The sequence below is a fragment of the Aquarana catesbeiana genome, linkage group LG08 (genome assembly GCF_042186555.1).
Source record: "Aquarana catesbeiana isolate 2022-GZ linkage group LG08, ASM4218655v1, whole genome shotgun sequence".
In the NCBI taxonomy this organism is placed as follows: domain Eukaryota; kingdom Metazoa; phylum Chordata; class Amphibia; order Anura; family Ranidae; genus Aquarana; species Aquarana catesbeiana.
This window is the reverse complement of record NC_133331.1, coordinates 57,156,039-57,300,217: the sequence shown is the minus strand read 5'-3', so window position 1 is coordinate 57,300,217 and position 144,179 is coordinate 57,156,039. Positions and strand designations below refer to the sequence as shown.

Below are 144,179 nucleotides of genomic sequence, written 5' to 3'. Positions count from 1 at the left end.
CCAACTTTTGAACTTCAGAATGAGGGACACTTGAGGGAGGAAGGGACTTGCGGCATGCACCAGTGCGCTGTGGCAAAATGTGGGTGTGGCCAAAGTCTTAACAGTGGGAGGGGCTTAGGTGGCGTGGTTAAACGAGCCTGCTTGGGTGCCCCCATTGCAAGCTGCTTACCGTGGAGCCACTCGGCAGGAGGGAGGGGCCAAGAGCGCCGGCGAGGGGCACCAGAAGAGGAGGATGTGGGCTACTCTGTGCAAAACCACTGCGCAGAAAAGGTTAGAATAACGTTTGTTATTTAAAAAAAAGAAAAAGAAAACGTGAAGCCTTTAATATTACTTTTCCTATTCTTTGCAGTGGTTTTGCACAGAGCAGCCCTGATCCTCCTCTTCTTCGCCCCCCCCCCCCCAATGGCGCTTCTAGCCCAATCCTCCTGCTAAGTGCGGGGGGCACCCAAACAGGCTTCGATCCCGAGCCGCTGTTCTGTGTGTCCATTCACACATGGAGTGCGGTTGGCCCCTCCATGCTGTCTGCACCAATGGATCCCGCTGCTGTCTCAGCCAATGAGGAAGGAGCTTCTCCAGAGAGCTGCTGTTCTCATGCACTTTGCTGGATCGAGATGGAGTTCAGGTAAGTATTAGGGAGGCTGGGAGGGGAGCTGTACACTGAAGGTTTTTTACCTTCATGTATAAAATGCATCGAGGTAAAAAACTTTGAGCCTTTACAACCATAAGGTCATTCACAGAGAGATTTTTGAGAATCACCTCCCTATAAATATTTTATTCTTCGCCCTGGGGTGGTATCGGGTATCAATTCTGCAGCCGCATATAAATCCATGGCATGTTAGTGCTTTTCAGCATTGCCTATCTATCATACTGCAGAGATATGTGTGTGGTCCAGGCACACAGTACCAAGCTGCTCTCTGCATATAACAGCATCAAGCCCAATTTGGCACAATGAAAATATTTCCCAAACCTAGAAGGAGAGATAATCGGGCTGACCTGATTTATTATGTAACTGCAACGCCAGCTCTGTGCCACCTGGAGCTCCACCCAAATTCCTAAAACTCATTATTCACTGTTATTCCTGTTATTCCTGTGTAATAGGATTCTGCTGAGCTCCGTAAAACTCAACCTGACTGTGAAGCTGGGAAAATAATATTTTGATATTACATAAGATAATTACAGCTTCCTGATTATGATATTAATGGCATTTGTTGTGGTAATTATGAGTGTCACACCCTTAAACCATAGTGTTCTTTAAAAAAAATTGTAAAGTATTTTTTTAAAAATAACAAACATGATATACTTACCTGTTCTGTGCAATGGAGTTACACAGAGTGGCCCCGAACCTCCTCTTCTCATGTCTCCCATGCTCCTGGCTCCGCCTCTTCTGCGAGTGCCTCCATAGCAAGCCGCTTGATATGTGGGGCACTCATGTGGGCTCTATCTTGCCTGAGTCCATAGACACATACAGCGCAGCTTGCCCCCCCCCCCCATCCCCCCTCCTCACTGAATTTGGCCGACCAAATGGCTCCCACTGCTGCCTATCAGACCCTGTGTGAAGAGGGAGAGAAGACTGCAGCCGGGCACAACGCTGGGTGAGTGAGGAGTGGGGGGTGATTCTGCTACCTAAATATTTTTTACCTTAATGCAAGGAATGCATTAATGTAAAAAAAAGTTTAGGTTTTAGAACCACTTTAAAGTGGACCTGTCATCAGATATATTTTTCATGTCAAGTGAGGCTTGCTAAATGTAATGTGGATTGTATTTACTAATGATTGGATATAATATTTGCTTGAATTTTGCCAATTTTTTGCCCAGAAATGAAACAAAAAAAAAGAATGGTATTATACCTATTTTTCCTATGCTGGTTGAATGTTTTTCATTGATTTAGAAAGAAAAAGCATTTGACCACTAGATAGTGCTAAATATCATATAAATTGCCTATGATACTTAGCACCATCTAGTGGACAATTGCAGTATTTTTTCTTTTAAGTCAATGCTATAGTGATTAACCGCTTCCCGACCAAACGCCGCAGTTACATTGCGGCAGGTTGGCTACCCTGCGTGAGCTGTCGGGGTCGGGATAGCAGGCACGAGAGCCCGCTGCACAGCGGGGGTAAAAGTGCTTGTGGCCGATGGTCGCGACGACCGCCGGCCATGAGCGATCGTGAGCAGGAGAGACAGAACAGGGACGAGTGTGTGTAAACACACACTTCCCTTTTCTGACAGCAGTGACAGATCGTGTGTTCCTATTAGCTAGGAACCACGATCCGTCACTTCCTCCAGTCAGTCCCCTCCCCCTTCAGTTAGAATCACCTCCCAGGGAACACAGTTAACCCCTCGATCGCCCCCTAGTGTTAACCCCTTCACTGCCAGTGACATTTTTACAGTAATCAATGCAATTTTATAGCATTGATTGCTGTATTAATGCCAATGGTCCCAAAAATGTGTCAAAATTGTCCGATGTGTCCGCCATAATGTTGCAGTCATGATAAAAATCGCAGATCGCCGCCATTACTAGTAAAAAAAAATAATAATAAAAATGCTATAAATCTATCCCCTATTTTGTAGACACTATAACTTTTGCGCAAACCAATCAATATACGCTTATTGCGATTTTTTTTTACCAAAAATATGTAGAATACATATCGGCCTAAACTGAGGAAAAAAATAGGTTTTTTATATATTTTTGGGGGATATTTAGCAAAAAGTAAAAAATAATGCTTTTTTTTCAAAATTGTCGCTATTCTTTTGTTTATAGCACAAAAAATAAAAACCGCAAAGGTGATCAAATACCACCAAAAGAAAGCTCTATTTGAGGGAGAAAAAGGCCGTCAATTTTACAACGCCGCACAACCGCGCAATTTTCAGTTAAGGCAACGCAGTGCCGAATCGCAAAATGTGCTCTGGTCAGGAAGGGGGTAAATTCTTCCGGGGCTGAAGTGGTTAATTTAAAGAGGGAGTCCCACGAAAAAAAAAATTTCAATGTTAGCAGCTACAAATACTGCAGCTGCTGACTTTTAAAATAAGGACACTTACCTGTCTCAGGTTCCAGCGATGTCGGCTCCCGAGGCCGAACCGTCGCTCGGCTCTGGGGTGCTGCCGCCGCCATCTTCTGTGAGGGAATCAGGAAATGAAGCCTTGCGGCTTCACTTCTCGGTCCCCTACTGCGCATGCGCGAGTCGCGCTGCGCAATCAGAACCCGTGTGTGCCCCAGCAGAAAGCGCGGGGGGGGGGGGGGCGGGAAGTGGCGTAGACTGCCATGGGAGTCTACGCCCGGAAGTGGGTGCAAATACCTGTATTAGACAGATATCTGCACCCCCCTGAAAGGTGCCAAATGTGACACCGGAGTGGGGGAGGGTTCCAAAAAGTGGAGGTTCAATTTTTGTGTGAACCTCCACTTTAAGCATCACACCTCTCGTACCATAAACCCCCCAACTTAAAGAGGAGTTCCGGCCGTTTCTGTGTTTATTAAAAGTCAGCAGCTACAAAAAGTGTACCTGCTGACTTTTAATAAACACACACTCAACCTGTCCTACGGTCCAGCGATGCAGCCACACAAAGCCTCGGATCTCTCCCTCTCCTCTCCACGACGCTGGCATCACTAGTGTGGGCACCTGGCTGTGACAGCTTGCAGCTTCTCAGTCCAATTGCACACTGCGCATGCATGTCGCGCTGCGCGTCCTGAGTGGCCAGGCAATCTTCTGGGACCTGTGACGTGTCCCAGAAGATTGCCGGAAGGGAGGGGGAGAGGAGACCTTCCGCTCAGAGGCCGCGGTGCACCGAATGAAAGTGGGAGCTGGGTACCTGTCAAAATTAAGTACCCACTGCCCCCCCAAAAAAATGACATGCCAAATGTGGTATGTAAGGGGGTGAGGAGTACTTAAAGCGGAAGTTCCACTTTTGGGTGGAACTCCGCTTTAAGGAAGGATGCTAATGTCACATACACACGAGCGGACTTTACAGCAGACATTTTAACCTGCGGACTTTGACGGTCTTTACGACTGGCTTTCTGAATGAACGGACTTGCCTACACACGATCAACCAAAGTCCGACGGATTCATACATGATGACGTACGACCGGACTAAAACAAGGAAGTTCATAGCCAGTAGCCAATAGCTGCCCTAACGTTGTTTTTTGTCCGTCGGACTAGCATACAGACGAGCGGACTTTTCGACCGGACTCGAGTCCGTCGAAAAGATTTGAAACATGTTTCTAAGTCCGTCAAACTTTTGGGGAAAAAAAGTCTGCTGGAGCCCACACACGATCGAATTGTCCGACGGACTCCGGTCCGCCGAACCAAGTATGCCGTAAAGTCCGGTCGTGTGTACGCGGCATAAGTTTTCTTTAAAGTGGACCTGTCCTCATATAAAGTTTTAAGTGAGGCATGCTAAAAGTAATATGTCAGTGGACTGTATCTATTAATGATTTGTCGTATAATTCACCCAAACTGTGCCCATTTTTTTTTTATTAACAAATAAAAAAAAACAAAACTGTTTCTGGGATTCGTCCAGGACAGCACTAGCGAGATAGGTGCCATCTCTGGAGACGGGAAACACAAAAGTTAAATCCATAAACGGTGGCTTCCGTCCCTCTTCCCCAATCTTTATCCAAGAACATCCCCGGAACGGCTTCTGAAACAACAAAAACACTCGTCCAAAGTTATAACAGCATATAGGGAGGGAATCGCTGCTGTCCTGGACGACTCCCAGAAACAGAGTTACTGGTAAGTCTAACTTGGTTTTCTCTAGTCGTCTGTCCAGGAAAGCACTAGAGAGGATCAATGAGAACTTACCAGATTAAGGGGGGACTACCGCTTGGAGGACTTTACTCCCAAATGCTTGGTCTTGTGCTGAGATAAAGTCCAATCTATAATGCTTCATGAAAGTCGAGTAGCTTGACCCTGTTGCTGCTCGACAAGTTTGCTCTGGTGTCACTCCAGCTCACTCCGCCCAAGAAGCCGAAAGTGCCTGTGTGAAATGAGCCATGGGGGAAAAAGGACATTCCTTTTTTAAAATCTTGTAAGCTTCCACAATAGCTTGCTTAATCCACCATGCGATTGTGCCTTTCGAAGCTTGAAACCCCATTTTTTTTCCCGAATGCAAAATAAATAGAGTATTGGATTTTCTAATGCTTTACGACAATTCCAGATACCGTAAAACATAGGCTCTCACGTCCAGTTGGTGGAATTCTGTTTCTTTTGGATTGGTTGGGGACTAGGGTGACCGCATTTCCAAACTGCCTTTCAGGCACATGGTAATATGACCATAATCACATCCTTCCATATTAGACCACATGACACCAGCTCAGTATCTTTTGTTTTCTTGTCAAAGGTTTTTATTAATTGTGTGTTCGATGAAATGTATAGTAACAATATACAGAAGAGATATTGACAACATAAAAAATGCTTATTAATATATAAACTGTGAGTATAGAGGTATATATGTAATATTTTACAAACATTTGATAGTTTAAATAAACTTGAGAATTTAGTATGGGCCTAAAAACAGAAAAATGCATACAGTAACATTGAATAAAACATTTTATAAATGTTATAATACAGTGGGGTATATTTTTCATATTTGATAGAATAATTGATTTTAGAAGAAAGGTAAAGTAATAAAAGTGAAGGAAGAAAGAGGAGAATAGAGGTGAAGAAGTCCACAGGGTCGACCCAAGAACATGCTACAGTCTGGCTGTATGGATATTCAAATATCCATAAATTCAAATATATAATCTCCTAATCTACTAGACACTCAAATAACTAAGTACCTGAGTACCCAATAAGTATATCAGCTACCATGGCATAAGAACAGATTCATCAAATGTTGGTGGGAAGTAATATTTTATCCAGGGGTATCATATTTTGTCAAATATGGGAAGTTGATCTCTTTCAATCGCTACCATTTTAGCGTGAGACATGGAAGTATTCAATCTATTTTTTTGTCTCAGCCATCACCAGGACAGGGGACCTCCATGCCCTTGCAATCATTTGTTTTGCAGCTGTGAGAAGTTGAACAAATAGTTTGAATTGAATGTGTGTTATAAAATTTGGTTTCAGATTGAGCATTGCCGTAGTTGGATCTGGTTGTATTTTTTGAAAGACAAAAACAGAACATTCCATAGCTCAACTCACCAACCAGTCTGCCAACTGACCAAATTAACCTGTCCAACAGTCTGCGTTAAAAACAGGGGTTTAGTTATCACGCATTTGCAAACGCATGCATAAGCTGCAAGGCCTCTTAACTGCACCCTGTGTATGCTTGCAGTCCTAACGCTACTGAATTTATAAGCGTCTTTACAATGGAAGCACATACATTAAATGGATAGATGAGGGGCAGATGTGTGCTAACTAAACCCCTGTTTTTAACGCAGACTGTTGGACAGGTTAATTTGGTCAGTTGGCAGACTGGTTGGTGAGTTGAGCTATGGAATGTTCTGTTTTTGTCTTTCATGTGATAGCCCTTCCATGTGCTCCTTGCTGTGAAGGCCAGTTATAGGTGGGGGCAGAGGCCATTTGTTTGTTACTGGTGTAAATATGGTCCAGGGACACACTGTACACCTTTGCTGTCATTGTGCTCTTGCTGGGTGTCCAGTGTGCTCCTGTTCCTTTAAGGGGGATTGGGCTGCGTCCAGGCCCAGTTGCCTCTCATCTATCCATTTAATGCATGTGCTTCCATTGTGGAGACGCTTATAAATTCAGTAGCGTTAGGACTGCAAGCATACACAGGGTGCCGTGAAGAGGCCTTGCAGCTTATGCATGCATTTGCAAATGCATGCTAACTAAACCCCTGTTTTTAACGCAGACTGTTGGACAGGTTAATTTGGTCAGTTGGCAGACTGATTGGTGAGTTGAGCTATGGAATGTTCTGTTTTTGTCTTTCATGTGATAGCCCTTCCATGTGCTCCTTGCTGTGAAGGCCAGTTATAGGTGGCGGCAGGGGCCATTTGTTTGTTACTGGTTGTATTTTTTGTTTAAACACTCTGGAAGCAATTTCAAAAATTTCTATCCAATAATTTTGGCCTATTGGACAGGATTGTGCAGCGGTAAATATGATACAATAAATAGTCCAAAAAACCAAGCAATCATAAGTGATGTGACATCATGTTGGAAACTCAGTGGATAAGTGTGATCCCTCCACCAGTACAAAAGATGGCCTCTCACCTCAGCACCGGGACCCTTTCGTTATAGAGGGTCAAATGCGCTTTCCCTTGCGGGTCATATAGAAATGGTAAGCAGCGGATCCGGATCAATCAAGCAGCGGTAACAGACGAGCCATATGCAGCATGAATCAATCCCCAAGCGTATGTTTCATGTGAACAAAGAAGGGTAAAAGATAGTGCTCTCCGTAATAAAACTTTAATAAGGTAAAACAAGTAGTAGACTTACAAACAAGGCACTCATCCAGTGCCAGATGTATGAGCGTGAACAAGATGAAGATGCGAGATGGTCACGGGTGACGTCAGGATGCTCCCTTCCTTCTGAACGCGTTGCGTCCCAGTGGGTGGGGACTTCATCAGTGGATCTGGAAGGAGCGTGTTCACCCGCGCTATATACACAATAGGTTACCCTAGCAACCAAACGCTGCGGGAAGCAGCGTAACAAGAAAGAGGCAGAGATCACTATGCAGGGACGTGATCCCGGAAGTGTCCCCACTGGCTGAAAATCAACAAACGGAGATAAATCACCGCATGTAAATGTAAGCTCATAGCCTGCACATCATGAGCGATCCTCAATAGTGCGGTGAGACATGCTAACTAGCAAAATATTTAAAACCCAAATCATCATATATACGATAAAATATATATATAAAATCATATATGTATAAAAACATCATCCGTGACCATCTGCTGCATCAACTGCAAACTATATCATTTAACGATCAGTAATAAAACAATTAATGTCAAAGTCGACATTTAATCCATCAGGGCAAAGAACATGAGTTTCGTGTATCCAGTAAGATTCCCTTTTGCTTAACAGTCGTATAAAATTGCCCCCTCTCCAGTGTTTGACCCTCTCGATACCCCAAAACTTTAAGCTCTTAGGATCCTGTTGGTGAAATAATTTTAAATGTTTAGATACGTTGTGGGTCTTGAGACCCTTTTTAATGTTGTTGACATGTTCTGCAAGTCGAACATGTAAGGGTCTTGAGGTTCGACCAATATATTGGAGCCCACAATCGCACTCCAACATATAAAACAGCTCCCACCGTGTCGCAGGTAATTAGTTGCTTAATGTCGTATTCTCTATTAGTGGCAGATGCCAGGAACTTTTTACGTTTTTTAATGTTGACTTTAGAGTGCCTGCAGGGGACACATCGTCCGCAGGCATAGAACCCTCCCAAAAACGAGAATAATCTATCAGTGGAAGGCATAGGGGGATTGAGAACACCAGGAGCAAGACGATCTTCTAGGGTGGGTGCCTTTTTATAAATAAACTGGGGACGTTCAGGTAAAACAGGGCCTAAAACCTTGTCTTGTTTTAAAATACACCAATTTTTCTGGATGATTGTCTCCAATTTACGATATTGCACATTATAATCTAAAATCATTTTGAAATGATGGTTATCAACATTGGAATCCTTGTTTTGATCAGAGACCAGTAAATGTCTATCCATGGTTTTGACCTTCATGATTTCTTCTTCTAAATTCCGTCGATCATAACCCTTTTGTTCAAACCGAGATAGTAAAACATGGGATTTGGTGGCAAAATCGTCCTTACTAGTGCATTTGCGACGTAATCTGATAAACTGCCCCCTGGGGATGTTACACAACCAGGAACGGGGGGAGTTGTCATCACCGTTCCTGGTTGTGTAATTTTAAAAAAAAAATTTTTATTGTTAATTTGACTTTTATTTTTTTAGTTTGACATTTAAAAAAAAAAAAATTTTGATTACTTTTATTCCTATTACAAGGAATGTAAACATCCCTTGTAATAGGAATATGGCACGATCGGTCCTTTTTACAGTGAGATATGGGGTCAATAAGACCCCACATCTCACCTCTAGGCTGGGAAGCCTAAAATTAAAAAAAAAAAACACGATCACCGCTTCCCAGCCGAAGCGGCGCCGTTTTTATGAATGCAGAGGCAGGCGTGACGTCATAACATCGCGCCCGGCCTCCGAACAATCATAGAGACTCCGGCGACCATCTGGTCCGCCGGAAATCTCTATGATCACCATTCAGGGCGGGCGGATCCTGTGTCTGACTCACCGATGAACAGCCGCTATGATTGTTCTTATGGTGTAAGGAATCGCCGGCGGAAAAAGCCGATATCTGAATGATGTCTGTAGCTACAGGCATCATTCAGATATAGCCCTGCAAAGTCGAGGACGTCCCAGGATGCCCTACGCGAAGTGGTTAAAATCTTTTCAAATTGTTTCAATAAATCTGGAGCTATTGGGGAGTTTTGTATAATATTTTGTGAGCAAGTTTGTTCTTCCTCAGAGTCAGCTGGGGATTCTAGCTGTGTGAACTTGTGTCTGTGGGAACAGACTGAGGCAGTGTATGAGGGGGGAGCCGGCACCATTTTAGCTGAGGCTCTTGCCTGTGATTCTTTTGTGAGGTAGTTTTTTGTTTTGGAACGGTCGCCTCCCAGAACCATGTCTTCATCCCAAAGTAAAGCCCCAGGTGCCTGGGGGTCTGCTGGAGGCTGTGCGTGTCTTTGTTACCTGCGGTGTGTGGTATAACGGCAATTCTTCTCCCCTACGGTGCAGAGCTCTAGCCGTGCATGTCTGCACCACTAGGCACCGCGCATGCACCTCCGTATCTTTTGTTTTCAACACAGTGTATTTCATGTCACTTCTTGCACATTGCAAGAGTTTTTTATTTTGTTTTACGAAGCTATAAAAAGATTGACAGCCCATGTCAAAATTGATTTTAACCTGAAGTTCAGATTTTATTAGATCAATACTGCATCTATTCCTTGTGTCAGACCAGCACATTCCCATCATGCTGAAGACCCTTTCAACTGCTGCATTTGAGCATGAGATGTTAATGAAAAATTAAACCACTTTCAAGAGGTTTGGTAGTTTTTCAGGTCCAGCCTTCATGAATATTGTGGACCATTTAACATCTGTGTTGAGATCATTATCCACTTCAGTATTGGTAGAAACCTTTTGAAAGTGTGGACAAACACAAGCATATTCTTCATAAAGGTCATCTATTGAACCAGAGTCTAAATTCAGAGCTTCAACTGATGCCACCAGGTTATCAAACATAAGGTTCTCCTTCAAATTTATACATCAAATTTTAGACAAATAGTCTTTGTCATCCACAATAAATTGCCATATTACTTTAGGTGTTTCGTCCTCACCAATACTTTGGAAGTAAGCTTTTACAGCTGGCCAATTTTTTAAAACTCTCTCGATTGCTGGATAAAGAGACAACCATCTTGTTGGTACATGGCGAAGAAGTTCTGACCACTCAAGGTCAACAAAGTCAAACATTTCTTTTAGTGTGGCAACTCTCTTGGCTGATATTGAAAAATAATTTTATAATTTCAAAATTAGACTTTCCACGTCACAATTTAAGATATCTGAAGCCTTTTTAGCTGTATTACGAAGTATGTGAGCTGGGCAGCTATCTAGCAATATCCGATGATTTACAGCATGAAGCTACGCACCGTTATGCTTACCAAAGTTCACTCTTGCATTGTCAGCAGAATGAATATGCAGACATCATATTCATAGATAGGCCATTTGTTTTAATCACATTTAAAATTTGCTCTGAAATTGCAGCAGCACTTTCCTCAACTTCATATAAATCCAACAAGCTTGTTACCACTCCTTTGGAGGACTTAACACAGAACTAAGGGAAAAAGTTTGGTGTTTCCATGGTTGGCTGCATCTGATCCAATGCTAAAATAAGAATAGCTGTTTTTCAAATCTTTAACTACCATTCCCACACTGTAAGGAGCCAGCACGTTTGTTACAATGGATTCCGCTTTGGTAAGACCACATGACATCCTAGTGGCTTTAGCAGAATCCTGAAATATAACAGGAAGTAGTTTCATGGTGCAGTCCAAAGGTCTATATGAATGACTGTGGCACAAGGGAATGGTAAACCATTGATATTTTAGCTGCCATTATTTCATCTTGCATTGCCATATCCTTATGCCCTGTACACACAGTTGGATTTTCCAACGGAAAATGTGTGATAGGACCTTGTTGTCGGAAATTCCGACCGTGTGTGGGCTCCATCACACATTTTCCATCGGATTTTCCGACACACTATTGAGAGCATGCTATAAAATTTTCCAACAACAAATTGGCGGAATTTCCGATTGTGTGTACACAAATCCGACGCACAAAGTGCCATGCATGTTCAGAATAAATAAAGAGATGAAAGCTATTGGCTACTGCCCCGTTTATAGTCCAGACGTACGTGTTTTACGTCACCGCGTTCAGAATGATCGGATTTTATAACTTTGTGTGACCGTGTGTATGCAAGACAAGTTCGAGCCAACATCTGTCGGAAAAAATCCTAGGATTTTGTTGTTGGAATGTCCAATCAATGTCCGACCATGTGTACAGGGGATTAGAGGGAATCATGAATTTGGAAAGCATCCCACTTTGTTTTGCAGCCCGATCAGCATTTTTGTGACTTTCGCTAGATATGTGGATTTCGATATCACCTTCACCACCATGACCAATTCCAAACTCCCGCCTACACAGAGTACAATATGCTCTATGATAGTTACCAGTCACTGCTGTAATGCATATATAAGTTGTTTTCCATAAGTCTCGAAAACGGCACATTTTTTTTTTAACACAGGTAATGTTTATTGAAATACAAAGTACAGTACACTTGTGAAATCAGATTAATTATCTTGTACAAGAATATCCGTAGAACCAGACTCACAGTGATACATATTTGAGGCCAAGTAATCATGCGACATAGGAACTTAACTCATCTATGCAACTTTCTCCCATCCTTATTATCTACCTATCATTCTTCTTTTGAAAATGGTTGTAACAATCATCTCAGTACACTGTAGACTTTTTTGTTTATACTTCCCTTTTGCATTTAAATCCATCCTTTCCCATCAGTGTCTCCCCATAGCAAGGGAAGCAGGAAATGGAGAAAAGGTGTCACGTAGGATGGGTATCCTAGGGTGTGAAAGGGAAGGTTGCTCCAGCACATCTGCAGATTTGGTAACTCATAACCCCCCTAGATCCCCAACCTTTGTCAGAAACATCCTATCCGCCCCCACTTCCCATGACCCCCAGGAGGGGGGGGCTCCTGAACCCCCTATATGGTGAGGTGTCTCGCTTCAATCCATGCTGCCCAAATCTTGTCGAACTTTAGAGGACAGTTCCTTCCCATATAGGTAAGTTTATATAGTGGCAGTACCGCATTGACCTGGGCTCTCCATGCCCCCACCGTAGGAGGATCTCCTAACTTCCAGCGCAGTAGTATCTCTCTCCTGGCATAGTATGCTGTGTAAAACACAAATAATTTGTTATATTTTGTTGTGGTCAGATTATCGGTAATGCCCAGGAGAAAGATAAGTGGGTCTACCTCCAGGTGTAATCCCGCCACTGCGTTAACCTCCGCCACCACTGCAGTCCAGTAATTCTGCACTATAGGGCATGACCAAACCACATGGAAAAAGGTCCCCACCGACTGTCTGCATTTAGGGCAAGTATCATCCAGTCCCGGATATATAGAGGAAAGTCTTTGGGGAGTATAATATACCCTGTGCAAAAACTTTAGTTGAACAAGTCTATCCCTGGCCGAGATCATAAACGGGAGGCACTGCTGCAGTCCCTCCGACCAATCCTCTTCAGTCAGAGTCGGGATATCTGAATGCCATTTATTAAATAGCGTAAGTGTTCCAGAAGCAGTTTTACAGGTAAGCCTAAGATATATAGAGGACAGTGTTCGATCTATGTCTTTAGCTATCAGTAGGGACTCAACTGAGTGAATCACTAGCTCGACCCCCTCCGGAAACTGCGCCCGGGCCGCATGTCTAAGCTGCAGGAACCGGAAGAACATCCACGGGGGGAGGCCGAACCTCTCCCTCAGCTCAGTAAACGAAAGTAACTGTCCTTCCTTGAAAATATCCCGTAATGTCCGGATACCGAATCTGGCCCAGACCAGAGGATCCGGGACAGATTGGAGATGCGGCATTGTTGGGTTGCCCCACAGTGGAGTATATGGAGAAACAGCCCGCCCGTCATTAAAGTAATAAGAGACCTGCTGCCATACCTTAATCGTCGTTTTCATATTTGATGTGACTTGAGGACTGTACCGCGGACCTCTATAAACCAGATTACTGAGCTCAGAGTATGAGCCAAGAATCGCTGCCTCTAGATTTACCGCCGGGTTGGTATTATCCTGTGTGAACCACCACCTCACCGAGACCAATACCGCCGCCCAGTAATACTTTTTAAAGTTTGGGAGGGAGAGGCCACCCTCTGAAAGTGATAGCTGTAGTGTCTGTTTGGCAACTCTAGGTGTTGTCCCCGCCCAGAGGAAAGAAGTGATAGCTTGGTCTAACTTTACAAAAAACGAGTTAGGGATGGGAATTGGAGTATGGCGAAAAGCATATAAGAATTTGGGGAGGAAGGACATTTTGATAAGGTTCACTCTCCCGACCAGGGTCAGTGGCAACGTTTTCCAGACCAAACAACGCTGGAGAAACTGTTGAAGAATAGGGTATACATTGTCTATGAGGTATTGTTTCGGATCTGTCTGTATGATAATGCCTAAATATTTGAATTTCGTCACTCTTCTTAGGGGGAGGGGTGAGCCAGTCGGCGGGGGAGCATCCGTCAGGGGGAACAGGAGGGATTTCTCCCAGTTCACCCTGACTCCAGAGAACCTTCCAAATCTGTCTATGATGTTCAGAGCGGCTTTTAATGATTGTTGGGCGTCATGCAGGTACAGCAGCATGTCATCTGCGTAGAGTGACACTTTTTCTATCAGGGGAGGGAATGAAATACCCCCCATCTCCGTGGATGCCCGGAGTAATATCGCCAGCGGCTCGATCGCCAGGGCAAAGAGTGCCGGCGAGAGCGGACAGCCCTGCCTGGTGCCTCGGTGGAGGGGAATAGAAGAGGAGAGGATGCCATTTGTGCGAATTCTGGCTGTTGGGCCTGAATAAAGTAGTCGTAGCCATTTCACAAAGTTGGGTCCCATCCCAAACCTCTGTAGTACTAGCCACAGGTATTCCCACTCCACCGAGTCAAAGGCTTTTTCTGCGTCCAGGGAGGCCACAATGTCTGTCCCCCCCTCCGCAGTTGGTCTCGCCAATACAGTAAACAGTCTCCGTAAATTAATGTCTGTACCCTTGCCTGGCATGAAGCCTGTTTGGTCTCCATGTACCAGTGACAGAATGACTGTGTTGAGTCTGGTAGCCAGCACCTTTGCGAGGATCTTTGCGTCCACATTAAGGAGTGAGATGGGTCTGTACGAAGAGCATAATTCTGGGTCTTTGCCAGGCTTGGGTATGACCACGATTACAGCTCTTGACATGGAAGGGGGCAGAGAATCAGAATCAAAGGAGGCGGAGAGGACCTCCAGTAACCTAGCAGCAAGGGTCTCGGCATGGGCTTTATAGAATTCAACTGGGAATCCATCATCCCCTGGAGTTTTTCCCCCTTGAAGGGAACCTATAGCACTTTGGAGCTCTTTAAGTGTTATTGGAGCATCGAGGCGCCGGCGAGCTGCCTCTGACAGGGAGGGTAGCTCAATGGCTCCAACATATGTTTGAAGATCAGCGACCGAATATCCCACCCTGGACGTATACAGGTCCCTATAGTACGTCGCGAAACAGGTGTTAATATCTCTTGGGTCCGAAAGTAACCTCCCCGAGGCATCTTTAATGTTAGCCACATTAGCCGAGACCACTTGCTCCTTAGATAGCCACGCCAATAGACGCCCAGTCCGCTCCCCCTGCTCAAATATGCGTTGCTCCTGGTGTAGTAGTAGTTTTTTTGTGGCCGATGTTCGGAGCAACACAGCCTCGCTCATGGCACACTGTAGGTCTTTTCTATGGGCCTCATCCCCACTAGCCGTATATTGAGCCTCTAAATCTGTAGCCCTCTGTTCAGCCTGCAGCAGAGCTGCCCCAGTTTGACGCCTGGTAAGGTCTATGGCCTTCTGATAGTGTTCTTTGGCATGGTATTTAAATATCTCCCAGCTAATTGCGGGTGTGGTGGCAGGCGGATTGTTCGTCCAGAACTCCCGTACAGCCACCTCCGCATCCTCAGCCACCCGGTCATCCGAGATCCAGAACCGGGACAAGCGCCACAGACAGTCGGTGGGGGCAGGGGTCATCCTTAAACGGAGCAGGACCGGAGAGTGGTCCGATATGCCCCTGGGCAAGTGAGAGACCTCCTGTACCATTGCCAAAACGGCACTCGTGGCAAATACCAGGTCAATGCGGGACATAGCCCTATAGGAGGCAGACTGGCAGGTATATGATCTTAGTATGGGGTTTTTCCACCGCCAGACATCTGTGAGGCCAAAGGTAGTGGCCCATCTGGACAGCGAGGACTCTGTTGTCATATCCGGCACTAGCTTGTCTACATGTGGACACGGAGGCATATTGAAATCCCCCGCCAACAGTACCTTGTCTGTGGGATAGCCTGCTATACTTTTCATAATTTTGTGAAGCACCGGTAACGAAGCCGGAGGAGGTATGTACAGTCCCACTATCACCATGGGCACATTTGCGACAACTGCGTGTAAGATTACATATCTGCCCTCGGGGTCCAGGTGCAAGTCCAACAATGTAAATAATAAAGTCTTGCGTATCAAGACGCTCACTCCTCTAGCGTATGTGGAGAAGGTGGCGTTGTAGTAATGTCCTACCCACGGTTTTTTAAGGCCGAGGACCCGACCCCCAGTGAGGTGGGTCTCCTGCAAAATACAGATATCTGGGCGGTGCTGTTTAAGAAAGTTAAAGACCAGGGATCTCTTAATGCGAGAGTTCATCCCTCGGACATTCCAAGAGATCAATGTGATAGGGGCCATGGGATTTTGAGATAATGTGAAACAGACTGAAGGGGGAGTGCACCCGGACCCCGAGGGGAACAGAACCACCTCCCATCCCACGTCACATCTGAGATCAGCAATCTAGATAATATCACTGTTCCTAAACCTCTATATCTGTACAATATACATTCCTGTGTATAACTGTCATAACATTTCTTTCCTAAACTTAATCCCTTCCCCCCACCCCGCACACCCCCCCAACCAAAGTGTGCTTGTTCCCAGTAACTGGTTATGGTCATTGACCAATCGGGGTCATGAACTTAGGAGACACGTGGTAGAAATCCACCACTCAAGAGGTGTATCAGTCTCCATCTGAAGGAGATGCTGCCATCAAGCAGGAGTCACAGAGATTTCACCTGGCCGAAGCCAGGGGCACAAACTTAGAAATTACGTTCCCATCTTCCCCTCCCCCTCTCCCCCCCAAAAAGAGAAAAATAAAACCTGTTATAGAGAAAATGTAAATACATGGAAGCTTCACCTTGTCCCATGTCAAAAGCAGGCCTCAGGTCGAGAAAAAGAAAAACAGTAAGAAACAAAATACCCCAAAACAGGACTCTCCAAACTCTGTAAAAAGAAAAATAGGGTTAATCGAGCAAAGCAGGCTCGCTGCAAGCTTTTGCCCGGGCGTCAGGTACGATCGACATCAAACCGGAGTGTTACCAGGATCGGGGCTATTTGGTCAGCAGAGTTCATCCTTTGCATGCGGTGGAGAAAGCATTCCTCACTGTCAGAGTGTCTGTGACCGAAAGGAGAGAAGTAGGGTCCAGCAAGTGACTCTGGATTCCCAAAAGTTTTCTGAGTAGCTGGCGATTAACAGGGTAGGTAATTGTAGGTGTTCTCCCCGCTCTTCCTCAGATAATAAATCTGACACGCTTTGGCTGATGTCAAGGCTGGTGATGTTGCTAACGGTGGGCCAGGGTGTTCAGCCATTGCATGGCCTCGTTGGGGGAAGTGAAGAACCTGACGCTCTCCCCATCCTGTACACGAAGTCGGGCAGGAAATAGCATGCTATAGCGCAAGCCCTTGGTTCTGAGGGCCTGCTTCACCGCATCAAACGACTTGCGCTGCCTTTGAGTATCCACCGAGAAGTCCGGGAAGAACATAAGGCGGGCCGCCTCGTGTCGAACCTCCGCCATCTTGCGGGCCTCCCGCAGTATCAGATCTCGATCTCGAAAGTTCAGCAACCTAAATATAAAGGTGCGCGGTGGGGATCCAGGGGGGCCCCGGGTCGGCGGCATCCTGTGAGCCCTCTCAATTGCAAAGAACGGAGAGAAAGCAGCCTGTGGGAACAGCAATCGAAGCAACCTCTCAGTATATGCAGATGCATCAAAGCCCTCCGACCCCTCAGGGAGTCCTATGATCCGCAAATTGTTTCGGCGGTTCCGATTCTCGGAATCTTCGGCCCGTGCTTCCAGATGTTTCACCCTCACCTGTAGGGTATGCAAGGTGGCCGAATGGTCTCTGACCACATCCTCTGTATCGCCCACTCTGCGTTCCACCTCAGTCACCCGGTGCCTCACCTTCTCAAAGTCTTGCCTAATGAGGCCAATTTCAAGTTGCACAGTGTCAATTTTAGTAGTTAGTGTGGACAAGGAAGATTGGCAGCCCGTGATGGCCTGCATTAGAGCCGCGAAGTTACTCTGATCCGTGAGAGCAGGCTCCTGTCCGTCCGTCTGTGTCGCCATGCTGCTCGCTCTCCCCACGTGGACAGCCTCACCGCCTGAGTTACTGTGGGTTTTACTCGGCTTGTGGTGATCAAAACGTCGCCGGCTCCGTGTCCGCATCCGCAGGGGGAGGTTGGGAGAGGGTTCAGACGGTTAGAAGGCTTGGCAGGATGGGTTAACAGGATAAATTCCCCGCGATGGCTGCAGAGCTCCCTGATCAAGCGTCCTACACCGTCGCCATCTTGGACACGCCCCGAAAACGGCACATTTGCTTTATCTTCTTTGATGTAGAGGTCGATGGCCCCCGTTCATCCCCGCTGCTATCCATCTTAGCACCAGTTGCACGGTGTGTGAATGATCCTATAGTGATGATCCAAACACATTGACTGATGTATGAAATGGTCAAGCCAACTTGTAATACAAAGTATTTACTAACACGCCACAGAGTTCTACAGCAATAAAACTCAGAGAGTCTACAAGCTAGTGTTTCATTGAAAATTGATCACACCTGATGTACTGATGGCCTCTCAAATTCTTGAGACACTAATGGCCCATAAAGAAAATCAGGCATGCATTTTTGTCCAAGGAACGATCGTACAATTTTATAAAAGTGTGTACACAACTTTTGACAACCGATTCCGAAATTCAGAACAAAAATTTCCAAAGGGAAAAACAACATTTTTCCCATATGGGAACAGAATGGACCATTTTTGTCCAATTTTCATACGAGAAATAGCAGATACGAAAGACTGCGCATGATCAGAAAGAACAAATAACAAAAAAAAAAAAAAAAGCCTTTGTCGTACGAGAATTTTCATGCATTATTTCTATCTTCGGTTCCAACTTGCTGTGAAACATTGAGGAAAACCAGCCGATCGTTTGTCCGATTTTCTCATAGTGTGTACGGGGCTTAACAAGCCAGGACTGTACAAATACCCCCCAAATGACCACTTTTTGGAAAGTAGACATTCCAAGGCATTTAGTAAGAGGCATGGTAAGTTTTTTCAAGTTGTCATATTTTCCCACAATTCTTTGCAAAATGAAGATTTTTTGTTTTCACAAAATTGTCATATTCACAGGTTATTTCTCTAACACAGCATATGCATACTTGCAACTAAACCCCCAAATACATTCTGCTACTCGTCCTGAGTATGGCAATGTGTGAGACTTATACACAGCCTGGCCACATACAGAGGTCCAACATGCAGGGAGTGCCTAGTTTCCTAACTACCTATTACACTTTGGAAGGCCCTAGAGCACCAGGGCAATGGAAATGCCCACAAAATTACCCCATTTTAAAAAGCAAACACCCCAACATATATTCTGTGAGGTATGATGAGTCTTTTGAACTTGTCATTTTTTTCACAAGTTTTTGGAAAAATGTGGAAAGAAAATGAAAATGCATTTTTTACGGCACTGATAAGGTGGGCACTGATGAGCACTCACTGATGGGCACAATTGGGCACTGTAGTGGCACTTTAGTAGCACTGATCAGCACTCACTGGTGGCACTGTAGAGCACTGATGAGCACTCACTGATGTACACTGTAGAGCACTGATGAGCACTCACTGATGTACACTGTAGAGCACTGATGAGCACTCACTGATGTACACTGTAAAGCACTGATGAGCACTGATGAGCACTCATTGATGGCACTGATGTGCACTGTAGGGCACTGATAAGCACTCACTGATGGGCACTGTAGGTCACCGTAGGGCACTCTTGGTCTTTGGAGATAGGCAGTGACTCCTGCACCCCGTCCCAGCTGCTCAGCTGCTATTGGCCTGGAGTCCCCTGAAATGGGCCCTTGCCCAGGGTACTGCTGGGATTGTCGCTGACAGAAGGCCTAGACCCGACATGGCCGAACAGATGGACACTACCAGATTGTTTTGAAAAAAGTCTGCTTTTGCCTTTACTTTTTTCATTTTTTCCTCTGTAAGATGGATCTTCTGCTTTACTGAGTTCACCAAGAACCCTAGGTATTGCAAGGCCTGGGTGATAGGTTTGATTTCTCCCTGTTTATCAACCACCTCAGATCTTCCAAAAAGGAAATGGTCACTCGCAAATCCCCTTGTAATTGAAGCGCGGACGGTGCAAAAAATAAAAGGCTTTCCACAAGGTTTAGGAGTGTGTCTATGGGAATGTTTGACCATTCTTCCAAGGTCAGGTTTTGATGTTGGACGAGAAGGCCTGGCTCGCATTCTCCGCTCTAATTCATCCCAAAGGTGTTCTATCGGGTTGGTGTTCCTCCGCCCCAAACTCGCTCATCCATGTCTTTATGGACCTTGCTTTGTGCACTGGTCCAAATCATATGGTGGAGGGGGGATTATGGTGTGGGATTGTTTTTCAGGGGGTGGTAAGCCTGGAAGCGATCCGTTGTGGCCGTTTGCTGGGCGGGAAGTCGAGTGAGATCAAGAGGCCCTCCACTTGGCTCTATGCCCTTGGAGGACCGGAGCAACCTCCACCGTCACTTCTGGTTCTTGGGCATAAAGAAATTATTATTATTTTTTTAAAGTAAAGTAAAAAATTTTTTTGCTTTTAAAGGAAAAGGAGAAATTTGGAGTCCTTTTGACCCCGGATCTCTCAATAAAGAGGACCCATCATGCTTATTTCTATTATAAGGGACGTTTAAATTCCTTGTAATAGAAATAATAGTGATAAAACAAATTTATAAATACAGGGAAAGTGTACAAATAAAAAATAACAAGTAAAATAAATTAAAAAAAAATAAAATTGAAAGTGCCCCCATCCCTCCAAGCTCGTGTGCAGAAGTGAATGCATACGTAAGTCACGCCCAAATATGTGAACGGTGTTCAAATCACACATGTATCGTGTTATGACTAATGTCTGATTGGGACTCTAAAACAAAGTTAATACTGCAGCTGCAAGAACAGATTCACAGGATGCAATGACTGTGTTTAAAATGTCCGTTCAGTGTCAAAATGTATTATTTATTATCTACTGGCAGACACATGTCTGGTATTTACTTGATTCATGATTTCCTGTAAGGCAGTCCCCGAGTTACGAATGGGTTAGGGACTGTCGGTTTGTTCTTAAGTCAGAAATGTTCGTAAGTCGCAAGCGCATGCACAGAACAGCGAATATGTAATTTTCCGATGTTCTGTCAAGTAGCCACGCATGCGCAGACTTCGTTTTCCAATGTTTTCCGAGGTGCCCACCGTCTAAAAGTGGCCATGCATGCGCAGAACGTCACGCCGCCTCCCGTTCGTAAGTAAGAGTCGTTCGCAAGTCGGAGGTTCGTAACTCGGGGACTGCCTGTACTGCATGTGGCACATACAGGATCAGAGCAGAATCTAGTACACGCTCAGTTACTTTGTCTCAGCAGCTGAAGTCCTCCATTCGGATCTCACAGAGAATGTTGCTGATCTTTTAAGGTTTTTGACAAACTAATTTATGTGTTTTCTCCACAATTCCAGATCCTAAAAGTTTGGAAGGATCTAAAACTAAAGCCAGGTGACTTGTGGATTGTTAAAGCGGGGTTCCACCCAAATTTTGAACATTATCTCTATGCATTCTCTTCCTTGCCTAGATGCTGACATGCTGTGTAAAAAAATTTAAATCGCCGTAATTACCTTTTTTTTTCTAATCTTCTTAGCACTTCCTGGTTTTCCTCCCATGGGAGTAGGTGTGTTTCTAGCCTCTCCCAGACCTCCCACAGTCCCCTGGGAGCTAGTCTCAGGCTTCCCAGCATGCATTGTGCAACAGCGTCATCACAACATCTCAGTGAATGCTGGGAGCACAGCATTCACCGCATCCAGGAAATACATGCTTGTGGGCTTCAAATGCCCACAATGAAGATGGAAACCGCCTTCAGTGAATTTTATAAGTTATTCTTTACAATGAAATCGGACACAGGCAGACTTATTACACAGAACATGGGAGTAGATAATCATGAGAAGAAAAGTTTGTGAATGAACTCCAAAAAAAAAAAAGATAGATAGGTGGACCCCCGCTTTAAGAGACATTTATATATAAGGAAATGTTTGGAGACTCAATACAGCATCTATTTCATGTACAAGTTGTGCAAAACTTGAAGGAAAAGTCACCTGGATCCACACCAGACACTGCAAAAATGACTAAATTAAAGAAATCTCTGTTTGATTTGTTTCCCTCTTGTGATCACAGTCTAGGGTACTTTTTGATTCAATTACTTTAATTGTAAGGGATATATATATTTGAAAAGTAGTTTAGCCATGTTGAAGTCATATTTGTCTTTTGTACCTCTTCCATTTTATGTAGAATTGTCTGTGTTTACATATGCTGATAAGTCAGCATGCCAACAATTAATCTAGAAGGCCATTCTGACCACAGGAGTGTACAGACAGTACTCTGTAAATATGTCTTATCAATCATTTGTTTTTCACAATGAAAAGTCATTTTGTAATGAAAAAGCTGCTCAGCTATTATATTCTCCACAATGGAGTTTTTGCCTCTTTGGCCAGGACTACCTTCACCTAAGCGTGTGGAGGTTCCAGGTTAAAGGTGATAGCAGGTATGGTTAGTGATCAAAATATTGATCAAAAGAGAGAAGACTGTAATGGAAATTTGTAAGTTCTGTATATAATTGTATTCTATTTTGTATGTATTGCACACTGCCCTCACTGTGCACACAGCACTAATAATGTTTTCAGTACATGTTTACATTCTTTCGAGTCCCAATTAGAATTAGCCTGCCTATGTTACGCCCCTTGTTACCATAAGGGTACATTTGTAATATTAATGTGATACCTATGTAATCATGTGTATAAAAACCTTCAATTGCGTCATAATAAAGAACAGTTATTTGGAAAGATGCAGAGTGCATCTTTTGTGTCTGTTCCCTAATGCAGTAGTTAGTATTAATTTGGAACCACTAATCAATATGAGGATAGGAGTTGCCTATCTTCAATCGCCGCGATCGTTAGAGCGAGAGCAAATATTCTATCATAAGAACTCCTCTGTAACTCTTAACAGGTAACCTGTAAAAAATGTAAAGTGTCGTCTATGGAGATTTTTAAGCACTGAAGTCTGTCGCCATTGTACGAGCGTGCGCAATTTTAAAGCGTGACATCTATTTACTTGGCGTAACATCATCTTTTACATTATACAAAAAAATTGGGGTAACTGTTGTGTTTTGTTTTTTTTAATTCATAAAGTGCATTTTTTCCCCCAAAAAAATTTGCGTTTGAAAGACCGCTGCACAAATACTGTGTGACTCTCTAAGGTCTCTGCTAAAAATATATATATGATGTTTGGGGGTTCTAAGTAATTTCCTAGCAACAAAGTTCCAGAATAGGCCTGGTCAGCAAGTGATAAGATCTCTCCTTTTGTCTAAATACAGGTGCGGGAAACCACATGCGATTTGGACATGAATCGCACTGCATTCCTTCTCAAATCACATGCGGATCTTTGCAGTGCGATTTGAGCCCATTCATTTTGTATAGGCGCAAATCGCACCACAAAGTATCGGTACTCGTCATCAGTGTGTACTTGACCGAAAGTATCGGTTCTCGTACTCACCAATAGTAAAAGGGTATCGGTGCAACCCTAGTTTTTGAAGATGTATAAATATGTGAATGAATGCAGAGCTGCACCTGTGTTTGTTTTTTGGTCTTTAATGTTTGCTGTGATATTGTATAAATAAATACTGTATGTTTGTTTTAAGATTGTATAAAAAAAGATGTTTGTTTTAATATCAGAACCTGAATATTTGAATACACCTAAGGGCTCTAGACGTGCAAAGAAATTTAAGTGCCCGTTAAGGCAGCTAATGCTTTAACAACGCTAATTTGATAGGGTTGCAGCGATACAGTTTTTTGTCAGCAAGTACGAGTACCAATACTTTCGGTCATGTACTCGCCGATACCGAGTAACGATACATTGCGTCGCAATTTGCTTCAATACAAAATAAATAGGCGCAATTTGCACTGCACAGAATCACATGCGATTTGAACAGGAATGTGATGCGATTCCTGTCTGAATTGTTGAAGTCGATTTCCCCCACCGCAACTGTGTGCGTGTATAGAAAGTGAAAATCGCCATCTAGTGGGCAGTTTATTAAAAATGTTAGAACTCACATTAAAGCAGAGTTCCGCCGAAATCGTTTTTTTTTTTTAAGTCAGCACTGCAGCTACAAATACTGCAGCTGCTGACTTTTAAAATAAGGACACTTACCTGCCCAGGGCGCCCGGGATGTCCTCACCCGAAGCCGATCCATCCCTCAGACGGCATCTTCAGTAAGACCCCTTTCACACTGAGCCGCCCATAGCGTAGGCGGAAAAATGCCGCTATTCTTAGTGGAGTTTTACCGTCGGATTTGCGGCGCATTTCGGCTGCTAGCGGGGGCGCTTTTTCCACCCGCTAGTGGCCAAGAAAGGGTTAAAAACGCCCGCAATGCGCCGCAATAGTGGCATTTTGCCAGCGGTATCACAGCGCTGCCCCATTGATTTCAATGGGGAGCAGCAGTGGAGGAGTGGTAAACACACCGCTCCTTCGCCGCTCCAAAGAAGCTGCTGGCAGGACTTTTTTTCCCATCCTGCCAGCGCACAGCTCCAGTGTGAAAGCCCTCGGGCTTTCACACTGGAACCAATGGAGCAGCTGTTTGAGGGCGGATTGCAGGCGCTATTTTTAACACTATAGCGCCTGCAAAACACCCTCGGTGTGAAAGGGGTCTAAGGGAATCAGGATATGAAGTCTTGAGGCTTCACAGCCTGGTTCCCTACTGCGCATACGCAAGTCGCGCTGCGCATCCTGACTGGTCCCTGCTGTCTTCTGGGATCTGTGTGTCTCCCAGAAGACAGCGTGTGGGGGGGCGGAGGAGGGGCTGGACATGGCATAGATCGCCGCGATCTATCGTCGGAAGTGGTAGCAAATAGAAGCAAATTAGATGGGTATCTGCTCCCCCCTTCCCCTGAAAGGTGCCAAATATGACACCGGAGGGGGGAAGAACCGGAAAAGCGGAAGTTCCATTTTTAAGATCCCTTTCACACTTGAGGCGTTTTTCAGGCGCTTTAGCGCTAAAAATAGCGCCTGTAAAGCGCCTGAAAAATGCCTCATCTGCAATCCCAGTGCGAAAGCCCGAGTACTTTCACACTGGGGCGCTGCGCTGGCAGGATGTCAAGAAAAGTCCTGCAAGCAGCTTCTTTGGGGCGCTTTAGGAGTGGTGTATACATCGCTCCTAAAGCGCCCCTGCCCATTGAAATCAATGGGCAGCGCCGCTGAAGCGCCTACAAAGTGCCTTGGCAGCGGCGATTTGCAGGGTGCTTTTAACCATTTATTCATCTGCTAGCGGGGGTTAAAAGTTAACGTCCGAAAAGCGCCTCTAAAACAAAGGTAAAGCGTCACTAAAACTAGCGGCGATTTACTACCGATGCCCCCGCACTGTGCCCTAATACATATCGGGTCAAATGTAAAATCTGCATAGGTGTCCTGGCCCCGCCGATGATAGAAAATCACAGCTGCTGGAGGTGCTTAAAGGGCTGGAGGAGAAGTCCCAGGACCCCTGTGGGTATAGGACGGAAGTGATGTCAGTTTGGGGGCGGACCGCCTTTACATCTCCTCCAGTCCTGTGAGCACCTCCAGCGGCTGTGATTTTCTATCATCGGCGGGGCCGGGACACCTATGCAGATTTTGCATTTGAACTCTTACGTGAGAGCTTACATTTTTAATAAACTGCCCACTAGATGCTGCTTTTTCCCATCTATACACACACACAGGAACAATGGGGGAAATCGCATGCAATTTGGACAGGATTTGCACCGCATTCCTGTTCAAATAGTATGCGATTCTTTGCAGTGCGATTTGCACCATTTAATTTTGTATTGACGCAAATCGCACTGCAAAGTATCGGTTTCGGTATTGGGAGCATTTTCACGAGTACTCGTGATTGAGGCAAAATGTGCACCAAATGTTTGAGTGCCATCATTCTTAATGGCACCTCAAACGTGGTGCAATTCTGCCATGATTAGAATTAGGCGGCAATCACAGCAAAAGGCATGCTTCAAAGCTTGTCGCCCATAAAGGAACAAAAGCTTCTTTTAGGTGACAAACGCGCATGATGCACCAAATTGAAGTAAATGGCGTCATATGACGTCCTCCCAGAATCGGCCCGCGCTCCATCGCGATCTGTCACCCACCGTGTTCACCCGGCACGGCTGATGACAGATCACTGTGCTGGTACCATGTGATTGCTGTGGCCAATCACAGCAGATCACATGACCGTTGTACACAATGAAAGGCTTTGTTACATGGCTTTCATTGTGATGAGCTCTGTGATCACAGTCACAGAGGGGCCAATCACAGCTCTTTACAATACAAAAAACTGAATGAGTAGTTTTCATTAAAAAAAAAAAAATGGTTGCTTATAACTGTAAAATGCACAGTTATAAGCAATCACAGTGTGTAAAAAAATAAAATCCTGCTCACCTCCCCCAGAATAGTACAGTGTTACTATGGTAACACTGTATTGCTCTAGTCACTGTACAAAAAATATAAAAAAAATAATAAAATTTTTTAAAATTCTATTTTTTACATACTGTCACCAGTGTCCCTGATCACCTCCACACCGGTCGTATGATGATGCTGTACTGCACTGGTGGCAGTATGTAAAAAAAATTGCAAAAAAAAAACAAAACAAAACAAAAAAAAAACAAAAAAAAACATTTTTTTAAATTCTTCATTTTCCAAAAAATTGTGACAAAAAATTACAACGTCAAAAAACTTGCCATGCCTCTTACTAAATATCTTGGACTCTCTACTTTCCAAAAAGGGGTCATTTGGGGGATATTTGTACTGTCCTGACATTTTCAGGCCTCAAGAAATGAGATTGGCCGTCAGTACATCAGGATTGATCAATCTTCAGATATATATCATAGTTTGTGGACTCTATAACTTTCCTACAGATTACATAATATACACCGATTTGGGTTATTTTCACCAAAGAAATGAAGAAATGTAGCAGAATAAATTTTGTGCTAAATTTATGAAAAAAGATGAACAGAAATGAAGAAAAACTTATTTTTTATTTTTTCTATTTTTTTGCAAAAAAAAAAAACACAGCAGTGCTTAAACATTGCCAAAAATGTCATTTGGGTACAGTGTTGCATGACCGCGCAATTGTCATTCAAAGTGTGACAGCGCTGAAAGCTGAAAATTGGCCTGGGCAGGAAGGGGGTAAAAGTACCCAGTATTGAAGTGATTTTTCAGTCTATGGGTAATGCTGGACCTGTGCTTTTAATAAAGGATCGGTACTTTCATCGTTCATTTTTTGTTTTCATAAAAAATTTTCATAAGTAATGATGCATTATTAAAGGGGTTGTAAAGGTAAAAGTTTTTTCACTGATAAATGAATAGTTAAACAAATATAAGTGCAATAGTAATAAAGTGCAAGTGCTAACATAAGGTGAAACATAAACAATGCCAGTGAATAAAGTGACAGTAAATACCATAAGTAATAAATAAATTCATAAACGTGTCTCCATAAAGGTGGAGTACCATAAGAAATGATAGAAAATAAAATGAAAATGCACTACACAGTCCAAACATTGAAATAAAAACTAATAAATAATATAAAGTCTATGAAAGATACAACGATGTGTATATAAATCTTCCAAGTGGGAGTGATGGATCTGCAGGAAATTCCTAATCAATGACTTGGTATAAATATTATATAAGGTAAATGGTATCAACCACATAAAGTTCCATATAATCTCTCTTAGTCTGTGGTCTCCCAGACCTCTCACCTTAATGATGTATGGTATATCGCATAAACATATAGCAAGTATCATCCACGTTTTTCTATCTGGATCCTATTGTGTGCATATATACTTCAGGTAGAGCCTTTGATGTCTCTCCCCTTCAAAACGTCCACAGATATATCCTAGATCACTCCGGTGTCACCACAGCATATATGGGGGAAGGAAGAGATAAAAGGAGCCTCCACTAGTGTAATATGTTTTAAAAGGCTTTGGTATATTTATTTAATGCCATAAGAGCCCTTTCACACTGGGGCGGTTTGCAGGCGCTATTGCGCTAATAATAGCGCCTGCAAACCAACCCGAAAGTGCCGCTGCATGTATTCCTGTGTGAAAGCCCCGAGGGCTTTCACACTGGAGCGATGCGCTGGCAGGACGGTAAAAAAAGTCCTGCCAGCAGCATCTTCGGAGCGTTGAAGGAGCGGTGTGTATACCGCTCCTTTACCGCTCCTGCCCATTGAAATCAATGGGACAGCGCGGCTATACCGCCGGCAAAGCGCCTCTGCAGAGGCACTTTGCGGTGGTATTTAACCCTTTCTCGGCCGCTAGCAGGGGGGTAAAACCGTCCCGCTAGCGGCCGCATACCGACAGTAAAACGCCGCTAATAATATCGGCGTTTTACCGCCGACGCCGCCCCCCGCCCCAGTGTGAAAGGGTTCTAAAGGTGAACTCTTATGCCCTGTACACACGGTCCGATTTTCCGACGGAAAATGTGTGATAGGACCTTGTTGTCGGAAATTCCGACCGTGTGTAGGCTCCATCACACATTTTCCATCGGATTTTCCGACACACAAAGTTTGAGAGCAGGCTATAAAATTTTCCGACAACAATATCCGTTGTCGGAATTTCCGATCGTGTGTACACAAATCCGACGCACAAAGTGCCACGCATGCTCAGAATAAATAAAGAGATGAAAGCTATTGGCTACTGCCCCGTTTATAGTCCCGACGTACATGTTTTATGTCACCGCGTTCAGAATGATCGGATTTTCCGACAACTTTGTGTGACCGTGTGTATGCAAGACAAGTTTGAGCCAACATCCGTCGGAAAAAAACCTAGGATTTTGTTGTTGGAATGTCTGATCAATGTCCGACCGTGTGTACGGGGCATTACAGTTAAAAAGTTAAAAACAGGCAAAATAGCAAACACTATAATTGTGGCGTTCTCTGCGCCCTCTAACGTCTCCTCCTAGTGTGCGTCTGACTCCGGCCACTTCCTACGCCTTACGACACATCACTAGGGATGCCACATCATCCCTTTAATCCAGGACACATATGTATTGCACAGGTTCTGAGGCTGATTTAATGCAGATAAGGCACCAAGTGAGTTTAATTACCACCTTAATCAGTCACAGAACCTGTGTAATTAATGTGTGTCCTGGATTAAAGGGATGATGTGGCAACCCTACACGTCACGTGTCTTCATATGGGGAACCGGATTGGTTGTACAGGCCTAGTTTATATGACGTGAGATGTGGCCATCTTTTTGGTGGTTTGTTCTTTGTTTACATCGTGGCCATTTTGTTGGTGGTCAATGTGAAATGTACGGCGGCCATTTTCCTGTAGTTAAAGCTAAGTGTCTATTTAATACATGGGGATAGACATAGGTAAATGTAAATGGCGGCCATTTTTATATGGTTCAAATAAAGAAATCTTACGATATTGGGAAATAAAACTAAGTGTGTGTGGCTCACAAATTGCATGGGTATTCAATGCATGATTAAATAAGACAGATTATTCAAAAGGATAGTTAGTTAGCTAAAGGTGCATATTAATTAGTTTAAAATGTGTATTGGTCCCGCAACTGAGTAAGAAAAATACAAAACATAAAAGATGGAATAGCAAGTATATCCCAGTTTTTTCAAGTGGAGGCTAAGTCAGTCGTACATCAATGATGAGTCGAAAGAGTGCCTAGAGAGTTAACATCTATAAAATACAATCACTTATATTGTGAGGATAAATATCCACAAAAATAGTTATCCACAAAAATAAATTAAAAATACATCTGAGATTGATATTGTGTATAAATGTATTAAACAAATACGTAAAAAGTACACCGTACCACCAGCTAATTAATATGCACCTTTAGCTAACTAACTATCCTTTTGAATAATCTGCCTTATTTAATCATGCATTGAATACCCATGCAATTTGTGAGCCACACACACACAGTTTTATTTCCCAATACCGTAACATTTCTTTATTTGAACCATAGAAAAATGACCGCCATATACATTTACCTATGACTATCCCCATGTATTAAATAGACACTTAGCTTTAACTACAGGAAAATGGCCGCCGTACATTTCACATTGACCATCAACAAAATGGCCGCGATGTAAACAAAGAACGGAACCACAAAAAGATGGCCGCACTCGCATTTCCAGTTCTCACCTCATATAAACTAGGCCTGTACAACCAATCCGGTTCCCCAGATGAAGACACGTGACATGTCGTAACGCGTAGGGAGTGGCCGGAGTCAGACGCACACTAGGAGGAGACGTGAGAGGGCGCTGAGAACGCCACAGTTTTAGTATTTGCTATTTTGCCTGTTTTTAACTTTTTAACTGTAAGAGTCCACCTTTATGGCATTAAATAAATATACCAAAGCCTTTTTAAACATGTTACACTAGTGGAGGCTCCTTTTCTCTCTTCCTTCCCCCATATATGCTGTGGTGACACCGGAGTGATCCAGGATATATCTGTGGAAGTTTTGAAGGGGAGAAACATCAAAGGCTCTACCTGAAGTATATATGCACACAATAGGATCCAGATAGAAGAACGTGGATGATACTTGCTATATGTTTATACGATATACCATACATCATTAAGGTGAGAGTTCTGGGAGACCACAGACCAGGGGCGTTGTTAGGTCTACAAAAGATCTGGGGCTAGAGCCCATAGCAGCGTAGTAAAGAAAGTCGTGCACTTGGGCGGGCATACACATTTATATACAGAAATATATGTTTGTTTGTGTATATATCCCCAGAGAGCCCCCCCCTTACATCAGGGTCCCCAGAGAGCCTCCCCCTTGCATCAGGATCCCCAGAGAGCCACCCCTTACATTAGGATCCCCAGAGAGCCTCCCCCTTTGATCAGGGTCCCCAGAGAGCCTCCCTATTACATCAGGGTCCCCAGAGAGCCTCCCCCTTGCATCAGGGTCCCCATTGAGCCCCCCTTTCATCAGGGTCCCCAGAGAGCCCCCCCTTACATTAGGGTCCCCAGAGAACCTCCCCCTTAAATCAGGGTCACCAGAGAGCCTCCCCTCCCCTTTGGTACCCCTGCAGAGACTCGGGGCTATGGGCCCCAGATTCGGGGCTATAGCCCCAAAAGCCACCCCCTAGCGACACCACTGCCACAGACTAAGGGAGATTATATGGAACTTTATGTGGTTGATACCATTTACCTTATATAATATTTATACCAAGTCATTGATTAGGAATTTCCTGCAAATCCATCACTCCCACTTGGAAGATTTATATACACATTGTTGTATCTTTCATAGACTTTATATTAATTATTCGTTTTTATTTCAACGTTTGGACTGTGTAGTGCATTTTCATTTTATTTTTATCATTTTTTATGGTACTCCACCTTTATGGAGACACATTTATGAATTTATTTATTATTTATGGTATTTACTGTCACTTTATTCACTGGCATTGTTTATGTTTCACCTTATGTTAGCACTTGCACTTTATTACTATTACACTTATATTTGTTTCACTATTCATTTATCAGTGGATTTTATTCCATTGTTTTTTTTGTGATTTTCTAATTTTGCACGAGATCACTTTATTTCTTCATTCACTGCTGTGTGTTATTGTGAACACCATCAGGTTTTGCAGCAATTATTTAGATTATCACCATTTTAGTGTTGCACTCAGGCACCTTCCACAGTTATTCACAGTAGCGCAAGGGACATTTCCTTTACTTTATTCAAAAGTTTTTTCACCTTAATGCATTCTATGCGTTAAGGTGAAAAAACATCTGACAATACCGCCCCCCCCCAGCCCCCCCGTTTTACTTACCTGACCCCTCGAAAGTCCTGTGCTCGCCTACGACATCCTCTTCGCCGCTCAGCCTGGCCGTTGATTGGTTACAGTGGATGGATTGAAAGCAGCTCAGCCATTGGCTCACACTGCTGTCAATCACATCCAATGATGCGGGGGCGGGGCCGAGTGATACAGTGAGCGGCTATGGCTGCCGGCTGTATCATGGGAGCGCACCCGCAAGTACTCAACACCATGGGAGGAAGGGAGCATGAAGGTGTTGAGTCCTTGCGGGGGTGAGCCGAGACAGCCGCCGAGGGACCCCAGAAGACGAGGTTCAGGGCCACTCTGTGCAAAACGAGCTGCACAGTGGAGGTAAGTATAACATGTTTGTTATTTAAAAAATATTAAAAATTATTAGTGATCCTTAAAAGTATTGTGTCCTCATACCTCACACAGTGCTCTTTGCTTTATTAAATAAAGTGCAACAGTCTTATCTGGGAGGTCTAGTTTACAGGAGGACCACACCCAGGACTGATGAAATCATATTGTGTACAGTAGATACCTATAGATTAGGTCTGCACACACAGCACATTAGGAGTGTTCACGTATTGCAGAATCCTATAATGATTAACGGCAGCAACAAATTACATACAACTTAATTAAAGATAAAGTTTAATCTGCTTATAATTGCCTTCCCCAGTTCCTCCTCCCCAGCCTCATCAACGTGCTAATTAAAACTTTAATCACTTCACCTGTGGAAGATTTACCCCCCTTTCTACCAGGCCATTTTTTTGTGATACGGCAATTGTGTGGTCATACAACGATGTACCCAAATATAGCCAAATATAAACAAAAAAAAACATCAATTTAAAAAAAAAATCTATTTTTTATTTTCTGTTATAAAACATGTCCAATAAAAAAAATTTAAAAATCTAATTTCTTCATAAATTTAGGCCAATATGTATTCTGCTACATGTTTTTGGTTAAAAAAATCCAAATAAGTGTATATTGATTGGTTTACGCAAACATGCGATATTGCAGGTGACATTCTGACACTAACTGACACTTTGTAGATACTAGTGACACAAATACAGTGATCAGTGCTAAAAAAATGCTCTGTCACTGTACTAATGATACTGGCTGGGAAGGGGTTAAACATTAGGAGCGATCAATGGGTTAAATGTGTGCCTAGCCAGTGTTTATGTGTACTGTATGTGCTGATTTTACTAGGGGAAGAGATGGATTCTAGTCCCTGCTTTGCAGGTATACCTAATCCATCCCTTCCCCCTGTCATAATGGAACTCTGCCTTGTTTACATAAGCAGTAGACGTGTGCAATTCGTTTCAAATTCGTTTTTTGACAAAATTCGACAAAGACGAAAATTCGTAAATTGAAAAATTTGTGAATTCGAAATTTTGAAAATCCGTAAATTTGAAATTTGAAAATTCGGAAATTCGAAATTTGAAAATACAAAAATTTAAAAAACGTAAATTCGAAACCCAAAAATCCAAAATATTAACTAACTAATAATAATAACTATTACTAACTAATAAATTATAGGTATTGGAATTTCCTTTCAAATTTGGCTTCCTTTCAAATTAATAATAAATAATAATAATAATAAAAACTTTTTTATTATTATTATTTATTATTAATAATTTGTTACGTTCCATTCGTTTAGATGCAGCATTCATTATTTTGGATAATTCATAACTTTGAATGAATTCGTATTCGTTATGTTCACTAACAGACAAATTTGAAAGGAAATTCCAATACCTAGAATTTAATAGTCAGTTTTTATTAGTTAGTTAGTTATTATTTCGGATTTTCAGATTTTCCGATTTTTGAAATTTCGGATATTTGTTCTTTCGGATTTTCTGATTTCCAAATTTCGATCATAACGCATGTCCCGAAAAAAGAAAAAAAAGAAAAAAAAAAACAGGATGAAATGAAAACTAACACATTTTTCTGCAGTGCATGTCTAATAAGCAGATCCCCGTTCTGTGTTATTTACCAACGATTGGCGGGTGCCAAAGGACATCGAGTGCCTGGCAACCTGCAGTTCAGGTTCTGCTGTGAAGAATCACAGCAGAAGCGGCCCACCGTGCGCCCCCTGCAGGCGGAAGTGCGTGATTACATTTATATACGTGATCCTGTGCAGAGCTACTGCCCTGTAGTGGTAAAACTGCTATAGAGCAGTCAGCAAGTGATTAAATAAAATGTTCTCGTTTTTATTACATACCTATTTTAGACCCAGTGGCATCATCACTGGGTGTCTGTACTTCTCTATGCAATGCATGCAGATCAGGGCTGCTGAGAGGGGACAGCAGGGTGCTGTACATAGCAAGGCCTGCCACTCATGTGAATGAGCCCTACAAAGCCTGCAGATCCAAGCCGCAACCGCAGTACACATGATTGTGGTGTGGCCCCACTCACTGCAATAGTTGGGATTTGGCTGGCGTACATTCCAAACAGGACGCGTGGAATCATTTTAGCCATGCTGCACTACGATGGCGGCAGCATGTATGACCATGTGGTAGTTGGAGGCAACAACACCGCTGCTCAATTGTCTATTATGACCAACTTCTGCGTAATTAAGGCAAAATGCTGCATTCGCATTTTGCGTTTTGTAAATGTGTGCAAAATCGCTCTGCATTTTTGCATGTTTGTGTGCGTTTTTTGCACCATACTCGTAGGGCAGCCCTACGCGTGACAGCACATTAAAATTATACAGGATTTATATAGCGCCATAGCGATCAATAGGGATGAATGGATAAACCTTGCTTGCTTTTACCCAGGTTCACACTTCTGTGTGTGTTTGCAGAAATCGCAGCGATTCCCGCACCTGCAACCACCCGCAGTAAAAAACGCACTACTCTGCAGAAACACGCGGGGCTGCCATTCATTCTGAATGGCACCCCCCATGCATGTAAAACCGCAGTGCATGTGTGGGAACCGCAGGGAAATCGCATGGTCAAAAGGACCATGGGATTTCCCTGCGGCCACGTTTTTGACGCATGCACTATTTTTTGCCTATTGAAATGAATGGGCTGCCATGCTCGCGCAAACGCGGCCTGCAAACAGAAGCGTGAACCTAGGGTCAGCATTCAATTTTAAAATGAATGTCATTTCTAAACAAAAAGTAGATACACTGTCCGAAAATTTGTTTGATCGAGAAGTTTTCCATCCTGCTCCTTCGAACTTCCTGGCACTGCGGTCGAAAATAAATGTTCATTCGACCCTACTGATGATTGGAAAATCAAAGGAAGGTTCCTAAAGGGGTGGTAAACACAGTCATTTTTATATTTACTTACAGGTAAGCTTATAATAAAGCTTACCTGTAGGTTAACCCCGTGTTTCACACCTTCAGTCGTCAAGGCGCCCCAACAGGTCATGTTTTCAGGATGTCCCTCGGATGAAACGGCTGTGATAATTACTAAGGTGGTGAAACTGATCAAATCACCTGTGCAAAATAATGGCGAGCCTGAAAACATGACCTGTTGGGACGCCTGAGGACTGGAGTTGAGAAACACGGGGTTAACCACGGAAGATTTAGGCTCGGTTCACACCTAAACCGACCCCTATTTTGTAGACGCGATAACTTTTGCGCAAACCAATCAATATACACGTATTGGGATTTTTTTTTTACCAAAAATAGCAGAATACATTTTGGCCTAAATTGATGAAGAAATTTGACTTTTTGCATTTTTTTTATTGGGTATGTTTTATAGCAGAAAGTAAAAAATATTGTTTTTTTTTTTTTTCAAAATTGTCAGTCTTTTTATGTTTATAGCGGAAAACATAAAATTTTTATTTTAAAAGAAACCTCTATTTGTGTGGAAAAAAAGGACATCAATTTTATTTGGGTACATCGCTGGACCGCGCAATTGTCAGTTAAAGCGACACAGTACCGAATCTGAAAAAATGGCCTGGTCATTAAGGCGGCAAATCTTTTGGTCCTTAATTGGTTAACTGATAATTGCACAGTCATACAACGCTGTACCCAAAAAAAAATGTGCTATCCCTTTTTTCCCACAAATAGAGATTTCTTTTGGTGGTATTTGATCACCTCTGCCTTATAAACAAAAAAGAGCGACAATTTTGAAAAAAAAAAAAAATGTAAAAAAAAAAAATATTTTTACTTTCTGCTATAAATATCCAATAAAAAACTACAAATACATTTTACAGGCCAATATGTATTCTGCTACATGTTTTTGGTAAAAAAAATCCCAATAAGTGTATATTGATTTGTTTGCGCAAAAGTTAGTGACTACAAACTATGGGATATATTTATGGAATTTTTATTTATTTTATTTTTTTATACTAGTAATGGTGGTGATCAGCGACTTATAGCAGGACTGCGATATTGCGGCAGATAGTCTGACACTAAAGCCTCGTACACACAATCAGATTTTCCGCAGACAAAACAGCGGACTTTTGTCCGAAGGGCGTTGGCCCCAAACTTGTCTTGCATACAAACGGCAAGGAACTGTCGGCCAACAAACACGAACGTAGTGACGTACTACGTGGTTTTTCAGCTCTTTAGCGCCACCTTATGGGCTCCTTCTGCTAATTACGTGTTATAGAAGTTTGGTGAGTGTTGATTCGTGCTTTTCATTTTGTGCTTTTCATTTTGCGCTTTTCATTTTGTGCTTTTAATTTTGCGCTTTTCAGTTCGTTTCTGCACGGCTGTTCGTCAACCAGCCATAATCGGAAGAGATAATGTGTTATTCATTATTAGCCTTGGAGTTATTGCTTTGACCCAAGTCCAGTCCAGGAACAGGAGGAGGAGGAGTTCTTGGACCAAAAATTGGTTGCTTTATTAATCGTAAAGAGGGAAGACACATTTGGGAGAGATATCAATGCTGCTCACCCCAATATGGACAAGAAAAATGGGAAAGAGTCCCCTGAGCGGGGCTTTCAGGCAGCTAACTATAGATATGAGCAAAGAATTAGGTAAAATATTGGAATTCTTTATTGAAAAGTAATAGATAGGTATAACAGCATATAGATATAAATTGAGAGCTCAAGTGGGGAAATACCCATACCAAATACAGATAATAGCAAACATATAGGTTATACACAGCATATGATAAGGCTATTGTACAACAATACTGACGCGTTTCGACCCATGAATTTTGGGGTCTCTTCAGAGGATGCGTTTGCTAAGGAAAAAAGAAAAATGTATAATAGTATATCCAGCTTATTTGAAAAAGTTATAGCATAGGCAAGTTTGTTTAGCAACATGTTTAGTAACATTTTGCACATAATTACCACTGAGTTTGGATGTACCCCTCGATCAGAGCCTCCCCACATAGCAGCCAGACCATCCAGTGTGCCCGCATGCAGCAGCACCCTGAAGAGGGGGCACACTGGATGGTCTAGCTGCTATGTGGGGAGGCTCTGATCGAGGGGTACATCCAAACTCAGGACCCCTGCTTTCAACAACTCTTGGCATTGTTGATCCCCTATGTTAAGAAGAAGGACACATGCATGAGGCTTTTAATTATTTTTTGGTTGAATAATAATGATTTGATTTGGTGTATTTTTTATATATTTGGATGCATAGAATGCACTTTTTGGTTAAGTTCTATTAGCAGATAGTATGTCTAATTTTATTTGTTTTCTGTTTTTAATGCACAATAAAAAAAATTGTGTAGAATAATACTTGGATGTGTTTTACTCCAAATGACAGTTTGGGAGTAGGCAGTTACATTTTAAAAAATACAATGTAAAATTAACAAGGGGCACCAACATAGTTGTATCTTTGATCTTATAATCTATCCCGTTTATACTATGGGATAATGGTGTTGTAGTAACTTGCACCAAAAAAAACACAAAAAAAACAAGCATAATAATATTATTCTTGATATCACTAGAAAAAAAGCCTTTGAAAATGTGTTTGCAATAACTCCATCAGTATCACCAGCAAAGCAGCTTCATTATTATCCCATTAAAGAAGAAGAGAATATTCGCTGCATTTCGAGATTTCATCATTTGCCACGTCACGAATGTTAATTCTCCATTACAAACGCTAGTTTACAAGACCAACCACTTCTGGCTCGTCCTTGCTTCTGAGCATGTGTGTTTGAACTTTGGACTTTTGTCCGACGGACTTGTGTACACACGATCGGAAAATCCGACAACAGACATTTGTCTGTGGAAAACTTTAAAGCCTGCCATCCAACATTTGTCTGTGGAAAATCCGACAACAATTGTCCGCTGGAGCATACAAATGGTCGGATTTTCCAACCAACAGTCTGTCATTACACATTTCCCGTTGGAAAATCCGATCATGTGTACGAGGCTTAACTGACACTTTTGACACTTAACACAGTGTCACTGGTTCCTGCAATCAGTGTGTTCAGTGCTAAAAATACGCACTGTCACTGTACTAATGACACTGGTTGGTAAGGGGTTAAACATCTAGGGCGATCAAAGGGTTAAATGTGTGCCTAGCCACGGTTTATGCGTGTACACTATGTGAGGTGTTTTTACAGTGATGGATTTTATTCTCTGCTTTGCAGGGGCCCAAAATACGCCCCCCCCCCCCCCCATCAGAACAGAGTGTCTGGCCCGACGATCGGTGGGTGCCAGCGGACATCCAGTGCCTGGTACCCGCAGATCGGCTTCTGCTGTGACTAATCACAGCAGAAGCAGCCCGCCGGCGGCACGCATGCACCCCCTAGACGGAAGTGCAGAATCACGTGTATATATACGTGATTTTGCACAGGAGGGCCGCACTATAGCAGTATATCGGCTAATAGGGTGGTCCTTAAAGGGATAGTTAACCTTTACCACAAAACTGCCTATGCAGATAAGGGGCATCTGTAGATGAAAACAAACTGTGCAGCTCTTAATAAAGATGAATAAAGCCCTTGGTATAGGTGTAGGCCATTTACATTCCTCATGAAGTCTGACTGGAATACTCCCAGGACGTTGCTAAGTACTTCCATGACGTTGCTAAGTGAGGCCTAGTCATCACTGCTCACCTCCACCATCACAGGAGTGAGCTACCAAATGCTCAGAGCTGCTGCATCAGGGGAGAGAAAGAGTATCTGCTCGGTCCTGGGGCAGATAGACAGGATTTTTAATTTTGTTTTTGCTTTTAAAGGTAAACAAGAGATTTGAGGTCTTTTTGACCCCAGATCTCTCCATAAAGAGGACCTGTCATGCTTATTTCTATTACAGGAATAAAAGTGATACAAAAAAATTAAAGGGACAGTGTACAAAAATAAAATAAAATGTAAAATAAAAAAAATTTTAAAAATAAAGCGCCCCATCCCCCATGCGCATACGTAAGTTGCGCCCACATATGTGAATGGTGTTCAAATCACACATGTGAGGTATCACTACGATTGTTAGAGCAAGAGCATCTATTCTAGTGCAAGACCTCCTCTGCAACTCTAAACAGGTAACCTGTAAAATATTTAGTGCCAGTTCACACCAAAAAAATGCACTCTGGATACGTTCCGGATCAGTTTTTGCTTACAGTTCACACCACATGCATTTCCAGTACATTTTTGATACAATTTGCTAGATTCCAGTACAGTTTTGTGCAGAAAAAATGCAGAACTCTCTACTTTATTTTTTGCACCAGAAACTGACTGGAACTGACTGCACTGGTGAGAACTAGAGCCATTGGAATACATGGAAAACACTGTGCATGCATTTTTAGTGCAGAAAAAAGCGCACAGAACTGCATCTGGTGTGAACTAGCAAAAGTTTTGCCTATGGAGACTTTTCAGTACCGTAGTTTGTCGCAATTTTAAAGCGTGACATGTTAGCTATTAATACCACAGGCAGGCAGCTTCAGCTTACAGTTAGTGTACTGTGTCCTCTGCACAGTGTGCACCTAAAGCTACCTGAAGAAAATTGGTGGTGTTCTTCTCATCCTATTAGTACCACAGGCAGGCAGCTGCAGTATTTACAGTTAGTGTACTGTGTCCTCTGCACAGTGTGTACCTAAAGCTACCTGAAGACAATTGCTGTTGTTCTAAACCTATTAATACCACAGGCAGGCAGGTGCAGTATTTACAGTTAGTGAAGTTGAAGTTGATTCTGCTAGCTGCAGTATCAGTATATATATACACATCACAGCTTTGTGCAGCTACATCTCACTGCAGGCCATTAGTATGTCTGGAAGGCCAACAAGGAGAGGCAGAAAGTCACAAGCCAATAAAAGAGGGCAAACAGGCTCTGTGTCTAGAGGCAACAGTGCTGGTCATGGAGACGGTGCATCCTCATCAGCACGTGGCTGTGGGACACGCTTGTCCTTTTTTTCGGCAGCTGGCCGCGTTGAGCCACAACATGCCGAAGACTTGGTAGAGTGGATGACCAAGCCGTCCTCATCCTCCTCATCCTCTCTCACCCAGGTTTAGGGTACTTTGTCTGGCAAAGCAGCTGCCAACACGGCCTCTTCCCTCGGCTCAATGGCATCAGTCACTCCTTCCCTAGCCCCACCATGTCCTCCTGAGGAGTCCCCGAACTGTTTGACCACAGTGTTGGGTACATGCTCCAGGAGGATGTCCAGCATTTTGAGGGCTCCGATGATGGTACCCAGCTAGAGGAAGGCAGTAACGTGAGCCCAGAGAGAGGGGGTGCCCAAGAAGGACAGCAATCTGGCAGTCATGTTCCCCCAGCTGCAGCATACTGCCAGGTTTGCTCCAGTGATGAGGAGGGAGGGGATGATGAGATCACTGACTCCACATGGGTGCCTGATAGGAGAGAGGAGGAGAAGGCACATCTCCAACAAGGCAGGACGCCCTCCAGGGACCAGCTTAAGGGCAGCACACCGACTGCATCACACCGCAGAGCTCCGCATGTGCAGGACGCTGCTGTCTCTGCGCGTTATTCTAAAAGTTCTTTGGTGTGGGCCTTTTTTGAGACGAGTGCATCAGATCCCGCCACTGCTATTTGCAACATATGTCTTAAGCGTATCTCGTGTGGCCAAATCATCACCCGCTTGGGCACCACATGCTTGACCAGACGTATGTCGACCTGCCATGCAGTTTGTTGGCAAGCGTACCTAAAAGACCCACACCAAAGAACAAAGCGGACCTCTCCTTGCTCCTCATCAGCTGGGATCTCCAACCCCACTATATCTTCAGTCCTCTCTGAAACCTGCACTGAGGGAATGAAGGTGTAGAATTAGGTGTGTCACAGCCAAGTACTTGCGGGCAATCTGCTATCGGTACACCGACATCAGATTGTCCCTGCCCCAGCTGCTGCACAGCCGATAGAAGTTCGCTCCCAGCCATCCACATGTCCAGCGTTTGTGGAATGTGCGGTTCCTCAGTGGCAGGTTCCCAAACGCCACTTTTTCTCACGGAAGACGATTCCGGCTCTCTACCGGCATGTGGAAGGCAATGTCTTGGCCTTGCTGGACAGGGTGGTCAGCGGTAAGGTGCATATTACCGCTGACTCATGGTCCAGCGGGCATGGACAGGGACTTTACCTATCTTTCACCACGCACTGGGTGACTCTTCTGGCAGCTGGGAAGGATGCAGGACAGGGTGCAGTAGTGTTGGAGGTTGTTCCGCCACCACGCCTCAAAAATTCTACTAGTGGTAATTCTGCCACACCTCTCTCCTCCACCCCCTCCTCTTCTTCTTCCTCCATGGCCTCTTTCTGTGCTGATTTGTCCTCGGAACCAGCGGTGCTCCGTAGCCATTCAAGGGGCTACGCAAGTACGCAGGCAAAAAGATGCCATGCGGTGCTTGAGCTGGTGTGCTTGGGGGACAGGAGCCACACTGGGGCAGAGATTCTGTCAGCTCTGCAGGGGCAGGTTCAGAGGTGGTTGACGCCATGCCAGCTTAAGCCAGGTATGGTGGTTTGCGACAATGGCTCCAACCTCCTATCCGCCCTCCGACAGGGACAACTGACCCATGTGCCCTGTTTGGCTCACGTCCTTAACTTGGTGCAACAGGTCTTGGGCAGGTACCCGGGCTTACAGGATGTCCTGAGGCAGGCCAGGAAAAGTCTGTGTGCTGGCTGACCTCCAAAAGGAATTTAACCTGCCCAAGAACCGCCTAATCTGTGACATGCCCACCAGGTGGAACTCAACGTTGGCCATGCTGCAGCGGCTGCACAAGCAGCAGAGGGCCATCAATGAGTACCTATGCGACTATGGCACCAGGACAGGGTCAGGGGAGCTTGTTTTTTTTCCCATGTCAGTGGGCTATGATCAGGGATGCATGCACCGTCCTGTCACCATTTGAGGAGGCCACGAGGATGGTGAGCAGTGACAGTGCATGCATCAGTGACACTGTCCCTCTTGTCCACCTGTTGGAGCACACGCTGCATGGAATAATGGACAGCGCACTTGAGGCAGAACAGAGGGAGGAAGAGGAGGACTTCCTTACCTCTCAAGGCCCCTTTATCCAGACAGTGTTCCTGCGTGCCTGCCGATCACACAGGAAGAGGATGAGGAGGAGGAGGAGGAGGATTGTGTCAGCATGGAGGTGGAGCCTGGCACTCAGCATCAGCAGCAGTCTTCAAGGAATCATTTACAGTCCGAAGAAACCCATGGACTTGTACATGGCTGGGAGGAGGTGGCTGTGGATCATGTCGTCCTTAGTGACCCAGAGGACTCTGGACCGAATGCCTCAGCAAACCTACGCTGCATGGCCTCCCTGATCCTGCAAAGCCTGCGGAAGGATCCTTGTATTCGTGGTATCAAGGGGAGGGATGATTACTGGCTGGCAACCCTCCTTGATCCACATTACAAGGGTAAGGTTGCGGACCTTATCTTGCCGTCGCAGAGGTAGCAGAGAGGCCTTGCAGAAAGGTTTGTGCAACGCGTTTCCAGAGCCTGGGAGGTTACGATTTCCTGGTCCTCCTGGACAACGTGTTGCTGAGGCTTCGGTCAGTCACAGAAGGAGCGGTGGAGAAGGTGGCTGTCTGACCGATGTGTTCAGACAATTTTTTAGTCCGCAGCCCCAGGTCTGATCGGTTCCAGCAACCATCGCCAGCGTCTGATTCACATGGTGCAGGATTACCTAGGGGCAAGATCAGACTTGGACATCTTTCCCATTGAAAATCCTCTGGGTTACTGGGTCTTGAGAATGGATCACTGGCCAGAGCTTGTACAGTATGCAATTGAGCTACTGGCCTGTCCTGCATCCAGCGTTCTTTCGGAACGCACATTCAGTGCTGCTGAAGGCTTTGTAACCGATCACAGGGTGCGCCTGTCCACCGAATCAGTCGATCGGCTGACCTTCATAAAAATGAACCAGTCTTGGATCACCAGCTACCAAGCACCTGATGCTGATGTAACCGATTGATTTTTTTTTTAATGTGAGATCCCTTCAAGACTGCCTATGCTGATGCTGAGTGACTATCCTGTTATGCTGAGTGACAATCCCCTTCCTCCTCAATTTTCATGCTGATAGCTTTTAAGAACATTTTTGGTTCTGGGCACCGCCACCAGTGGCCAAGGCCCCATTTTTCTGCTCCTGTTTAACAGGGGCGTGTAATTACAATTTTTGATGCAATACTTTGCAGCAGGGCTCATTCCTGCGCTCCAATTATAGTATCTGTGAGGGGTTGCAGTGTTGTGGCATCAGCACCAGTACCCAAGGCCCAATTTTTCAGCCCCTGTTTAACAGGGGCGTATAATTACAATTTTTGTTGCAATACTTTTGCAGCAGGGCTCATTCCTGCGCCCCAACTATAGCATCTGTGAGGGGTTGCAGTGTTGTGGCAGCAGTGGCTAAGGCCCATTTTTTCTGTGTAACTGTGTGTGAAACTGACAACTAACAGAGTGGAGAGAGGAGCTGTCAGAATTAAGCTTAATGTCGGGGGTGGGCGGGACCTGGCCAGGGTGGGCGGGACCCAGCAGCTATCAGACACCAGCCATTGATTGGGCTGCTTAAGAAAAGGGGCGGGGCCACATTCACGTAGCGGCCCACCCAGATCCCATACCATTGGCTGGTGTTTGATAGCTGCTGGGTCCCGCCCACACTGGCCGGGTCTCCCTGACATCAAACTCAATTCTGACAGATCCTCTCTCGGTTACCTGTCAGTTTTCACACACTCAGCGGCTCTGGCAAGCATCAAGCACCGCGCTGAGTGCGGAGAAGGGAGGAGTCAGTGTTAAATATCGGCCTAATTTTGATAATAATCGGCCGATGCCGATTTATCAAAAATGGCCAACTATCGGCTGATATATCGGTTGACCTCAACTGGGGGCAGCAGTACGGGCAAAAAATATGTGCAAAAAATAAAAACCGCAGAGGTGATCAAATACCAACAAAAGAAAGCTCTATTTGTGGAGGAAAAAGGACGTCAATTTTGTTTGGGTACAACATCGCATGACCGCGCAATTGTCAGTTATGCAGTTCCGTATCGTAAAATATGCTCTGGTCATGAAGGGGGGGTACATTCGACAAATTTTTTTTTTTTATTTCTGACCATTTTTGACAAACGATTTTCTATCCATGTATGGCCAGCATTACTAACTAATAATAACTGACTATTAAATTATAGGTATTGGAATTTCCTTTCAAATTTGGCCGCTAGTGAAAGTAACGAATACGAATTTATCCAAATTTACGAATAATCCAAAAAAACAAATGCCGCATCTAAACAAATATAATGTAACAAATTAATAATAATAAATAATAATAAAACATTTCTATTATTATTTATTATTATTAATTTGTTACATTCCATTCGTTTAGATGCGGTATTCATTATTTCGGATAAATTCGTATTCGTTACGTTCACTAACAGACCTTCCAATACCTATAGTTAGTAATAGTTAGTTATTATTTTGGATTTTTGAATTTTTAGATTTTCGTTCTTTTGAATTTTCGGATTTTCATTTTTATTTTCAGATTTTTGACCTTTCAAATTTTCACATTTTCAAATTTCCGAATTTTCGAATTTCCAAATTTCCGAATTTTCGAATTTCCGAGTGTTCAAATTTCCAAATTTTCGAATTTTCAAATTTTGGTTTTCAGAAAAATTTGTTAACGGGTTTACGTTAATTTGATGTTTCCGAATTAACGAATTCTGACGAAAAATGAATTTGGAATGAAATGAGTTGCACATTTCTACTGCAGAAGGCAGAAAAATGCAGAGATGTGACCCGAGCCTTGATGTGTAATGTTTTCATACAAGAGAAATGGTAGGAGGAAAACCGCGCATGAAACTAATTACAACCCGGAAGAACGTGCCATGAAAATAAACTTTGTAAGCGTTAAATATTAAGGGGCCGGTTCACACCAGACGCAGTCCAGTGCGTTTTTATTCTGCATCAAAAACGCATGAACAGTAGATTATATGGGTTCCAATGGCCTAGTTCACAGCAGTGCGCTCAATACTGTATTTTTTGAATGCACAGAACTGTATTGGAACACGGCGAAACGCATCAAAAATGCACGAGAAAGCATCTAAAATATGCATCAAAAACGCATTACAGCAAAAAAATAAAAAAACAAAATGCAGGACACTTTGGGAAAAAAAGGAGGGGAAATAAAAGCACACTGAGGGCCGAATCACACTACAAACACACACTCTAGATCCGCTCTGGATGTGTTTCTGCATGCGCGTTTCTAACTTCTATTTATGTGTTCCTGTACATTTTTGTTGCATTTTTGATGCGTTTTTCAGATGCTTTTTTCTTCTTTTTTCCTGTTTTTTTTTTTACTGGGGTCCAATGCATTTTTATGTTTTTTTTTTAAACGTTCCGGTGCGTTTTTGATGCGTTTTACTGCGTTCTTGTTCAGTCCAGTGCAGGAAAAATGCAACATGTTCTACTTTTTTTTTCTGGAACTGGAACTGACCGCACTGGTTTGAACTATGCCACTGGAAACCATATAACCTTCTTTCCATGTGTTTTGATGCAGAAAAAAAAATGCACTGGACTGCATGTGGTATGAACCGGTCTTGAAAAAGCATTGAAAAGGCACCGAAATGTAGCAAAAATGCATTGAAAACACGCACGCAGAAACGCATCGGTACTGCATTTCTGTGGTGTGAACCGGCCCTAAGGCTAGGTTCTAACCTATGCATTTTGCAGTGCGTTTTCAGTTTTGCAGAAACATACTACAGCCCTTTTAACATGGTTACCTATGGGCCACATTCACAACTGTGCGTTTTCAACTGGTGCGTTTTCTGGAAAGGGTCAGGGACTTGGGCTTGGTTCACACCTATGCAGTTTGCATTTGATTTGTTTCTGCGCTGCTTTTTCCGCTGCATTTTGCATGTTTGCACACGCATTTTGATGCATTTTTTGCACGCTTTTTGATGTAAGCTCTAACGAGCAGGGCCCTCTGATTCCTCCTGTATTGAATTGTATTGTACTTGTACTGTCTGCCCTAATGTTGTTGTAAAGCGCTGCGTAAACTGTCGGCGCTATATAAATCCTGTATAATAATATTAATAATAATAATGTGTTTTGCATTTTTATGCTTTTTTTTGGCCAATTTTGTTGTTGGGTGGATTAAAAACCCTAAAACGTGGCAAAATCGCAACAAAAACGCACTACATGCTTTTCTGCAGCTCCTCCGTTGAAGCCTATTAAACCAAAAATGCACTGTTTTGCTTTTTGAGCCTAGGTTCACACTGGCGCATGGAAAACACCGCATTTGATTTGCACAGAAATTGCATTGCATTCCTGTGCACATCACATGTGATGTTTGTGTGGTGCGATTTGAGCCATACATTTTGTATGGCTGAAATTGCATTGCATCTGCGCCAAAATGGTGCAGGACTCTTTTTTTTCCCCTGCACCTGAATTGTATCGCATGGGTATTCACACCCATGCAATGCGATTTTGGCAATTGCACTGCATTTTGCAATGTGTTTGGGGGCATCGTTAATCTAGCATTGACACCCACAGAAGATCACATGGACGCCGTGCGTTTGCCAGGCAGTGTCTTACATCAGTGTGAACCAGGGCGGATGCAATGCAGGAAACATACAAGATTCAAGCCGTTTCCCCGCATCGCATCGCTTGGCAATCGCACAGCGTTCATGTGATCTGCTGCGGGTGTCAACAAGCCATACAAAATGTACATTGCATGTGATGTGCACAGGAATGCGGTGCGATTCCTCTGCGAATCACATGAGTTGTTTTCCACGCACCAGTGTGAACCTAGGCTGACCCTTTCCAAAAACGCAGCGGCTAAAAAAAAGCCTAGGTGTGAACATGCCCCATATGAAGACCATCTTACATGGACTGCAGTGCGTTTCTGACAATCCAACAGGTTGTGTTTTTGGTTCCATAGACTTCAATGGAAACGCAGCAGAAACACATTGAGAAATGCATTGCTTGTGTTTTGGATGCATTTCTGCTGCGTTTTTGCTGGTTTCTCCCACATGACAACAGACACCTCTCCAAAACGCATCAAAAATGTGTGTGAAAGAATAGTAAAACGCACCAGTAAAAACGCATCAACCGCAACCCGCGTAGGTGTGAACCTGGCCTTATTGTATCATTGTATGTAAAGTCGTTTGAGAATTTTCATACCATTGGAGCAATTTGTCATGCGATTTGCCTGCAGTGGCACTGTTCACATTGATGTGACGCCGACTTTGTGGTGTTGCGTTTATTTGAAAAAGTAGTACATGCACTACTTTTGGCGATTTGGGGTGCGACGTCAATAGACATCTGTGCATGAAGCCGCATAGATGTCTTCAAAGTTGCACCCGAAGTTGAGATGTGGCATTTGAAATTGTGCGATTTCAGGCGAAATCGCACAATTTCATTGTGGCATGATTTCAAAGCTCGCACTTAATGTGAACTGGGGCTTAGTAGCATTCTGGGGTTCAGCTTGTTACGAACAATCGAGGAATAATGAATGATCATTTGTTTGATTTTCTTATAGTATGTACCAGCTTAAGCCCCCCGTTTCCATTGGAGCGACTTGTCATGCGATTTGTCGCATCCTATTGCCTGCCATTCTCACTGTTCAAACCGATGCGCCTTTGTGGTGCCGTACCGATGTGAAGAAATATTTCCTGCACTGCTTTTGGCGATTTTGGGTGCAACTTGAATAGACATCTGTGCATAAAGCCACAAAGATGTCTTCAAAGTCGCACCCGAAATAGCACTGAGATGCGGCTTTGAAATCGACACACGATTTCAAAGCCGCACCCAATGTGAACAGGGGCTTGTTACCATTCTGGGGTTCAGTGTGTAACGAACAATCGAGGAAAATGGACGATTGTTTTTTTCTGATTTTCTTATAGTATTAACCAGCTTAAGCCCCCGTTCACATTGGACAGGTCAAAATCACATGACAAGTCGCATCCTATTGCTGGCAACTGCACTGTTCAAGGTGATGCGACTTTGCGGTGCCACACCGATTTGAAAAAATAGTTCCTACACTACTTTTGGCGATTTCCGGGTGTGACTTGAATAGATCTCTGTGCATGAAGCCGCACAGATGTCTTCAAAGTCGCACCTGTAATCGCACTGCGATGTGGCTTTGAAATCGTGCGATTTCAGGTGGCGTCTCACGATTTTGAAAGCCGCACTCGATGTGAACGGGGGGCTTAGTACCATTCTGGGGTTCAGCGTGGAAAGAACAATTGAGGAAAAATGGACGATTGTTTGTCTGATTTTCTTATAGTATGTACCAGCTTAAGCCCTCGTTCACATTGGACAGGTCAAATCGCATGACAAGTGCGACGTTGCTTTAAAATCGTGCGATCACAGGTGGCGGCTCACGATTTTGAAAGCCGCACTCGATGTGAACGGGGGCTCAGTACCATTCTGGGGTTCAGCGTGGAAAGAACAATTGAGGAAACATGGACAATTGTTTTTTCTGATTTTCTTACAGGTCAAATCGCATGACAAGTCGCATCCTATCGCCAGCAATCGCACTGTTCAAACCGATGCGACTTTGTGGTGCCGCACCGATTTGAAAAAAAAAATAGTTCCTGCACTACTTTTGGTGATTTCGGGTGCAACTTGAATAGACATCTGCGCATGAACCTGCAAAGATGTCTTCAAAGTCGCACCCAAAATTGTGTGATTTCAGACGAAGTCGCACGATGTCAAAGCCGCAGTCAATGTGAACGGTGAACGGGGGGGGGGAAGGGGGGGGTTCAACTTTTTTTTGTTGGAACTCCCCTCCATCTGTAGGGAGATTTCCTGTCCTGATTGATGATTGGCTGACATTCCATACATAGCAGAGGTGTGATGATCATTGTTCTGGCAGACAATGACGCAGTGTGTCAGTCGCAGGGAACTTATTGGCTGGAATGTGAGTGTCGCCGCGGTGACCATTGTTCCCAGCTCTCTGGGTCTATTCTGGTTTCCCCGGCAACCCATTGTTGTTGTTGATACAGAAAGTTCCCAAAGAGTTTGCAGTGAATGAGAGGAGCGAGCGGTGAGTGCGACTTATTCATGGCAGGGATGGGAAGTCGCAGCCCACGGGGGGCCCCTTCATTGCTGCCAGATATCCACCATCCGGTCCTGGGGGACCCCGACACCCTTTCTGTGCGGGGACACTCCCGAGCGGGAGGTAAAGAGGACCTGTCTGCTTCCTCCATCCAGAGGGCGACTCTGCGTGACAACCTGAGAAAGAGCGGGATCGTTCACCTGGACACCTGGAGGAGCCTGGACCACTGGGCCAACGCCGGTAAATCCCTCATAGCCAAAAGTCTGGTTTTTGGAAGAGCTAGAACCACTGGAAGGTTTTTTTTTTTTTTTTCTGCTGATTGTGACCCCATTGTGGAAATTCCCCTCACTTCCTGTCCTGGTGACACCAGCACAAGAAATGGCAGGAGCTGGGACAGGAAGGCACAGACATAAAATTAAAACTTTATCAGAAGTTCTAACCTTTCCCCAGTCTACTGAAGATGTGTTTTAGTCTGTGTCCCCATTAAAGAGATTTCTCATCACTTCCTGTCTTGAGGAAATCTCTTTATCAAAATAAATACTTTTTATTAGATGAGGGGTTAAAGGTGGGTGGGTGGGGGGGGGCTTTGTTAGCTTTCTATTGGTGTCTGTGACCCCATTCTGGAAATTTTTACTCACTTCCTGTCCTGGTGACAGCAGAACAAGAAATGAGAGGAGCTGGGACAGACAGAAAATGAAAACTTTATCAGAAGTTCTAACCTTTCCCCAATCTACTGACGATGTGTTTTAGTCTGTGTCCCCATTGGAGAGATTTCTCATCACTTCTTGTCCTGACAGGAAGAGAAGATCTCTTTATTGAAATCATTATGGCAGTGAAAATACTTAGGGGAGGGTCTGTTAGCCTTTTATAGTTGTCTGTGTCCCCATTCTGGAAATTTTCACTCACTTCCTGTCCTGGTGACACAACTCAGTAAATGGGAGGAGCGGTTGTCACTTGGATAGGAAGGCACAGACAGAAAATTAAAATTTTATCAGAAGTTCTAACCTTTCCCCAATCTACTGACGATGTGTTATAGTCTGTGTCCCCATTGGAGAGATTTCTCATCACTTCCTGTCTTGAGGAAATCTCTTTATCAAAACCACCATGGCAATAAAAATACTTTTTATTAGATGAGGGGTTAAATGGGGGTGAGGGGGGGGGGCTTTGTTAGCTTTTTATTGGTGCATATGACCCCATTCTGGAAATTTTCACTCACTTCCTGTCCTGGTGACACCAGAACAAGAAATGGCAGGAGCTGGGACAGGAAGGCACAGACAGAAAATGAAAAAATGTGATCTTCAATCCCTCATAGCCAAAAGTCAGATTTTTGGAAGAGCTAGAACCACTGTAATGTTTTTTGTCTGCTGATTGTGACCCCATTGTGGAAATTCCCCTCACTTCCTGTCCTGGTGAAACCAGAACAAGAAATGGGGAGGGGCTGGGACAGGAAGGCACAGACAGAAAATTAAAACTTTATCAGACGTTCTAACCTTTCCTCAATCTACTGACAATGTGTTTTAGTCTGTGTCCCCATTGGAGAGATTTCTCATCACTTCTTGTCTTGACAGGAAGAGGACCTCTCTTTATTGAAATCATTAGCCTAGGATCTGCTAGGCTTTTATTGCTGTCTGTGTCCCCATTCTGGAAATTTTCACTCACTTCCTGTCCTGGTGACAGCAGAACAAGAAATGAGAGGAGCTGGGACAGACAGAAAATGAAAACTTTATCAGAAGTTTTAACCTTTCCCCAGTCTACTGACGACGTGTGTCCCCATTGGAGAGATTTCTTATCACTTCCTGTCTTGAGGAAATCTCTTTATCAAAATCACCATGGCAATAAAAATACTTTTTATTGGTGTCTGCGACCCCATTCTGGAAATGTTCATTCACTTCCTGTACCTGTGACACCAGAACAAGAAATGGGAGGAGCTGGGACAGGAAGGTACAGACAGAAAATGAAAACTTTATCAGAAGTTCTAACCTTTCCCCAGTCTACTGGCTATGTGTTTTAGTCTGTGTCCCCATTGGAGAGATTTCTCATCAATTCTTGTCCTGACAGGAAAGGACATCTCTGGAAATTTTCACTCACTTCCTGTCCTGGTGACACAGCTCAAGAAATGGGAGAGGCGGTTGTCACTTGGACAGGAAGGCACAGAGAGAAAATGAAAACTTTATCAGAAGTTCTAACCTTTCCCCAGTCTACTGACGATGTGTTTTAGTCTGTGTCCCCATTGGAGAGATTTCTCATCACTTCCTGTCTTGAGGAAATCTCTTTATCAAAATCATCATGGCAATAAAAATACTTCTTATTAAATGGGAAAAGGCTGTTAGCCTTTTATGGCTGTCTGTGTCCCCATTCCAAAGATTTTTACTCACTTCCTGTTCAGGTGACATCAGCACAAGAAATAGAAGGGGCAGTTGACATTGGGATGGGAAGGCACAGACTGAAAATGCAAACTCCACATTACTACAGGAGTGTTTCTGTCTGTGGCACCAGTGGTGAGATTTCTCATCACTTCCTGTACTGACAGGAAGTGAAGAAGAAATCACTTTATCAACATCATCAATGGCAATCAAAATCGTTTTTATTAGATGGGGAGGGTCTGTTAGCTTTTTACAGTCTGTGTCCCCATTCTGGACACTTTCTGTCTTGGTGACACCAGCAGAAGAAATGGGAGAAGCAGTTGTCACCGGGACAGGAAGACACAGACTGAAAATTCATACTTTAACAGAAGTTCTAACCTCTCCCCCGTCTACTAACAACATGTTTTAGTCGGTGTCCCTATTGGGAAGATTTCTTATCACTTCCTGTCCTGACAGGAAGTGAAGAGGAAATCTCTTTATCAAAATCCTGATGACAGTCAAATGTTGATGATGGGCACTAATGGGGCACTGATAGGTGGCACTGATATGCAGCACTGATGGGTACACATAGGTGGCACTGATGGGCACTGATAGGTGGGACAGATGGGCACTGATATATATGTTCCCGGGTTTAAAGGGATGAGGTGGCCTCCCTGGTGGTCCAGTGTGGTCATCTGAGGGGGGGCTGCACTGATAATCAATCAGCACAATATAACATTTTTTGTTCTTGGGTTTAGATATTTTATGCTTTGACCCTTTCACTGCCACCAACATATGGAATATTTTGACATTGGGGGGAGTCTTCCATCTGACAAGGCAACTGTCGGCTGCCAGGTGGAAGCAATCAGAAGCTGCCCAATTGCTCCACTGCACACCCTTGGTACACTCCTACCCCCCCCCCAATGTGGGCCCTCCCCCTCCTGAACCATACCAGGCCCCCCACCCCAAAGCACCTTGTCCCCATTTTGATAAGGGCAAAGGGCCTCTTCCCCACACCCCTCTCCGGTGGTTGTGGGGGTATGCAGGCAGTGGGCTTATCGGAATCTGAAGCCCCCTTTAAAGTGGTTGTAAATCCTTTTGTTTGTCTTTTATCTATAGGTAAACCTAGAATAAGGCTTACCTATAGTGGAAATATCTCCTAAACGTGCGGCGTTTAGGAGATATTTCACTTGTAGTGCGCCAATGTCGTCATCGATACATGCGCTGTGAAGAAACGGACCACCGTGCCCTTTCTTCCCCCAGCATGTGTCGTGACTGACGACTCCCACGCGCATGCATGGAAGTGACGTCAGGCAACTTTGGCCAGTCACAGAGCCAGAGTCCGTGGCCCCGGAAGGAAGAGGGGCGAAGATGGACGCGGCCTGCATAGGGGACAGAGCGGGCTTCGTTTGCAGGTAGGTGTCATATAATGGGCTAGTATGCGATGCATACTAGCCCATTATGCTTTTAACTTGGAGGCCTTTTGGGGAGCAAAAGAGGGTTTACTTCCTCTTTAAGAAAGGAGGCCCCCGGATGCGCCCCCCCCTGATGTGAATGAGTATGGGGTACATTGTAGCCCCACTTATCCACCCCCAAAAAAACAGTGTAGTGTAAATAAAAACATGAGATGGTTTTTGACAACTACTTTATTAAAAATGACTCTTGTCCCCTGATGTAGATCCAACTTCAATCACAATGTGTTCTCCTGCTGCCACCGCCGACCCAAAAAAAAAAAAAAAAAAAAAAAATGCTCCTCCTCTAACGCTGGCTCCTGCCATTCTGTCAGCTCCGGTACATAGCTATGGGCATGGCCATCAGGTGACGTCACCTTGAGTCCCCGCCCCCTTGTGACGTCTCAAGCTTGTAATACAGCATTTATTCAGAGTTTTATTATGATGTGTCCGTGACATCACAGGGGGGCGGGTCTCTGAGTTACAGCACCGCATGGCCACGCCCCATAGCTATTACAGAACTGTCAGACAACAAAGCTGTCATAGCGGTGAGAACATTCACCGGAGGAGGAGCGTCTTCTTGTTTTCAGCAGGTCGGCGGCGGCAAAAAAGATTGTGATGATGTTGGATCTACATCGGGGGACATTAGTCAAAAACCATCCCATGTTTTTATTTACACTACATTGTTTTTTTGGGGGGGGGTGGGATCTGGAGGCTTTGTTAAAGGGGGCTTCCAGATTCTGATAAGCCCCCTGCCCACAGACCCCCGACAACCACAGCCCAGGGCTGTGGGGAAGAGGCCCTTGTCCCCATTAACAATTAACAAGGGGCTTTGAGGCGGGGGGGCAAAGCACCCACCCCCCATGTCGAGGGTATGTGGCCTGGTATAGTTCAAGGGGAGGGGCACTCAATTGCCCCCCCCCTTTTCCTGACCTCCCAGGCTGCATGCGCAGATAAAGGTCTGGTATGGATTTTGGGGGGGACCCCACACCATTTTTAAAAAAAATTTGCCATGGGGTTCCCAAAGGGCCTGGAATTTTTTATTTTATTTTATAAATGTACCGTGAGGTTTCATCCATTCCAGAGCCAAAGGAATTGTTTTGATTGGTCAAAGGACTAATCGCAATCATCTCAAAGCCGGATCAGAATTGGATCCCGTTCATTGAAGTCGCATGGAAGTCGGACCTGAAGTCGCAGCGTAAAGTTGGATAGGAAGTCATATGACTTTTGTGTTGGATCAGTGTGAACATATCCTAATTTTAGGAAAAGCAACGGCTCTATGCATGGTTCTGAATGGAGTTATCTTTTAAAGTGATTGTAAGGGGTTTTTTAAATTTTTTTCTAAATAAAAACATGTTATACTTACCTCCACTGTGCGGCTCGTTTTGCACAGAGTGACCCCGAACATCCTCTTCTGGGGTCCCCCGGCGGCTCCTCCCCACATCAGATAACCACCTAGGAGAAGCGCTGTCCCGAGGGGGTTACCTTGCGGGCGCGCTCCCGAGTCCATCATTCGATGTCCATAGCTGCTGAATGTATGACTTGGCCCCGCCCCTGGAACCCGCGTCATTGGATTTGATTAACAGCAGCGGGAGCCAATGGCTGCGCTGCTATCAATCTATCCAATCAAGAGCTGAGAACCCCGGGCAGAGGGACAGCTCGTCCCCGGCGGGTCAAGTTCCAGGGCTCAGGTAAGTGAATCGGGGGGGCTGGAGGGCCGGTCACTGCCAGGTATTTTTTCACCTTAATGCATTAAGGTGAAAAAACAGGAAGGTTTACAACCCCTTTAAATCAGCAGATTTAGACAATAAAGAATACATATAAGGAAGGGGATCTCTCCGTCCCCCCCGCTGGGATTTGGTTTATCTCGATCAGCAGCCATATTGGAGGAATGGACAGATATCGTTTTCAGGACCTGACACTGAATTTCACATCTTATCGTTCCTTTCCGTCATCACCTTCCTCAGAGCGCTCTGTGGATTGTCATTGAAATGGAAATGATTTGGAGAATTCAGACATCCGTTGTCCACCTGATCGAATACGGACTATCTGAAGAATTAATCTGATAGGGCGGCCGTCTCATGTGACCCATCCGGTCTCCGAAAGAGAGGAATTCTTTTATTATAGCGGAGTAATTCAACGCTGACTATTCAGTCCCGTAAAATATCTGGGTCACTACTTTTGTCTTACAGCTGAACTCCAAGCAAACAGCTGAATGCACAGATAATACACATATATGGGAGCTGATTCGCCTCTATTGCTGTACATCCAGTCCTGAGATTTACACAGCTCTGCCACATAGCATAGTACTGTCTGTCAGTGCAGGAGACCTGATTTTTTTGTGCTGCAGTGACAGCCTGGTCCCCTCCCTGCCCACCGCTTTCAACCTCTTGTCATCAACGTAACACACATATGCAGTGGCAAAGAGTGCAGACTTTATTGTCCATATGTCACACATATGTGTCCATTGATGGCAGAGGTTTCTGTGCTGACAGTGTGCTCCCAGCATAGACAGCTCTCCGCCTCCTGACTGGCTCCTGATCATGTCATCACTCTGATGGCAAATGCAGACAGTGTGCACGCACCCGCACGGCTGCTAATTGACCAACAGATGAGTCCCAATAGACATCAATGAGACTGCCTGCATGTGAATGCATAAAACACCTGTGTGGGCAAACATGGCCCTTTACATGGATGTTATAGGCTTAACCACTTGCCGACCACGCTATAACCGAATGACGGCTACAGTGCTGCCAGCTAGTTCTGGGATGGCCTTTCGTGATCATTGGTGGCACGCTCTATGATCAGTGTACGGGGGACACTGCTGATCACAGATTGAGGTAAAGAGCCAATTAGCGGCTCTGTACCACGTGATCAGCTGTGTCCAATCACAGCTGATCACAGATGTAAGTAGAAGCCGGGTTATCGGCACTCCTTTCCTCATGCTGACAGTATGAGGAGGAGAGGAGAAGAGAGCCAATAACTGGCTTCTCTAAAAGGGACATGTACACTGATAATCAGGGCACTAATTATTTCAGTACAGTCCCAACAGTGCTCACCAGTTCTGCCAGTTAGTGCCCATAAGTGCCGCCTACCAGTGACCATCAGTGCCGCCTACCAGTGCCCATAAGTGCCGCCTACCAGTGACCATCAGTGCCGCCTACCAGTGCCCATCAGTGCATTCTATCAGTGACCATCAGTGCTGCCTACTAATGCCCATCAGTGCTGCCTACCAGTGACCATCAGTGCCGTCTATCAGTGCAGCCTATTAGTGCTGACCAGTGCAGCCTCATCTGCGCACATTAGTGAAGGAGAAAAATTACCTGTTTGCAAAATTTTATAACAAACTCTGAAAAACTTTTTTTTTTTTTTCAAAATTCTCGTTCTTTATACGTTTATTTAGCGAAAAATAAAAACCCCAGTGGTGATTAAACACCACCAAACGAAAGCCCCAATTGTGTGAACAAAATGATCAAAATTTTATATGGGTACAGTGTTGCACAACCGCGCAATTGTCATTCAAAGCGTGGCAGCGCTGAAAGCTGAATATTGGCCTGGGCAGGAAAGGGGTAAAAGTGCCCAGTAGGCAAGAGGTTAAGTACACCGGTGTGAATAAAACCTAAAATAAAGCTTTCTGATTTCATTACATATTTTAGTTCCAGTGACGTCACCACTGGGTGTCTCATTTTCTATGAGATTATGGCTAAGACATAACATAAGGTTATGTCTTTGATGACGCCCTGGAGGAGGGACGAAACGCGTTGACGCAATATCCGGCTCACGTTGCTAACCAGTGACGCTGCTTCCTGTCTCCCGTGGAACGCAGGCTTAACAGCGGCGATTGCAGAAGTTTTTCTGAATGCCTGCTTGCAAGCCCGATTTTGTGAGTAGCACTGATATGCGCATTTGAATCTTTCCCCACAGTACTTCACCATAGTATCTTCTTTTGTTTTTTGGGTGGTCCAAGCACTTATCCCATTGACCACGATCCAGGGCCATCCTCTTTGCCTTTTTGAATTGCAGCATATCAGGTGACTGACTGTTATCATAGGCTGAAGGGTTGATATCCTATCATTGCTGACCAGTGGGACTGTTTTTGGGAATTTGTACAGCATTTCAGCTCATGTCACACACGTGTGTATATTTACTGTCACTCTGTTCATAACAGCATCATGTTTTTTCTTGCTAATATTTTTAATTTTAAGTCACTCATTTATGTTTAGCACTTATGCAATAGGTGGTATGTATCTATGATCGCATTATCATACTATAGTGTTTTTTCTTACCAAATATCACATCTACTTTTATAGTGTTGTTTTATTGCCAGCGCTGTATTCACTCGTTTTATATATGCCAAGGATCATTACTTTTTTACAGCACCGGCAACACATATTTTTCAATTTATTTGTTTTGTCTAGTTGCTAGCGCTGCATTCATTGTTCATTGTAGAGCCTCCTTACCGCCATATACAGTGCCTTGCAAAAGTATTCACCCTCCTTGGCATTTTTCGTGTTTGTTGCCTCACAACCTGGAATTAGCATGGATTGTTTGAGGATTTGCATCATTTAATGTAAGAACATGCCCACAACTTTGAAGATTTTTTTTTTTATTATTATTATTGTGAATCAAACAACAAATTGGACAAAATAACAGAAAAAGTCAATGTGCATAACTATTCACCTCCTAAAGTCAATACTTTGTAGAGCCACCTTATCACAGCTCCAAGTCACTTTGGATAAGTCTCTTTGAGCTTGCCACATCATACCACGGGGATTTTTGCCAATGCCTCTTTGCACAACTGCTCCAGCTCCTTCAAGTTGGATGGTTAGCGCTTGTGAACAGCAATCTTTAAGTCTGACCACAGATTTTCTTTTGGCTTGAGGTCTGGGCTTTGACTAGAACATTCCAACACATTTACATGTTTCCCCTTAAACCACTCAAGTGTTGCTTTAGCAGTGTGTTTGGGGTCATTGTCCTGCTGGAAGGTGAACCTCCGTCCTAGCCTCAAATCACACACAGAGTGGTACATGTTTTGCTCAAGAATATTCCTGTATTTAGCATCATCCATCTTTCCCTCAACTCTGACCAGTTTCCCAGTCCTGACTGCTGAAAAACATCCCCACAGCATGATGCTCCCACTACCATGTTTCATTGTGGGGATTGTGTTCTTTGGGTGATGTGATATGTTGGGTTTGCGCCAGACATAGCGTTTTCTTTGATGGCGTAAAAGTTAAATTTTAGTCTCATCAGACCAGAGCACCTTCCTCCATACATTTTGAGAGTCTCCCACACCTTTTTGCAAATTCAAAACGTGCCATTTTGTTTTTTTATGAAAGTAATGGCTTTCTTCTGGCCACTCTGCCATAAAGCCCAACTCTATGGAGCATACGGCTTATTGTCATCCTATGTACAGATACTCCAGTCTCTGCTGTGGAACTCTGCAGCTCCTCCAGGGTTACCTTAGGTCTCTGTGCTCCTCTCTGATTAATGCCCCCCTTGCCCTGTCCATGAGTTTTGGTGTGCGGCCATCTCTTGGCAGGTTTGCTGTTGTGCCATGTTCTTTCCATTTGGTTATGATAGATTTGATGGTGCTCCGAGGGATCATCAAGGATCTGGATATTTTTTTATAAACTAACCCTGACTTGTACTTCTCAACAACATTGTCCCTTACTTGTTTGGAGAGTTCCTTGGTCTTCATGGCAGTGTTTGGTTAGTGGTGCTCACTTAGGTGTTGCAGCCTCTGGGGCCTTTCAAAAAGGTGTGTATATGTAATGACAGATCATGTGACATTTAGATTGCACACAGGTGGACATCATTTCACTAATTATGTGACTTCTGAAGGTAATTGGTTGCACCAGAGCTTTTTATGGGCTACATAACAAAGGGGGTGAATATATACACACATGCCAATTATCAGTTTTTTATTTCTGAAAAATAGTTTTATGTATATATTTTTCTATGTTTACTTCTCCAACTTAGACTATTGTGTTCTGATCCATCACATATAATTCAGATTAAAAAAAAACATTGAACTAAAGGCTGTAATGTAACAAAATAGGTAAAAAGCCAAGGGGGGTGAATACTTTTGCAAGGCACTGTATGTAAGTTAAACAGTCAGCAAGGTTCTAATCAGTACAGTTGTTGTTTACATTACATCACTTCCAAATTTTCATTCTGTCGTACGAGTATTTTCGTGACTTTAGTAAGCTCTTCATTTTCGATATGAAGACTAGTAAGCAAAAAAAAAAAAAAAAACGGACAATCATTCGTATGATAATCTCATCATGTGTACCAGGCATAAGAGTTGCACAACTGCTTGCAAACTGAACCTTGGCAGATCTGCTCTCCCCTACCCCCCATGTTAGCAGATAACAATGTCTTTTCTCCCCAGACAGGAAACTCTCAGAGAGGCACCCAAGTGAGAAGAAGGAGGAGATTGGAGCTCATAGCAAGTCTCAGCTGGACAGCCAAACTGAAGAGGTAATTAACGACTCGACTAAAACACCCAACAACCACCAAGTCCTCCTAGTTCAAAAAAGACCTCCAAGACATAAAAGCAGCACTTAAGTTTAAAAGGTCCAGTTGATTTTTTATCTGTGCAGGAGTAGCCAACGCATTTTGAGGACACAGCAGTCCCCCTGCACCAGCTCTTGTAGCCCAGAGCGAACATGCCAAACTGCACCCCCACCCCACCCCCTCATGATTTATGAGCATTGTGCATTAGCAAAAATCCCCCCCCCAAAAAAACTGAGCACTAATCTGCATGCTTACCCCTAAGAATAAATTCCCCCTCCTTCCAGTACAAATCCTCCCTCAGCACAAGTCTTGCCCCCCCCCCCCCCAAAAAAAAGAAACCCTTCTAGCACAAATTCTCTTACCCTAAAATTTCCCCTCCTAACACACATCTTACCCCCCACTTCAGATTTCCCCCTCCCAGCACACATTCCCCCCAAATCCCCCCTCCTAGCACAAATGTTCTCCTCCCCCTATCACCCCTCCCAAAACAAATCCCCCTAAATCACCACTCCTAGCACAAATGTCCCCCCCCTTCCCCCCTCCCAAAACAAATCCCCCTAAATCAACACTCCTACCACAAATATTCTCCCCCCCATCTCCCCTCCCAAAACGAATCCCCCTAAATCACCACTCTTAGCACCCCTCCTAGAACAATACTTACCCCCTGCCATCCCCTCCAAATCCCCCCTCCTAGCACAAATACCCCCCCCCCATCCCCCCTCCCAAAACAAATCCCCCTAAATCACCACTCCTAGTACCCCTCCTATAACAATAATCACCCCCTGCCACCCCTTCCAAATCCCCCTCCTAGCCTAAATATTCTCCACCCTCCCTACACAAATCCCCTCAAATCACTACTCTTAGCACCCCCACCTCCCCAAAAAAAAACAAAAAAAAACTTCTCCTAGTACAATACTTCTGTCATGTTTCCTCCCGAATTCCCCCTCCCAACACAACCCTCTCCCCCAATTCCCATTCCCCCCACCTCACAGGATACCACAGTGCCCAGGGCAGCCACCCCTACTGCCCACCCCTTGTCCTGGCCCTGGGGACACCACCCCCCCCTTTCCACATAGGCAGAGGGATGAAGGAACATGCAGAGCTGTACTCTAGCCAAGCTCCCTGCTTATCTCCCTCCCCATCACAAATTTTATCTCATGGGAAAACTTCTCAGAAATCACTCATGCTGATAACAGAACGAAGCACCAGAGAGAAACGACACTTAAGCCTTGTACACACGATCGGATTTTCCGACGGGAAATATTCGATGACAGGCAGTTGGCAGAAAATCCAACCGTTTGGACGCTCCATAGGACAATTGTTGTCAGATTTTCCGCGGAGAAATGTTGGATCGCAAGTTTTAAAATTTTCCGTGGACAAATGTCTGTTTCGGATTTTACGAGCGTGTGTACACAAGTCCGTTGGACAAAAGTCCAAAGCACAAACACACATGCTCGGAAGCAAGGACGAGCCGGAAGTGGTCGGTCTTGTAAACTAGCGTTCGTAATGGAGAATTAACATTCGTGACGTGGCAAATTATGAAATCTCGAAATGCAGTGCATATTCTCTTCTTCTTTAATGGGATAATAATGAAGCTGCTTTGCTGGTGATACTGATGGAGTTTTTGCAAACTAATTTTCAAAGGCTTTTTTTTTCTAGTGATATCAAGAATAATATTATTATGCTTGTTGTTTTTTTTTTTTTTTGGTGCAAGTTACCACAACACCATTATCCCGTAGTTTTTAAGATCAAAGATACAACTATGTTGGTCTCCCTTGTCAATTTTACATTGTATTTTTTAAAATGTAACTGTCTACTCCCAAACTGTCATTTGAAGTAAAATACATAGCCAAGTATTATTCTCCACAATTTTTTTATTGTGCATAAAAAAAAGAAAACAAATAAAATTAGACATGCTATCTACCAATAGAACTTAACCAAAAAGTACATTCTATGCATCCAAAAATATAGAAAATATACCAAATCAAATCATTATTCAACCAAAAAAATAATGTCAAAGCAATAACTCCAAGACCAATAATAAATAACACGTTATCTCCTCTGATTCTGCAACATGTCTGGTTGACGAACGGCCGTTCAAAGACGAACTGAAAAGCGCAAAATGAAAAACGCGAACTGAAAACCACGAAATGAAAAGCGCGAATCAACACTCACCAAACTTCTACTAACACGAAATTAGCAGAAGGAGCCCAAAGGGTGGCGCTAAAGAGCTAAAAAACCACATAGTATGTCACTACATTCGTGATTGTTGGCCAACAATTGTGTGGCTGTGTGTATGCAAGACAAGTTTGGGCCAGCGCCCTTCGGACAAAAGTCCATGGTTTTGTTGGCCAACAATCCGATCGTGTGTACAAGGCTTTAGCGCTTTGGAGGAAGACAAGTAAACACTACAGATACAGTATACTGTATGTGCTTTGCTCAGATTTCATGACTGAGGTTTACAACCACTTTAAAGAAGAAGTCTTATTTCTTTTTTTATTACAGTGTTGCATGTAGTATTTTGTGCCAACGTCCTGCATGCTGTGGAAGGCTAGTTACATGTTTGGTCCGATAACACATCTAGCAAGGAGACAGCTGCATCAGTAGCGGCCACTTGTCTCTGGCTCTAAGCACTTTCATAAGACCCATTTCTCACTGTGCCGCCACCGGCGTCAGCAGTAAAGCAGCACTATTTTTAGCGGCGCTTTACCATCGTTTTAAGGGCGCTATTCAGGCGCTAGCGGGGCGGTATTAACCCCCGCTAGCGGCTGAAAAGGGGTTAAATCCGCCCGCAAAACGCCGCCAGAGCGGTGTTTTGCCGGCGGTATTGCAGCGCTGCCCCACTGATTTCAATGGGGAGCAGCGGTGGAGGAGCGGTGAGTTCACCGTTCCTTCACCGCTCCTTCACCGCTCCTTCACCGCTCCAAAGAAGCAGCTGGAAAGACTTTTTCTGATGCCCTGCCAGCGCACTGCTCCAGTGTGAAAGCACTCGGGCTTTCACACTGGAGTGAATGGAGCAGCTGTTTTAGAGCGGTTTGCAGGCGCTATTTTTAATGCTATAGCACCTGCAAAACGCTCCAGTGTGACAGGGGTCTGAGACAAGTGGCAGGAAGAGGAATGTGGAGTGGAAGTGGGGTCATCCATCTACATTCCTCTTGCCACCTCCTGTCTTCAGAAAGTGCTTAGAGCCGGAGACTAGACATGTGCGGTTCGTTTTGTTCCGAAATTCAGACAAATTATTCGTTATTCGGAAATTCGGTTGTATCCGAATTACCGAATTACAATAGTAACTAATTTAAACGAATCCAAAATAACGAACTGAAATTCGGACGAAATTAGATTAGAATTCGAAAACAAATTAGAATCAAATTCATAAACAAATATGAATCAAAATCAAATTCGAAAATATTAGAAATCGATTTTCTAAAAAAATAACACAATAAAATAGAATATAAAATAATAAAGCAATAGTATACAAATGAACGAATAGAATAGAATTTAATAGGATAGGATAAAATAGAATATCACCGTCTTCCTAAATTTGAATAGAATAAATTTGAATTTGAATAGAATAGATTAGAATAGAATACAAAACAATGGAATCCAAAATAAAAGAAAATAATAGAAAATAAGAGAATAGAATAGAAAAACAATAGAATAAAATATAAAGAATATAACCATCTTCAGAAATTCAAATTTCGAATAGAATGAATTTGAATAGAATTTTTGACCCCAGATCTCACATTAAAGAGGTCCTGTCATGCTTATTTTCTATTACAAGGTAAATGGGGGGGTTTTGGGACTTTAAATGAGGAACAATAATGTTCCTCCATCCCGGTTTTCGATAATAAATGAATAGGAAGTTGGGACTTTAAGATGAAGCACTTGGGTAGTGGAGGTAAAGTAGACCATATATAAATTGCATGATGAAGTATTTATTGATTGTCAAACATATAAAACATAGTAAAGGAGTATTGATTTCATATACAATAAAATAATTCATACATGTATATAGAAATGATGTACATATAATATAGGCATAGTAAAAAATATACATAAATAGCAGCACAAGATTGAATGTTACTAGAAGAGGTAGGAAGACATGATGTTGCTAGCAGCAACATGCCTGATCACGATACGTGCACCCACAGTGTAAATGTGCAATAAATACGTAGGAAAATGGTTGATGTATTCAAGGAGACCAACTAGTATACATGACTATGGTTCCATGTAGAATGTAGTTTAGGGCATCAGATGGCAAGGCTCGACGCGTTTCGTGGGTCTATACCCACTCATCAGGAGCTGATGTAAATAAATTTTCCTGTAGAGTATATATGAGATATAATGAACCATACTGTCCATGTAAAAAGAGTAAGAGATAAAAAATGAACATTCAATATATAGAGCAGGTAATATTGGACGCACTCACCAACTTAGGCAGCAGGTGCAGTGCGTGGCAGTGGGAGCAAGGTGAGCCAGGGACAATAGCCTCTCCACGGGAGCCGAGGCGGCGTAGAAGTAGGTGCGACATTGGGCAAGCAGAATAGGAAACAGAAGATTGGGGCAAAGTATATCTACTAGGCAGGAATGTATGTCGTGGAAACAACCAGATCTAAAAATAGAAAATTATTCCATTAAGTGTGTATATGGTAAGTAATGGTGTTTTATTAGTAGTAGTAGTGATAATGGAATAATAAATCGTGAACCCAGTAAATTCCAAAAAGAATAAAGAATAAAGATACAGTAGAACAAGTGTGAGAATCTGTGAGAAAAGTGGATGATGAAGGGAAAGATGTGAAAGTAGCCAAAGTGAAGTGGATGTTGAATAGTAACTACTGTGTGAGAAGTCGCAGAAGAAAAGTGGCAACAGACTAGAGGAATAAGAAAGACAGACTTACCAAGGAAGTAGGCACTTAAACCCCAAGGAAGCCATAATCAAGTGAGGGGAGAAAGAGGAAAAAAGAGACATGAGATAATGACCTACCCAATTATGGCATCTACAAGCACCACCAGCCGAACGAAAGCTGCAGGGCTGGTGTGCAGAGACCCCAGAGAGAGACCGGCCGTGGGAACCGCCAGCTCCAAATGGGGAGTCTAAATACGCCGCCAACGCCACGTGGGTGGCACGGAGGAGGAGCCGCCGCACCTGAGCCGAGTAAACTCAGCTCATGGCGCGAAGGGCTTTCTCCATGGAGACACCGAGGAGGAATCACTAGACGTCTGGGCTGTGACGCCGGGGAATGACGTCACAGGCCCGACGTAGGATACGTGGCGCCGATGCGCAAAGTGGTGACCGCCCAGTCCCCCAATCCCAAAGGATGGGGAGGAAAAAAGGGAGGACCCACTGGCGCATCGCGGCTCCCGTAGAGAGGAGAGCCCGGCGTCACCCAGCCACCCAAATACCACACTAGAGGCACGAGTGCTGGCCAGGTGGAGAGTGTTAGATGGGGCATCTATAAAAAAAAAAAAAACAAAAAAAAAAAAAAAAAAAAAAAACCTTATGGGGCATGAAATCAATGATCAGGATGCTACTAGTAAAATATGACAATTAAACTGGTGGATGCATGTAATGGGCAATAAATCCACAACTAAAATATAAACATATCTATGTACATGTAAAAAACAGTATCCTATACACCCTATCAAAAAGGGGGAGGGCATACCTCGCACCAAGAGGGTAGGGGAACACTACCCATCCCATTTAACCAAGAGCTTCCATCATCTTCTAGTAACATTCAATCTTGTGCTGCTATTTATGTATATTTTTTACTATGCCTATATTATATGTACATCATTTCTATATACATGTATGAATTATTTTATTGTATATGAAATCAATACTCCTTTACTATGTTTTATATGTTTGACAATCAATAAATACTTCATCATGCAATTTATATATGGTCTACTTTACCTCCACTACCCAAGTGCTTCATCTTAAAGTCCCAACTTCCTATTCATTTATTTTCTATTACAAGGGATGTTTTTGTTAGTGCGAGAATCGCGCTAACAAAATTGTGAGTGGGAATTGCGTGCCCACTATGCGTAGTGAATGAGGCTTTACAGGATAAGTGGATTGTTATGCGGCTGTTACAGAAACAATTCCGGTCGGAGTTCTTTAACCACTTGCCGCCCCCCATATAACAAAATGACGTTGGCAAAGTGATTGCGATATTCTGACCGGACGTCATATGATGTCTTTCAGGATATCAAGACGCTGCGCGCCCCCGGGTGCGCGCATCGCGGCGATCGTTGTTGCGGTGCGTCAGTCTGACACACCGCAACTACGATCTAGGTAAAGAGTCTGATCAAAATGTAAACAGGAAGAGCCGTTGATCGGTTTTTCCTCACTCGCATCTGACAGACGCGAGTAGAGGAGAGCCGATCGGCAGCTCTCCTGACAGGGGGGGTCTGTGCTGATTGTTTATCAGTGCAGCCCCCCCCCTCGGATGCCTGCCCAGGACCACCAGGGATGGTCACCACACTGGACCACCAGGTATGCCACCCTAAACCACCAGGGAAATGCCAATCAGTGCCCAGGCAGCTGCCAATCTGTGCCAAAGTAAAATGCCTGCCAGTGCCACCAGTGATACCTATTAGTTAAATCTATCAGTGCCAGCCATCAGTGCCCATCAATGCCCAGTGTCGCCTATCAGTGCCCAGCAGTGCCGTCTATCAGTGCCACCCATAAGTGCCCATCAGTGCAGCCTTTCAGTGCCCAGTGTCGCCTTTCAGTGCCCATCAGTGCCCACCAGTGCCACATATCAGTGCCACCTATCAGTGCTGCCTATCAGTGCCCATAAGTGGCGCCTATCAGTGCCCATCGTCAGTTCCCATCAGTGCCACCTCATCAGTGCAGCTTATCAGTGCCCATCGTCAGTTCCCATCAGTGCCACCTCATCAGTGCAGCTTATCAGTGCCCATCAGTGCAGCTTATCAGTGCCCATCAGTGAAGGAGAAAACTTACTTATTTACAAAATTTTATAACAAAAACAAAAAAACTGTTTTTTTTTTTTCAAAATTTTCGGTCTTTTTTTATTCGTTTAGCAAAACATAAAAACCACAGAGGTGATCAAATACCACCAAAAGAAAGCTCTATTTGTGAGAACAAAATGATAAAAATTTAGTTTGAGTACAGTGTAGCATGACTGTGCAATTGTCATTTAAAAAGTGATAGCACTGAAAGCTGAAAACTGGCCTGGGCAGGAAGGTGCGAAAGTGCCCGGTATTGAAGTGGTTAATAACTGAACCAGCGCAGCCTCTGGAGGCATCGAGTAAATCAAAAAGCTGCAATTAAAAATGAATAAGACCCTGACACCAAGAAAACAATTAGGAGCATTTATGGCCAATCCTGCTGCAGTGCTGACCTAGCAGATCAATAGTGAAGCAGAACGAGCGAGTGTACCAATCAGAAAGAAGTCCACTGAGATCTGTTTATTATTGCAGCATCACACCAATAAATAATTCAAATGTGAACCCAATCGCTGGATTATAATATCAACATGTAAGGCCCGGTTCACACAGGGGCAACACGATTTACAGCGCGACTTTGCAAGGCGAATTGTAGGCGACATCGGTGCAACTTCAGCAGGACTTTGAGCAACTTACAACGTGACCTAAAGTCGCCTCCAGGACAGGCGACTTTGGCTGTGGCCAATCACAGAATAGTCAGCTCTGTGGGAGGGAGGGGATTGCCGGGGTAAATGTGGGGAGTACCTGAGTAAATTATTTTCTTCTTCCTGTAAAGTCGCTTCAATATAGATGGAGATCCAAATTGGAGGCGACTTCCATTGAAATCTATGGGTACAAGTCGCCTAGAAGTCGCCTTGAGGTAGTACAGGAACCTTTTGTGAAGTCAGAGCGACTTCAGTAGTGTACATTAAGACAGCTCTCATTCACTTCTATGGCATTTCTTATGTCAAGTGACTTGAGGACTTACAAGTCGGATCCCAAGTCGCTGTAGTGTGAACCGGCAAAAAAATTTACAAAAAAGTGTACAAAAAATGTTAGGAGTTATTCACCTTGTGAAACTAAATTTACATTTGTTCTGTGTGAATGGGGGCAAAAAAAAAAAAATATATATATATATATTAGGCTATTTTCTGTGCTGGGCAAATGTTTTCCATTGATTTTAAACCGTAATAGCGCATTTGGCCACTAGATGGTGCTAAGTATCATGGGTACAAAGGGCAAATGTATTTTCCATTTTAGACCAACATTCGACCAGCACAGTAAAGAGCTTGATAACATTCATTTTTTTACCCTCATTCACACAGAGCAAATATATGTGCAGTTTCACTGAGCAAATTGCTATGCATTTTTTATAAATAGACCCTAAAGAGTATAATCAGCCTTAGGGATATAGGCAGGTCTATTAGTACTAGTGATGGAGGGAACTGCCAGGGTTTGATTAGCCAAGGGTTTAGCGAATCCAGTTCTCAGGCTATTTTCACTCCGGGTCAAATGTACTCATTCATTGGAATCAGGTAACTAGTCCACTAGATGGAGCTGATGACCATAGGAAATATACTCTATTTGTCCTGGGTAGATAGAGCCCGACTCATTTCTTGGCTGGAGGATGTCCATCATCATCTAGCCCTATTCTTCCCAACCTTACTGCCCCCGGCCCGCACCTTTCATTCATTGAATTTCATGTCTTCCAATCATGGAGGTTCAGCATCACATGTGGGCGTGTACATAGGAACGCTCGCTCTGTTAGAGTAGTCACCGCCCATCAATCATTTTGATATTTGCATAACTCCTCCTAAGAGTCAGCCCACTGCTTGTATCAAGACTGAGGCTGCATTCACACCTGAGTGTAGCGTCTTTGAATGTTTTTATGTGTGAATTTAGCACGTTTTTATGCAGTGTTTTTTTTGCTTTGGCATTTATTTTATTAGCCAATAGAGAAAACTATCATCTGTTGCGTCATTTATTGCTAGGTTTTTCAGCTTTCTTTTTTCTTTTTTTTTTTTTTTTTTTAGCACCTCCCCTTCTCCACTCCCCCAACAATGTCTGCCCTCCATACAGCTCCCCACATCTCCCTTCTCCTCGCCTGCACTTTTCAGCTTTAGTTTTTTCATCAGCTTTTATTTATTTTATTATTATTATTATTATTCATTCATAATTTTTTTTGAGGGGGGGGGGGTTTTGGGGGGTAAGGGTAAGAGTCAAGGTTAGGGTTAGGATTAGGTGTTAGGGTTTTTTTTTAGGGTTAGGGTGTTAATCCTACTACTACTAATACATTGCTAGGTGGCAAAAAGACCAGGTCCAAGGCCTGCACGGGGGGTGGCCGTTAGTGGCGCGGTAGGGTTGTGTGGTTTTGTGGCGGGGGTGTAAGCTCACTTGCAGGTTGCTGCCTGGCTTACCAGTGCCCTTACCCTTACACATACTGACCTACCTGACATACACACACACTGACCTACCTACACTGACCTACCTGACATACATACACTGACCTATCTGACCTACCTACACTGACCTACCTGACATACATACACTGACCTACCTGACCTACCTACACTGACCTACCTGACCTACATACACTGACCTACCTGACCTACCTACACTGACCTACCTGACATACATACACTGACCTACCTGACCTACCTACCTACACTGACCTACCTGACCTACCTACCTACACTGACCTACCTGACATACATACACTGACCTACCTTATATACACTGACCTACCTGACATACATACACTGACCTACCTGACCTACCTACACTGACCTACCTGACATACATACACTGACCTACCTGACCTACCTACAATGACCTACCTGACACACACACTGACCTACCTGACATACATACACAGACCTACCTGACCTACCTACACTGACCTACCTGACATACATACACTGACCTACCTGACCTACCTACAATGACCTACCTGACACACACACTGACCTACCTGACATACATACACAGACCTACCTGACCTACCTACACTGACCTACCTGACACACACACTGACCTACCTGACATACATACACTGACCTACCTGACATACATACACTGACCTACCTGACACACACCCTGACCTACCTGACATACATACACTGACCTACCTGACATACATACACTGACCTACCTGACACACACCCTGACCTACCTGACATACATACACTGACCTACCTGACATACATACACTGACCTACCTGACACACACACTGACCTACCTGACATACATACACTGACCTACCTGACATACATACACTGACCTACCTACACTGACCTACCTGACCTACCTACACTGACCTACCTGACATACATACACTGACCTACCTGACCTACCTACAATGACCTACCTGACACACACACTGACCTACCTGACATACATACACAGACCTACCTGACCTACCTACACTGACCTACCTGACACACACACTGACCTACCTGACATACATACACTGACCTACCTGACATACATACACTGACCTACCTGACACACACCCTGACCTACCTGACATACATACACTGACCTACCTGACATACATACACTGACCTACCTGACACACACCCTGACCTACCTGACATACATACACTGACCTACCTGACATACATACACTGACCTACCTGACACACACACTGACCTACCTGACATACATACACTGACCTACCTGACATACATACACTGACCTACCTACACTGACCTACCTGACCTACCTACACTGACCTACCTGACATACACACACTGACCTACCTACAACTTCATGTGTCCTGCAGCAGCTCAGCTCAGCCGTGGTGTGCGAGGCAGCCAGAGGAGAGCCGCCCACCCGAGCGCCGAGCGGGGATCGATGTGGCGTGGCGGCCCGCATTATAATTCCCGCCTTCTGGAGCCTGCAGCGCCTATGATGGGCGCCACACGTCCCGCGGTCCCACCATTGGACCAGTGGGACGTCCATCATAGGCGCAGCAGGCTCCAGAAGGCGGCACCTGCTATGTGACTCGGTAGCACTTGGGGTCAGATCGGTCCCCGCTCGGTGGCGGGCGGCGGTGCTCGGGGCTAATCATAGAACAGTGCCCACCCGAGACCCGGGGCTTGTTGGGGACCCACTCAGGGCTTCAGCCATTGTCAAACCCCCCCAACAACCCCCCCCCCCCGCCCCCCCCGCCGACGCCATTGACACAAATCAAATAAAATACTCATAAATAATGAATAAATAAATACACTGGGGTTGATTTACTAAAGGCAAATCCACTTTGCACTACAAGTGCACTTGGAAGTGCAGTCGCTATAGATCTGAGGGGTAGATCTGAAATTAGGGGAAGCTCTGCTGATTTTATCATCCGATCATGTGCAAGCTAAAATGCAGTTTTTTATTTTCCTTGCATGTCCCCCTCAGATCTACAACGACTGCACTTCCAAGTGCACTTGTAGTCCAAAGTGGATTTGCCTTTAGTAAATAAACCCCCTCCCCCTGTGTAGTATGTAATAATAAATAAATAACCCCTAATACTTAAAAAATACATAATAATAATAATAAAATCATAATAAATAACTACACACCCTAACACAAAAAAATGCAGGATGTACTTGGCCAAAAATGACAGTTTTTAAAAAATATTTATATATATATAATATGTATTATATTCAACTTTTTCATTAATATCATCAATTTAAATTAATATGAATTTATTGTTGGCCATTACTGGCACCTTTAGCGCAAAAAAAAGTATCCCTTTAAATTCTTAAGTGTTCACACTGGTCCGTTGCACTTTCATTGTGGTGTTAAAAATCCAGTTTGGTGCATTTTTGGTCAGTTAAAAAAGACGCACAAACAACGCACCTCCCTGTTCAAATGCATTGAAAACGCAGCAATAACACATCATTAATGCATCTGTGTTACGTTTTCAATGCGGTTTTTGAGTCACATGACTTATGATAAACACATCATAAGCACTGTAATCATGGTAAAATCGTCCCAAAATCACGGTAAAATCAATGCAAATTTAAAATCGGCCTGAATTCGCAGTAGAATCGGCGTGAATTCATAAAATCAGGTAAAACACAGTGCATTTTCGGTGCCATTTTCTGCACTTTTTCTCTTATTGGCTTTCTGCTGATAACACAATTTTTGTCCGAAAGGTTTCGGGGGGCGAAATTTTGGTGCATCTCTAATATTTTTTTTTTTTTTTAAGGCTGGGGGTTAATTATTGTTTATTTATGGATTATTACACATTAATTTATCTTATTTATTTTTTTATAACGATTTTAAATTATTTGCGTGGGGGGGGGCAAATTTTGCTGCATCTCTAATATTTTTTTTTAAGGCTAGGGGTTAGTTATTGTTTATTTATGGATTATTACATATTAATTTATTTTATTTGATTTATTTATAACGATTTTAAATTATTTGTATATTTATTTATATATTATCCCTTTTTTTGACTTGAGCAGAAAATGGCGCAATAACACATGGCAAAATGCGCACGAAAACGAACAGATGACGCGTTTCCATTCATTTCTATGGAGATAAAAACGCACCAAACACACTCAGATCTGCTCCAATTTGATCTACAAAAAAAGCTCCAGAACTTTTTTGAGCTTCAGGCATTTGGCTTCAGGCGACTTTGAGCGGAGATGTGAACCAACTCCATAGAGAATAATAGATTTTTTCTCCTCCAGCATTTTGGAGCTTCAAGCTCCAAAACGCTGAAGTGTGAATGGGGCCTGAGGGCTCTTGAGAGGAGTACTGGGGCGGGGGGCTGTGATGTTTTCAGAATCTATGTACAGCATCCGGCTGGCTCCTCCCACCAGCCATCATCTGCCTGCATTGCATAGAGAAGCACAGGGACCCAGTTATGGGTCTACAAAAAGGTATGGAATGAAAATGGGAAGATTTTATTTGAACATTTTATTAACATCTTGATTGGGAGGGGGGGGAGAACCAGGGTAGCAGATTAGACCTCATAAAGGTATGAATAGAATGTTGTTACATTGTTTCCTTGGATCTGCTTCCAGATTGAGTTCCAGCTGCTGGAGAAGATAAACTCAGGAGGGTTTTATGACCTGAAAAGACTGTTCTTGTCCCATGATCCAGAAGGCCGGGGGAGAGTCACCAGGTATTTATAGTCCTTGTATATAAGTCTCGCCATCTGGCAAAACCTGACAACGCAGCACGCTCCCAACCCAGATGTGTGACCTATTGTGTCTGTAAGGACAAAAAGAGGAAATCCAGCAATAAGTGGACAGAAGAGCTAACAATTTACAGCGATTTTCAACCTTCTACAATCTCAAAGGCTCGTTTGTGACACCAATATGTCTAAAAATGCAACTAGATTCAGATAGATTTTTCATATTAACCACTTCAATACCGGACACTTCCACCCCTTCCTGCCCAGGCCTGATTTCAGCTTTCAGCGCTGTCACACTTTGAATGACAATTGCGCGGTCATGCTACACTGTACTCATATGACATTTTTATCATTTGTTTTGAGACAGATAGAGCTTTCTTTTGGTCATATTTAATCACCACAGAGTTTTTATATTTTTGCTAAACAAATGAAAAAAGACCGAAAATTTTGAAAAAAAAAGTTTTTCTTTGTTTCTGATATAAAATTTTGTAAATAAGTAATTTATCTCCTTCACTGATGTGAGCTGATGAGGAGGCCCTCATATGCAGCACTGATAGGCCCTGATATGCAGCACTGATAGACACTGATATGCAGCACTGATAGACACTGATATGCAGCACTGATGGGCCCTGATATGCAGCACTGATAACCCCTGATAGGCAACACTGATGGGCCCTGATAAGCAGCACTGATGGGCAATGATATGCAGCACTGATGGGTACTGATAGGCAGCACTGATGGGCCCTGATATGCAGCACTGATGGGTACTGATAGGCGGCAATAATGGGCACTGATGAGGAGGCACTGATGGGCACTTATAGGCACCAATGATGGGCACTGATGGGCAGCCTTTATGGGCACTGATAGGTGGCAACGATGGACACTGATGTGTACTTATAGGTGCCACTGATGGGCACTGATGATGAGGAGGCACTGATATGCAGCTCGCATCCAATTCGCGTAGCAGGAGAATATGGCCGGCTCTCTATGGAGCCGGTTCACATGTCTCCAGGGTGGCTGGGGAGCGCACTACACGTGCCTCTTTGCCTCCGTTTTTAGGGCTGAATTCAGGCAAAGTTTCTGCCCTGATTCGTCCCTGAAATGGAGAACAGGGACGGACAGCGTTGCTGTGCAATCTGGGGTCGGTTTAGGTGTGAACAGAGCCTAAATCCTGTGGCCTCCATGGATCGGACTTGTTTTTGCAGCACATCCCACAGATGCTCGATTGGATTAAGATTTGGAGAACGCGAAGGCCAAGTCAACACCTCAAACTCATTGTTGTGTTCCTCAAACCATTTTTGAACCATTTTTGCAGTGTGGCAGGGTGCATTATCCTACTGAAAGAGGCCACTGCCATCAGGGAATACGATTTCTATGAAGGGGTGTCAGGATCAATGTTTAGGTAGGTGGTACGTGTCAAGTAACATTCACATGAATGGCAGAACCCAAGGTTTCCTAGGTTTCCCAGCAGAACATTGCCCAAAGCATCACACTGCCTCCATCAGCTGGCCTTCTTCCCATACTGCATCCTGGTGCCATCTACTCCCCAAGAAAGTGACGCACACACACCTTGCCATCCACATGATGTAAAATAAAAAGTGATTCTTCAGACCAGGCCACCTTCTTCCATTGCTCCATGGTCCAGTTCTGGTGCTCACATGCTTATTGTAGGCATTTTTGGCTGTGGACGCGGGTCACCATGGGCAGCCTGGCCGGTCTGTGGCTACGCAGCCCCATACACAACAAACTGCGATGCCCATTTTTTCTGCTTTTAACACACCAACTTCAGGGACAACATGCTCACTTGCTGCCCAATATATCCCACCTACTTTCAGATGCTATTGTAACAAGATAATCATTGTTATTCACTTAACCTGTCAGTGGTCATTATGTTATGATCGGTGTACATCTGGTGCTAGGTTTGCTTTAACAAAGTAATTCAAATAGCCCTGATAATGTATAACTGCTGTGTTGGCTATATAGATTTCTGCACACTTCTTATAAGCTTATTATATAAACTGCTTATGTCAGTGGTGGGAAGGGTATGACTTTGTCTCTATCTCTCTAAGGGATGCCCTGCTGGTGATCCTGGCTATGTTCCTCGGACGATTTATTAGTAGAATTCAGTTTCAACATCTCCTAAGCAGGTGAGCATCATAATACAGCAATTTTGTGACAAACGTTTTTTGTTTAACCCCCTCCTGCCTGCAATCTTTATATATATTCACATTTCCAAACTCCGTACCTCTTGCCCCAGAGTTAAATAAGTGGCCTTCCACTTAAAAGTGAGAGTATCACTAATCTGCCACTCCGCCCCGTCCTCTAACATTTTATAAAAGTTATCGATTTTGTACAACCAGCCTGCCCATACATGGATTGAAATTTGGCCGGTCCCTGCTGAACCGGCTGAATTTCAAACCATGTATGGCTGGCTTAAAGCGGAAGTAAACCCATCCATAAAACACGTGCCGGAAATGTAACACTACCATTGGTTGTGCTCTCAACCAAACTGTCAAGCCATCCAATGGCTGGTGTCTAAACTGATCACATGTGCAGCATCATGGCAGTTGTAGACTAAACAGAGGCAAAGATGGCAGCTTCCTGGCTGGAAACGATAGGGGGGTTTACTTACACTTAAAGTATTTCACATATGTATTTAGCTCAGAGAATGGAGTTAAAAAGGTACAAGCGGGTATAGAAAAGAATCACCCCCTTAAAATAATCACATTTTGTTGCTATGCAGCCTGAAATGAAGACAGACACAGTTTTTGTTTTATCCAGCTGTATTTACTCAGTGCAACTTATAATATCTAACTGAAAGATATAACACCAACACGTCAGAAAAAAAATTAAGAAAATTCAAAAACGAAATCACTGGAAAGTTGGAAAAAGGATCACCCCCTTTATGTCAGTATTTTATTAAACTACCTTTTGCTTTAATTCCAGCCTTTAGTCTGTTGGGATATGTCTCTACTAACTTTGCACATCTAGACTTTGCAATATTTGCCCTCTCTTCTTTGCAGAACTGCTCAAGTTCAGTTAAAATTGATGGTGACCGTTTGTGGACTGCAGTCTTCTCTGTAGATTTTCAATGGGGTTTAAAGCTGGATACACACTATACAATTTTCAGTAGATTTTTTTTCCTTCAGATTTACCAAAACCATATAATATGAGGTCAAACCTTAATGCCCCGTACACACGGTCGGACTTTGTTCGGACATTCCGACAACAAAATCCTAGGATTTTTTCCGACGGATGTTGGCTCAAACTTGTCTTGCATACACACGGTCACACAAAGTTGTCGGAAAATCCGATCGTTCTAAACGCGGTGACGTAAAACACGTACGTCGGGACTATAAATGGGGCAGTGGCCAATAGCTTTCATCTCTTTATTTATTCTGAGCATGCGTGGCACTTTGTCCGTCGGATTTGTGTACACACGATCGGAATTTCCGACAACGGATTTTGTTGTCGGAAAATTTTATATCCTGCTCTCAAACTTTGTGTGTCGGAAAATCCGATGGAAAATGTCCGATGGAGCCCACACACGGTCGGAATTTCCGACAACACACTCCGATCGGTTTTACATCACCGCGTTTAGAACGATCGGATTTTCCGACAACTTTGTGTGAACGTGTGTATGCAAGACAAGTTTGAGCCAACATCCATCGGAAAAAATCCTAGGATTTTGTTGTCGGAATGTCCGAACAAAGTCCGACCGTGTGTACGGGGCATAAGAGTTTCAATTTGTATGCAATCAGGCAGGCACTTGCACTACATGGTTTTGGTAAATCTGAAGACAAAAATCTGCAGAAAAGCTAATAGTGTGTATGGGGTTTAAGTCTGGGCTCTGACTAGGCCATGCAAGGACATTCACCTTTTTCTCCTTCAACCACTGTGTGGTCATTTTTGCTGTGTGCTTTGGGTCGTTGTCATGTTGGAAGGTAAATCTTCTTCCCATTGACAACTTTCTAGCAGAGGGCAGCAGATTTCCCCCAAGAATTTGATGGAATTTTGCTCCATCCATATTTTCTTCAATCCTGACAAGTGCTCCAGTTCCTGCTGCAGAGAAACAACCCCATAACAGGATATTACCCCCTCCATGCTTTACTGTAGGATGTTATTTGGATGGTGAGCTGTATTGGATTTCCACCAGACATTTCATTTGGTGTTGAGGCCAAATCATTACATTTTAGTCTCATCTGACCATATATCACATTTTCCATGTGGCCTCAGAGTCTTCAAGGTGTGTTTTGGCAAAGCTCCGTGATGACTTCATGTGGCCTTTCTTGAGGAGTGGCTTTTTTCTTGCAACCCTCCCACATTTGTGGAGATTTTGTGATATTGTTGTCACATGCACACAATGACCACTCTTTGTCACAAATTCGTACAACTGCTTCAGAGTTGCTATAGGCCTCTTGGTATCCTCTCTGACCAGTTTCCTCTTGTCTCTTTCATCCAGTTTGAAGCGACGTCCTGATCCAGGGACAATCTGTGTTGTACCAAATACCTTCCACTTCTTAATAATATATTCCACTGTACTTCTAGGCATTGATAAAGCCTTTGAAATGTTTTTGCATTCAACTCCTGACTTGTGCCCGTTCCCAATTTTATCCCGGAGATCCCGGTGACAGTGCCTTGCCGCTCATAGTTGATTGTTTGCTTTAGTTGCACCTTCAGGAACTGAAATGCTCCAGGAAAGCTCTTTTCATGCTGAGCTAATAAAAATGACCACAGCTGATCATAGTTGAAAGTCAAATCGTTTTGTGTGCCATTGAGAAGGTGATTAGCTACACCTGATTGTGTTTACAAGTGATTTTTAGGAGGGGGGGGGGGGGTGATCCCTTTTTCAACTCAGCGATTCTGTTTTTTAATTTTTTTTTTTTTTTCTTTTCTGCCATGTTGGTGTTTTATCATTCAATTAAATGTTATAAATTGCACTGAGTAAATACAGCTGGTTATAACAAAAAACTGTGTCTGTCTTAATTTCAGGCAGCAAACTGTGATTATTTTAAAGGGGGGTGAATCTTTTCTATACCCTCTGTATGTATACCTTAATGCTACACTTTGCTGCTCTGCAAAACTTTGCTCCCTCCTGGGTACGTTTTTCTACAGGTTACTTCTGGATGAAAAACCTATCATCACATTTGACGTGTTCTATGATCACTTCAAACTGCAAGAAAATAAAAGCCCTCCAGACTGGCTGGATCCCATGAAGAGGAAACATAAAGCAGCTGCAAAGACCGCCCACGAGGTTCACCTGGAGCTCAAGGACATGGCTAATAACAGGTGAGAAGGAGGATCACACCTATACATGTAACAAATCTGATTTTTTTTCATTTTTATTTTATCCACACCCTGGTAAGGAGATGCTAAGGTTTGGGCCAAACTGCAGCTGCAAAGTCCCCAGCCCCACAACCGCAGGTGACAGAGGGGCGGTGATGCTGGTAATATCACTGGCCTAATATAGCCACAATGGCATTGTCCAAATACGGCCATGTGGTTCTATTAGGCCAATAATGTCACCAGTATCCCAGCGTCTTTGTTTTTTTGCGGCTGTGGGGCAAGGAATTTGTTTTTTTTTTTTCATTTTCCTTGGGGCTCAGGCAGAGTATTACCACAGGCCGTAGCTCCCAGCACTTAGTAAAGTTCCCTGGGCCCCATTAGTACAGCAGGTGGGCACAGGGCAAAGAGGGGACTTTTTTTTTCTTTTGGGAGCAGGCAAAGTAATATTAACCGCTTCCAGTCGGGGACAATTCTGACAGCTATCCCCCATATATAAAAAAACATTTTTTTTTTTCTAGAAAACTACTTATAACCCCCAAACATTATATATTTTTGTTAAGCAGAGGCTCTAAAGAATAAAATGGTGGGTGTTGCATATTTTTATTGTTACACAATATTTGCACAGCTGTTTTTTTTTAGAAATGAATTTTAATGCACAAAAACACAATATAATTCCCAATTATTTGGTAAAATATAAGGTTATGTTATGCTGAGGAAATAGATACAAAACATGTCAAGCTTTAAAATTGCGTGCGCCTGTGGAACATTGCCAAACTACGGTACATAAAAATCTTCATAAAAAGCCTTTACAGGTTACCCAATGGGGACAACACACAATAAGCAGGCATGGCTCACTGCTGTCACCATCAGGAAATCACCCTTAGAAATATTATGCAGCCATTGCTGGAGTGCATATAGATGGAAATTTTTTATTACACTCAGGGCATACAAATGAAATGTTGTGTATATAGGGATTTGATCTACTATAATTTAAATTATTTTATCCAATAAGATTTTTTTGTTTTAAATCATACAAATGATAGAAACAGCAACCTTCCCTGGAGTGTCTGTTCATCTCTCCCATATCCTTGGATCACATCTGATATGGATAGACTGGAATGGATTAATAACCTCCACTGAGAGAGAGTGCTGGCATTATTTTGGCACCCAGCACACAGAGCTCATTATTGTCAGTGAGGGCTCTATGGACAGTTGACTAGAATCTTAATTACCCGCAAGATAAGAGTGAGAGATTTTCAAGGTCTGATTGCGCACTATTGCTCTCTACAGATTCTTGGCAAGCTTTATACCTTTAAAGGGGCCCTGTCACACCACCATTCATTTCAACCACAATCTTCCCATCACTTTACAGCAGGGGTATCAAACTGGTGGCCCTCCAGCTGTTGTGAAATTACAAGTCCCATGAGGCATTGCAAGGCTGACATTTAGGCTCCTTTCACACTGGGGCGGGAGGAGCGTCGGCGGTAAAGCGCCGCTATTATTAGCGGCGCTTTACCGTCGTCTTAGCGGCGGTATGCGGCCACTAGCGGGGCGGTTTTACCCCCTGCTAGTGGCTGAGAAAGGGTTAAAAACCACCTTTGCGGGCGGTATCGCAGCGGCTGTTTCGGGTCGGTTTGCAGGCGCTATTTTTAGTGCAATAGCGCCTGAAAACCGCCCCAGTGTGAAAGAGGCCTAACAAGCATGACTCCCACAGGCAGAGGGATGATGTGACTTGTAGTTTCGCAACAGCTGGAGGGCCGCCAGTTTGAGACCCCGCTTTACAGTATATGTGTATAATATCCCTTAATCTATTTGCTATAACCGAAACCTGGCTCCAGGAATTTGACACTATCTCTCCAGCTGCCCTGTCCCACATTGGCCTCCTCTGGACTCACTCCTCCAGACCCAGTGGACGAAAAGGAGGTGGTGTCGGACTTCTCCTCTCCCCACAATGCACCTCCCAGGTACTGCCCACACCTCCCTCTCTTTCCCCCTGCTCTTTCGAAATGCACTGCATTCGTCTTTTCTCTCCAGCTTGTCTGAGGGTCGCAGTCATTTATCGGCCTCCTGGACCAGTGTCACGCTTTCTGGATGACTTCTCTGCATGGCTACCCTATTTTCTCTCATCTGAAGTGCCTGCCATCATCCTAGGTGACTTTAACATTCCAATCAATGTTAATACTGCTACCACTTCTAAACTACTCAACCTAGCCTCCTCTTTTAACTTAACACAATGGATACAAACCACCACTCACTCCAATGGCAACACTCTTGACCTTGTATTTTCCCATCGCTGCACTCCCTGCAATCTCTCTAACACCCCTTTCCTCTCTCTGATCACAACCTTATCCGTTTCACACTCTCCTTGTCTCCTACCTTCCATGCTGCCAACCCACAAACCAATACCCGCAGAAACCTTCGCAACCTCAACCCTTCCCTTCTTCACTCTGCTACTGATGGCCTTTATGACAAAATCACACCCCCGTCCTGCCCAGACCTAACCACTTCCATCTACAACACCACATTGTCATCCTCCCTATACATACTTGCTCCTCTTTCTACATGCAGAACCAGGCATCTGCCACAACCCTGGCAAACAGAGGACACCAGAAGTCTTAAGAGACACAGTCGTGCTCTTGAGCGAGCATGGCGTAAAACGAAATCCCTGCAAGACTTTACCCTCTAAAAATCTGCCCTTCTCAAATACAACTCCTGCCTCCACACTGCTAAACAAACCTATTACAACACTCTCATCAAAACCCTCTCATCCAAACCTCGTCAACTCTTTTCTACCCTTAACTCCTTACTTCACCCCCCACTGCCCCCACCCACCAACTTGCTTACCGCTCAACAGATTGCCACCCATTTTATTTGCAAAATCGACACAATTCGCAAGGAGATATCCAGCATTCAAACTCCTCGCCTACCCAAAACATCGGGTCCAACACCACAATCAATACTCTCCTCCTTTTGCCCAGTTACCACAGATGAAGTTGATAAACTCCTCTCTATGGCCCACCTCACTACCTGTCCCCTGGACCCTGTCCCCTCTCAATTACTGCGACCACCTTCCCACTCTATCCTCAACTCCCTAACCCACATCTTCAACCTCTCCCTCTCCTCCGGCACCTTTCCTTCCCCTCTCAAACATGCACTGGTTATCCCCTTACTAAAAAAAAACCCTCACTAAACCCCACCTGTTTGAATAACTTAAGACCTATCTACCTGCTCCCGTTTGCCTCCAAGCTCATCAAACGCCTTGTCCATGACCGAATTAGTTGCTACCTCACGGACAACAACCTTCTCGACCCCTATTGTCTGGCTTCCGCCCACAACATTCTACTGAAACTGCCCTACTAAAACTAACCAATGACCTACTAACTGCTAAAACCAATGGGCACTACTCCATACTCATACTTTTAGACCTCTCTGCTGCCTTTGACACAGTTGACCACCTGCTCCTCCTCAGCAAATTACACTTCCTTGGCCTCCGTGATTCTGCTTTATCCTGGTTCTCCTCCTACCTATCTCAGCGCACTTTCAGTGTCGCTTACAACTCCATCTCCTCCGCTCCCCTTCCTCTTTCTGTTGGGGTACCCCAAGGCTCCATCCTTGGGCCTCTCCTATTCTCACTCTATACCTCTTCCATGGACCAGTTGATAACCTCCCATGGCTTCCAATACCACCTCTATGCTGACGACACCCATATCTATCTCTCCACTCCTCAACTCACCCCCTCAATCTCCTCACGGATCTCAAACTTACTAAATGACATGTCAATATGGATGTCACACCACTTCCTCAAACTCAATCTTTCTAAAACTGAGCTTGTTATATTTCCTCCTTCACGGTCCCCCCCCTGTGACTTCATCATTAATATCAACAGCACAACCATTGGTCCCTCCACACATGCCAGGGTGCTGGGTGTAATCCTTGACTCTGACCTCTCCTTCAGCCCCCACATCCAATCACTGGCTAAATCCTGCCGCCTTAACCTCCGCAACATCTCCAGATTTCGACCCTTCCTGACTAATGACACCACAAAGCAACTTATTCACTCCTTGATTATTTCCCGCCTCAACTACTGCAACTCTCTCCTTAATGGCCTACCCTTAAGCAGGCTATTCTCCCTTCAGTCTATTATGAATTCTGCTGCTAGACTAATACACCTCACTAACCAATCCATGACTGCTGCTCCTCTCTCTCCAATCCCATCTACATCGCCAACCTTATCTGCAGATATCGCCCAAATCGTCCCCTCCGCTCCTCCCAGGACCTCCTGCTCTCTAGCTCCCTTGTTACCACCTCTCATGCTCGCCTTCTGGACTTCTCCAGAGCCTCTCCCATCCTCTGGAACTCCCTGCCCCAGTATGTCCGATCAGCCCCTACCCTGTCCACCTTTAGGAGATCCCTGAAAACTCATTTATTTAGGGAAGCCTATCCCACACCCACCTAACAACTATCCCCGAGCCACCCCCCATCAAATCATTCTCTGCAGCTATTACCTTTTGTACCATCACCACCTCCCTTAGAATGTAAGCTCTACGAGCAGGGCCCTCCTGTACCTTTTGTATTGAACTGTACTGTAATTGTGTTGTCCCCCTATACATTATAAAGCACTGCGTAAACTGTTGGCGCTATAGATATCGTGAATAATAATAATAATAATATGTGCATTTTTTGCACCTTATGCATATTAGTTATCTGTGAAATCCTCCCTTGTGTAGACATCAGAAGACTACAGGGGGCTTTGAGGACCTTGTTCAGATCCTTCTTATTATAGGGTGACAACCCTCTATCCCTGTCTCCCAAATGTGCTCTTACGTTGTCACGCAGTGGCTTGCAATATAGACTAAACATGGCTGTTTTAATACATTAAAAAGACAATTCTTAACGATACACAGGTCACAATTAGGGTTTAAATCTAATTTAAGACATATTAACCCCTTGGAGCCGGCACCACCAGGCCCTTTAATGGGTTTGGGATGCCGGGAGGCGGGGTGGGGTCAACCCTCACCTTGTAAAACAACCTATTCAGTTTAAAATAGAAATGAAAGAAAAAACATTTGTGTGTGTGTGTATATACAGTATCTCACAAAAGTGAGTACACCCCTCACATTTCTGTAAATATTTTATTATATCTTTTCATGTGACAACACTGAAGAAATTACACTTTGCTACAATGTAAAGTAGTGAGTGTACAGGTTGTATAACAGTGTAAATGTGCTGTCCCCTCAAAATAACTCAACACACAGCCATTAATATCTAAACCGCTGGCAACAAAATGGAGTACACCCCTAAGTGAAAATGTCCAAATTGAGCCCAAAGTGTCAATATTTTGTGTGGCCACCATTATTTTCCAGCACTGCCTTAACCCTCTTGGGCATGGAGTTCACCAGAGCTTCACAGGTTGCCACTGGAGTCCTCTTCCAGTCCTCCATGACGACATCACTGAGCTGGTGGATGCGCTCCTCCATCTTCCATTTGAGGATGCCCCACAGATGCTCAATAGGTTTTAGGTCTGGAGACATCCTTGGCCCGTCCATCACCTTTACCCTCAGCTTCTTTAGCAGGTGTGTTTGGGGTCATTATCATGTTGGAATACTGCCCGGCAGCCCAGTCTCCCAAGGGAGGGGATCATGCTCTGCTTCAGTATGTCACAGTACATGTTTGCATTCATGGTTCCCTCAATGAACTGTATCTCCCCAGTGCCGGCAACACTCATGCAGCCCCAGACCATGACACTCCCACCACCATGCTTAACTGTAGGCAAGACACACTTGTCTTTGTACTCCTCACTTGGTTGTCCCCACACACGCTTGACACCATCTGAACCAAATAAGTTTATCTTGGTCTCATCAGACCACAGGACACGGTTCTAGTAATCCATGTCCTTGGTCTGCTTGTCTTCAGTTTGTGGGCTTTCTTGTGCATCATCTTTAGAAGAGGCTTCCTTCTGGGACGACAACCATGCAGACCAATTTGATGCAGTGTGTGGCGTATGGTCTGTGCACTGACAGGCTGACCCCCCACCCCTTCTACCTCTGCAGCAATGCTGGCAGCACTCATACATCTAATCCCGAAAGACAACCTCTGGATATGACGCTGAGCACGTGCACCCAAATTCTTTGGTCGACCACAGCGAAGCCTGTTCTGAGTGGAAACTGTCCTGTTAAACCGCTGTATGGTCTTGGCCACCATGCTGCAGCTCAGTTTGAGGGTCTTGGCAATCTTCTTATAGCCTGTGCCATATTTAGAGCAACGATTCTTTTTTTCAGATCCTCAGAGAGTTCTTTGCCATAAGGTGCCATGTTGAACATCCAGTGACCAGTATGAGAGAGTGAGAGCGATAACACCAAAATTAACACACCTTCTCCCCATTCACACCTGAGACCTTGTAACACTAACGAGTCACACCAAGGAGGGAAAATGGCTAATTTGGCCCAATTTGGACATTTTCACTTAGGGGTGTACTCACTTTTGTTGCCAGCGATTTAGACATTAATGGCTGTGTGTTGAGTTATTTGGAGGGGACAGCAAATTTACACTGTTATACAAGCTGTACACTCACTACTTTACATTGTAGTAAAATGTCATTTCTTCAGTGTTGTCACATGAAAAGATATAATAAAATATTTACAAAAATGTGAGGGGTGTACTTACTTTTGTGAGATATTGTCTGTGTGTATATATATATATATATATATATATATATATATATATATAAAAATATATATTTTATAAATACCTTTTTTTTTCTCTTTTTTTATAACTGATCACATTCCCTCAGGAATATGAAGTGTTGGGTTTACATATTCTTTAAGTTACCATTAAGTGACTCTTATTTTGTTTTCCGTCTAATAAATTCATTACTGTAAATAATTATCATAAAATAAAACACAAGATACAAAAATGTTTGTGCTGAATGTTGTGATTTCTGAATCTTAGAAATCCTGTGTCAAAAACAACCATTCTAATTTTCAGAAGCTGAAAACTTCTCCCCACAGGGACACAAGACACAGGGAATAAATCTGAAATGTAATTTGCATATATTTTGCCTTCCCTGGTCCCTGTCCTCTCCAATCAACACACTATTGACATTTTTAAACAAAACCTTTTTGTTTTCCATACACTACATACCTTATTTTAAACTTAGCGACATCATTACTGGATCATCACAGAACCCGGCCTCAGTACTCCTCAAATCTGATACAAGCAGTAGGCTGGCTCTTGGGAGAATCTGATGATGCCTTGATGGGTGGATGTCAGTCTGGAGGAGTGGCTGTTCCTACTAAGGCTGTTTTTGCATGAAGACCACCCAGATAATGCCCATCTGTGACGCTGAGCCCCATGATTAAAAGAACTGAAATCCAATGAATAAAAGGGATGGGCCAGGGACAGTCAGGATGTGGAGGAAGGAGCTAGATGATCCTGTGTGTCCTCCAGGCAGGAAATGAGGTGGGCTCTATCTGACTTGCTGCAACTTCTAATGCACAATGTGAGAAGCTCGCACAGTGTGCAGTGAAATCAGAGAAAGCAATTTCAGTCCAGGAGAGGAGCCTGTACAACCGTGCAAGACTGAAGGGGTGGCTGGTTTAGTTTAGTTGCTTTGCAGAGCATCAAATTCAAGGTACTAACAATAATTTACAAAGCCATCCATAACTCTGCCTCCAGCTACATCACTAACCTAGTCCCAAAATACCAACCAAGCCGCTGTCTTCGGTCCTCCCAAGACCTCCTGCTATCTAGTTCCCTTGTCATCTCCTCCCATACTCGCCTCCAGGATTTCTCCAGAGCTTCTCCCTTTCTTTGGAACTCCCTACCCCAATCTGTCCAACTCTCCCCTAATTTATCCATCTTAAGAAGATCCCTGAAACCCCTTCTCTTTAAAGAAGCCTATCCTGCTTCTAACTAACACTGTTTTACTTCCTTTATCAGCTCACCCCCCACAGCTATTAACTTTTGTATCAATTGACCCTCCCTCTTAGATTGTAAGCTCTAATGAGCAGGGCCCTCTGATTCCTCTTGTACCAAATTGTAATGTAACTGTAATGTCTGCCTTTATTTTGTTAAGTGCTGTGCAAACTGTTGGCGCTATATAAATCCTGTATAGTAAAAAATAATAATCAAATGCAAAATAACCAACAACACATAACATGTATAATACTGCAGAAACATATGAAGGAAAGTCTCCTCCTTTTGGAACAGTGATTTGTTAATTACAATTACAAATTTACTATTTTATGTAAAAAGTGCATTTCCTTTAATAGGACTGCAGGGATTATTATTATTAATAATAATATTCAGGATTTAGCCAATCGTTTGTGCAGCACTTTATATTATAAAGGTAGACAGTACAATTACAATTCAGTTCAATACAAAAGGGTTAAGAGGGTCCTGCTCCTAGGAGCCTACAATCCTAATTAAAAAATAAATAAATAAATAAACAAAAAAGTATATATATATATATATATATATATATATATATATATATATATATATATATATATATACATCATATCACCAAGTATTGGGATGCCTGCCTTTAAATGCAATTGAACTTTAATGGCATCCCAGTCTTAGTCCGTAGGGTTCAATATTGAGTTGGCCCACCATTTGCAGCTATGACTCTTCCAGGAAGACTTTCCACAAGGTTTAGGAGTGTGTCTATGGGAATGTTTGACCATTCTTCCAGAAGCGCATTTGTGAGGTCAGGCACTGATGTTGGACAAGAAGGCCTGGCTTGCAGTCTCCGCTCTTACTGATCCCAAAGGTGTTCTAGCAGGTTGAGGTCAGGACTCTGTGCAGGCCAGTCAAGTTCCTCCACCCCAAACTCGCTCATCCGTGTCTTTATGGACCTTGCTTTGTGCACTGGTCCAAATCATTTGGCGGACGGGGGATTATAGTGTGGGGCTGTTTTTCAGGGGTTGGGCTTGGTCCTTTAGTTTCAGTGAAGGGAACTCTAAGACCTGGTTCACACAGGGGCAACTTGTTAGGAGACTTAGACACCTGACAAGTCGCGCTCCATTCTGTACAATGGAACCGTTCTAATAGGAGCGACTTAGAAAAAGGTTCCTGTACTACTTTGGGGCGACTTCAGAGCGGCTTGCATTAACTTCTATATAAAAGCTGTTTTGCAAGCCGTGCTGAAGTCACGCTGTACGGAGCGGCTTCAGAGTTGGGGGACTTTGAAGCCGCCCCTGTGTGAACCGGCTCTTAAGGCGTTATCATACCAAGACATTTTGGACAATTTCATGCTCCCAACTTTGTGGGAACAGTTTGGGGATGACCTCTTCCTGTTCCAACATGAATGTGCACCAGTGCACAAAGCAAGGTCCATAAAGGTGCGTGTAAAGGTAGGCATCACAATACTTTTGGTAATATAGTGTGTGTGTGTATATATGTATATATATATATATATATATATATATATATATATATATATATATATATATATATATATATATACACATATAAAATCTATTTTTTTTTCTTTTGTTTTTTTTTAAACTATATCTGATCATTGTTTCTCAATGTTGCAGATATTTCGAACTTCTGAAGCTTTTCCCAAAGGATTCCCTGACCTCACCTGAGTTCCACAGCTCCTTGTCCAAGCTGGGTGTAAGGATGACTGAGGAAGAGTTCAAGAAATTGTGGAACCGGTAAGACAACCTGTATGCCCACATTCCTGGCTGTGCTTCAGCATCGTTATTTACTAAATATTGGTTTTAATTAAAGTGTATTTCTAATCAAATTGTTTGTTCATTTTTTTTAGTTTTGTATAGAATAGACAAGGATCCAAACCCCTATAAGGCTTTTATTGCTGTCCCTGCTCAAAATAAAAGTTTTATATGCTTACATTTTATGTTCCCTGGTTCCTCCTTTCCCCTCCTCTTTAACATGCTAACAAATTTTTAAAACCTTTCCATTTTCCTCCCATACCTTATTTTGGATTCAATTATGTTATTACTAGGTTTCTGTGGCTCTCTATGCAACAAAGGCAGATCATGGCTGGCGGGAGAGGCCAGCAGGGTGCTGCACTTACCTTTCTGAAAACATTACAGTGCTTTGCCTCTCCAGCGTCCTCAAACCTGATGCAAGCAGTGGGTTGGCTCTTGGAGGAGTTATGCAAATATTAAAATATCTTGATGGATAGATGTCAGTCTGGAGGAGTGGGCGTTCCTAGGCAGGTTGAACCTCCATGATTCACCTCCCCATTTTGTACTGACAACCATTATTCCTGGTACTAAAAGTAATAGGGAATCTAAAAATTCTCAGTTTTAGTTAGATCTGTTTGTGACAGACCTCCTGGCACTCCACTTGGGTGCTTCTGCCAAGATACAGCTTCCTCCTGTCAGGAACCAGGTATTATAGCTGAATATTGCACCCAAGGACTAGACGATATCAGCTTAGGTGCAAACTGGAACTGACTTTATTATAAACTCACCCAGAATATATCCCACACAAAATCAGGTAAGAGCTCAATCACATTATCCGAAACAATGCAAACTGTAAACAGTAAGGTCAGTACATCTAATGAACAGCCAACATAAACAGTAATCTACTTAAACAGTAAACTAATTAACAACTAGTCACCTAGACAAGCCTAAGTGACTCAGGTCAGTGCCCTTCCAGACAGTTCGGCACCTGTATTCAAGAAGACCCAGGGCTGTCCAAATCTCATTAACCAGCTTTCTTTTCACATCTATTCTCTCACTGAGTTTCAAGTTGTCAGAGACCATCATGGCTTCCCTAGACCTTCAGTCATTTTTTCATCTTTCCATCTATTAAATCTTCTGACCTCGTTGTTTTATCTTTGAATAGTAAAACTTTTTTTTCTGCCACTAAATACCTTATACGGCCCACTTCCTGTTTCTTGTCTAGTCATTAGCCTAGGCTTATGACATCATGCACAGCTCACTCTCACACTCTCCTAAGAGTTTGCCAGGACAGGAGGGGGGATGAGTCATAAGATGGCCAATGAGAGCTGCAGAGCTGGAGTTGTGTCTCTGTGTGTCTGTGTAAATCCAGAAAGTGAACAGGCAGCATCTTCAGCTGCCCACAGTTAAAATGGTTGCAGCCAGACTCAGTGGAGGGAGATTTCTGCAGCATATTTGGCAAGTACAGAATCGCAGTATATATAAAATAATAAGCAAAGTGGTTGGAGAGAAGCTTCAGAATGGCAAAGATGTTTTTATTACAAATTATGTGAGCAGACTGCAGTTCCTTTTTGACTACTAAATGTGGTAATAATATGTCATCTTGCATTATATAACAGGACATCTTCCTGAATGTTCGTAGCTACATCAAATGCCAGGGCCCATAATCAATAGGCAAGAGGCTACCCTGCAGTCCCCTCCAAAAGCCTCTGTCCTGGTTGGGTCGGTCACATGGTTTAAGTCCAAAATTATTATCACTGACAAGATTTTATTTCTTTGAAGATATGTCAGAGAAGACAGCGGTACTCTGGGGATTGAGGACCTGCGTAGTCACCTAGGAGCAAAGAGTGCGCAGGATTTATATGAAGAACGCAGCATGCTGCTCTCCGGACTGCAGAAAGTGTCTCAAAGCCACGTAGACCAAAGTAAGAGGAGAATTCTATTAAGATTGTATCTGCAAGGGTTCTCACGTGTCTAGCTCATGCTATAGCTGGTAGTAGTTGGTTCCATTTAACTGGACTTGTTCTGTAATGTTGATGACGTTTCGATAATCGTCCGAGTGTCTTCCTCAGTTCTAATGAATATCATAGACTAGGGGTTACTCAGTCTCCTTAACGTCTTAACTACCAATGTACGTTATAAATAGCACAGTTTACAAGCGGCTATAAAGCCTGCTGTTGATTTTTAGAGTCAGCAAAAGGTTTTCAGATAAAAGTGATCCAGGCAACTCTAGAGCCACCCGAACACTCTGAAAGTGTAAAATACAGGCATGAAAATATGGAACAGCAAATATATAAAAATATAGATTACCTTTATGTAATTGGTAAAGCAATGACTTAAAAAAACTGAAAATATGTTAGTTTCCCTTTAAGTTCTGCTCCACGTGCCCTATATGTCCTGGGGGTAGAAGGATGCCAAACCAAACATACACTCAAAGTAAGGATGGGAACATAGATGTGTGTACTCTCTGGTATGTTTGATTATTAAACTCTTTCAGTCTAATGTATTATGTTCTTCCTAGACCTAGAGTAATCTCCTCACAATCACCTGCCAGATACATTTTTTTTAGGGCACATTTTAAATTGAATAGTAGAATTAGAGTAACTCCAGAACACCCTCATTGTCACACACAATGCTTTTTGTATTTCCAGAAATGAGCACAAAGGTTGGATCACGGACAAGAAATGAGAGGAAGTTGTCGCTCAGCATTGAGAAGTGGTTGAAGGAGAGATTCAGAGAGGGGGTTCGAGCCATGATGGCAGAATTCCTGGTGTGTGATCCAGATAGGACACACAAGGTGAGTTGGTGTCTCCTCTTGGATGACTCCTGGATCAGTCATCCAAGCCATGGAGAGACATAAAGAACAATGTTATCAAAATCATTTGAGAGTGCGTTCCTTGGCATTGTCATTGCCACCATTTAAAATAATGCTCAAGACAAGATAGGGTAGCTGTAGCTGAAATTAATCCACTGAGCTGCCAATCAAATTCCAGGATGCCCAGAGAGTTTGATCTCATTGGTGGCTGGTTAGAAGCAACTCCATTTCTTAGTTAAATTATTATTTTTCCCACTTCTAGGCTAATTATCTTTTATTATGATTCTCCAAACCAAGTTGAATAGCCAACATTACAGTCAAACAAGCAAGGTCATGCCATTTTACCAAACAGACATGCCAAGGCTGGGTGCAGAGAGGCTGATGTTGACCTGGTACCCTAGTACCCTGGTACCAACTACTCAAGGTCTCCCAACAAGTGCCCCAGCTCTTTTACCAACTTCTCCAGGTCTCATAATGAGTGTCCCAGGTCTTCTACCAAGTGCCCCAAATCTTCTAATGGGTTCCCTAGGTTTTCTAATGCATGTCCCAGGTTTTTTTTAATGAGTTCCCTAAGTCTTCTACCAAGTGCCACAAGTCTCCTAATAAATGGGCCAGGTCTTTTACCAAGTTTCTCGGGTCTCCTACTGAGTGCCTGAGGTCTTTTACTGAGTTCCCCATGTCTTTTGCCAGTTGTCCTATGCCTTCTGCAAAGTGTCCCAGGTCTTCTATCAGGTTTTTCAGGTACTCAACCAATTCCCCCAGCACTTCTACAAATTGTCGCAGGTCTTCTACCAAGTGTCCCAGGTCTTCTGCAGAATGACCCAGGCCTTCTATTGGATGTAAAGAATAGACTGATCAAATCTCCAAACTGCCCAATATCAGATATATCAACGAACCCTATATAGAGAATATAAATCTAATGCCCTTTGGTAATCCAGGAAGCACTCTGGTGGACAAAGAAATGGCTTCTCCTCATGCAATATAAAAACAACTTTATTGTTTAAAAGCAAATAAAGCAAATGTTCCCTTGCTAGTGGCCCAGCACTGCATGGTCAAATAATGGGTCCATGGTCCCTTCTGTGTTTGGAAAGGGGGCCTTTCTCATAAGGGACCAATTTTAAATATTCCTAACTGTGGTACAAGATAGTACAACAAACCGTGCTAGCTTTGCAGAAATCTGGTCCTGGTAAGAACACTATATAACATTAGTTCATCAATTTTTTATTTTTTTTTTTTTAATACACATTTAGCTATCTGGTACAAATTTCCAAATTGCAAATAATTTATGCTGCTCTAAGTCTTCATTTGTACTTCTGCATTCAAAAAAATCTCACTTGCTGAATCTATGGCGCAGCTTCCATCAACGAGCACCTTTTCTTAGGGATGCACGGTAACACATGTAAAACAACCTAAAATGCTTCTGAAAAGCCCTTTACCTAAAACACACCACGTATTATTTCCACAATTGCACAATAATAGTTATTAATAGTTATTAATAGTTATCAATAAATTGTCTCGTTTTAACCACTTTATACTTCTTCATCCACCATTGTGACTACGATTCTCAAGCTCCATGTACTTATCTTATCATAAAGCCTTCACCTATTGTATTAACAACCAAGATCTTGTCTGTATTTTGCACCCTATGTTTTTCCTATGACTCTTTATTTCAAAACTGTCATACATTATAGGGCCAATAGTATGTGGAAACTCTCCAAATGACTGAGATCAGATCTCCAATGGAGGCTATTGTTAATAATACAGCATACAAAGACATTGTAGACAATTGCACTGTTTCAACCTTGTGGTAACAATTTGGTAAAGGCCCTTTTCTGTTCCAGAATTACTGTTGACCTGTTCACAAAACCAGCTCCATAAAGACATGGTTTGACTAGTTTGGTGTGGAGGAACTCGAGTGTACTGCACAGAGCCCTTACCTCAACTCTACTGAACACCTTTGGGATGACCCTCCAAAATCCTGTGGAAAGCCTTCCTCGAAGAGTGGAGGATTATAGCCACAAAGAGGGGCAACAACATATTAATGGCCATGGTTTTGGAATTGGGTGTCCAACCAACTCTCGTATAAGTGTGATGATCAGGCTTCCACAAACTTTTTGCCATATAGGGTATCATAAAGTCAATGAAATCTATTTCTTTCCTTTAGCATTGAGTTTTACCTTGATTCAATCTCTTGGCATTGCTGTTGGGATAAAAAATTTGATTTTTTCAGCTGGAATAATCTTATTTTCCAACAGGTCTCAAGAGAAGATTTCCTTAAGGTTTTGGATAAGTTTCAGCTTCATCTCACTGGGGACCAGTTGTGCCATTTCCTCGCTCGTTGTGGTTTAAATGAGAATTCTTCTGACGTTGACTATGTGGACTTTCTACAGCGTCTCCAGACAAGAAGGAATAGCGGAAGAGCACACAAGATCCTGAGCAAGGAAAACAGGTGGAGTCACAATTAGTAGAAATATTTCAGTGGTGTGAATGGAGTACAGGCATATGTATTGATGGGAATATGTGGCGTGGAGCTGAATTAAATTGCAAAAGGCTCTGTAGTAAATAGATGGTTTATATCAATATTCAAGGAGTTACCTTCTAACAATAAAGGATCAGCCCACCCAATATCTGGTTGGTAGAGTCAGCCCCTGGCTTCCTATATGTCTTGGATACTCTAACAACGAGTAATCCCTGCCATAATATTCAACACTGTACTTGACCAGCTGGGAGTTTTGAGTGTTCCAGGTCCTCCTGTTACATTCTCTATAGTTTAACTCAGGGGTCTCCAAACATTTTAAACAAAGGGCCAGTTTACTGTCCTTCAGATTTTAAGGGCTCCCCACTGTGGTCAGTGGGAGTAGAAACCTTACATAGCACCTGTGTCAGTAAGAGGAGGACCTGTGCCCCATAATGGGTATTAGTGATAGAAATAATGTCTTATTGTTGGTGTGAGTGGGAGGAATAGTGTCCCATTATTGGTGTCGGAGGGAGGAAAAGTGTCTCATCATTGGTGTCAGTGGAAGGAATATTGCCCCATTGTCTGTACCAGTAAGAGGAATAGGGCTTCATATCTGTGGGAGGAATTCCCAAGGGCTGGATAAAGGCATTCAAAAGATTGCATCTGGGCCACAGGCCACAGTGTGAAAACAACTGGTTTAAAAAAAAGATAAATCCAGCAAGGATGGTGGGAGCCACTCATAATGGGCATAGCAGGTGTGCAGACCCAGGAACTAAACGCAGGGGTGGTGGGAGCCCCTCGTAATGGGCCCAGCAGATCTGGGACCACAGCACATGGATGGTGGGAGTCCCTCATAACGGGGCTCATTTTTTGAAGCAGTTCTTGTCATTTTCGCTCCACATTCAGAATGAAATTATGAAACATTTTAGTAAATGGATTTTAAGCTGATGAAGCTATTCTGATATGCTCAGGTCAGTGCACATGGGGTCTGTAAACTCCGCGTCCACTACCGGGGCCCTAGAGGAGAAACTCTAGCAGGTGTGCAGAGCCAGGAACACAGCACAGGGATAGAAGGAGCCCCTCATAATGGGCACAGCAGGTGTGCAGGCCTAGGAACTAAGTGTAGGGATGCAAAGAACCCCTCATAATAGGCTCAGCAGATCTGGAACATTGCACAGGGATGATGGGAACCCCTCATAATGGGCACATCAGGTGTGCAGACCCAGGCACTAAGTGCAGGAGTGGTAGGGGCCTCTCATAATGGGCCCAGCAGACTTGGGACCACAGCACAGGGATGGTGGGAGCCCCTCATAATGGGCACAGCAGGTGTGCAGACCCAGGAACTAAGTGCAGGGGTGGTGGGAGCCCCTCATAATGGGCACAGCAGGTGTGCAGACCCAGGAACTAAGTGCAGGGGTGGTGGGAGCCCCTCATAATGGGCCTAGCAGATCTGGGACCACAGCACAGGGATGGAGGAAGCCACTTTTTGCATTGAATAAGGGGTAAAGATTTCATTTTTTGAAGCAGTTCTTGTCATTTTCACTCCACATTCAGAATGAAATTATGAAACATTTTAGTAAATGGATTTTAAGCTGATAAAGCTGTTCTAATATGCTCAGGTCGGTGCACAGGCGGTCTGTAAACTCGGTATCTACTACCGGGGCCCTAAAGGAGAAACTGCTGCAATATTTCCACGCTGACTTCAGCGCCCTCCTTGAAGAGTTCAGGTGAGTGTGTGAGATGTCCGGCTTCTCCAAAATCTGAATAACAAATTAATAACAGCCACTCCTAACATTTACATTTATGAACAAGTGAAGCTGAATCATCTCTAGTAGGAGTGAATCTTCTGACATTTAGCACAATACTCAGTTTTCATGAATACCTGTCCAGTCTGAAAGAATCACACATCTCACAAATCACAGTTGTCTGGGTTTCTACATTGTTTCTAATTGTTTTTCCATACAGAGCTTTGCAAAAATATGTAGAATTGAAAAATTGCTGACTTGGCAATTCTGACTCCATCATCCCTCTTCTCCAATCTCCTGCATTGGATTTTTAAAGCTGAACTCCAGACAGATGTAAAAGATAGATTATTACAGCTCTGTGATCATTAACATGATTGGGAAGGATCAAATATTTTTTTTATATATTTACTTGCTCTGTGCAATAGTCTACACAGAGCAGACCCGATCCACCTCCTCTCTGGTCCCACATAGGTGCTCTCGGCTCCTTCCCCTGACGTGTGTCCCCATATCAATGTGCTTTCTATGGGGGCACTTGTAGAGGCTCACTCCCAAGCCACGCTCTGTGTGTCTATTGACATGCAGAGCGAGGCTTGGCCCCATTCCTTGCTCCCTCCTCACTGGTTGTGATTGACAGCAGTGGGTGCCAATGGCCAATGAGGTGGGAGAGAGCCAAGAGGGCCTCTGCTCTTGGGCACTTCGCTGGATCGAGAACCGGGCCCACCCAGGTAAGTAAAGGGAAGAGGGGGGCTGGGGGGGGAAGCTGAATGCAGAAGGGTTTATACCTAAAAGTGGTTTTAAAGGCTGAAGGTTTTTTAAAATGCATAGAATTTCATAAGGTATATGAAGGTAAAAAATCTTCTGTGTGCAGCACCCCCCCCCCCCACTATTACTTACCTGAGCCCCCTCTCTATCCAGAAATGTGCACAAGAGTATTGGCTCTCTGGGTACTCTCCCTCCTCACTGGCTGAGACAGGAGCTATTAGTTGATGTGAATGAAGAGTGAGAACGGTGGGGCCAAGATGCGACCCTGTGTCTGAATGGACATGCAGAGCAGCAGCTCAGGAGTAAGTCCTGCTTGGGTGCCCCCATTGCAAGCTGCCTGCTGTGAGGGCACTCAACAGAAGGGAGGGGCCAGGAGTGCCGGCCGGGGACCCGAGAAAAGGAGGATCGGCCTGCTCTGTGCAAAAACAGTATATAACATCTTTGTTGTTTTTTTTTTTTTTTTTATGTTGCCTTTAATATCACTTTAATACATAGAATGCATTAAGGTAAAACACCTTTAGCCTTTAGAACTGTTTTAATACATAATTACATAGCAGTAATAAGTAGTGTAAGTACTTGAATGTGACCTGGTATCAACCTCTTGTAACCCTGTACACCGGTGTTGATGTGTAAGAGAAAGAAGCAGTACAAGCAGCCAGTCGGTTCATGTGCTGACAAGAAGCATGCTGATAGGAGGAGAGAGCTGAGAGACAGAGAGATGAGCTCATCACTGTCCAGTCATGGACAGTCCAGGACGACCTGGGCTCAGAGGAAGTAGGTTGAATGATGTTGGCTATCAGTCTAAGGACACCTAGTAGCAGAAAATGAGTACTGCAGGAACATCTCTGCATTGAAGATGAATATTGTAACCAAAGCTGCATTGTTATTTAATCTTTCAAGAATTCATTTTTTTTTAAATTTCATTATTTACTTTTTTTTTGTTTTTGGCTGGTGTTCTGGGTTCACACTATCGCCGCATGCAGCTCATAGCAGGGGTCCGGTGAATCCCCGTTCCCCGTTTCAATACGATTTCAGCCCGAATTTTTGCCTGAATTTGGACCAAGAGACACACAGGACTTCTGTGCAAATTCGCACCGGAGTCGCAGTCCATAGGGAGCCGGTCAAAATCTCCTGCTATTGCAAATTGGATGTGGGGAAACCCACATCCAATTCGTATAAGTGTGAACCCAGCCTCAAAGTAGATGTAAACCCTAACTGGATGACATTTAATGTGCATGGGATTTCCTGATGGTGACAACAGCGGCTCATGCCTGAGTAATGTACCTTGAAACGGCCATATGTAGTCTCCATTGGATGGTCATGTGACACGGTGACAATGCACAATTGGAAGACCATGTGTTGCCATGCATTGCATTGTCTAATGCCCCATACACACGGTCGGATTTTCCAACAGAAAATGTGTGATAGGACCTTGTTGTCGGAAATTCCGACCGTGTGTAGGCTCCATCACACATTTTCCATCGGAATTTCCGACACACAAAGTTTGAGAGCAGGATATAAAATTTTCCGACAACAAAATCCGTTGTCTGAAATTCCGATCGTGTGTGCACAAATCCGACGCACAAAGTGCCACGCATGCTCAGAACCAATTAAGAGACGAAAGCTATTGGCCACTGCCCCGTTTATAGTCCCGACGTACATGTTTTACGTCACCGCGTTCAGAATGATCGGATTTTCCGACAACTTTGTGTGACCGTGTGTATGCAAGACAAGTTTGAGCCAACATCCGTTGGAAAAAATTCATGGATTTTGTTGTCGAAATGTCCGACCGTGTGTACGGGGCATTAGTGTGTTAGGAAGCCATTCAGAATGATGGCTATACTGGTGTTTTCCTGACTAGGCCAGGCTGATACAATTGACCCAATCGTGTTCACTGTTAGAAGATTAATCTCTCAATGCAATGTGTTTTGCTTTCCCCAGGAAGGCCGATACCAACAAAATGAATGTAATCAGTCAGCAAGACCTCAGAGAAATCCTGGAGAGGAGGTAATGTTGAAATATATTTATATCAAATTAAAGTTATATTAAGCCTTCAGTAATTTAAACACTTTCAGCAGCTGATTTAAAGTGATTTAAAAGGCTTCCTTTAAAAAAACTAAATAATAAAAATGTCATACTTACCTGCTCTGTGTAATTGTATTGCACAGAGCAGCCCTGATCCTCCTCTTCTTGGGTCCCTTGCCAGCGCTCTTGGCCCCTCCCTCATGCCCCCAGAGGAAGCAGCTTGCAATGGGGGCACCCAAGCAGGCTTGCTCCCGAGCCACGACTCTGAGTGTCCTTTCACACAGAGTTCCCAGGGAGACACAGGCACCCATGAGGATACCTCACACCTGTTGGATTAATGGCAGAAGGGCTCCAGGCGATCTTTATCCACTTTGTTTTAGACTTTGTTTTCTCTGTGAATAGTTTATACATCTTTTGCTCTAACTGGAGATACTATTATTCCCTATTGCTGAGAGATACTCTTGAACCTTTGCCTCTGTACTCTGTATGAATGAAGTTTAACTTGGGTGTTCCCTGGAGGGGCTGCCCAGCCTATTCCATCTTAATGGTTTGATGTTTCTACCCCTGGGTTTTGCCTATATGTCTTCCTGTAGCCCGAACGGATAAGATGGACTTGAAGGTACTTGATCAGATGATGAGAAATGAAAGCCTTGAAGAAGCGTCTTTGACTGCGAAACGCGCTGGGAAATGCTACAAAAATCTGACTGTTATATTGGAGATTCTATAATGTCTATTTGATATAGAATGTCCTCTTAACCTTTGTGTAATAAAGCTTTCACATTTTAACCACTTCATCCCCGGCGTATTGTCAAATGACGTCCATAGAACGGATCTCCCATCCCGGGCAGGCGTCATGTGACGCCCTCCGCTTCCTGCCGGTAAAGGGGGTGCGCGCATGCACGTGCCCATGTCACTGAGGAGCCGATGCGAGTGCCCAGCGGCCGCGATGTCGGCCGGGCACCCGTGAACACTCCTGACAGAGCAGGAACGTGGATCAGTGTGCGTAAACAAACGATCCACGTCCTGTCAGGGGAGAGGAGACACATTGTGTGTTCCTTGTATGTAGGAACACTGATCGGTCTCCTCCCCCAGTCAGTCCCCTCCCTCAACAGTTAGAACACACAGTGAGGGAACACATTTAACCCCTTGATCGCCCCCTAGTGTTAATGTTTTCCCTGACAGTGACATTTATATAGTAATCAGTGGCTATTTATAGCAGTGATCGCTGTATAAATGTCAATGGTTTCAAAAAAGTGTCTCAAAAGTGTCCGATCTGTCCGCCACAATGTCACAGTCCCAATAAAAATCGCAGATCACTGCCATTACTAGTAAAAAAAAAAAACAATAAAAATGCCATAAATCAATAACCTATTTTGTAGGCGCTCTAACTTTTGCGCAAACCAATCCATATAAGCTTATTGTGATTTTTTTTTTTTTTTTTTTTACCAAAAATATGTAAAAGAATACATATCGGCCTAAACTAAGGAAAAAAAATATATAAATATATATTTTTTAAATTGTGATATTTATTATAGCAAAAAGTAAAAAATATTGTGTTTTTTTTCAAAATTATCGCTCTTTTTTTGTTTATAGTGCAAAAAAAAAAAAACGCAGAGGTGATCAAATACCACCAAAAGAAAGCTCTATTTGTGTGAAAAAAAATGATAAAAGTGTCATATGAGTCCAGTGTTGCATTACCGCGCAGTTGTCATTCAAGTTTGCACTTGCTGAAAGCTCAAAATTGGACTGGGCAGGAAGGGGTTGGGGGTGTTAATTGCCCAGTATTGAATTGGTTAAATGACTTGTAAATTCAATGTAATTTGATATATCAAGAGGCCTTCGTTCAATGCCCATTCCTTTCTTACCCCCTTTTTTTGTTTGACTACTTTGTTTGGGTTGATGACCTCTTGATATAAAGCTGGTTTAGCTGTTTTAGAACACACCCCTCTCTTTACATACCATTCCATTTATGTTATAATTAATTAATAACATTTTGTTGTGCTCCCAATGTGATAAGCTAAAAAATGCTGAGGGTTTAATACTACTGCCATATAATGGCAATGTTAGACATCCAATTGATGATGTGTGTCCAATAATTAAAAATAACATAATCAATACAACTAATTAACATTAATTATTTAAATATAATTATAGTATATTGTTATATTATATTAATTATTTTATTATTTTAATTGATTAATAAATGAATAATAATTATATTATTATAGTGATTATTTTATAATTAGTTAATTAATAAAGAAATAAATTAATAAAAATCATAATAATAATCTATATGCATTATTATACTTAACATATGTGATTATATTATTTAATTATTATATTATTATAATTATTTAATTAAAAATAATGAATAATAAAACTGTATATCCAATACTTATTTAGAGAAAACACTACTCCTTGCCATTGCTGCCTGTATGAACAAGCCAACTGAGCTTAGGGGTAAAATGTGACCCACACCTAATGCGTCAACCTGCGTTGATCTGCATTGATTAATACAGGTTAAATGCATGGACACAGCAAATACTATTGCTATCTAAGTGTTGGGCATGGCATTCGAAGCGCCAAGAAAAAATGGAGGTGTACTGCAGTTTATTGCAACAAACACAATTGCTTTAGAATGCACATTAAAGCACTACAATGTGTTACATTGCACCCTGGCATGTATGTTTTGCTGCTTGGTATACCCACATTTTTCCAATGTCTTTAGGCTGGTCACATGACCAACATGGTCCTCTTCCTCCTTGGCCTTCTCCTGGCCCCATGAGGTCCTCAATGACAGAGAAAGCTGAGCTGATGCATGGAGTGTGGAAGGGTTAGAACCTCTGTCAGATATTACTGTCTGTGGACAACCTTCACTTCCAGTCCCAATAAGAAAAAGTAAAGAAAAAAAGTGATGGAAACTCTTTCCAAATAGGTATCAGTAAAAAGGTGACCATGGCTCTACTCCTTCCCAGCTGTGGCTAGAGTTCCACTTTAAGCACTGCTGTTACTTGGAGAATGTATACCTCTAGGACAGTGATGGTGAACCTTGGCACCCCAGATGTTTTGGAACTACATTTCCCATGAGGCTCATGCACTCTGCAGTGTAGTTGAGTATCATGGGAAATGTAGTTCCAAAACCTCTGGGGTGCCAAGGTTCACCACCACTGCTCTAGGACAAGTTCACTTCAGGCTGATCACAGCTCTAATCCAGAAGACCTCATGCTCTGCGTCTCCATCCCCCCAGGTTCTGTATTAAGGTGACAGATGAAGAATTTTCCCACTTACTGGAGAGAATTCCGGTCGATCAACATGGAGCCATCAGATACCTGGACTTCATGGCCAAGTTCGATAGCGGGTAAAGAATGAAATGGAAAACCATCTCTGAGAGATAAGAGATCGCTATCAGCAGATGAGGCTTTTGATTGGCAGATGAAAAACATTTTATCTACAGGATTTATATTTATGGAGATTGATACAAAGTATCTATTGTTACAGTATTGTGTGTTTAGAGAATGGTGAGACACTGCCCTCCCCTGGTCATATTCAAGCATGACAGTCCAACTTTTTGTACTGTGTAAAATTTCAAAAGTCCAATTTCTGTAATACTGATCTGACTGTCTGCAATAGACAACTTCAGGGCTGTCATCTTCATCCCAGCTTTACTACTCACTGAATCTCTGACCCAGATAAAGCGCACATACTTTTCACTGGCTGCATTATCATGCTTTGTGCAGTATCACTGCATAGAAAAGACAGGATCTGTATCGCAGCCCCACAGCCTAGGCCTTTAAAGTAGATGTAAACACCTTAAAGTGTTACTAAACCCACAACAGTACAATCAGTCTGTATATGCAGTAAAGCATTCTTGTTATACTCACTGTGGAACCTAAGGGGTTAATCCTCTGCATTGTGTAAAAAAGCTGTTTGATTCTGTCTTCTCTGATCCTCCCCTTCTTCCACAGTCCCCAACCCATCTCCTGATAGAACAGAGCCTTGGGGGTACTCTGTACATGCTCAGATTGGTGTGTATTGCTAGAGATTTTTTTTTGTTGCTAGAGAGTGCATGTGATCAGCACAGGGCCAATCAGCACTGTCCAGACAGAGGGTCGGGGGTCCTGCAGCCTCAAACGACAATCAGGGGATAATGAAAACTCTTCCTAAAAAGCTTTACCCAGACACTAAAGCTGGGTTCACACTAAGAGGGCATGCAGCTCACAGCAGGGGTCCGGTGCGTCCCTGTTCTCTGTTTCAGGGACGAATCTGGCCCTGAAATGGAGCCAAAGACGCACATGACTTCTGTGCAATCTGCTCCGCAGCCGCAACGGAGCTGCGTGAACCGGCTCCATAGAGAGCTGGTCACAGTCTCCTGTCCTGCGAATTGAATTCGGAGAATTACGCATCCAATTCGCACTAGTGTGAACCCAGCCTGATAGAAATCATAAGACTGCTGTGTACCGCTGATGAGAAAAGGTATTTAGCAGTTTATATTTACTAAAATAATTGCATTCCCATGTTCTGTGTACTGTGAGAGACCAGATATAGTGAATACAGGGTCCCGGGTTTAGTAACACTTTAATGTAAATTCAAAAGTAATTTCCAAACTTGCACCTTTAACCACTTCCCGCTGGGAGGGCGTACGTGGCTGTCCTCCCGCTTCAGTGGTTATACTGGGATGTCTGCACCCACAGGCATCAACCTGATATTCTTCTTTTCAGCTGGCGATTTTCTGCACCGTAAAAACAATCATAGCGTCGTTTCAGCCGCTTGATTGTTCTTACAGGCGGCTGGGGGGGACATCCCCACCCTCCCACCACCCTCCAGTGCTTCTGCCGGCTCGCCTGTGCTATCACCGAGCTGGAGAAGGAATTTGCCTGCGCCAGAAGTTCACCATAGAGATTTCCGAGGTACAGATGGTCCCCGGTCATCTCTATGACTCTCGGAGGCCCGGGCGCGATGTTATGACATCACGACAGTTGTAAATGCTGCCGTGTACTCAGCTGAAAAGCCAAGATGGTTCTGTTTTGTTTTTTGATCTCAGGCTTTCCAGCCTGGAGGAGAGATGTGGGGTCTTATTGACTAAGTAGAGAATAATTTATGTGTGATCAGTAAATGTGTCTGCATTCACATCCATATACCACAAACAGAAATAAAGTTACTTTTCTCTAAATACAGGGATGAGAATTTGAGTCTGTGGAGTGGAAACAAAACAATTCTGACCAACTGTAGCCAAAAACCCCAAAAAATCAATAAAGTCAGCGCTAAAGGGAAGAGCGACAAACCGCAAGGGAAGAGTGTGGAGCAGGTAAATAAAGATGATAACTATTTTTATGTAATATATATATATATATATATATATATATATATATATATATATATATAGGGAAAAAAAATATATATATATATATACACATACAGTGCTCATAAGTTTACATACCCTGGCAGAATTTATGATTTATTGGCCATTTTTTAGAGAATACGAATAATAACACAAAAACTTTTCTTTCACTCATGGTTAGTGTTTGGCTGAAGCCATTTATTATCAATCAACTGTGTTTACTCTTTTTAAATCATAATGAAAACAGAAACTACCCAAATGACCCTGATCAAAAGTTTACATACCCTGGTGATTTTGGCCTGAAAACATGCACACAATTTGACACAAAGGGGTTTAAATGGCTATTAAAGGTAACCATCCTCACCTGTGATCTGTTTGCTTATAATTAGTGTGTGTGTATAAAAGGTCAATGAGTTTCTGGACTCCTGACAGACCCTTGCATCTTTCATCTAGTGCTACACTGACATTTCTGGATTCTGAGTCATGGGGAAAGCAAAGGAATAGTCAAAGGATCTGCAGGAAACCAAACCTTGGTCAGGTAGACCAACTAAAATTTCAGCCACATCTGCCAGGAAAATTGTTTGGGATGTAAAGAAAAACCCACAAATAACTTCAGGTGAAATACAGGACTCTCTGAAAACATGTGGTGTGGCTGTTTCAAGATGCACAATAAGAAGCTGTCATTGATGTTAAAGGGGGCAATAAACGGTATTAAGAACTGGGGTATATAAACTTTTAATCAGGGTCATTTGGGTAGTTGCTGTTGTCATTATGATTTAAAAAGAGTAAACACAGTTGATTGATAATAAATGGCTTCAGCCAAACACTAACCATGAGTGAAAGAAAAGTTTTTGTGTTATCATTCATATTCTCTGAAAAATGGCCAAGAAATCATAAATTCTGCCAGGGTATGTAAACTTATGAGCACAACTGTGTACATGTGTGTGTGTATATATATATATATATATATATATATAAACACACCGGGTAAAATAAGTATTGAACACGTCACCATTTTCTTCAGTAAATATATTTCTAAAGGTGCTACTGACATGAAATTTTCGCCACATGTCGGCAACAACCCTTGCAATCCATACATACAAAGAAACCAAAACAAATACGTTCAGAAATGAAGTTATGTGTAATAAATTGGAATGACACAAGGAAAAAGTATTGAACACGCTAACTGAAATGTATTTAATACTTCATACAAAATCCATTGTTGGTAATGATAGCTTCAAGATGTCTCCTGTATGGAGAAACTAATCACATGCTTTGCTCAGGTGTGATTTTGGCCCATTCTTCCACACAGTCTTCAAAGCTTGAATGTTCCGTGGGCCTCTTCTATGAACTCTGATCTGATCTTTAGCTCGACAGGTGCCCCTTTGAACTGATGGGGCCCAGGCCTGGTGCAGGAGGGCCAGCTGTACTGCCTTATCAGCGGCCCTGACTGTCCTTATAAGGTGGCACTTTATTCCCTTATTAGGATATACTTTTCCTTACTAGCAGAGTCTGTCTCATAGGGAGGCCATAGGGTGCAATACCTCCCCAAAATTCATAACCGCCCCTCTTCGTGTCATACATGGGACACCATACAGCATCCTATCATTTCTTCCATGGTAAATGTTCCTAACAAGTGAAGTTACAATGCACCCTCTGGTGGGCAGGACTTTTTTTTAGCTGGAACATGGGAGAACACAGTTCTGACACCTCCCACACTGAATGTATGTAATGGCAAGGGGTGCTGGAGTGTGCTGGAGAGCGTATTAATGCTGGCTGCTGGGGGATCTATTGTTGCTGGGGGGTCTATTATTATTGGATCTATTGTTGCTTGGGGGTCAATTGTTGCTGGAAGAGATCTACTGTTGAGGGAGGGGGTCTAATGTTACTAGCTGCTGGAGAGTCTATTGATGCTGGCTGCTGGGAGATCTTTTGTTGCTGCCTGGGGTGATATTTTATTGTGGGGGTCCATTGTTGCAGGGTGGTCAAATGCTTTTGGGCAAATCTATTGTTGCTGTCTGTGGGGGATCTACTTTACTACTTTTCTTGTTATTAACAAATTTCATACAAATTATTTAGCCCCACAAAATGATACTTGTCTCTGTATTCTCTAAAAGGGGTGCTGTTGGAAGGTGGGAAGGGGGTGGAACCAAGGAACGGTGCTCGGAGGTGGGTAGGGGGTGGAACCAAGGAACGGTGCTTGGAGGTGGGTAGGGGGTGGAACCAAGGAACGGTGCTCGGAGGTGGGTAGGGGGTGGAATCAAGGAACGGTGCTTGGAGGTGGGTAGGGGGTGGAACCAAGGAACGGTGCTTGGAGGTGGGTAGGGGATGGAGACAAGAAGTGACTCAGATGAGGGGGAGTTCCTGCACCTATTCTCTGTGAAAAAAAGCCCTACTGTTGGATGTTTGGTGTCAGTTGTTCTTACTACACCAATGACATCACAGGGAGTGGAGAGTCTTGCTCCATGTTGCCCCTCTGCAGCCTTTCAAGGCATGTGCAACCTTTTTAAAAACAATAAAAGCATATTTCCATAAGAGGAAAAACATGCTTTTAATATTTTTTTGGAATCAAACCTGAAAAGCATGGCAACCGTGATCAGTAGATTGGGGGTACAAGTCACAGGCTCCTGAAGGCTCATCCTCCAGCCCTAGGTTTGTACGGAGGACTGAACCTTCAGTTATGGAGTTTCAGGAGGTATCAATGGACTACACGTGCAGTGGCATCATGGTACTTGTGCTCCATTAAGAAGTACAGTGGCAGATGGGACTTGTAGTCTCTCCATTCACCAATCTCTATTAATAGATGACATGGCTATGTTGCGAAAGGTGGACTGTGCCTTTAAGTAGGATCCCCATTGAATCCTATACCTGACCTGACATAACATAAGAGGGGAAACCCAGCAGAATTCACTATAGGGGACCTCTGCAACTACCAGTTCACCTGTACACTGGCGGAGAGAATAATAGACTCCACTCTGTCCAATCACCAGTGGAATGGATTTTCCTTTCCTTGCTCAGTTCTTTTGTTGTGTAGCCATGGGAAAAATTAATCATTGTAGAAATGGCAAAACTCAGTAAAATTTTGAGGATCGAACAGATTATAACAGTAAAGTTGCAACTTCAGCATAAAACATTATCGTTTTTCAGCTTACTGGAGTCATCAAACATCTCGTTAAGAATAATTATGAATTTCTCGAAAAGAATTTTAATGAGATGGATCCCATGAATACCAGGAGGATGACAGCAGAGAGCCTGTACCAGCTGCTGAAAAGGTAAATCGACTATGCAGTCAGTATCCGGTAGAAATTCTTATGGTGATACAGATTGCCTGTCGATCCTTCTAGTAGATCCCTTATTTTTCCACTTTCTGTAATGCCCTGTACACACGAGCGAAATGTCTGACAGAAAAGTCCGACGGAAGCTTTTCATCGTCTATTCCGATCGTATGTAGGCCTCATCAGACTTCTCTTTTCGAAAATTCTGACGGACCTAGAAATGAAACATGTTCTAAATTTTTCTGACGGAACCAATTCCTATCGGGAAAGCTGATCGCCTGTATGCTGTTCCGACAGACCAAAAACGTCGCATGCTGTGAAGCAAGTACGAGATGGAAGCTATTGGCTACTGGCTATTGAACTTCCTTTTTCTAGTCCCGTCGTAAGTGTTGTACGTCACCGCGTTCTGGACGGTCGGACTTTGGTTGGACTTTGGGTTGACCGTGTGTAGGCAAGACCGCTTGAATGGAATTCTGTCGGAGTTCCGTTGGAGAAACCTTCGGAGTTTCCGACGGCAAAACGGTCATATGTACACGGCATAAGAGGCCACTCTGTCCAGGAATAGTGAGAGTTGCTTGGAACGAAGCATATAATACTGCCGGGGGTGCTTACAATGGTCATCTTCTATTCATATGGTTTGAACTTTTTTCCCAAAAGAATAAATAAAATGTTGCTATAACTGTTTAAAAATCTTAGCTGACTTTGGGCTTTAATTTGTATGCCTTTTACTTAAAGTTGATTAAAAATGTTGTGCCTATATAATACTAATAAGACTGCCCTGTCCATAGTGACAAAGGTGATGACTGGTTTCACTGCACTATTGTGCGGGACATGGTATTAAAAAATACCTGCCATGGGGATAGTAGTACCGACATATACTTGCCATGGCTGGGGGACATGGTATTAAAAAATGCCAGCCATAAGGAACATGTTATTAAAAAATACCTTCCCAAGGGATCATGGTATTTAAAAATACCTGCAGTGGTGTACATGGTATTAAAATACCTGCCATGGGGAACATGTTGTTAAAAAATACCAGCCTTGGGGATCAAGGCAATAAAAAATACCTATCAAGGGGATAAAGGTAATAAAAAATACTGTACCTATCAAGGTAATAAAAAATACATACCATAAAGGGGCTCATGGTATTAAAAAATACCTGCCATGGGGATCACTGTATGAAAAAAATGCCTGCTATGGGAATCAGTGTGAAAAAATATTTGCCCTCAGGATCACTGTATGAAAAAAATACATGTTATGGGAATCACTGGATGAAAAAAAACCTGCCCTCGGGATCCTGGTATTAAAAAATATTTGTCATAGATATATCATGGTAATTAAAAATACTTGCCATGATGGGGATCATGGTATTAAAAAATACCTGCCATGGGGATGATGGTTTGAAAAAACAACATAAAACATATAAACAGCGCAGTGAGAAACCTTGTCCTAATGTCCCATGTATCATGGAAGATGCATAGCCTGAACAGGGCTGAGGTTGTGGCAATGATCCCCCCCCCCACTCTCTTTTTTTCTTGTGAGGTATGAAAAAAAATACCTGCCCTCGAGGGTCAGGATATTAAAAAATGCCTGCCACGGAGGACCTGGTATTGAAAGATACCCTTCAGTGGGCAAAGGGCCTTTTTATGTGGCTTACAGGGCAACCTTGAAACTTCATAAATCCTTTAACTTGCTTTAGGGATGGCCTACAGCTGCCTGTGATGTGTCAGGTAAGTACGATGTAGTCCTTCAAAAAAAAAAAAAAAAAAAAAGCTGGGAATTTAAAGGGTCCAAACTGCCACGTTAATTTGGACGCTCTGCAAACCAAGAAAGTTCTGGGTTTACCTCAAACCCACATTTGACCCAAAATGAAATCTCATCCCCATTAGCTAGCTGGTACCAAGATTATACGACAAAACACCTGTATGTAATTCCCCCTTCTAGATGTGGTATTCACCCAGAAATGTCCAGAGAAGAGGTTGGAAAAGTCTGGAAAACTTTGATGCAAAACCAGGACCAGACGGTGGATTACTTCCAGTTCGTCAGACACTTTGGCTTTTCCATCAAGTCCTCCTGTTTTCCCAATGCTAAAATCTCTCCACCAGTCAGAGGTGACTGCGATTGCCTGATCCGCTCTCTGAAACTGAATTCCGACACCAAGATCATCGCCAATTTCCTGCAGACCAAGGTAGGAGAAGCAAGCCCAGCATCCGTGCTCTCAGTATAATTGTTTCTGGACTGTCTGTTGTAGAATGTTTGCTGTTTACAAAAATTGGTCATTGTCATTTGGAAGTGTGACTTTGTTTTAATGAGTAGCAGGCAGGACTTACTGATGTGTGAAAGCATCATGACCAATTTATGGTCAACTGCCATTTAATGAAATTATAGACCCCCCCCCCCCTCCCCTCAAGCAGCAGAAAAGTATGAGATAGGGTCATGTGATGTCTTAAAGCGGAAGTAAACCCATCCATAGAACGTGCCGGAAATGTAACACTCCCATTGGTTGTGCTATCAACCAAACTGTCAAACCATGCAATGGCTGGTGTCATAACTGATCACGTGCAGCGTCATGCCAGTTGTAGATTAAACAGAGGCAAAGATGGCAGCTTCCTTGTCTGAAAACAATAGGGGGGTTTACTTACACTTTAAATGCCACCTATCTCTGGATTTAGTTTGTAGTGTCTGGGCATATTCTCCCCCTTACACTATATTACCAAAAGTATTGGGACGCCTACCTTTACATGCACATGAACTTTAATGTCGTCTTAGTCCGTAGAGTTCTGTATTGAGTTGGCCCACTCTTTGCAGCTATAACAGCTTCAACTCTTCTGGGAAGGCTGTCTATGGGAATGTTTGACCACTTTTCCAGAATCGCATTTGTGAGGTCAGGCACTGATGTTGGATGAGAAGGCTTGGCTCGCAGTCTCCTCTCTAATTCATCCCAAAGGTGTTCTATCAGCTTGAGGTCAGGACTCTTGCTTTGTGCACTGTTCCAAATCATTGAATGGAGGAGGATTATGGTGTGGGGTTGTTTTTCAGGGGTTGGGCTTGGCCCCTTAGTCCCAGTGAAGGGAAGTTTCATGCTCCCAACTTTGTGGGAACAGTATTTGTCTCACTGCTGATTGGCTGGATAAGCCACCCAATCCAGTGTCATTGGTTGCATTGGTTTCCAATGGGAAAAGCCCAGTATCCTGGTGACAACTGCCTCATAGGGGATCCCTCTTACTTTGCAGAGATTCCCTCTTCCTGTTGTATTTACAAGACAGGATGTAAAGGGCAGAACCTCTAGGTCTGGTACAGAGGCTGATATACCTCTGTCCCAAATACTTACAAAGAAGTCAAAAAACAATTGCCCATGGGACTTTCTTTGGAGGTCATAAAAGCACAGAGTGAGAATTAAAAAAAAGTCTAAAACTTTATTTAGAACATATTAGATTAAAATAGATTAAAAGCATTGACATGCATTAGGAATATATATTTTTTTTTACAATTTTCCACATTTCAGTACAAAATTATAATAATTATTCATACAAAAAATCATCAATCATTTTACCAATCAACAGAAGAAGATGGAAAACATCATAAATCTCAATGTGTTTCATGAAACATGGTTCACTTCATAAGTAGTTTGATGTTGCTAATAGGATGGGGTTATTTATTATAACTGGAGAGTGCAAAATGATGCAGCTGTCACTGTGCATGGTAGCCAATCAGCTCCTAACTTCAGCTTGTTCAATTAAGCTTTGACAAAAAATTTAATCTGGAAGCGAATTAGTTTCTATGCAGAGCTGCATCAGATTTTGCACTCTCCAGTTTTAGTAAATCAACCCTTGTGTCTGTAAGTTAATTATCAAAGTCACAAATCAAACAATACATACTTAAAGTGGAGGGCCACCCTAAAAAAAAAAATTGTACCAAAAATCTTAAAAAAACATTTTACTTGAAACCGTTGTTGCTAGGCAGTCTTCCTAATCTGCCTCTTCCTATTCCACAGCGTGTCCTGCTCCTCAGTGAGCGGCCCCATTGCCTTCTGGGAACTGTGTGTGTTCCCAGAAAACCACGGGGCCATTCAAAGAGCGCCTATCACGCGTGCGCAGTAGGAAACTGGCAGTGAAGCCGCAAGGCTCCACTGCCTGTTTCCCTTACTTAGGATGGCAGGGCCGGGACCCGAGACCCGATCGCGGGCACCCAGGACAGGTAAGTCTACTTATTTAAGTGTTTGTAGTTGCTGACTTTTAAAAAAAAATTATTCTGGCCGGGATCCCGCTTTTAAGAATATTGAATCACCCCTGAAAAAAATGTGGGATAAAACATGAACACTTACCACTAAACTTAGTTCTTTTAAACCACGGCCACTGTGTTCAGTCAGTGGTAAGTGTTCATGTTTTATCCCCAATTTTTTTCAGGGGTGATCCAATATTCTTAAGTATGTATTGTTTGATTTGTGATTTTGATCATTTTAACTTTAACTTACAGACACCCTGTGAGCAACACCAAACTCCTGATGAAGAACCAGAAAAAGCAAAAAATAAGCAGATTAAACTTCAGCTGTTTTTAAAGGAATTTCACTTTTAATTTAAAAGTTTTTCTCTAACTTCCTGTTGCATCTCTGGGGCAAGAAGTGAAGGGAAATCAACTACAGTGGAACCTCGGATTGGGAGTAACGCGATTTACGAGCGTTTCGCAATACGAGCTGTTTTTTTTTCAAAATCCCGACTCGCATTTGGCCAGAGGTGCAGGCGGAGCCAATGACACTCAGAGCCGCTCGGAAACTCTCCGTTCCAGAGTGTCTCTGAGCGTCTCCGAGTGTCTCCGGCGCCCCCACATCTCTGGCCACATGCGGTACTGCATAGACAAGCAGTGGCTGTGGAACGGATTATCTGAGTTTCCATTATTTCCTATGGGGAAACTTGCTTTGATATACGAGTGCTTTGGATTACAAGCATTCTTCTGGAACGAATTATGCTCGCAATCCAAGGTTTTACTGTAAACGTATATAGCAAAAAAAACCCTGACAATATTTTTATTACTTCCCTCCTCTATTTAAAATGAACAAGAAGTTTTGGCAATAAGTACACTTTCATTTTGTGTCCTGTACAGATGCCTTTTTCCAATCATCTAACCCAATGGTCACCAAACGGCCCTTGCTTGCCCTTAGCCAGCTTTTGATTCATTTTTTCTTATATAAGGCACTATTTCTCAGCCATTATTCCTCCCACTGACACCAACTGTGAGGTTAATATTCCTTGCACTGACACCAGCAGTGGTGTACTATTCCTCCTACTGATACCAATGATGGAGCACTATTCCTCCTACTGATACCAATGATGGGGCACTATTCCTCCTACTGATACTGTGATAGGACACTATTTCTTCTATTGATACCAATTATGGGGCACTATTCCTCCTACTGATACCTATAATGGGGCACTTTTCCTCCTAATGATACCATGATGGGGAACTATTCCTCCCACTGATACCAATGATGGGGCACTATTCCTCCCACTGATACTGTGATAGGGCACTATTCCTCCTACTGATACCAATAATGGGGCACTATTCCTCCTACTGATACCAATAATGGGGCACTTTTCCTCCTACTGATACCATGATGGGGAACTATTCCTCCCACTGATACCAATGATGGGGCACTATTCCTCCCACTGACACCAATGATGGGGCAGAAAAGGTCCTGGACTGCCACACTCCGTAGAAAAGGCATCTTTATTGTGAAAAAATGAAAAAAAATTTCAAAATCCAACATACAGTCAAATCAAACGTGGACAAAGCAGGGATCAAAGGCTAACACGTTTCACATCATTTGATGCTTACTCATACCTAAATAGCTATGAGTAAGCATCAAATGATGTGAAACGCGTTAGCCTTTAATCCCTGTTTTGTCCACGTTTGATTTGACTGTATGTTTGATTTTTTTTTTTTTTCACTGCCTTTTCTACTTTTCTGCGGCAGCCAAGGACCTTTTCTTCTCTACAGACTTGTGCAGAGCCAGCACCTGAGAGTTCGGGGTAAGGCGGGAGCATTTGTTCAGGTGCGGAGGCTTAGTGAGCGCCATTCCTTTTTCACCAATGATGGGGCACTATTCCTCCCACTGATACCAATGATGGGGCACTATTCCTCCTACTGATACCAATGATGGGGCACTATTCCTCCTACTGATACCAATGATGGGGCACTATTCCTCCTACTGATACCAATGATGGGACACTATTCCTCCCCCTCCTACTGATCACAGTGGCTAAGTAATATTTTTTACTCCAATGACCACCAAGTCTGATACATTGTGGTTGACTTATTAAAACTGGAGATTGCAAAATCTGATGCAGCTCTGCATAGTAACCAATCATCTTCTAACTTTAGCTTGTTCAATTAAGCTTTGACAAAAAAAAAAATGGAAGCTAATTGATTTTTATGCAGAGCTGCACCAGATTTTGCACTCTCCACTTTTATTTGAAAAAAAATTCCCACTATGTACTCTGGGGCACTGACGCTGGGGCAGTTTCTATTCTCACAGCCACAGTTGGGCCCTCCTAAAGTCTGAGGGATAGTAAACTAGTGCTTTGCTTAGAAAATTCAGAGACTCTTATGCCGCGTACACACGGTCGGACTTTTCGTCTACAAAAGTCCAACGGACGCTGACGGACTAAAGCTGGCTGGTAATCCGATCGTGTGTGGGCTTCTCCGGACTTTCAACGGACTTTTTCAGCCTCAAATCCGACGGACTTTAGATTTGAAACATGCTTCAAATCTTTCCGACGGACTCGAGTCCGGTCGAAAAATCCGCTCGTCTGTATGCTAGTCTGACGGACAAAAACCCACGCTAGGGCAGCTATTGGCTACTGGCTATCAACTTCCTTATTTTAGTCCGCTGTACGTCATCACGTAAGAATTCGACGGACTTTTGTGTGATCGTGTGTAGGCAAGTCTGTTCGTTAGAAAGTCCGCCGCAAGTCCGTCGAAAGTCTGTCGGACAGGCTGTCGGACTTTTGTAGCTGAAAAGTCCGACCGTGTGTACGCCCCACTAGTCTAACCATACAACAGGTGGAAGACTCCATCTTGGCTGCCCTGTGCACCAACAGGGCTGGGAAAAAAAATTCCTCAAAACCTGGAAGGGTTACTTAAGAGAGAAGTTTATCTTTATGACTATATTTCATGTTACACCCCTGTTTAGGGTGATGATCACATATCCCTTTCACCCCGAACCCCCCCCCACCTTACAGAATACAAGGTTTCTTCTCCCTGCCGGCTCCATTAAAATTTGGCGTGCCAGTGCTTGACTCTGCCCACACAATTCATTTGTTCACAGGTATTTGTGAGTTAGAAAAACCACCACAGCCAGTGGCTTTTGTAACTCACAAATACCTGTGATGCCACCACAGCAGATGGACTCCTGGTTTTCAATCCTCATGAAACATGGTGCCATTCCTCAGCCCCTGACCCCCAAAACCAACCCCCTCCTTACTGGTGCTTCTCCCCATAGCCTTCTGTTTCATTTAGAATTCTGTGTTCCTGTGCTGTATCCTCTTTTCAGAGAGAATGATGAATGAAGAGACTACAAGTCCCATCTTCCACCGCGGCACAGGGACTCGTCGTTATCAATGGAGCACAAGTGTGGTAAGGTCACATACTGGTAGTCCATTGATACTTCCTCTGGCCCAGTAGCTGAAGGCCCTTGCCTTGGTACAGACCTGTCACTGGAGGAACAACCTGCAGGAGCTATAATATTTCACCCGTAATCCTCTAATTGCAGTGCATTGCTTGACAGGCTGGCTTGCAAAAAAATAAAAAATTGAATAAAATTTTATATTAAAGCAATATTAAACCCAAAACCAAAAATGTAATATATGTGATATTAGATGTGGTGGCTGCATTAGTTTTCTTTTTTTTTTGTTTAAGGCTTTTCCCCCCTCTGTTTTTATCTGGTGATCTGGCCATAACACACCTCCTATTTTAGAGCACCTCCACTCTGGATGAAGGAGCACAGGGGGCATCTTTAAACAGCAGCATTGTCAGTCTGGGGGGGAGGGGAGTGTTGGATGTACTAGCAGATTTAAATACACTAACGAAATGAAGCCAAACTCCAGCTCACACTTTATAATCAGTTACAGTCAACTGTTTTTCCTTTTGGAATAAAGGTTTTGCATAAATAAATAAAAGCTGAACACTGTAAGCACCCCTGCCAATGGTAAATGGTTTGTCTCATCCATGTAAACTGATACATCTGGAAGAGAGCTTGTGCTTTTGAAAAACAACAGACGTACTGGCTGAATCACCAGATGGAAATAGAAGAAAGCAAGCCTAAAAAAGGAAAAAAATGCAGCCATCACATCTAATGCCGCGTACACACGACCGGACTTTACGGCATACTTTGCCCGGCGGACTTTACGACGGACTTTCCAAATGAACGGACTTACCTACACACAATCAACCAAAGTCCGACGGATTCGTACATGATGACGTATAACCGGACTAAAACAAGGAAGTTCATAGCCAGTAGCCAATAGCTGCCCTAGCGTCGTTTTTTGTCCTTCGGACTAGCATACAGATGAGCGGACTTTTTGACTGGACTCGAGTCCGTCGGATAGATTTGAAACATGTTTCAAATCTAAGTCCGTCCAACTTTTGAGAAAACAAAGTCCCCTGGAGCCCACACACGATCAAATTGTCAGACGAAATCCGGTACTGTGACGTCAGCCGACAGCAGGCTTCAGCCTGCTGTCTGCAGAAAACAGGTCACAGGAGTGCCGTTTGTTCAGAAGTACAGCCAAAACAAGCTTTGGCTGTACTTCGCCTTTAATATAAATGCCTTTACCAGCAGTGGATCTAAATCAGGTTCCCTGGCTGTACTTGTGACAGAGCTGTGTAAATCACAAGACTGCATGGACAAAAATATAAATCTTTGGAGTTCAGCTTTAAAAGTCAGTTTCAATGTATTTCTCTGTGATATCACTAACCATAAATTCCACATTTATTGAGAAATAAATCCTCCAGCTCTCTGTCCTTTTTTTTTCCCCCGAGCACTAAATCAGTCCCAGTGTAAGGGAAATATACAATATTACTTGTCCCTGTCCATAGACTGCCAGCGTTCCCAAGATAAAGGGATAGCCCATCCATAAATTGATAGAAACATTGTATCTTCCGAGACACTGTTCCCATTTCATCCACAATTAGTCTGCTCCAAAGAAAGAGGACATAGGAGGACAATGGGCCCAGTGTGCGAGAAAGACATTGACGGGCCGGCTAATGGAGCGGAGAATAAAGAGCCCCGATCCTAATCGGGGAGAGCTTTTATTTGTCTGTACGGGTTAAGGTGGGAAATCGGAGAAGGAGATGTTATAGACCCCAATGTTATATAATGAGCATCAGGACTCAATGGAGCGGACTGCGGGGCTAATCATGTTTGTAAGTGGGCCGCTGCGGCGCTTTGTCCTGTAAATGCGGGATCGTTCCGAGATATGTTAACTCTCAAACTCCCAGTCAGATCCAATAAAACTGTTTAGACTGGAAATCCGCTGGAACTTGCGTACAAAATTTTGAGAGCTAAAAATTCATAAAGCTGCAATTTAATCTGCTTATATTTTGACTTCCCTGGTTCCCCCTTCCCAGCAACATGCTAATGAAACGTTTAAATAAAACTTTTCCATTTCATTAGATACCTTATGTTAGGTTCATTGATGCCATCACTGGCTCTCTGTGCTTCTCTATGCATTGCAGATCATGGCTAGTGGGCGGGTGCCGTACATAGCTTTCTGAAAACATCACAGCGCCCTGCCTCAGTACTCCTCTCAAGGGGCTCAGCTCTGAAGCAGTGAGTGGCCAATCGTGAGGCTGTTTTGCAAATTTCAAAATGCCTTGATGGTGGATGTCAGTATGGAGGAGTGGGCATTCCTAAGCCAGGTGTATTTGCTTGCATCCTAGTTAAAGCCCACATGTAATGCTAAGCCTCCCTGATTGAAAGAACAGATATCCAATGAATGAACAGAGTGGGCCAAGGACAGTCAAGCTGGGACAGAAAGAGCTCAATGATGCTGGACGCCCTCCAGCCAGGAAATTAGGTGGACTCTGTCTGATTTGCTGTAGCTTCTAATGTACACAATGAAGCTATGCTAACTCCCACATGTGATGCTGAGCCTCTATGATTGGAAAAACTAAAATCCAATAAATGAAAGGGGAGGCCCAGGCACAGTCAGGCTGAGGAGGAAAAGCCTAGATCAGGGGTGTCAAACTCAATTTCATCAGCAGTGTGGTTGCCATCAAAGGGACAGTTAATCTGTGGTGTGCTATGTACAGAGTGCAGGGTTCAGGATTATGCTACATACAGAGTTATGTGCGCTATGTACAGAGTGCAGCGTTCAGGAGTGTGCTACATACAGAATGCAGGGTTCAGGAGAACAGAGTGCAGCATTCAAGATTACACTATGTACAGAGTGCAGGGTTCAGGATTATGCTATGTACACAGTGCAGGGTTCAAGATTACGCTATGTACACAGTGCAGGGTTCAGGATTACGCTATGTACACAGTGCAGGGTTCAGGATTACGCTATGTACACAGTGCAGGGTTCAAGATTACGCTATGTACAGAGTGCAGGGTTCAGGATTATGCTATGTACACAGTGCAGGGTTCAGGATTATGCTATGTACACAGTGCAGGGTTCAAGATTACGCTATGTACAGAGTGCAGGGTTCAGGATTACGCTATGTACACAGTGCAGGGTTCAGGATTGCGCTATGTACAGAGTGCAGGGTTCAAGATTACGCTATGTACAGAGTGCAGGGTTCAAGATTACGCTATGTACAGAGTGCAGGGTTCAGTATTTTGCTATGTACAGAGTACAGGTTTTAGGATTACACTGTACAGAGCGCAGGGTTCAGGAGTGCACGACCTACAGAGTGCAGAGTTCAGGAGTGTGCTAAGTACAGAATGCAGAGTTCAGAAGTGCGTTATGTACAGAGTGCAGGGTTCAGGATTATGCTATGTACAGAGTGCAGAGTTCAGGAGTGCACTACGTACAGAGTGCAGAGATTGTGGATTACACTATGTACAGAGTTCAGGAGTATGCTACGTACAGAATGCAGAGTTCAGAAGTGCGTTATGTACAGAGTGCAGAGTGCAGGATTACGATATGTACAGAGTGCAGAGTTCAGGGGTGCCCTATGCACAGAGTGCAGTGTAAAGGAGTGCGCTACATACAGAGTGCAGGGTAAAGGGGTGCACTACATACAGAGTGCAGATTTTAGGGGTACGCTATGTGTGCTATAGAAGGCTTCTGTGTTTGCAAATGATAGCGGGGAGTTTAGCTTGAGAGCCAGAGGAGCAATAGCGTTCCTCCATGTACCCCTGGCTGCAAAACCGGGGGGGGGGGGGGCACATGACAAGGCCTGGTGGGCTGGATTTGGCCCATGGGCCTTGTGTTTGACATATGTGGACTAGATAACGCTGGATGTCCTCCAGCCGGAAAATCAGTTAGGCTTTATCTGACTGTGCACTGGGGAGATTCACCCTCTTTATTCGTCCTGGTGACAACAGAAAGTGATTAGCGTGCAATTTTGCAAAAGGGTCAGGGACTTTTTGCGCATTTCTTGCTCATAGGGTAGTCTATTAAAACAAATGGGCTATCCTATACATTATTTGCAGGAATTCCCAGGGATTTCCTCTCACTCCCTGTTTTGGCTGTGGCAAAGGAAGTGAAGGGAAATCTCCCCAATGTGACACAGATGGCAAAAAACTTGACAGGTGTTATAACTCTCCCTTACTCTATCCAAAATGAAAAAAAAAAACATGTTGCCTATAGTTCTGATTAAAGTGTCTGGTGTGCTAAATAAACATTTTTAATGCCTTCTTATTCCCAGCTATGGCTGGAAATCATAAAATATCTAATACAGTATGTTATAAAATACAGGTTACTGTCCTGCTTCCTCACCAGGGAGGTACAGCGGGTACTAACGGCATAGGACGTCTGAATTTATTTCTGTGTTTTAGGTCAAGCTCCTCCTACCTGACCTCAGTCAACAGTTCCGGGAATTGGACCCCCAGAATTTGGGATATGTCACCAAAGAAGAATTTCTTGACATCTTGCAGGAGCTGAGCCCAGACCTCACTAAGCACCAGTGTGACACCTTAGCTGCCAAATTCGGACACGGGCCAGACAAGTAAGCAGACACTGTCATGTGATTGGTGGAATATTGACTCAATCGTCTACAAATTCTTCATTCTGTCACTGCAGAATTTCCTATGTGAAGTTCCTTCAGCCCTACCAGACCAAAACCTCCACAATCAGACAGAATGGAGTAAAGGTCAAACCGGTGACCCCTACGAGAGGGCCCATGGATCACAGTCTAAATGTCATCTCCGCCAAACTACGACAGAAGGTAATAAATACGTTTCTGAATGATAGGATATAATAGGTTAAAATGATCAGGGCTGGACTGGGAATAAAAACCAGCCCTGGAAGTAATTTCATACCAGCCCCATAGTATTTTTATACCAGCCCAACCGCATAACGTCGTTATTTTCTTGTTCACAAAAGGGAAAACTATGCATTTTAAAGAACATTTGAAGAGTGTATTATATATAGATAAGAGAGACATGGAATTTACAAACAGCAGCAATTTTTTTCAAGGCAAAAATCATGCTATTTACTGGCACATTTTTTATTGACACTGCAAAAAAAGGTGCCGTAAATGGCAGTTTTCAGTGCAAATATCAATATTTAAGCTATAACTGCTAATAGCAATGTGTTAAGTTAAACAAAAGTCAAAAAACATATTTCTCCATTTACATGAAGGTCAGATTAATATAACCCAACACAGAGTTCCCCCCATATATCAGGAGGATTCCCCTTTACAGTGCAAGGGAACTCTGATATAAAGGGAAACATTGCAGATCATGATCTAAGCGGGAACTCTGATATAAAAGGGGGGCACTGGTGACCAGAGACCCCACTTATATCAGAGTCCACTGCATTCCTCTTTACATCAGAGTTCTCACTTGCACTGTAAGGTGGAATCCTGCAGACTATGATGTAAAGGGGAACTCTGGGAATGTGGGGAGGACTCTGGTGACCAGAGAGTACCTTCCGCAGAAAGAAAACACTAAAGTAAGGGGGTTTACTGATATAAGGGGGAAACCTATATATCAGTGCCCCCTTACAATATTGTATTGACCCCCCCCCCCCCCTCAAGTAGGCCTGGCGGCGCTGTCACTGATCTCCTCTCAGGTGCACCTTACAGGGCTCAGTCAGTCGGCTTCAGCTCGGTGGCTCTGGTTTTATCCCATAGTTTCCTCTCCACAGTCCATACATGTCTGACTTCTCCCATGACCCCCATCCCTGAGGCACTCCCACTGTTGACTCCACTCCAGACTGCAGACGTGATATAAGGCAAGAGATGGTCAGAGGCTGCGGATGGTACAGGGGAGGTCAGAGGCTGCCGATGGTACAGGAGAGGTCAGAGGCTGCCGATGGTACAGGGGAGGTCAGAGGCTGCCGATGGTACAGGGGAGGTCAGAGGCTGCCGATGGTACAGGGGAGGTCAGAGGCTGCCGATGGTACAGGGGAGGTCAGAGGCTGCCGATGGTACAGGGGAGGTCAGAGGCTGCGGAGGGGGGATGACAGGAGGTCAGAGGCTGCAGGGGGGTGACAGGAGGTCAGAGGCTGCAGGGGGGTGACAGGAGGTCAGAGGCTGCGGGGGGGTGACAGGAGGTCAGAGGCTGCGGGGGGGTGACAGGAGGTCAGAGGCTGCGGGGGGGTGACAGGAGGTCAGAGGCTGCAGGGGGGGGGACAGGTCAGAGGCTGCAGGGGGGGGACAGGTCAGAGGCTGCAGGGGGGGGCAGGAGGTCAGAGGCTGCAGGGGGGGGCAGGAGGTCAGAGGCTGCAGGGGGGGCAGGAGGTCAGAGGCTGCAGTGGGGACAGGAGGTCAGAGGCTGCAGTGGGGACAGGAGGTCAGAGGCTGCAGGGGGGGCAGGAGGTCAGAGGCTGCAGTGGGGGCAGGAGGTCAGAGGCTGCAGGCTGGGCAGGAGGTCAGAGGCTGCAGGGGGGGCAGGAGGTCAGAGGCTGCAGGGGGGGCAGGAGGTCAGAGGCTGCAGGGGGGGACAGGTCAGAGGCTGCAGGGGGGGGGACAGGTCAGAGGCTGCAGGGGGGGCAGGAGGTCAGTGGCTGCAGGGGGGGACAGGAGGTCAGAGGCTGCAGGGGGGGACAGGAGGTCAGAGGCTGCAGGGGGGGGCAGGAGGTCAGAGGCTGCAGGGGGGGGCAGGAGGTCAGAGGCTGCAGGGGGGCAGGAGGTCAGAGGCTGCAGTGGGGGCAGGAGGTCAGAGGCTGCAGGGGGGGTGACAGGAGGTCAGAGGCTGCAGGGGGGTGACAGGAGGTCAGAGGCTGCAGGGGGGTGACAGGAGGTCAGAGGCTGCGGGGGGGTGACAGGAGGTCAGAGGCTGCGGGGGGGTGACAGGAGGTCAGAGGCTGCAGTGGGGACAGGAGGTCAGAGGCTGCAGGGGGGGCAGGAGGTCAGAGGCTGCAGTGGGGGCAGGAGGTCAGAGGCTACAGGCTGGGCAGGAGGTCAGAGGCTGCAGGGGGGGCAGGAGGTCAGAGGCTGAAGGGGGGGGCAGGAGGTCAGAGGCTGCAGGGGGGGACAGGTCAGAGGCTGCAGGGGGGGGACAGGTCAGAGGCTGCAGGGGGGGGCAGGAGGTCAGAGGCTGCAGGGGGGGCAGGAGGTCAGAGGCTGCAGGGGGGGGCAGGAGGTCAGAGGCTGCAGGGGGGGGCAGGAGGTCAGAGGCTGCAGGGGGGGCAGGAGGTCAGAGGCTGCAGTGGGGGCAGGAGGTCAGAGGCTGCAGGGGGGGGCAGGAGGTCAGAGGCTGCAGGGGGGGCAGGAGGTCAGAGGCTGCAGGGGGAGTAGGAGGAAGAGGCCACCAGACGAGTACTCACTGCGGTACTTTTAAAAATGGCGCCGCTCGGCGCCATCGTCACTGCGCATGCGCCCGCATTTCCGAGAATTGCCGAGTGTGTACGGACTTTCCCGAGCACGGCTAGCTCGGGAAAGCCCGTACACACTTCCGAGAGTAGCGCTAGCGCATGCGCAGTTGCATGTCATCCTGGCGGCCCCGCGGCCATGTTTCTTTCAGGCGCCGCTGCCCTCACAGCGGCACCAGGGGCAGCCAGACAGCCGGCCCACCGGGGGATTTCCCGGTATCCCGGTAGGCCAGTCCGGCCCTGAAAATGATATAAGAAATTCTAACATATAATAGTGCTATAATATAAAATGTATACAGTATCTCACAAAAGTGAGTACACCCCTCACATTTTTGTAAATATGTGACAACAATGAAGAAATGACACTTTGCTACAATGCAAAGTAGTGAGTGTACAGCTTGTATAACAGTGTAAATTTGCTGTCCCCTCAAAATAACTCAACACACAGCCATTAATGTCTAAACCGCTGACAACAAAAGTGAGTACACCCCTAAGTGAAAATGTCCAAATTGGGCCCAAAGTGTCAATATTTTGTGTGGCCACACCATTATGTCCCAGCACTGCCTTAACCCTCTAGAGCATGGAGTTCACCAGAGCTTCACAGGTTGCCGCTGGAGTCCTCTTCCACTCCTCCATGATGATATCACAGAACTGGTGGATGTTAGAGACCTTGCGCTCCTCCACCTTCCATTTGAGGATGCCCCACAGATGCTCAATAGGGTTTAGGTCTGGAGACATGCTTGGCCAGTCCATCACCTTTACCCTCAGCTTCTTTAGCAAGGCAGTGGTCGTCTTGCAGGTGTGTTTGGGGTTGTTATGTTGGAATACTGCCCTGCAGCCCAGTCTCCAAAGGGGATTATGCTCTGCTTCAGTATGTCACAGTACATGTTGGCATTCATGGTTCCCTCAATGAACTGTAGCTCCCCAGTGCTGACAGCACTCATGCAGCCCCAGACCATAACACTCCCACCACCATGCTTGACTGTAGGCAAGACACACTTGTCTTTGTACTCCTCACCTGGTTGCCGCCACACACGCTTGACACCATCTGAACCAAATACGTTTATCTTGGTCTCACCAGAACACAGGACATGGTTCCAGTAATCCATGTCCTTAGTCTGCTTGTCTTCAGAAAACTGTTTTCAGGCTTACTTGTGTATCATCTTTAGAAGAGGCTTCCTTCAGGGACGACAGCCATGCAGACCAATTTGATGCAGTGTGTGGTGTATGGTCTGAGCACTGACAGGCTGACCCCCCCACCCCTTCAACCTCTGCAGCAATGCTGGCAGCACTCATACCTCTATTACCCAAAGACAACCTCTGGATATGATGCTGAGCATGTGGACTTAACTTCTTTGGTCAACCATGGCGAAGCCTGTACTGAGTGGAACCTGTTCTGTTAAACCACTGTATGGTCTTGGCCACCGTGCTGCAGCTCAGTTTCAGGGTCTTGGCAATCTTCTTATAGTCTAGGCCATCTTTATGTAGAGCAATAATTCTTTTTTTCAGATCCTCAGAGGTGTCATGAGGAACTTCCAGTGACCAGTATGAGAGAGTGAGAGCGAAAACACCAAATTTAACACCTTCTCCCCATTCACACCTGAGACCTTGTAACACTAAAGAGTCACATGACACCGGGGAGGGAAAATGGCTAATTTTGCCCAATTTGGACATTTTCACTTAGGGGTGTACTCACTTTTGTTGCCAGCGGTTTAGACATTAATGGCTGTGTGTTAAGTTATTTTGAGGAAACAGCAAACTTACACTGTTATACAAGCTGTACACTCAATAGTTTACATTGCAGTAAAGTTTAATTTCTTAGGTGTTGTCATATGAAAAGATATAATAAAAAATTTACAAAACTGTGAGGGATGTACTCACTTTTGTGAGATACTTTAGGATTTAATAGGATATAATAATATAATGTTTATAGGATATCATAGTGTTATAAAAACATAGTTATAGGATGCAATATGGTATAATATATATATAGGATTTATAATATCATAATATAATAATGTTAAAATAATATAACTATAGGATACCATAGATTATTATAATTATAGGATTATTATGACATATAATAAAAAAATAATTATACATCATAATAATATAATGGTAATAATATAATAGTGTTATAATGTAATAATTATAGGATATAATAATGGGTATATGCTATAATATTTAATTATAGGCTATAATAATTCTAGGATATAATAATATAATAATTATATGATATAACAGCATATAATAATATAATTATAGGATATACTGGATACAATAATATAATAATTATATAGAAGAATGTGTGGACAAATTCCCTGTGGGGTTTTGTATTGCAGCAAATAATTCAAAAATATTTTATAAAAAATATTTTATTACAAGAGAATTTTGTACAAGATAACAAATGTCAATCAAGATATCTGTTGTACTGGCTTAGGCTGCATTCACACCTGAGCGTTTTCAGCTCGTAAAACATCAGAAAAATGCCCGGAAAACACCCAACACGCAAAATCCCATTAATTTCAATGGCACCTATTCACATCTGAGCGTTTTGTTACCTGAAGCAAAATGCCTGAAGCTCAAAAAAGTACATGAGCTTCTTTTAATGCAGATTACAGGCGTTCTTCTGCTTTTTAAATTGGTGACCTTTTGACCTGTACAAAATCGCAGCAAAAATTGTGGTAAAAACGTGCGACTTTCTGCCTAAGAAAAATACGCTGAGGTGTAAATGCAGCCTTATTGCTGACTCTTGTGTATCCTACTGCAGCACTGCTGGCTTCCTCTCCTCCTCTTTATCCCTCCAGCTGCTCTGCAGGGGGATCGGTTCTTGGATCCCTTTCACCTGCTGTCTCAGCCTCCCTGTGTGCCCCCCCCTCCCCTGCAGCTCTTCCAGTTTCCCTGCTCTCCTCTCGCACCGGCTGCTGCTGCAGACACACACAGGAAGACTGTTTCAGGATGGAAAGCAGGGGGGCAGTCATGACTGAAGCTGTGTTTACTATGCTTCAGTTAGTGAATGAACAGAGCACTTCCTATTCATTCACATCCAGTGCAGCTAAGGCTGCAGGGAAAGGGACTGATGAATCTGTGTCCTCAATCTTTTTCTCAGACTCAAATGTGAGACGTTGGGGTCTGTTTAGACTCCTGATATTTTACCAGAGCCCCCAACAGGACAGTTATGTCCTCCAATGTAAAAAAAAAAAAAATTAAGGACCTGCTCAAATGTGCTTTGCTCTCTGAAGAATAGTAAGTATTTGGATCACTTTTCAGAGAGCATTTGACAGGCAGATTTACCTGCTTTTAACCCTGCACTATTGTACCGCAACCGCATGCTTTGCACTTGAATGGGTCTTGTTCGATGGAGGTATAATATTTCTGCCATGGCTGCGAAGCACAGCATCGCGGCTGTGGCATTTTAGCGAAAATATAATTTGATATTTTTGGAGTGGAGCCCTGTCAGGTAGGCTATATGGGGCCCAGTAATTTATAAGAGCAGCCCTGATGCCCATTATGAGGCGTTCCCACCATGTTTGTGCTGCATTGCTGGGTCTGCACACCTGCTGTGCCCATTATTAGGGTTCCCACCATCTCCATGCTGGATTATCTAGTCTTCAAACCTGCTGTGCCCAATATGAGATGTTTAACACCATCTTGTGCTGTGTTCCCAGAAGTGCACACTTTCTTGTGCGTTTTACAAGGGGTTGTGACTATCTCTGTGCTGAGTTCCCGGGTTTGCACACCTGTAGTGTCCCCATTACAAGGGTCTCCCACCATCTTGGTGCTGAAAAGCTAGAGGCTGTCACAGCCCACCAGGCTTAACCTACAACTATAATACCACATTTAGATGGACTGATCCTATAATTTTGATCTTCTATATTTAATATTCTACTTGATGATCATGAAGATAGTTAGCAATCACAGTTATCTTTTTCCTGTTCCCTCCAGCTGTCCTCAGTAGATTGGAGGAACCTTCTACAAACTTGCCAGAAACTGGACTCAAACAGTTGGGGTTATCTCCTACTCCCAGAGTTCCGATCGGTGGTGAAGCTCTGCAACATCATTCTGGATGAGGATGACATTTATCATATCATGTCTCACTATGATAAGGATCTAGCAGGGAAGATCGACTACTCCAGACTCATTTCAGATCACAAGAGGAGGGAAGGATAAAAGAAAAAACACTGCACGCAATATTAAAGCGTTATAAAACACCGCTAGAAAAAAAAAAATTAATAAATGTATCTGTGCACCTGATGTCACCATTGTTTCCTCTTCCCAGTTTTGTGCAGTCTTTACAGCATTACCAGCCTTTAACGGTTTCCCCTGCTGAGTAAGGATGAGCTCAGGCGTGTTCGCAAACAGCACGTGCAGAGCCCGCCAGGAAGTCGGCACTGCACTAATCACAGGCAGTGAGACATTTCCCGATCTCTGCAGCTGCGCATCAGGACAATGTCTCACTGCTTGTGATTAGAGCTCCGCAGTGCCGACTTCCTGGCGGGCTCTGAGCGTGCTGTTTGCGAACATGCCTGAGCTCATCCTTACTGTTGAGTTTACGTCTACAGGGTGTCTCCTTTGTCTCCAGTGTCTCCCTGGTGACACCCTGATCTGCATGCTCCCACCTCATGCACAGTAGGGGCACTGCCTTTCAGTGCCCATGTACTGTGCTGTAATGACAGCTGGAATTGTCTGCCCAGTGCATGCACAGCAGGGGCCCCTGTCTTTCTGAAATCTGGTGCTGTGCCTGGGCAGTACATGCCCAGTACCAGCAACTTGCGCTGTCTTGCTAGTGCATGTGCAGTAGGGGGCTCCTGTCTTTCTGAGATATGGTGCTGTATCTGGCTAGTGCATGCGCTGGCTGGACACAGCATTAAATGGCCCCTACTGTGCATTCTGCAGCCAGGCACAGTGCAAGAGCTCAAAAACAAGCCCCTGCTGAGCATGAGCTGGCCAGACAGCAGCAGTTGCCTCTATTGCACATGAATTGGGCAGGCAAAGCACCAGCTACCTTAATTCTGCGCACAGGGCATGCATTACTTTGCTTGATTTCATAGCATATTACTGCGCATTCACCAGCCAGGCATATCAAGAAAGGAAGAAGTTATTCTCCTTCCAAACTCCACCATTGTTAGCCGCTGGATCAATTCTATATTGGTTTATAAAGGTACCTTTTGAGGACCAAGTAACCACCTTACAGATGGTCTCGGCTGAGACCTTAGATCAGTGGTTCTCAACTCCTGTCCTCAGGACCCACTAAGAGGCCAGGTTTGCAAGAAAACCGAAATACATCACAGGTGATATAATTTGCTGCTCAGTGATTGCAGTATTCTAGTCTGCATCTCCCCAAGGTAATACTCAAAAGCTAGCCTGTTAGTAGGTCCTGAGGACAGGAGTTGAGAGCCATTTCCTTAGATAGTGCTTCCCACAGTGCTGCTACCCCCTATTGCTGAGTGTGCCTGGATCTCATGTAGTGTGGGAGGGGCTCTAATCTTGTAAAATGTCCTCATTACTTACCTAGCCAAGATGCTATCATTCTATATGAGGCTGGCTGGCCTTTTGTGCCTCTGTGAGGAATGAGAAAGAGTCCTTCTGATGATCTGAACTCTATAGCTGCTTAGATGTGTGATTTCAACTTGCTTCTGACTTCCAATACATGAGGCAAATCTGATTCCTCTGAAAAGGTTGGAAGGGCTGTGTCCTTATTTAGGTGGAAAGCGGAACTTACCTTTTAGTAGGAAACGGAGTAGCAGTCTTAAGACTACTCTGTCCAGAAAAAAATGGCAATGAGGAGTAGAAAGCCAACTCCTGGAGTTCAGATGTATCTGGCGGACGTGATCGCTACAAGGAAGTCTGCTTTAAGAATCAGGTTCCATAAAGAACAGACCTGAGCTGTAGGAAAAGATGCTGAAGATAGGACTGATGGAACTAATGATAGGCCCCATTGTGGAAAGGTTGGTTTCCTGGGAGGATGTATCTTCAAACACACCCTGAGAAACTGAACTACAAAGGGATTTTTGGACCATCTAGTGCCAGTTATGGCAGATGTGGTAGAGACAAGAACTTTCAGCATGTTCCAAATGAGTTTTTTTTTTTTCAGGCCCCCAGCACATTATGTTCATGAAGGGTCGAATGACCTTAAAGGTTGATTCCACAAAATGTTTCCATGCCTTGTGGTAAGCTATGTTGGTAGAGTGTTTTCTTCCCTTCATTAAGGTACGGTAGATATCACAGTCTGGGAGTAGCCTCCACCTCCATGTCATTAGGTTGAGTTTGTCCAGAGATTAATGTAGATATGAACCATGGCTCAGAAGGTCTGGCCTTGTTGGGAGTTTCATCGGAGATTCTTAACTTAGGTGAAGAAGTGTGGAGAACCAAGGCCATCGTAGCCTATACAGAATTCTTGCAATCACCATGCCCTGAAAACATGCCACTCTCTGTAGCACCCTTAAAATTGGAGGCTGAGGGGTCCAAAAAATGTTGATATCTTGCCATGGCAAGGACAGAAAAAAATACCCATGGGGGGAGAGAGAAGCAAACTTATAGATATGTTGATCTATGAGCTAGGGGGTGTAGTATTAACCCATTACATGCTGCCATGATTCCCCAGGAAAGATATATATGTAGCCAGGTGCTGGGCTACAGTAATACAGAGAAGGAAAGAATTGCCTTTTATTCTTCTCTTCCTCTACTGATGTTATTTTGCACTATTCTCTTCTAGCCCGCAGGGGGAGAGCTAAAGCCAAGCAAGCCCATAGATTTCTATGTAGAGCACTGAGAATCCTAGGAGTTGTAGTTTGAGATTGCAGCCTTATAATGGGACAAATGAATACCTTACAATACAAATCCCAATAGCACTGTGCAGTCGGAGGAGTGGAGAGATGATTTTTATTAAACTGTCCAGGAAAGCTCTTCCTCTTGGCACCGAGGGAGTTAGAAAGGGAGCACCTCTGTCTGGATATTCTTCTGCCAGCAAAAGACCATACTAGCGGAGATCCAGGCCTGACACTGGGAGTGAAGTCACCCGGGGACACAGCAGCATCGCCAACATCACAGCACCTGCACTGCTGCCACAGGGAGACTGGAGCATCCATTCACCCTGTGCTTCCCATCGCTGATCACCGGAGGCTTTTGGAAATAGATGAAGGGGCCACCCTTCTACTGTAAGCATCCCATGGACCGGTGAGAGGGCTGTTCATCCGATGCTGATAGTGCTAGCAGGGACTAAGCAACTAAATGTAGGATACCAAGTGTACCCAATCCATAACATACAAACACTGAACTCTATACTGCACTTATTCCAAACCTAGACTGCACCTATAACAATCCTATACTGCATTATACCGCACCTTTACCACAACTGAACCACATCTACCTTGCACCTCTGCTTTTACTATACAATACCTTTCCTGTACACATACTGCATGCTTGTTAACTGGGACTGTCATTAAGTGCACTAATGCTCTTAAAGGGCCCCAATGATAGCTGGCAGAAGATTATCTCAAAGGACTGCCCTTCCTGTAATATTTATTCAGCAAGCCCCTTTTGTTCCTCTTCCCCCTACTCTACCATCCTCCATTTCTTTTGGACATTGCATACTCAGTCAGTCTAGGACTAGCATTGTCACCATAAATGCTCTCTGGCAGTATAGTTCCAGCACTCGGTAGTTTAACCGCTTTATTACAGGGCACTTTTGATAAGTCCATAAGCTTTTAGAGTAGAACTGTGAATGTTCAACTATTAACATCCTTCCTGCCCAGGCCAATTTGCAGCTTTCAGCGCTGTTGCACTTTGAGTGACAACTGCGTGGTCATGCAACACTGTACCCAAAAGAAATTTTCATAATTTTTTTTCACACAAATAAAGCTTTCTTTTGGTGGTATTTACTCACCACTGGGTTTTTTATTTTAGGCTAAAAAAAACCAAAAGAAGCCTGAACATTTTGAAAAAAAACTTTTTTTTCTTCGTTTCTGTCAGAAAATTTGGTAAATAAGTAATTTTTCTCCTTCACTGATGTGTGCGGATGAGGCTGCACTGATGGGCACTGATAGTCTACACTGATGGGCACCGATGAGGCAGCACTGATGAAGAGGCACCAATATACCGCACTGATGGGCACTGATAGGCAGTACTGATGGGCAGCACGAATAGGTGGCACTAATTGGCGGCACTGATGAGCAGCATTGATGAGCAGGCACTGATGGGCACTGAAAGGCAACACTGACTTGCATCACTGATGGGCACAGATTTGCAGCACTGATGGGCACAAATTGGCATCACTGATGGGCATCACTGCTGGGCACTGTTGGGGCTGCACTGATTATCAGGGCGTTGATGATCAGTGCCCTGGTTATCTGTAGAGGTCTCTCCTATGAGGAAATGCCGCTGATCGGCTCTCCTCGCCTCAAACGCTGTCAATGTGAGGCGAGGAGAGCCAATAACCAGCATTTCCTTGTGACTGGACACAGCTGATCACATGGGTAAAGAGCTGCGTCATCGGCTCTTTACCGTGATTGGCGTTGCACCGTGTCCCAGGGACAAAGCGCGCCCTCAATTGTGGCGTTGCGTGCCCCCCATGGGCAAGCATGGTGAGACTGGGGTGGCGGCGTCCCAGAACAAGAGAGCACCCCACCTGCCGTCATTTGTCTATACGCTGGTTGGGAAGTGGTTAAACTTTACTACTGCTAACTGCTGCATTTGTGGTGGCCTTGCTACTGTTTATTCTGATCTAGATGCAAAATGTCATCTTAGTCCTTACTGTTAATAACTTTGTATGCTAAACTGAGTTATTACCATTGTTAATCCATTTTATGCTTGCGTAGTTGCCAACCATAGTGGGTGACAGTATATTAAGTATGCCTTTATTACCTGGTTTGGTGCCTGTTTTCTTTGATATAGCACTAATGTTGGGAATTAAGTATTACTTTCAGTTATTTCCTGTAATATTGTATGTTTGTACACTCAACCTAGTGTGTCAGAGGGGCTGAGTGTCACACCTACCCCTAATACCCCTAACGTAGGTGGCCAGAGATTATAGCTGGCTACTGTGTTCCTTACCTATAGCAGCCCCCTTTCCCATAGGGCAAGCAGGCCTACCGGTACTCGGTTGCTCCTAGGACTTATACACAATGCTATAGTGCTTGGCTACCATACCAGGACAGGCGCAAACTGAGCAATGCAAACAGGTACTTGTGGTTGGCTGACAGACAGAGTAGTTTAATGACAGTCCAGGTAAAAGGCAGGCAAGGTTCAGAGAACTGATATCTGATCAAAGGTCATACACAGGGAAACCCAATCTAGCAGAGCAGGGCAGACAAAGAGGCAGCTTGATCAGGTATTTACACACACTATTAAAAGCATGAGACTGCAAGCTTGGCTAGCTTAAAAGAGAAGTAAAGGAGAGAGCAGACTTCAGCCCGCTCTCTGGTGAAAACGAGTCACAGGAGTGCAAAACTAATTGCACTCCTGTGATCCATAGGAGAAGTACAGCCAAGCAACCTTTGGCTGGGAAGGGGCGTGGCCTGAGATGGTCTGGAGCTGCATGGCGTAAGGAGTGCAGAGTGAGAACTCCGGCTTCACGTTCTCCTTCAATCTGATCCTGTGGGGCTAAATCATCCTCTATCACGGTATAAACTGCCTACATTACTCAGAGAAGCTCCCGTGCTCAAGTCGCCACTGAAGTGAGCTCTGGGAGCGCTGGTGAAACTAGACAAATTCTGCCACGAGGAGCGGGACCCAGTGAGGGAAGATGGCGCCGCATCCACCTCAGGGGAAGAAGGCCCGTTCTCTGGAGACACCACTCGCATCCTTGACACTGTCTTTCTCTGAGGAGGAGGTCAAAGTGGATATCTCCCTCATCCGCCAAGACATACACATGTTGCGGGAAAGGGTGACCAAATGGAGTGCAGGATTGGACAAGTGGAGGACGACATCCCGCCGCTGCAGGTCAACACCGAGCAGCTCCAATACCAGCTCAATGTCGTTCTTAGTAAGCAGGATGACATGAAGAACAGACTCCGCCGCTGTAACCTTAGGTTCGTGGGGCTGCCGGAGAGGTCTGAGGGCTCGGACCACCCCACGTTCCTGGAAAATCTCTTCATCACCAACTTTGACAGAGAGGCCTTCTCCTTTATGTTTGTGGTGGAGCGTGCGCATCGCCTGGCCGCGCGGCCTTCACCTTCCGGAGCCCCCCTGAGCACCTTCATAGCGAAGCTGCTGAATTACCGGGGCACCATCCTACGCCTTATCCGCGTAAAGGGCAACATCCCATTCGGCAACTCACACATTACGGTGTTGCCGGACTTCTCTGCCGAGGTCCAGAAGAAAAGGGCACAGTTCTCAATGGCCAAGCGACAAATGCGCAACCATCACCTGGCCTATGCCATGCTGTTCCCGGCACGCCTCCGCGTGATCCGGGATGGCAAGGCTCACTTTTTTGAGGAGTCCTCTGCGGTCATCCCATGGCTGGAAAGACAGGATCCAGATGCCCCTGCACCATCATGACATCCCGGGCGCATCTTCCCACAGATGAACCTTGCTGGACTGGAAAACTGGGACCCTTGACCTAGATGTTCCCTCTCTGAACCATGAGTTGGCCTCGGCCTATTCCCCACTTACCCCTTCTGGCTATACTTATGGCACCCCCGGACCCGCCCCCATGTTGTTTTTGCCCCTTTCCCCCGGCCCGGTCCATACCAGACATACCACCATTCTCAACTCTCCCTTCATTATGCAATGCCCCCCCAAATGCACTTACGCATCCACTCTTGAACAATATATCTGCACCCCCTTAACATCTATATGCTAGACCATCTAGCACCATGGTGCACTTCTAATAACTTTTGTTCTCCCCCAGAGACAGCCGAGAATGCACCTGGACTTTCACTCCACTTGCACCCCCACGTTTATTCCCCCCCCTCCCATCAATTATGGCGCACCTCACTGTTCTCTCAAGATCTGTTTCCCTGGCCAGCAGCAGCCCTCCGTGGCTGTGGAGAGCTGCCACAAGTTTGATATGCCACGCTGGTCGAGAGTTGGCAAAGTTACTATGTTCTATTTATTGCACTGTCTGACATGCTTAATACCGCAATTTGTTTACTGTTATTTGCTACTGTGTCTACCTCCCTCCCTACATGGCCCCCTGCAGGTCTGCCACAGACATTTTGCTGCCCCTTCTGATCCACCTGCAGGGCTCCATCATACAACATGCACCGGGACCCTTGTTTCAATGTATGCTGCTGTATGTAGTGATAACAATATGTGTGGGTGAGGGTATGGGCAACCCCTTGCTGATCCGACTGTACATCCAACCAACACTACTGCTAATATGGAATCCCTCAAGCTAGTCACATGTGAGAGGACTGAGAGCCAAACCTAAAAGGCTGGCCGTCCTTTCCATGCAAGCGGACATATCCGTTCTCGTGGAGACTCACATAACGAGTCAAATGCAAATGGCACCTAAGAAACCCTGGGTGGGCTGGTTCTATCAGGCCCCATATACCAATAACTCCAGAGGCATTGCTATCCTAATTGCCAAGTCGGTTCAGTTTCAACTTCATAGCCTACAGTCAGATCGGTGGGGCAGGTTCCTCTTCCTTCATGCCACCATTGGTGGCCTCGAGGTCCTCCTCCTAGCTTTTTACATTCCCCTACTATTCCAATTTGCTGCTCTAAAGGAAGGAGTGGCCTTCATGACCCAACATCCCAAGGTGCTTGCTGTATGGATAGGGGAATTTAATATGGTTATAGACCCTCTTTTTGACAGACTCCACCCGCCCACCACGACGCCAACTCAGCCTACACTCACTGGGTTTGGGAGATTCCTTCTGGAATTTGCCATGGCAGACACCTGGAGACTTAAGCACCCCACCACAACTGCCTACTGCTGTTTTACCCCCTCACAAGCCTCTATGTCCCGCATAGACATGATCATGCTGTCCCCCACCCTGATTCCGGACCGCCTTGAAGTGGGGTTTGGTGTCAGGGTCCTCTTAGACCACTCGCCCTACTGGGTTACCCTTCGCCTGCCCTCCACCCCCCTGACCCGCATCTGAAGGCTGAACCCATTCTGGCTTACAGTCCTCACAGACCTGGAAGCTATTCAACGAGAATGGACTCATTATTTCCACTCCAATGCTGGGTCGGCCTCAGTGTGGATAGTGTGGGAGGCATTTAAACTACATGCCTGCTTTATCCTCTCTACGCACATCAACAGACATAAGGCCTCCTCTAAACTTATCTTACAACAAGCTAAAGAAAAACTGAGCTCCCTTGAACAGGTTTTTCTAGCAGACCCGTCAACCTCTAATTCTGCCCAGCTACTTCTACACTCTAGACTCACAGACCATCTACATTTCGAGAAAGCTAAAAGAGGCATATTTTTCAGCAAGCAGAAAAACTTTGAACATGGTGAGTGGGCCGGGAAACTCCTGGCATACATGGCCCACTTAGACCACAACCCCCCCCCGGTGGTAGTTCAGCTCCGATCGGAGGCTGGAACCACGCTTACAGACCCAGCACAGGTAGCCCACGAGTTTTGGCGTTTCTACTCTGACCTATACACCGCAAAGACTAACCGCCCCCAGAGTGAACTACATCTACTCCTGCAGAACATTAATTTCCCCTATGAGGAATGCATAGCAGAGGCAATAGCGAGCTTACCGACATCAAAAACCCCTGGCTCTGACGGCCTCCCCCTAGAATTCTACTCCTAATTCCAAGAGGTCCTCCTCCCCAAGTTGCAAGCACTATATTCCCATATTTACAAGTCTGGCATGCTTCTGCGTACCATGGGTGAAGCCCTTATTGTCCTGATCCCGAAGCCAGGAAAAGACCCTATTTACCCTGAATCATATCGCCCCATTTCTCTCCTACAACTAGATGTCAAAATACTGGCCAAAATTCTCGCCCTAATGCCGCGTACACACGATCGGACTTTACGGCATACTTGGTCCGGCGTACCGGATTGCGTCGGACAATTCGATCGTGTGTGGGCTCCAGCGGACTTTTTATCAAAAGTTTGACGGACTTAGATTTGAAACATGTTTCAAATCTATCCGGCGGACTCGAGTCCGGTCGAAAAGTCCGCTCGTCTGTATGCTAGTCCGACGGACAAAAACCGAGGCTAGGGCAGCTATTGGCTACTGGCTATGAACTTCCTTGTTTTAGTCCGGTTATACGCCATCACGTATGAATCCGTCGGACTTTGGTTGATCGTGTGTAGGCAAGTCCGTTCATTCGGAAAGTCCGTCGTAAAGTCCATCGAAAAGTCCGCCGGGCAAAGTATGCCGTAAAGTCCAGTCGTGTGTACGCGGCATAAGACTCAATAAAGTGGTACTCAGCCTCATACACGTTGACCAAACTGGCTTCATGCCCAATAAAAACACAGCATTTAACCTCCGGAGACTATTTATGAATCTCCAAGCAACACAAGACAACGTCGGCTCCAGGGTGGTGGTTAGCCTGGATGCCGCCAAGGCATTTGATTCTGTGGAATGGAGCTACTTGTGGGAATGTCTCTGTAGATTTGGCTTCGGCCCCAGATTCATCAGGTGGCTCCAGCTCTATTACCAGGCTCCCACCGCCCGGATCCAGGTTAATGGCAAGACATTGAACCCCTTCCCCTTCCCTGCTATATGCACTGGCTGTTGAGCCCCTAGCCATAGCCATTAGGGCGCACCCTGACATTAGGGGCCTCCGCATGGGACAAGTGACTGAAGTGCCCAGTCTCTGTGCGCACGACATGCTCCTTTATCTGGAGGAAATCCTCCTCATAGACATTACTGCCCCCACGGCCACTCAGGAGGCTCTCCCCCTAGTGAGGACTAACAAGCTTAAATACCTGGGCGTGCAGTGCTCACGATCCCTTAAAGATAACACGCACCTTAACCTACAACCAATGTACGACCTCCTCAAACACAAAACCCATGTCTGGTCCAGACTCCCCCTTGGCGTCATGGGTTGCATTAATTTAGTTAAGATGATTCTCCTCCCCAAGCTGCTTTACCTGTTCTGGCATGCCCCCCTATACATCCCAGCCCACGTATTTAAATCCATGGAATCTATACTCAACACATTTGTGTGGCGATCCTCCAGACACAAACTGTCATGGCAGACCCTAAAACATCTTGTTCACCTGGGGGGCACAGCTCTTCCCGACCTTGCATTATACTACATAGCCTCCCAGCTGTTCCACTTCTACTCCCTTAATCAACATGACAGGCTCCAGTACTCCTCTTTGGTGTGTACTTCGGTTACAGACGTGGTGGCCCATCCCTTTCTTCTTCTGCAAACACCAGGGTCTCTCCCGCCTAGGCGACAAGTGAGATATGCTACTACACCACTGTAAAATATGGCAGTTAGCGCAAACCACTACTGGGGCTCCTCCCCACATGCTCACACACCACTCTCGGACAACCCTCAACTGCCTGAACTGATGACTATCCATGATCCCAATATATGGGTTGCCAAGAGCGTCATATACCTGTCCCAATTCATCGCTGGTGGCACGGTGAGATAATTTCAAGTCCTCAAGGATGAATTCGCCCTCCCCAATCACATGCTCTTCCGCTACCTCCAGGTCCGACATGCTCTTCAATCCCAATTCAGTGCCTCCATTCCCAGGCTGGAATCGGTGGCCCTGGAGGAAATGGTCCTTGGGGAGGACCCCAAGAAATTAATCTCCTTTCTGTACAATCACCTTCTTCTGCCCTCGGCCACCACTCATGCATACCAGCTGAAAACTAAATGGGAGACGGACCTGGGGGGGGATGGAGGATGAGGAGTGGGGAGAAATATTGAAGTCCTGTAAAAAAGTATCCCCTAAATTATCAGACTGACTCACTCACCTCTACATCCTCCATAGATCATGCCAAACTCCATCCCGCCTATCCAAATACAAACCAAATGCCAACCCAACCTGCCCCAGGTGTGGGGACACTGAAACTACTTTCTATCACCTAATATGGTCCTGTCCACCCATCCAGCAATACTGGTTACAAATTGTCAAATTCCTCCATGATCGCATGGGCTCCCCCCTGTCACTCTGCCCATGCCAGTGCCTACTTGGCCTCCTCCCCATTTCAGAGGAAGCAAAATACTTGATGACCTTCTTACAGGAAACCCTGTTCACAGCCAGAATGCAGATAGCCCAGCTATGGCTTAGAGCCATCCCCCTCCAGCAATGGAAAAGGGCAGTGAATCTCATTCTCCCATACAAAAAAGTCCTGTACTCCCACCGGGGATGCCCAGGCAAGTTCAACAAAATCTGGGACAGATGGGTGGATGACTCCTCCACCTATACGAACTAATGCCAGCTATGTCTCCAACTTTGTTAATACAGTGCTTCTCAGTAAACACTGCCACTACCCATACTTGGTATGAACATGTGAATTTATGAGTATAATACAAATAACAATGTTTGGGATTATCTCAGCTGTAGATACAATATGTCAGACATTTTATTATTTTTTTGTTCAGTGTCTGTTGCACTTTGCACTTTGAATGTAAAACCTGCATTGACTTTTATGCTCAATAAACTTTATTTTTGATTAAAAAAAAAAAAAAACAAGCTTTGGCTGGACTTCTCCTTTAACTTAGGTTTGGTCTCCACCCAGAGACTGGCTACAATCAATTACCTTGCAGGTGGACAGACAGACAAGGAGAATGCCACAGCCAAAACCAGGATGTTGGAACCAGCAGCTATGATGGAGCACACACTGCTGACACTAAGGTTTTTGAAGAAGGTTGAGGCAAAGAAGAGAGGACCCATCCTATCTAGCAGCTCCTACAGGGGTAGCACTATAGATATAGCTAGCTAGATAGATAGATAGATAGATAGATAGATAGATAGATAGATAGATAGATAGATAGATAGATAGATAGATAGATAGATAGATAGATAGATAGATAGATAGATAGACTGAAAGAAAGATAAGCTATATGTGCACACTTTTATCCCTCAACCATTCCTTCTGTGGTTGGAAGTTGCTGTCTGATTACTGTAAAGCTATGTAAACACAATAAGATTTTCCGACAACAAAACCGTGGATTTTTTTCCAAAAGGATGTCGGCTCAAATTTGTCATGCATACACACGGTCACACAAATATTGTCGGAAAATCCAAACGTCAAGAACGCGGTGACGTACAACACGTACGACGACCCGAGAAAAATGAAGTTCAATAGCCAGTGCGGCTCTTCTGCTTGATTCCAAGCATGCGTGGAATTTTGTGCATCAGAATTGTGTACACAGGCTCGGATATTCCGACAACAAGTATTGTTGTCAGAAAATTTGAGAACCTGCTCTCAAACATTTGTTGGCGGAAATTCCAACAACAAATGCTCTATGGAGCATACACACGGTCGGACTTTCCAACAACAAGCTCACATCCAACATTTGTTGTCAGAAAATCCTATCTTGTGTACGGCCCATTAGAGTATCGGTGATACTATCACTGAAACGTGCAGATCTTCTTCCCTTTTTGCTAAGTCAGGTAGGATCTTTCACATCTTGTGTTATATCTTTGTTAAGAGTTTCTGAGAATCTTTTCTAAGCCCCATATCACAACTCTACTGGAGCTCTACTCATTTATTATTGATTCCAGGAGGCAGGAACTGTCCAAAACTTCACAGGCTGTATTGACATTGCTGCAGGTGTTGTTGTCATCACTTTAGTCTTTGTCGGTGTCAGACATGATCCATTTCCATCACTTTTTTTTGCTTTTGGCAGTAGAGAAATCCATTCTTCTTTATTTTCTGCTATAAGTGAAACATATTGATACACATGACTTCAATAAGTGCCGGTTCACACTAGACGCGGCACGACTTGCAGGTCGCCTCACCGAGGCGACCTGCACACGACTGCCGGGGCGACTTGCAAGACGACTTCTGTATAGAAGTCTATGTAAGTCGCCCCCAAAGTAGTACAGGAACCTTTCTTCTAAGTTGGAGCGACTTGCGTCGCTCCGATTAGAACGGTTCCATTGTACAGAACGGGAGGCGACTTGTCAGGCGGCTAGGTCGCCTGACAAGTCGCCCCCGTGTGAACCGAGCCTGAGTATGGAATCTTATTTGTTTTGAATGTAACATTTGGAAGTTGCAGACTGAGTTAGGTTTAATAAATTAATTTCACACAGCATTTTACACTATTCTGGTTTTTCATCCAATTGTTGCTTCTGAACTGGTAAAATTACAACTAAAATTACGATTGAATCAGTATTATAATCATAAACTCAGTACTATTGTCCTAGCTGCATCCAGCTCTGTCTACTCTACAGAGAATTTCAGAATTAAAGTGCACCTATTACTATCTTATAAGTCCACATATATAAATTCCGGACGTGTCATAATATACAACAGTACCATTTTTTTTAATAAAAGCTCCATATTTTGTCATTAAAAAAACATTCTTGAGTTTCAGTCACTGACTTTGCCTATGCTAAGATGATGCCAGTGAGAGACACAACTGAAACAGGGGCTTTTGGAGGGGACTACAGGGTAGCCTATTGACTATGGGCCCTGGCATTTGAGGGGGCTCTATTCTTTGGGAGGTGTGTACCTGGGGGACCTTTGGAGCGGTTTTTCCTTGGATTCGGGTCAATGTCTCCCTGAAATACACAAACACTGAGAACCTAGGACCTGGATACAGACTTGGGGCCCCTGTGCCCAAACCAGCAATGACTGCTCCCCCCACCCCCTCCTAGACTCAGAGACTCAGAATAGATGTTAGTATAATCAGCACAAAACAACCTGATGCTGGGGTCTCCTACTATAATCTGTTTCTTAAGACGTCTTTCTCTCATGTAAATTCCCATTATTAGTTGAGTCACCTATTGTTTCCGTCTGTCTGCTAGTATTGTGTCCACTTCACCTCATTACTAAACTATTGTGGGATGTTATATGTGTTAGAGATTACTGTTTATGTTTATGTTAACTGTTCTTTAGATGTACTGATATTACTGTTTACAGTTTGCATTGTTTAAGATGATGGAATCAAACTCTTATTTGATTTTGTGTGGTATATATTCTGTGTGAATTTACAACAAAGTTAGTTCCAGTTTGCACCTAAGCTCATGTTGTTGAGTTCTTGGGTGCAATGTTCAGCTAAAATACTTGGTTCCTGGTTCCATAGTGGAGGAAGCTGTATCTTGGTGGATGCACCCAGGCGGGGTGCCAAGCAGTCTGTAACAATGCCATCAGTCTTCTGCAGGCAGGAGGAAGCATTTCCTCAGTCTCCTCTACTTCAGTGATCAAACTGCAACATTGTAGCAAGTCACAAGGTAAAATGTTGCAGTGGGGGGTTGATCTGTGTCAGACATGTGTGAACACAGCCAAGAACTGCACAGGCACCAGGATTTACATGATTGTGTCATCTGTGAGTCAGCATCTCATTCCAGGAAGCAGATGGTGACCCTGGATACCTGAACAAAGATGGTGCTGTCATTCAGAAGAGAAAAACTGAATACAGCATTATCAGGGGGAGCTCTGTGAGCTCTATGAGAGACATACTTAAAAGTGTGCCCCTGGCACACATCGGGTACCCCCATCCCTGGAAAACATAGAGCAGAGCATCCTCCCTCCCTTCGCACATATGGGGTGCCCCCATGCCTGGCACACATGGAGCATCCCCATCCCTGGCACACATGGAGTACCTTCATTCCTGGAAAACATGGAATGCTCTCATCCCTGACACAAACGTTTGGCATTCCCATTTCTGGCACGCCTGAAGAACCCACGTTCCTGGCATGCATGGAGCACCCCTATTGATGGCACACACAAAGTGCCCCATTCCTGGCATACATGGAGTACCCATTTTCCCAGCACACATTTGGCACCCCATTGCCGAAACACATTGAGCAACCCCATCCCTGGCACACAAAGAGCACTTCCATCCCTGGCACATGTCTAATGCCCACATTTCTCACACACACCTCCATCACTGGGCTCAAAAAAAAAAAAAACTAAGATTTTTTTCTCCTCTTCTGGTTAATTTCTATTAAATTGTCAGATATAGGTGTAAAAAAAATGGCCAGTGGCAGGACACTTTTTTTTCTTTACTGTCACCTGGTGATTTTGCCAATAAAACATTTCCTGTTTTAGAATGAGAACACTCGCCCTCTGTAATGTATTTAAGGTGGAGAAGCATTGTCATCCTAGGACTGACCTATAGAAGGGATAAACTGACCACAGCAACTTCATAAAGAGGTAAAACTGTTGGAATCAATATTTTGCAGGAAGTGCAACAAGACAGAAATGTAAACCTTTAAAGCATACCTAATCCCAAGAACAAAAATGTAATATGTTGAAGCTTACCAGTTCTTAGGTGTGGCAGCTGCATTTGTTTTCTTTTTTTTTTCAGGCTTTTTTTTTTTAGCTTTATTATCACCTAGTGATCCTGACAGTACTACTGGTACTGGCAGGACTACAGAACAACTCCCCCTCTCCTCTTCTGGCTAATTCCTATGAAATTGTCAGAAATCGGTGTGTAAAAACTGGTCAGTGGCAGGACATTTTTTTTTCACCTTTTGAACCTGACAGTACATATATATGGAGGAGCAGTGTAACCGGTGTCACCCTAGAGCAGGACTAAAGAACACCTCCCTCTCTTCTCTTCTGGCTAATTTCTATCAAATTGTCAGATGTTAGTGTGTAAAAACTGGCCAGTGGTAGGACAGTTTTTTTCACCTTGTGATCCTGACAGTACATATATATAGAGAAGCAATGTCACTGGTGTCGCCCTAGAGCAGGACCAAAGAACACCTCCTCTTCTCCTCTTCCGGCTAATTTCTATCAAATTGTCAGATATTGGGGTGTAAAAACTGGCCAGTGGCAGGGCATTTTTTTCACCTTGTGATCCTGACTACAGAATGCTACCCCTCTCCTCTTCCGGCTAATTTGTATCAAATTGTCAGATATAGGTGTATAAAAATTGGCCAGTGGCAGGACACTTTTTTTTGTTTACTGTCACCTGGTGATTCTGCCAATAAAACATTTCCTGTTCTAGGATGACAACACTCACTGTAATGTAGGCACCTGAAAAATCCCCCCCAAAAAACTTCTCTGTATCTACTCACTGTAATGTATTTATGTAGGAGAACCATCGTCACCCTAGGATGGACCTACAGAACACCCCCCTTCTCTTCTCAATAACATAGAGAGTAGAGGTTCTGTAGTTCTCAGAAATAAATAACAACTATTTACCTGACAAAGAATGCAGCACAGGAATGTATTAGCTCACATGATTTCTGGCAGGATCAACAGATATTTTTTTTCAGTAATTAAACAGATATATAAAAAAAAAAAAAAAACAGACCTAAAGGTAGCAAATAACAGAAGTTCATTGTTAGGGTTTACATACACTTTAATAAATCGTCTGTACAATGGCTGGATTTAGCATGTGAGAGACACGGCGCTGTTATCAGGGCTGGTATCTTACACTGTTGTGACTGAGATGATTCTATTCGTCCATCATTCTGATGCAGATTACACATATAGACAGACAGCTGTGTAATATAAACTTCTGTCCGCTCCCCGGAATGCTGCCACTGCCCTGATTAGGCTGTGCCTTTTGTGCGTGCGCTCTGAATAGCAAGATCGGCTTTCGGGCCACAGTGAGACGCTGAATCTTTCAATGAGATCATCTCAAGAGATTGCACGTATTTACTCCATACAAACATCCAGGATTCTTCTAGCCAGGAGCTTTACATCTTTTCAGGTGATGCATATTGGGCAATTAAAATGTTAAAGGGGAAGAGCTGGTTATATCATGTTTCTTCGTACAACACAAGTATTCTAGCTTGTGTTGTTATCTGCAGCCTTGGAAGCCAACATGGTCATCTCTACTCCCCTTGACCCACTCTATACAGATTAGATGATTGAATGCAGAATGCTCATGGGAGAGGATTAGCCTGGTCTTTTGACACTTCCCGCCAGCACTATGAGAGTTAAAACAGACTCCATTACAGTTTTGGCGCAACGCAGCCTGAAGAAGGCAGGCGTGACAGTTTCCCGAAAATATCTGCACCAATCAGTTGGCAGGGGGAAGAGCTCTGGCTCTGCAGAGGAGGATAAGGAAGTGCTGCCACGTGTGCCTGGTTGTGGGTTGAAGAGAAAGATGGCGCAATCTGGAAGCGACATGGCGGATTGGAAAAAGTATGCTCTGGGTTTTGGTTTCGGCCTCAGTGAGTTTAAACCTGTTCTGACTGGAGTGAGGTACATACAGAAGGGTAATCTTGCCCTGTACACGACTGGAGGCTATGAGGCCTTGGGACTGACCTGTGGGAAGTGTTCCAGTCTGGCCACGCATCTGAGGCCTTGGATCGTGTGTGGACGATGTAGGGAACACCTGCTCGAAGTAGTCGAACCAGCCCAACCTCCGCGGATACTACAGGCCAATTGGCACAAGAATGTTGCTATCCCGACTGGGATTGATATCATGAGCCCGCCAAGCACAACTATATCCCGGCCAAAGAGTGCAACACCATAACCAATTCAGACATCCCATCTGATGGATTATCTGAACTGTTCTCGGACACTCTATCTTGGACTGGGAAGTGGAGCAAAATTGATGAGGAGCAGATGTGTGAAGTAGAGGAGGATGAAGTTCCCATTGCTACGGCCACTAGTGTGAAAATTGAGCTGTCTGCTAATACAGCCCCGTTGATAAATATTACGAAATCTTTGAGGAGGATCGTTGGGTTCAATGGGTCTCAAAAGTTCGCCCTACCAAGCCAATGCCTGTAACCAAGCCTGACTATAAGCCAGATGCTGTTGCTGCGTGCTTGGTTCAGCGTGCTCCAGACGCACGGGTTCTGCCAGGGTACAGAGACCTTAGAACTGCCATTCAAACTCTTTCATTACTGTGTATAGATATATTAGATAAGTAGTTAGGATGTAAGGTTATTGTTTCTATTTCCTTTTAATTATCTAAATGGTATGCTGCATTTGAAATTGTCTGCTAATTGACATTGCAACTACCTAAGGGTGTTCTGGCCCTAAACCCTCTCTCCCACCATTCTGTTCAAGAGAAAATAAATCTCTTTGCATTCAAGAAGTGTCTGGCGCCCATGAATCTACCTAACATTACACCCACTATGCCTTGCAATCCACTCTTTACAGAAGGATGTCAGCTGTCCCTGGCTCTGGAGGTTCTCATTAAAATTAAGGGACCTTGCTACATATAAATGCAACTTCTTTTTATCATATTAAATAATTGCCTCTGCATTCCATTATTACTGGTAGTAGTAACTTAAGACAAGCTGTGAAGGGCGGGTGCAGACCGGCAAAGAGCCCACTCACACTCCTGTAGCAGACGATGCAAATCTGAAAAGGAGGGTCGCACACTGCTGGTATCATCCTCAAGAACCTTTATTGGAGACTGCTCAGACAGGACATGGTTCTGCCATGGCAGAAGCACTAATCTTCATGCTTACCCCCTAAGCATATATTCCCCCTCCTCCCAGTACAAATCCACCTCCTACTGAAATTCCCCCCTTCCCAGCACAAATATTACCCCCCCCATCCCCCCCAGCTCAAATCCTTTCTCCCTATATGCCCCCAGCACAAATCCCCCCCCCCCCCAAAAAAAAAAAAATTCCCCCTCCTAGCACAAGTCCTTTACCCCTCAAATGTCCTCTCCAAACACAAACCCTCTCCCCTCCCACTCCAAATCCCCCTCCCAGCACAAATTCCCAAACCCCAATTCCTCATCCTAGCACAAATCCTCCCCCCCAAAAAAACATTCTCCCTCCTAGCACAAACCCTCTACCCCTCAAGTGTCCTCTCCAAGCACAACAAATCCCCAGCCCCCACTCCACTTATGCTTTGCTGGGGTTTTTTGCCTTCCTCTGGATCAACTGTGGGTGAAGGATTGTGTATATGGGATTGCACTATTATTATTATTATTATTATTATTTTATTTTTATGTTGAACTAGATGGACTTTTCAACCTAACTATGTAACTCCAAATCCCCCCAGCACAAATTCCCCTCCCCCAATTCCTCATCCTAGCACAAATCCCCCCCCCCCCCCAAGTTCCCCTCCTACCACAAATATCCCCCAATCATCCGTAATAGCACAATCCCCCCCCCCAAAAAAAAATCCCTCCTAGCACAAATTCCTTCCCCCCTCTACCATATCACCTTTTCTAGCACAATTCCCCCCACCTAGCACAAATCCTGTCCCCCCCTCCCAACATAAATAGCCCCAAATCACCACTCCTAGCACACCTCCCCAAATTTCCCCTCCTTGAACTATTCTTAACCCCTGCTGCCCCCCAAATTCCTCCTCCCAACACAAATCATCACCCCCCCCCATCTCTTTGTGTTGCCCCTCCTCCCACCTCACATGATACCACAGTGCCCAGGGCAGCCGCCCCTCCTGTCCACCCCTTGTCCCGGCCCTGCTGCCAATCCAGAAAACAGTGGGCAGGGCTAGGTGTCACCAGGTGCTGATTGCCAAGCTAAAGGCTCGTAAATCAGCAAAAAGATTGCTGGTAGCCACACCCCCTGCAACATCTTCTCATTCCATGGTAGTGCAAGAAGGCACCACCTACATGAGTGTGGCAACTATTAACAGTGGCTACAGCTACAGCGTTCGGCAACGGCTTATTTTAACCACTACCCGACTGCGCTATAGTCGAATGATGGCTACAGCATGGCCGCCCAGTTCTGGAAGGGCG

At 44.2% G+C, this 144,179-nt stretch overlaps 1 protein-coding gene across 1 annotated transcript; it reads left to right on the top strand.

Moving 5' to 3' along the window:
* Positions 1-48,687: 48,687 nt before the first annotated feature.
* LOC141105776 (EF-hand calcium-binding domain-containing protein 6-like) lies at positions 48,688-124,763 on the top strand. The gene is made up of 18 exons (XM_073595889.1): positions 48,688-49,010; positions 58,955-59,043; positions 72,056-72,156; positions 74,238-74,315; positions 77,284-77,457; positions 86,997-87,116; positions 88,896-89,038; positions 89,765-89,910; positions 92,184-92,377; positions 94,006-94,113; positions 96,835-96,900; positions 100,166-100,276; positions 102,094-102,223; positions 105,404-105,528; positions 107,476-107,719; positions 117,530-117,699; positions 117,774-117,918; positions 124,455-124,763. The coding sequence occupies exons 1-18, from the start codon at positions 48,743-48,745 to the stop codon at positions 124,677-124,679; spliced, it is 2,637 nt and encodes an 878-aa protein (XP_073451990.1). The 5' UTR covers positions 48,688-48,742; the 3' UTR covers positions 124,680-124,763.
* Positions 124,764-144,179: the final 19,416 nt, after the last annotated feature.

Coding starts and splice junctions, on each gene's coding strand:
- LOC141105776 (XM_073595889.1), top strand. CDS start 48,743: ATGAGAGGAGCGAGCGGTGAGTGCGACTTATTCATGGCAGGGATGGGA. Junction 59,044..72,055: donor TGGACAGCCAAACTGAAGAG/GTAATTAACGAC, acceptor ATCTGCTTCCAG/ATTGAGTTCCAGCTGCTGGA. Junction 89,911..92,183: donor ATCCAGATAGGACACACAAG/GTGAGTTGGTGT, acceptor ATTTTCCAACAG/GTCTCAAGAGAAGATTTCCT.